The sequence below is a fragment of the Alosa pseudoharengus genome, unplaced genomic scaffold (assembly GCF_046254945.1).
Source record: "Alosa pseudoharengus isolate Yale_2024_CS ecotype anadromous, Long Island Sound unplaced genomic scaffold, YU_APseudo_1.1 YU_APseudo_1.1_scf_24, whole genome shotgun sequence".
Taxonomy (NCBI): domain Eukaryota; kingdom Metazoa; phylum Chordata; class Actinopteri; order Clupeiformes; family Clupeidae; genus Alosa; species Alosa pseudoharengus.
The window spans coordinates 27609445-27751786 of NW_027468689.1; the positions used below are offsets into that span (position 1 = coordinate 27609445).

Here is a 142342-nt window from a genome sequence, read left to right on the forward strand (position 1 = left end):
AATAAAATGTTCAAAACTAAAATAATTATATTGTTCCTTAGATATTCCTGCATATCATCATATTTTTTTTACCTCTAGGGTTCTTCTTCTGAAGGATTGACAAGATATCCCAGCAGGGGCTGACCGTGTGGCTGTCTGTCGGCCATCTTGGATTTAGAGGTTTACTTGTAGTTCTAACAACCTACCACTCAATAAACCTTAATGAAGGGGGGCAGCAGAGAGCATTCTAACAACTGATATGGAATTCCACCATAGAAACAATTGCATTTAGGAAGAAAATTACTTTTAAACAGCTGTCCACTGTAGTGACCGCTATGCGCCAGAGGGATATAACACATTTTCTTCTTTGAACTTTGTTTGTAATTCTACAACATGCAACACTGTTTACATAGATGCTTCGTTCAAGCATGGTATCTCGCAATCATTAAAAAAACACTTCTATTCCAACTGCAAAACACTGATACTGAAACTGATAATTGGAAATACCCACACTCAGCTGAAATCAATTACACAGAAAACTGAACACCAATCAGTCTGAGCCTTAACACTACAAATAGACCTCAGAAAAGTCATTGTGTAGGCCTACCTGTTCAACTGTGTTCATATACATTGTGTACCCGTTTCATTTCATAGCTCTATACTTGCCCCTTCACTTCCCCAAAAAACCCTATTGTCAGCATGACAATGGAAAGCATACGATCTCCATTCTGCAAGCAATGGAAGAGGCATGCAGAAACATGTAAACATGTGTAAGCAATCAGCAAAAACTAAGTGTGAAAGTGTGAGTAAGAAGTGCACTTTGAATGTATTTTGGGTATTTCATTATTTTTAGAAATGTAATTATTTCTGGAAATGTAATATATTATCACATTTTGCACTGTAGTTTGTAAAAACATTTCATGTACAAAGCATCATCACTATTTATACAAAGTAAATACTTTCCAAAAACAGCCACACTAAGACAGGTGTGAGTACAGTATTAGTCAAATCATGTCAATTGCAGGAAAACTGCTGGGACTGCAAAAACATTACATAATGTACATTTAATTTTTGAGAGTGTATATTTATGACAGGGCCTTATTAGATGATTCAATACTGAAACAGTCCACATACTAAATGCTGAATTACCACTCTCCTTAATAAAGGAGCTGAAAAAAACTTGCATAAAAACAAATGCACATACACATTTTCCAAAACATCACAAACGTAAACTTTGGTCCAATTGAGATTTATTGGTAACATTTAAGACAATAACATAATAATAATGCTCCTACATTGATAACAATATATTGTCATCAACATAATTCATGTTCAAGTAGTAATATATTATACTTCCTTCAGAGCTTGTAACATGGACACTTCCTGTACATTGATTCAGTAAGACTGCTTCATCCTTTAAAAAAAAAAAAAAAAAAATGGGCGAGCCAACTGCTTTGGACTGTACAGAACTGAGCGCCACGGGAACAGCAAGGGTCAAAGGTCAGGGTGTTGGGTACTAGTCACTATTCATCTGTAGGGCTTATGACATGAATTCACACTCTTACATACCACATGGAATCACTCATACACACACACACACACACACACACACACACACACAGAGAGAGGGAAGAAACCTAAGGTTTCTATTCTTAACTATTCATCTCAAATGCACAGAACGCCACACACACATGTACAGAGCTGCTACAGGAGAAAACAATCCAGCTTCTCTTCCCCGGGCAGGTCATTTCACAAAACAGCAAGGGTCTGTCCAAAGATCACCTCAGTCCTGACTCCACCTTTCAGCAGAGCTGCCTTAAGACTGGTCAATTCAAGGAAACTGTCTAGGCGGTAATAAGGAATATGCTTCTTCCTCGTGAGAAAGACCAGATACACAAACAAACATCATGGGTCAGCATTTCCCTTTTGACCAACTCTATTTCATTCTTTTAATGTTAAGTGACCATTTTTATCCAGCATCATTTTATATTTGTACTAAAAACACTCCTAACAGCATATCTCAGTACCACTATTCATCTGTCAGCTACTCGTCTTGTGGATGAAAACAAATTCAAAAACTGATTTGGAAGGCTGACCTCAAAACAGTTGCTCTTTACAAACATATACAACTACTGTACAGTGTTAACCACACTAGCATCCCCACCCAAAGCACAATTCCTGTGGGGGGGGGGGGGGGGGGGAACACCCATCGAAATCAAAAATGCACATTTACAAAAGTGGTCCTCCACAATCATGACCAATGTCATTCATACCCATCATAAATATAGCACTCTATATTAAATAGTTACCTTTTTTGATGTATGGAAAAAAACAACTAATTCAAAATAACAAAAAATGACAGCAAATATACAGTACATGTTTCCAAACGGTTAGATATGAATGATTGAGAGGAAGAGCGCATCAGGGTTAGGCATCACAAACTTCATATAATCTCAGATCACTTAGCCCCTGGCTCTCGTCTGTGGTCACTCATAACTCTCTTATTTATCTCTTATCTCCTTTATATACATACGCAATGCTAACTCCACTTAAAAATCCTTGACCACTTTGACAGCTTTAGGAGTGTGTCAAGGCAGAATATTATGAGACTTCTTGGAATGCAGCAGAATGGAGTGTTTTTTTTTTCAAATATTTGAAGGTTTCCCTGTGGACTCCCCATTCTTTATACTTAAGATGCTTAAACAAGGCTTCACATATTGCTACAAGTTTTGCTCACCAAAACCGTTGTCATGAATGTGCCCGTGGTGACAGTCACAGGCTTGGTCATGTATCAAAACTTAACTCAAGTAGGGCTACCTCCCATCTCCTCTCCATCACCACCCTGTTTACATTCACATATGGGACCTGGTCTCAAACCTGCGTCAATCCAATAAATAATTTATAAATTAAGATTAAAATGAAACAAAATAAACAAATCTTGGTCAGTCTGAGATCATTAAGAGTTGCGATGCCAGTTGAAGACCTCCTGAACTAAATCAAGGAGCACTTTCTCAACAGGTTATTTGCATACATTTGGACATCCTTTGACATCTCACATGGCACACATTGTTTAACGGTGGATTGGAATGCGAGTTGTTTGCTTATGGTCAACCTGGACTTATCTGGACATTTGTGGGGTAGAGCGCTGACCGCTCTGTGAGAGGGTCAACACTGTGGCACTACAGATGACGTTAATGCTAACCTAATCTGCACTGCTGAAGGCGCAAATACTTAAAGACCAAATTTATATGAAAGAAAACAATGCCTGATCAATCCAAAAATGCTTAATGCAGTTTTACAGCATGCCTACATATCATATCTGCCTGATGCCTTGGATGTTTTGTACCTAAACCAACGACTTGAAAAAAAAAAAAAAAAGAAAAAAAAAAAGAGATGGAACTACGCTGATAATAGCTGCGGCTGGAATGAATCTACTGCTTACTGACTGAGGATACTGGCTTTTGGCTCATAGTGGATGTGTTTGAAGGGTTTGTGTTCTGCTAAATCTACAGTACGTGCACCAACAGCCTTATCTGTGGTCGCTGACAGTCCAGACGGCCTGCGCCAGACGCAGTTTGTGACGCGAGTCCACACCCTGGAGACAGAGCTTTGACACTAAGTAACTAAGAGGGGAAATGAACCAGCTACACACAGGCTTTCCTCCTACTCTTTCCTTTTGCATGCTGATGTACTTTTAACTTTCTCCCCTCCACCTCACCTCCAGGAGTCAATTCACCTATTGATGCAAATTGGCCTTTAAATCAGTCCTTCCCATATTTAGGCCACATATATGAATAGTGTTCTTTTAGCAAAACTACTGATAAAACAGCTGCAGCAGTGAGAGAGAGAGAGAGAGATGAAGCTGATAAATACTAGAGTCTTATTTCCTCTCAGGCTACGTCAGCCGACTAGAGACCTCAGCACTGGTGTCCTCATGTGTATAATGGTCATGATTTAAAAACATAAAATTGTTCATAAAAATAGATCACTGATTAAGACTGTCACAGCTTTTACACAGACACGCAGAGACACACACTTGCTTCCAAGCACAAATAAACACACACAGACACACACACACTGGGGTATGGTGTGTGTTTTTGGAGCAGGGCAGGTGGGATTGTCACAGTAGGCTGCTAGGCCTCAAAACACCAAGGGTGGGAAGAAAGGGGCGTAGTGTGTGTGTGTGTGTGTTTGTGTATTTGAGAGGCATGGGACTGCTCAAGTTTCATCAAAGAGCTGCAGGTCAAGGCGCACTACGATCTCGCCTGTGGGGACTTCGTGAAGCAGCAGCCGCTTGGTGATGGGCCCCTTGGAGCCCTGGTCTTTCTTAATGTCCGCCAGGCGGATCTCGGTCCTGCCCAGGAAATCTGGGGAGAAGGAGAAAGCGGGTGACTGACAGAAACAGACGAGGAGGAAAGAGAATCTGGGAATCTGTGCCAGAGTACTGTAAGTAAGTGTCTTGGAGTGGGTATATGTGGAGAAAAAGCAAGGAAAGCAGTGTATCGGTGTGTTTGCTGGTACACATACACTTGTGTTGTACTTGTGGCTAACGTTAATGAATCAGTGTGTTTGTATGTGTGTATTTGAAGGTACACTTGCATTTATCTTTGTGCTTGTTCAGGAATTTTATGAATTTCTGTGTGAGAGAGAGAGAGAGATAGAGATTCTCACCGTCGGGGGAGAACTGGTCCCTCTCGAAGACGGTGACACACAGCACATCCTGCTCCAGGTCTTTGATGAAGAACTGACAGTTGGAGTTCCACTTGGGGTTCAGCGTGTCCTGCAGGGTCTTGGTGATGTGGCACTGCGACCCCATCGTCACCTCACAGTAGGGGTTACTCTTCCCTGTACACACACCAACAGCCACTGATGAGAAGACTTGCACTTACTTCAAGCTGTCAAATCTTTATGGCTTCATGTTTTTACTATAATAAATGCTTCAATTAATTTGCAACATCCACCAACACCCACTTGGTAAATATATGATTATAACATTTACAGTTCTACATTTCTTTATGTTTTTTCACTCGGCAGACACTTTCACCCAATGACACTTATAATTCAGGAACAACAATCAAGCATCAGGATGTTAGGAGACCTTTTGAGCAGCAAAGTGATTCTAGTTGATATGAGCATGTGAGAGGAGAGCAGGCACAGGAAGTGCACTGTCAGTGTGAGAATGCTACAGTGTCCTTACTGCACGTGAGCAAGCATTAGCAACAATTTCAGTTTGATTACATCATATTTTCTTTGAAGTCACTTGCATTGTTCTGCTATGTTGAACAAGAGGTATGACCAGGCTTGGAATTTCACCATTCTGGGGGCAAGGCCACTTGGCCTTCAGTTGGGCATATTTGGTGGGGGGCACAAAGGCCACATGTCAGGGCACCAAGGCCAAAGTTAACTATACAGTAGTAGGCTATAAAAATGATCAAAGTTGTATTTAGCCTATTCACTGCAGTAGACCTGCATCACTGTATGAAACATTACAAAAACATGAAACATGACATATTACATGTAACTGTAAATCATCTGATCATCTAATAAAAACAGATATCTAGGCTATATATAAAATGTATTTTATATTTGGCCTGCTATGAAATCATGTATTGAACAATTTAAATGTAGCACAGCTCAGCTTTAAGAAACTCAAATAGCCTAGATGCATGCTTAGCATTTTGTAATCATTAAGGCTACTTTCACAAACTCTTAGTCAGCTGTCCTCTGATTTACCAATATCTAGGCGATATTTGTAACATTTATTTTGTATTTGGCCCGTTATGAAATCATGTGGAACAATTTAAACACATTGTAAAACTTAAAGCCCAAATTTGGAGACATCCATGCATGTCGAAATTTACTGCAAATTCAAAACTGGATTACTCTGGAACGGCTAACTGTACAGGGGACTGCTTTACACCTTTGTGTTCGGTAAGGTCTGCTGTTTATTCTGATATGTGGTTTGTCATGTGTTAAAAGAAGGGTTCGTGAAGTATTCCACCGAGATGAATGGGTAGGGAGATCATGGACGCAAAACCTTCAGTAGAATGTATGATTAAATTGAATTATATTATTTACTTTTCTCGCGAACCGTTTAACACAGCAATTATCGGCTAACATCGTTTAAAAGCTGAGAAAAAGCTCTTTCATGTGATACTTGTGATGTCTGTGTGATGAATAGGCTACTTCGCCAGTAGTTCAACTGAGAAGAATGGGTGAATTTGGATGCACTTTCTTGCGCTGTCACTTTCTCCACTGCGTAAAAGACTAAATTAATTTGCGCTGTGAATGCTAAGATTATTTTGACAGGCCACAGGCTAAATAAATTAGTAGGACAAAGCAGAATATTGAAAGAAGGGGGCACCAAGGCCACCGTGGCCTGTAAACCTATGATTTTCAAAGGGGCTTCACGGCCAACGCAAGGGGCTACGACGGCCATGGCCGTCGTGGCCGCCGTGAAATTCCTACCCTGAGTATGACACAATAGCATCAGCATGTTTAACAGAGAGAGTGGACAGAGAAAACTCAAGGCTACGCCACAGTCAGACCTTCGCATGCAGTTAGGATGAACTGTTAGGTGTGTGTTAGAAGTGTTTTTAAGGAATGTGTATAGAAGAGCATGCAAGAGCCCAGGAAAAGTACTACTAGTAAATATTTCCCTCTTATTGCATCAACAGGCATTTCCAGGAAATTGTGAGCACTGAGGGCCAGATGTACTAACGCTTTTGCGCCCACTTCAGGCGTATTCGTTTCGCAATGTGGGTGTAAAATCATTGCGAGGTATGTACAAACAGGCCGCAATGATGTAAAAGCGCAAACTGCCTGTCGCGGGAGCTGAAAGTGGCAGATTGCGTTTGTCATGTCATGCATATGCATTCATGGGAGGATCCAGGGGAAAGTGGGAGTTTAGCGTAAAAAGATGGGAGGGGAAGAGTAAAGAGCGACTAATTATGTATTCCGCGGTATGTACAAAGACTGCTCCTGAAAGCGCACGTCTATTCTGCGCCTAAATACTTCCGCCTTGTAAAAGCAGGTGTTAATCCAAATTGCAGTTCAATGCATCAATAAGAGAACCTTTCAAAGACAACAGAATCGCTATTTAGAGCACTAGTTTTTGTGGTGAAAGTATTTGTACTACCAAAAGCAACCTTAACTTTCGTTGGCCTTTCGAATGTCTTACTTTCACTTTCACATCATTCACTTAAACTTTCCTACTTGCTAGATTTGACCAATCATCCATAGCCTACAGTACGTGCACAAGTAGTTTGAGTAGAACTACTGATCTTCATTATCTCCCTGCTTGTTTACATGTTATCATGTATGGTATTATTTCATGATCGCTAAACATTTGATTCTTTTTAATGTTGTCATCAGTTAACTTCATTCAACTGCGCTTGTATGTAGGCGCTGCCATTCAGTTGTGGACGTTCGTAAATTGCGTTTATGGGCGGAGAAAGGCGCAGTTTACACTAAGGATTGAACGATTGATAAATACGACGGAAACTTGGGTCTGACAGCGTTCGCAATCTGCGGTGTGTCCATGACGCTGATAACGCTACGTTAGCAAATGTACGTACATCTGGCCCTGAGTGCTTTCACTTTATAGTCAGAAACCATGTTTTGTGTGATGCAGCTAATTGTTTCTGATTTAGGCTCACGTGTCAACTTCATCCAAAGACAGAAAGATGATGAGACAGACTAGTTACCATGGGAACGGCAGGGCTTGAGCTCGATCCCTTCGACGATGTTGACCATGAGTCTGCCGATGCCTGTGGCCCTCTGGGAGCGTACTGCAGTAGAGAAGGACAAAACAGTTAGAACACACAAACATACATATCAGAGGCAGCAATATAGAGAAGAAATGTCTAAAACACACATAGAAGAATGTCAATTACCAACAGTTAACAAGTATTACATGGAATAAAAGCTACTGTGAAACAGGTGCTTTGTGTGTGTGTGTGTGTGTGTGTGTGTGTTGATGACATACCCAGGTAGGCCTTCTCCCTCTTCTTTTTCTCGGTCTCAATGAAGAGTTCCGAGGCTGCCTTAATCTTCTGCACCCACGCCGTCCTGTAAAACATGCACATGTGGAAGAGTGCTGACAGTGCGTTTGTGTGTATGCATAAAAGGATACAAGAGTTTGGGGAAGTTGTATAAAAATCTTTTATTTTGAGTGCAGATGTAATGAAAGTGTGTGTGTGTGTGTGTGAGTGAGTGAGTGAGTGAGTGTATGAGAGAGAGAGAGATTGTTCATATAAAAAAGATGAGAGAGAGAGACAGACAGAGCCAAAAGGAGAGAGAGAGAGCATCAGTGACTATGTGCCCTACCTCTCATTGATGCTCTCGGCCCGTATGGTATAGACGCGGTCGATGTGCGAGATGTGGAATAAGGGCTCGTCTCCGGAAGGGTCAGTGGGGAGCTTCACCAGAACCTCGTTCAGGAAGATGGGCTATAGGGGGTTCAGAGGGGGTCAAAGGTCATGGGAGGACTCTAAGGTAGAGTCCTAGCAGCTCTGGACACTACCATCCTCAAACAACAACCATCTCCTCACAAATAACTCTTTGTTCTCAGAATAACTCACAATTCCATTTCAATTTCACTGCCTTTATGGACATTAACTGAGTTCTTGTATAAATAGTAAAACAAATTAATACCACAGACGGGCTTGAACTCACCGTCTTGTACATGCGGTACTGCAGGTGGGACTTGGCACTGAACACCTTGTCGGAGCCGGACGAGCCCAGCGGCTTGATGATCTGGGTGAGCAGCAGGAAGTCGTTGAACAGGAAGCCGTACAGCTCCTTGTTGCTCTTGGCCTTGTACAGCTTGCCGCTGTGGAGGAACTTGCGTGGGCCCAGGCAGTTGGTCACAGAGTTGAACACCAGTTGCTTGTGGAGGAAAAGGCATGAAAGCACTATTGGTGAACTGTTGTATGTACACACTGATGAGAGTGTAGTTCTGATACTGTGGGTTTGTGAGTCTCCATACTGTACTTCCTTATGTTATAAACTTATAAGGCTGTGTGTGTGTGTGTGTGTTGTTGTTGTTGTTGAATAACCAGCCAGAAAGTCAACCTGACAGTGCTGCCAAGAAACCCCAGACACCTTAGATACAGCATTACATTTGTATAAATGTAATCATACTATGAAAATATAACCATGTTTGAGTTTGAAGCACACCCTTGCAACACTCTTGCAACACAAGAACACCCTGTGAAAGGTTCTCACACGGTCAAACCACAAAGACTGTCTCCATCAGAGAAAAAACAACAGACCTGCCATCGCCAATCAGGAATAAGCACATAGCAACATACCATATAAGATAAGGCACAAAAAATATATTTACGAGAAAAATATATTTACGTACGGTCGACATCGGAATCTGACATTTTTTACTTTTTCAGACACTGCTGGACAGCAGAACCCCACATTTCTTATAACCACTTTAAGTGGAATAACTTTAGGAGGGCTCAACTTTAATCTACTGTATTCTGTGTATTACATATATACTTTTTGTACATTGTAGTTTTCTGTATCCTTTTTATTCTTGTATAATAAACTACTTACAGTAAGAAAGGATTGAAGACTTTTAGTGTCTGGTCGCTATGCCCCCACCCCCTGCCCTTGGTTTTGGCAGAATAACTTTTTTTTTTAACTTTGCATGATTGGATAGCTGTCTTACCAAAAGGAGACGACTTATAAGCTGGTACCGTTTTAAGAGGAAGAGGAAGTTGTCGCTCTTCTTCTGGCTGACGGAAGGGGGGGCTCGTTGACAGCATTGAACATGGTTGTTGGCATAGTATGTGACATGTTGGCTGAAGTGTTATAGCCGTATGAAATAAACGTTTTATTATTCAAAGACTTATGATTAAGTGAATAATAGGAGAATGTTTCCTGGCTAGCCGGAAGAAATGTACATTTTATTTACCGGTAGTGTGTGTGTGTGTGTGTGTGTGTACCTCTGAGAGCCCCTCACACTGCACGTGTGCCTGGATCCACTCCAGCCGGTCGGAGTTCTCCTTCTCCCTGACGCCCTCGTTGACCTGCGAGCACAGCTCCTCGGCCTTCTCCAGTGCCTGGCGCAGGTGGCTGTGGTCCGGGTGACTCTCTGGCGTGTTCTCTAAAATCTGACACACACACACACACACACAGAGAGGCACATATGAACACATGCAGCACATACAGACACTACACACTGTGTGTGGATATCAAATATATACAAAGGCACCTCTTTTGGTCATAAAATACTAACTTAATTTAATGTTGTGAACTTCTTGTCAGGCTGATGGCAATACATACAATATTGTGCAGGCATTTTTGCATTTTGTCACTAGGACAGCACTAGGAAAAAAGTTTGATGAGTGCGGTGCCTGATTATACATTCAGAGGAGAATTCAGCACCCAGTTCAGTTTAGATTAAGGTGTTGAGTGTGCTATTTTTTGCATTTTGTCTAACAATTTACTAACAATCTTGATAGGAGTATGAACAGAAGTCTTTTGCAAACATATGTTTTTGATGATAAGCTTGTATTGACCGTGTATACTTGAAATCATGTGTGTGTATGTGTGTGTGTGTGCGCGCAAGTGAGTGTGTGTGGTGTCTGTTGTTGATACCTACATTCTTGATGATGAGGGGGTAGCGGGTGACCCTCTGCATGGGCTTGAGCAGGAAGCTGGAGAGGGGCATCCCTTTACACCGCGGATCCATGGCCAACCTCTGCCAATCACAACACAAAACACTCATCAGACACAACACACTCACAGCTCTCCCACTCTCACACACAAACACACACACACACACACACACATACTTCTTTTCATTTAAAAATGCTTCTTTCCATTTAAAAAACGTTTCTCTTTTTACTTAAATACATTTGGCCGTTTACAGGCATCCCAGGCAAGCCACCTCACCTTGACGAAGTCCTTGAAGTCGGGCGCCTCGTCGGTCTTGTGCTGGATGAGCGTGGCGCCGTTGAGCTGGCAGCTGCAGAAGCGGATGTAGGGCTGCATGTGGGGCAGCTGCGCCGTCAGGATGTCCCCGATCATCTTCACCGGCATGCGCTCGCCCGACATCTTCTTCCGCACGCGCAGGGCCCTGGAGTCGGGGGGAGAAGGGCAGAGCAGAGGTCCATTAGGCCTGCACGGGTGTTCATGTTCACACAGTGTGTGTGTGCGTGTGTCTGTGTATGTGAATGAGTGAGTGTGCAGCAACAAGAGTGAGTTTATGTATCTACCTGTGAATCTTTAAGAATGTGTTTACTGAAGGTTAAAGGTTGGGGTGTGTGTGTGTGTGTGTGTGTGTGTGTGTGTGTGCAGAGCCCCGGAGTAGGGTGAAGGTGCATAAAGTAGGGAACTGTGAATATGAAAGTAAAAATGTTGTGTGTGTGTGTGTCATACTTGAGCAGCTTGATGTTGCACATGATCAGCTCCTTCCAGTTGACGAAGATCATGGCCACCTCCTTCTCCGTCAGCAGCTCCGACTCCAATAGAGGCTTCTGGAAGATCTGTGGGTCGGGTTGGCCACATCAGCTCATACAGGCATGTGCCTCCTCTAGTCTTCCAACACAACACTAGTCTCCTTTACAACACTCCTTAAGCTAGATCTTGGGCCTTTTTCTAGCCTTTCTTTCACAGGGCGGTGATGGGTAGATAGGAAATAAGGAGGAGAGAGATGGGGAGTGGGTTCAGGACATTACCTCAGACCTGACTTAAACCAACACACTCTATACTATTAATATGCTCAATATACTCCTCCGGAAAAAAAAACATCTCAATTGACAAGGAGGTTGTGTTTTTTTATTGTCATTTTAAGAGGGTACACAGGATAGATCCCTACCAAAGAACATTTGAGTGAGCACTACTGCACTAATCTCCCTCTCCTCAAACTGTCTCCCAAAATCCTCACAGCTAATAAACGACAAGGTTAAGACATCTCTGGGCCCCCATGAACTGCTTGTATAAGGCTTGTGCCAGCTTGTGAGTGCATGTGTCTGGAGCAGTTCACAAACTGTGTATGAGCGCATTGGTTGTAGCACTCACACAAATATCCACATATTCTCAAGAGTGTGTGTGTGTGTAGCACTTCTTGGCTATTACCTCGGTGACCAGCTGCAGGTCATTGACGTAGTTCTCCTCGGTGACGATGAGCTCGTGGATGTAGCCCTGCCGCTTGCGCTCCATGGGGGTCAGCATGTCCAGGAGGTGCAAGTCGGCGCACCCTGCAAGGACACACACATGCACACAGAGCTCAGCATGGATCATTCTCATGCACACACACACTTAGAGACACACAAAGATCAGCATTTTTTTACTTACGTTCACTTACTGTACATACACACACAGACTCATCCAGTGTAGCACGCAGCAGGCATCTCATACACATATAGTATGAACGCAGTCTCAAAATGTAAAGAACCGCGTAAATAATTTCAACCATACACACAGACACACACCCAGAGCAAGCAACACACACGGAAGTTGATCACAATCTGTTACTCACCCAAACCCCTAAAAATGCATCCTATCTGTGGTCCTTTTAAAAAATATGCATGTTACGACCAATCTCCCATGAGGATACACACACACACACACACTCAGTCCTGCAGTTTTCTGCTGCCTCCCAGTGGCTCTCTGAACACTCTGCTCTGTAAACTTCAGCAGTCACTGGCGGTGTGGTTCTACCTCAGTTAACCCCAATGGGACCGTTACCTTCACACAAACCCTGTTGTGTTGTTAACTCCAAGTAGCTTTCTCTTACTCCTCTCTCCCTCTCAAACTGAGCTTGCTGCAGTGTTGCTAGCTGCTCTTAATGTTGTATTTCTGCTATGAGGCATTTCAGGGCTGAGACATTGACATACTGGACATTCAATGAGATTCTGAGACAGCACACATCAGACACTGATATCACATGAAGGAAAAACACCAGTTCATTTTTGCCATGGAGCTTTTTAATTGTTATACATGTCATTTTCTATAAAGACGGCATGACACTTTTATTAAAGCTAGGAATAGTCTGTATATATTTTCATTTTTTTACATTCATTTATGATAAAATGCTTCAATAACTGAGTGCAATGGGTACGTTTTTGGATTTTTTGTGAGATTCAAACAGAAAAGCATACCAGTCTTCTGTTTTAAACACAGTATAATAGATATCCAACATGAAGCTCTTACAATGTTGTTATTTTTTGTGCTTCTCAAATATCCAAGCCATCTGTGACATTATATCCCACATCCTCAAAATGTTAAGGGAGCTGGAGGGTGGGGGTGGAATCAAAGATGTGATGAACGGTTCACCCAACCAATCAGTAAGCAGCAAATTCCAATACTGTTACGTTATGTGGAGCCAATTATGGCAAACCACAGAGCCAGAATTAAAAACACACACAGGCTGAGTGCAGCTACAACACAGTCAGGTTCGGAGAGAAACACGGACATAATAACGCAACATAACACTCAGATCGGTCTGATCGATTAAAAACACAGCTCAGACAGAATTAAATCAACCATACAAAATAGGGTACCAGTACATCACATGTGTGGTTTAAGTCAATCCCATGACATGCGTCTTAGTTGGCTTCCAATTGTAAGGCAAAGGCGAGTGCTCACACTTGGTTTGGTGCTCAGTTAACACTCACCACAAGAAAACACCAGTCTTTAGTTGTTCGTTTTCTATTTGTAAACATATTTTTATTCATGAGTATTCGACTTGATTAGGGTATTAAAACTGTTTGCTCGTTTTAGTACATTCCTTAACTTCCATGCTGAGTTTAACATGATGCTAGTCTTTGAAAGGAATTCTCTTTTTTTAAGGAGCGGCTACGGCTCTTGAGTTTTCAAAACAAAATCTTCGACCAAAGTAAAAGCCAAAAAAAAAAAAAAAAAAAATCAAGGGAATATGACTGCACAAGCCATAAACCTCTCTTTGATTTGGTCTCTTCTATTTTCTACTTTAGGTTTGTGTGCGTGTGTGTCTGTGTGTAGGGCATGGAGATTCATCTACCTCCTTAGATATTAAAACACTATTGGTGATAAGATTGCTTTTAATTCAGTATAAAAATAGAAAAGTCACTGCTTCAAGTGACTTGGGATATATTGCTCCTTCTAACTTCCCACGCAATGCGACAATTTAATAAAACATATGACAACACAATCGGTCAGAGAGGGCAACTTTTAGGAGCCGTGTAAACTAGTGGAATTTCTCACCAACTGAGAGATCAGAACCATCCCAGCTACCTCAAAAAGAAAAACAAAACAGAACAATACACACGATGACACTGTTAACATGCTAAGCCTAGTTCTGACTGACAACCTCAAGTCAAGTCATTAGAGGCAGACTCAGGTCAATCATTTGAGGCAGTTCCCCTCTTCAGGCACAAGGGGCACTGATGAGCAATAAGTGTCTGTGGTTAGGACAGCAACCAACAGTGTGCCCCCACTTTGTGAGAATACAGAGCACTACACCAGGCTTAAGGCTGGGAGAGACTACTCCCAACTATATCTCTCCAGCACAACACATCAAAAAGAAAGTGTTTGTGCGTGCATGTGTGTGTGTGTGTGTGTGTGTGTGTGTGTGTGTGTGTGTGTGTGTGTATATGTGTGTGTGTGTGTATATGTGTGTGTGTGTGTGTGGATATAATCTGTGTTTCCTTGTACCGTTCTCCTACATCAGTGGCCATTGTGCAGTTATTTGGTTTTTACAACACCAATCTCCATCCCAACACACAAAAAAACTCTACTGAAATAATTACAAAGGAACACCTAGCATATTATAAACATGAAACAATAAAGGAGAAAAATCACATAAAACCTATTCATTTCATGTTTGGTATGAAAATGGAAGAATCAAAATCATAAAAACCAACACAGAGGGATGTGATTGGATGAATGGAGAAGTCCTATCCTGCCTGCTGTCTTGGGCAGCACCTATGAGTTCTGTAAAACCAGTGGGGGAGGAGGGGGAGGGTGGGGTTGGGGTGGTGGATAGAAGGACTTCTACATGTCACTCAAGACAAATCTAACCAATGAGCTGCCCCAGTGCAGTAGAAAGGCCTTCGAATTGGTCAAGCGATAGGCAAGGGGCAGGCCTGCTATGACACTACTAGGTGTGGTCCAGGGCCCTGGGAGGTCTGGGGCAAGAATAGTGGGTCATTTTGTGGAGCTGTGGAGGGGAAGGGCCAGGTGGAGTGGGTGGAGACAAAGGTGGGGTATTAGTTAGGAGAGGGCGGGGTGAAGCGTCTAAGCATCAAATGGGAGCCGTTTGACAGGGTGCTCAGAGTCCATCGGTCACTTTGCTTTAGTGCAATTTGTTTGAGTGGCGGGAAAAAAGAGGATTTCACAGAAAGCCACAAAAGGACCCACTATCCAAAGCCCCTGATTAGTCCCCCATGTCATTCATGTGAGTACTTCAAAATAGATTAACTCAATTATAGTCAAAGACAAGAAAAACAAACTCCTTTGAATACAAGTTGTTTAGTTTGTTTTCTTTTTTTTTTCTTCTTTTTCTTTTCAACATGGAGAATGCTGCTTGGTAATTTTGGCGTGCATCTACTTTAACGGTTTAAATACTGAGGTGAATAAAATAGAGAAGAAAAAAAAACTGCTGCATTTGTTTTGTTTCATTTTTTTGTTTTGTCTGCAGTGCTTGTCTTCTAGCCACGAGGGCAGGTGGCAGTCTCAAGACCCTCAGGGGGGCGTCATCTCCCATCATCCCGCGGGGCAGTGACTAGGGGATAGTGGGTCTCTTTGAGGACTTTCAGGGTAGAGTGGGATATGGGCAACATATGAGTCCTAGAGAGAGGAGAACACAGCACATAAGCCAAAAAAATAACGGCGTAACAAAAGGGATTTGAAGAAGACAACACAAAAACAAAACAAAAAACAAAAAAAAATAAGGTCAAAAATAAGGAATTAAAAGGAAAGGGAAAAAAGGGAAATCAAAGAGAGAGGAAAAGGAAAACACAATGTGCAACTTCACAAGCTAAGAGAAGCTACATGATCTGGCAGACATGTTCAACATGACAAACACAGCATGCAGGCAAGGAGAAGATGACACTGAACAATGACTCTGACATGCTACACATGAGGTGGAGTGGACAGGGCAGGGCAGGGCAGGGGAAGGTCAGGGGGGATGAGGGGACAGAGTTGTTAGTGTGGTGGGGGAGAGAGGGCCAGGCTCCTGTCGTCTAAGTAACTGGAGGACTGAAGGAATGAAGGCTGTTGGTCAACTGGTAGTTTTAAGTGGTGGGTCCTAGGGTGTCCACCCTAAAATGCCGGTCTGACTGGAGATCTGGCTTACCGACCCACCTAACCTAAGCCCTAAGGCAAGTCCTGGAGCAGGGTCCTCCTACAACCCTATGCCTTAAACAGGTCTGAGCTTTCATATGCATTTCAGAATGCAGCAAGTAAAAAAAAACAGAGAGAGACTGGGATTAGTGTGTGAGAGTGTGTGTGTAACAGAAGGAGAGAGAGCGAGCGCGCAAGAGTAGAGAGAGAGAGAGAGAGAGAGAGAGAGGAGAGAAAGAGAGCAAGAAAAAGAAAGAGAGGACGAAGAGTGGAAGAAGGGTGGTGTACTCACACTGCTGGCTGGGGTCAGTGTCGGTGGTCAGCTTGACGTAGTTTGAGGGGAAGAGACCCACAGAGCCGTTCAGTTCGCCCTTCCACCAGTCAGGGTCCTCCCTGCTCAGGACGTTGATGATTTGACCTTTGCCGAAGGGCAGCTCGTCGTCATTCTGCGCCGTGTAGTCATACATGCCGATCACCTGACACACTGGTGTCAATTAAAAAGAAACACACACACACACACACACACACACACACACACACACACACACACAGTCAAATCTAGAACTATAGCAGCAACCTGAAACTTCACTGGTTTAGATATGCATCTCTTGAGTCTCTCAGCACGCTTCCATGCAGCCAATATACGGTTTTGAATCAGTTTATTGGGAATAAACTGAATATGCGTGTGTCTTGTAAACACCTTATTCTGATTGAAATAAACCGAAAAAGGCCATATTCAGTTTACTAATAAACCGTTTGCACACCCCGTAGCATATGCCCGTTTTAAACAGAATATTGGCTCATGAAAACGCCTTAAATGGAATATGCTCCCAAAAGGAAGTGTTGTAGGCCTGCGCATACTCAATTCGCACAGAAGTAGGATAAAATTAACCAATTGTCCCTCACGCACTTTCCTAATCATGGCAAAAAAACATGCACACTTTTGGAAGACAAACTTTTGTCTTGCAATCATGCAAATGTCATGGAGTTCATCAATGGGAGAAAATGTCGTAATAGCGACGTTTTTAAAAAGATTTGTAAAAAAGATTTGAGGCTGGCTATCGACATACGCCTGAACAAGTGAAATACAGGTGGAACACCCTGAAGACGTTATATCATTCAGCCAAAAGAGGGAATTTCACCAGCGGAGATTTACGTCATGACGTTGGGAGCCTATTTGTGGGCTGCGTCGCTGACTTATTCGGAATAATGTTGATTGCTATGTAAACAGGAATATGCTTAAAATGTGACATTCTACTAGCTTGTAAACAGCTTAATCGGAATATTGACATCGGAATTTGGGCAATAAACTTATTTAAAACGGTTTGTTCCCGGCATGAAAACGTGCTGTGTCTGTGCAAACATTTTTCAAGCAAAGTTGTTATCAAATATAAAGGGAAAGTATATAGTCAAAACAAGCAAACAAACAATGCGTTTATGCATCAGGTCGCTGGGTTCGCACCTGCACTTGGTGTGGGTAGTTTGGGGGGCGTCGGCTCCGTGGGTGTGGTCTTACTGGTGCTTGGGCTCAATAATTTGACATAATTGGCCGGGAACCAACCAATCTGGCGCTTCTTCCCCCTCGCCTGCATGGAGCAAAACATGAATACCAATCACAGAATCAGAGATGTGCAAGACTCCCATATTAACCATTAACAACCAAGAGAAAAAAAAACTCAAAACAAAATGATATGAAACAATCAATGTACTGTATACAGGAGGTAAATGAAATCACTTCGACCAAAATGGTCTACCCAAGCCCTGTAAATGGTAGGAATATAAGCCTGGGATGACAACAACAGTTAGCTGTTATTAGTCATTAGTATTTGCGAAAGAAAAGAGCGCACATGCACACGCACACACACGTAAGAACTTGATTAATAGCCAGGGCTTTTATTTGCCTCAATTGCTGAACTCGACCTGCTTGGATTTGGGCCAGGCGTCTATATGGGCCAGGCCTTTCATTTCTTTCACACAAAACCTCAGCTTAGCAAAGATGGGAAATGCGATTAAATTGATTACGGTATAAATAATCGAAGAATGGACGCATATTTGGACTTTGTGGCCACCAAAGGGAGCGAGTCACCACATTATTTTGCCTCTTTTTACCATGCTGGTAAATCTAAGTGAATTTTCCCTTAGTCTACTTTTGTGCTCATCGTTTGTGTAAAAAAAACGATTGAATTGTGGAGAATCTAACCGATCTAACAGAAAACAAAAGTTACCCCATGTATCATCACCTTAAGAGGACCCTGCGCCTAATTAAGCCTGGGCTTTTAATCAAGTGTCTACGGTATGTATAAGGGCTGAAGGCAAGGACATTTCTGCGCTTATCAGAAATATTCAATGCCATGATACGTAATTATCTATTTTGGCTGGGCCCATGAAGCACTGGAGAACCTTAAAGCAACACCAAAGCACTTTTCCTCTGTCGGACGCACGCTATTTGTTTATCCACTGGCTTTGCAAATAACAATGTCCACAGACAAGGTAGAGTATGATTTTACGAAAGTATGATGTATTACGACATCAGAAGCAAATCATATCAAGTTCTTATGTCTCAGTCCATCAAACTACAGATCCGCTACCCGATCTGGCAAACTTACATAGTGCGGTTATAGCCGATAAACGGCCGCTATGCGATTGCAGAAGTGCCGTTCCCCCTGTTACGAGTTGATGAACCACTGAACCAATTTTGGAAACATTATTTTAAGGTACAAAAAACGTTTTGGTGTTGCTTTAAGCAATATATACACACCATAATACATTTGTGTACTTGCTTAACCATAGCTCCACACACGCACACATACAGGCACACACACACTATCGAATCAAATCAATCTCAAACATTTTGTACATGTGGGTCATGACTTCAAACTGTAGAAATAATTTGTAACTGTGAAAATGATTTGTACAGATCAAACAGTACCCATAGAATAGATTGTAGTGCATATCTGTAATATCGACAGTTACCTGTACAATTCATTTTCACGGTTACAAATAATTCCTAAAAGTCAAGACACACACGTAACAAAATGATTGAGTCGGATTTGCTCCCATAACACACACCTGCAGCTCCCCCTCCCACCAGCCTCCAGGGTTCTTCTTGCGAATGAGGATGAGCTGGCCGGGGGCCAGAGTCAGCTGCTCGGTCCCTGTGGCTGTGTAGGGGGCTATGACCTGCGCAATCTCTGCAGGGGGGGATGGAGACAGGGACACGTTAATCTGAGATGGGTCAATCTGAGGTGTACACACACAAGGACATGACAGACATAATCCCAATCTGGGAAGTTAGAGACACTTAGAAGTTAGGCTGAAAGACAAGACTTTGGCCCCTGTGTTTCAAATCCCAATAAAATCATTGTAGTTACTAGCCTCAGAATGACCACGCTACGGGCATGCATTCCACAGGCTTAAACTGAACTGAGGTCAGCACACAATGGCCATATACTGTATCTGTGTGGGCTGCAGTGAGGATGATGTCTGGCAGCAGTGCGTGTGTGTGTGGTGTAAATCAGTGGTGGTGTTAGTGGGTCTGAGAGTCATGAGTGGTGATGCTGCATGCTGCTGTGTACCTGGCTTCTTCCCCAGACTCCCCGTCTTCCCTGCTGCTCCCAAAGCCTGGGGGGGGGGGGGGGGGACACACACACACACACACACATGGTTAGGCACTCGGGGGGATCAGTCTCCCTCTCTCTTTTCATATCTGTCTTTCTCATCCTCTCTTCCTCACACACACATGCGCTCTCTCTCTCTCTCACTCACTCAGTCTCACTCTCTCTCTATCTCTCTCTCTCACACACACACACACTCACATCAGAGTCCTTGGGCTTGACGTAGTTGGAGGGGAAAACCCCTGTCCTTCCCCCCACTACTCCTGTCCACCAATCGCCTTCCTTCTTGGTGACAGTGATGACATCCCCCTGCTGGAAGGTCAGGTCGCCTTGTTCCGTGCTCTCATACGTGTACATGGCTATGTACTCTACACAAGAGACAAAAGGCATCCAAACACATTGGAACAGACAGATTAATTACTTATGTCCATGCTTGCTTTAGGTGGAGGTCTAACCTGAAGTATATAGATGTAATATTATTGTTTATGTGCTATGACTGTGTGTGTTTGTTTGTATGTATGTGAGTATGAATGTCTGTGAGTAAAACTAACATAATCTGGTGGTGTGGTATTGTTTTGCTGTGCTGTGGTGTGGTGTGGTGTGGTGTGGTGTCTGTAAAAGAGAAACAGAGTGTGAGTGTGAATGTGTGTCAGTGAGTGATCTGGGTGGGTGGGTGTGTGTGTGTGTGTGTGTGTGTGTGTGTGTGTTTGTGTGTGTGTGTGTGTGTGTGTGCGTGTGTGTGATCCCCACCTTCTCCGAGTTCCAGAGGTTTGCTGGGTGAGGGGCTAGGTCTCTTCACACTTGGTGGGCTTTCTGACGAGCCTGACTCAATACTGCAACAGAAACATACACACATTACACACATTACACACATTACACACTACACAAACCACATGCTGACGGCAAACAAACGTCATCCTCACTCCATTCAAATTCTGCACATATTCTCTGTGATGATCATTTAAGAGTTCTGAGAAAGAGGATTTAAATGTTCTATATTACTGGTATTACTTGAATATTTGACCTGCAGGCACCTTTATCAATGTGTATTTGACATTCATCACAATGCACTATAATGTTGGAAATCAAAGCTCTTAAATAGCCACAGCAGAAGCCCCCCCCCCTCTCTCCTTTCTCTCTATCTTTCTCCCTTGTCTCCACCCCCAGACAGACTCTTTTTCAACTCATCTTATCCTAACCCCCCCCCCCTTCCTTTCTCCCTAGCTGATAATAGACCCCCGCCCTTATCCCCTGCCTTCCTGCCCCCCGGCGTCTCCCTCCCCAATCTGACCAATCCCCAGCCCGGCTGACCGTACCTGACGGACTTGCGCACGGGGCCTGAGATGAGCTTCACGTAGGACTTGGGGAACCAGCCCCTCTGGCCCTGCACCTCGCCGAACCACCACATGTCCTGCTGCTCCAGCACCGTGATGATCTCGCTCTTGTTGAAGTTCAGGTGGTTGTCCTTCTTGGCCCGCCACGGGTACAGGGCCTGCGCCTGCAGACCCTCCACCTTCTCGCCCTGACAGACCACAAGAGGAAGCGCAGTTGACCATACTGCACTGGACTTCAACAACAAACTATTAACAAGCCCTCGATCCAAGCCAGTGCCCTGACCTCTAACCACTGTGTGTGTGTGTATATGTGAGAGAGAGAGAGAGAGAGGGTGAAAGAGAGAGAGAGAGAGAGAGGGTGAAAGAGAGAGAGAGAGAGAGGGTGAAAGAGAGAGAGAGAGAGAGGGTGAAAGAGAGAGAGAGAGAGGGTGAAAGAGAGAGAGAGAGAGAGAGAGGGTGAAAGAGAGAGAGAGAGAGAGGGTGAAAGAAAGAAAGTAGGAAAGAGAAAAACAGAGAGAGAATGTGTGTGTATGTGTGTGTGTGAGAGAGAGTAGTGAAAGAAAAATAGTGAAAAAGAGCGTGTGTTTGTGTAGTAGTAAGTAGTAGTAGTAGTAGTAGTAGTAGTAGTAGTAAGTAGTAAGTAGTAGTAGTAGTAGTAAGTAGTAGTAGTAGTAGTAGTAGTAGTAGTAGTAGTAGTAGTAAGTAGTAGTAGTAGTAGTAAGTAGTAAGTAGTAGTAGTAGTAGTAAGTAGTAGTAGTAGTAGTAGTAGTAGTAAGTAGTAGTAGTAGTAAGTAGTAAGTAGTAGTAGTAGTAGTAGTAGTAGTAAGTAGTAAGTAGTAGTAGTAGTAGTAAGTAGTAGTAGTAGTAGTAGTACTAGTAGTAGTAAGTAGTAGTAGTAGTAGTAAGTAGTAGTAGTAGTAGTAGTAGTAGTAGTAGTAGTAGTAAGTAGTAGTAGTAGTAAGTAGTAGTAGTAGTAGTAGTAAGTATAGTAGTAGTAGTAGTAGTAGTAAGTAGTAGTAGTAGTAGTAGTAGTAGTAGTAGTAGTAGTAAGTAGTAAGTAGTAAGTAGTAGTAGTAAGTAGTAAGTAGTAGTAATAGTAGTAAGTAGTAGTAGTAGTACCTGTCCCAGCACAGGTGAGGGTGAGGAGCCGCTGAGGGTGGCGGGGGTGAAGGCGGAGCGCTGGCGTAGGGGGCCTCCGCTGGGCACGGACAGGCTGGGCTGGGGGGCCGGGGGAGGGGCAGTGGTAGGGGCCGCCTGAGAGGGCCACGCATCCCAGCCGTCACTGTCAGGCTTGTCCATCGAGTTAGAGGGCCACCTGTGCGCACACACACAGACGCACACGCACACGCACAAGCACACGCACACACACACACAAATCATACAACAATCCTATAACAAGTCAAATACACACTAAAATCATCAATCATCAGCAAGCAATACAATATGTACACGCACACACACATATTCACACATTCATAGATTCACAATCCACAAACGCATCACTAAAAGGTGAGTCTTAGGTGAATACTAAAAGCAAAATTAAGATATTTCTTGTTCAGCTCTGGGTGACTCACGTCGTGCTGAAATCCGCCCAGTTACTGGAGGCTGAGGACGACGAGGAGGCGGCAGGGCCCGGAGGAGGAAGAGGGGCGGGGGGAGCTGCTGATTGGACAGGGCCCATCTCAGGGGGCGGGGGCTGGATGGCGGTGGGTGTGGGTGTGGGCGTGGTGGGTGTGGTGGGCGTGATCCGGGTGCTGGCCAGCTTGGGGGCGGGGCCGGAGGTGGCCGCTGCGGTGCGCAGGCTGAGTGGGACCTCGGATTCCGGAATCTTTTCAGCGTAGTTGGCGGGGAACCAGCCGGTCTTTCCCTTCAGCTCACCCCCCAGCCAACCAGGCTCTCCCGTCTGAGTCTCGTCCACCTGTGGGCAGTGACTGACGATGAGGACTGCGGTCTCTACACACTATGCTGTTTAGTATACTAGACCTAGACTACTGCACCTCCAGTCATGAAATGTGAACATACAAATACATAGTGTTCTTAGTGGTCACTAAATCCAGAGATGCAACAAAGAGATGCAATGGCATGAATAGTGCAATGTGATGGCGCATGTGAAAACCCATAACAGGGCTCTAGTGCAGTGGTTCCCAAAGTGGGGGTCTGGACTCCCTGGGGGGTCGCGAGATGATTTTGAGAAATAAAAAAAAAATAATCTTAAAACTATTAGAAATAGCATATTTTAGCCATAATTGTAACGAAAGATAAAAGTAGTGGTTACATTTCAAATAAAGGCCTTTCAAATTTTCTTTGGCCCTTCTGACCCCTGATGTGATTACGACAGATTAACTACATTAGCAACAGCATCAGTTTCATCATGGTTCAGAATGGTTGTTAACTTATATTATGGTTGTCAGGCTGTTATGCTCTTTTATAGTATTATGCTTGTTTCGACAGGCCTATTAGTGCATGTGCGCTGTAGTGTGCAACATTTGTATACTTCTACCACCTCCAGGGATGGTGGGGGTCGCAATTCACTGGCACTGTTATTTTGGGGGTCACAAGCTGAAAGGTTTGGGAACCGCTGCTCAGAACCACCACACCACAGTGTACTGCAGGAGACTACGATACGATACGATACGACACTTGGACCAAAACACAGGCATGTGGACTAGCAAGCACAGATACATTCACAATGCAAGGGAAGCAAGCACAACATGCACACGGCAATGTTGCAGAAATCATTTGATGAAATATGAATTTGGAAAAAGACTAATCAAGATGAAAGAGCACAAAAGTCAACAAAGCTTGAAGAAAAAAAAATATGAAAGGACTTTTTTCCCCCCAAATTATCTACCTAATTGCCAATCCCTAGCCCAAAAATAAGTCAAGCCACTGTAAAAATATCACCAGAAAAAAGTGAAATAAAACCTAATACACCTAAAAAAATAAAAAAAAAAAAAATAAAAAAAAATGTATTATCAAAAAGTGACCATTGCAGCACTGAAGTCCACTAAACTAAACTAAACTAAACTAAAGCTAAGTAGGCAAAATCTACTTGCGATTCTAACATCATGAGCAAGATCCTAAGCACACACATTCATGGGTCAGCTCAATGCTCCCACACTCCAAAACGTAGCTTTAGTTCATGCACAGAACACTTAACCCATTATTCATTACTAAATAAGGGCTCTATGTGTTCTTCAGTATAGCAGTAAACATCCTCAGTTCTTCAGACTATCAGTTCCTCAGGCCTATAAGGGACCCATTATGGACCCTTATGCAGCAGCCTAACTGCTAACTAACGAGTTGGGATTCTAACAATACAGACCAATGGGAGCAAGCGGAATGCGGGCAAGGTGAGGATGATTGGATGAGGGAGCGCACGCCTGCACTTACCCACTCTCCCTTCACCTTCAGAGCGAGCGCAGGAGAGAGCCAAGGGGGCAGAAGTTAGTTGAAGGCAGCGTCTATCATTATCATGAGTGCATGCACACACACACACACACACACACACACACACACTCAGAAAGAGAGTGTGGGGTCCTCACCATGACGATGTCTCCAGGCTGGATGGTGATTTCATCGTGGCTACGGGCATCAAAAGGGTACAGCGCTCGATAGTAGACCACTTTCATCTTCTCCTGAATGGAACTCATTGCAGGGGGCTTATCTAAGGTTGCGCGCGCGCACACATACACACACACAGACACACACACATTAGAAATCAAAGAAAAAACTCTCTCTCAAATACACACACCCATTTTATAACACAAAATTGGACACAAACGTATACCGCTAAATTGCAAGTATTGTACCATCAACCATCATCACCGGTCTCATATTACCCATTCTAACACACACAGACACACACAGACACACACAGACACACACACACACACACACCTCCCGTGGGCCACGGTGCCTGGCTCAGCAGTTTTGGCTGTGGCTGTGGCGGAGGCATGAAGAGCTGGCTGAGTTTATCCGGCGTGTCCTTCCGCACGGTCATCTCCTCTTCGTTCACACTCACGCTGCTCAGCCACGCCTGTGCCGGAGGTGGCGTGGGAGTGGGGGCCGGAGAGGCCCCCTCATCTGTACCCGACAACCTGGAACGGTCAACGGTCAAATCAGTGCAATGTTGACTTACTGTAAGTGCTCCAGGCAAGAACCTGCTAGCCCCAGGTTTCCACAGAGTCCATCTCTTTTGCATTCCAACATACTAGTTTCAGAAGCAGTATCTGTCCAGAATAGACCGGGCATGTATTAAAAGCAAAGCTAGTGGAAAGTGGAAAACCGCCTTTGGAAGGTCTCTGAAACAGCGCACTTGGTGAAATAGCAAACACTGGCTTACGAAACGAAACACAGCTGGAAAGCAGCTGGATTGGAGGAAAACAGGGGCTAGACACGAAGAGTAACATAAGTCTTTATTCACACAAGACATCTCACGTTTGTGAACAATCGCAAACAATCTGAGGAGGTAGTTCTCCGCGAACATACAGTGGAACTGGACGTGAGTTTGACGAAGGCAACAATGTAATCACTGTTACAATGGAATGTTGCACCAAATTGTTCAAATTGAACGGTTCAAAGAAAACATCTTCACCACGAACGTCTGCCACTGTTTGCCGAATTTGAACGCACCTCAGGTGTCCTTGAATGTGTGTTAGAGACTAATTGATGTAAACATGGCCACACAACCCCTCCTCTATCCACACAGTATATCTCCATACCATCAACCCAACCCAAACACTTCCAAAACTATGCTTAACACAGGACTTAGAACTCCTGAACAAACACACACACATAGGAACGTATACACACACACACACACACACACACACACACACACACACACACACACACACACACACACACACACACACACACACACACACACACACACACACACACACACACACACACACACACACACACACACACACACACACACACACACACACTCACCTGGCCTCCGGCAGCTCTACGGACTTCCTGTCGTCGATGGTGGGCTGGGCGTCGCCCTCCAGCGTCTCCATCTGCTTGTGCCGTTGCTGTTGCTTGGCGTGGATCTCCCTGAGCTCCTGCAAAGCATGGTGGGATAGAGGAGGACAGGTGAGGGGAGGAGGCACGGGGGGGGGGGGGGAGGGAGGAGGAGAGGGGGGCGCAAGGAGGGCTGCTTCTGCTTACGGTGACGCCAAACACACTCTCGCTCTCACACACACACACACACATATACACACACACGACACACACAGACGCACGCGCTCGCGCTGTCTGCCGCTGTTACCCTGCAAGCGCCACTCAAGACTCAGGTGCCACTCTCCTCTGTTCTTTCCCTCCAAGTCTCCAACAGGAACTAGTCTACTCTCTGCCCTGCCATTTACACCTGCAGACAGGTGTGTGAGAGAATGTGAGTGTGTGTATGTGTGCGTAACACTGTAACATCATGTACCTCCTTGTGACTAAGTGTGTGTGTGTGTGTGTGTGTGTGTGTGTGTGTGTGTGACTTCACATGTCTATGTACATGTCACTGGTATGGCTTGTTGGATGCGCTGAGCGCTTTGAGACACACTTGCATGGAACGCGGTGTGACAGACAGGTGAGCTCACATGGCGACCCGCAGCAGGGGCTGCTGGGAGGCTCCTGCGAGCCACCATTGTCACGGAAACAGAACTCAAGGTTACAGTTACCAGAGATGACTCCAGGGGGTCGGCAGGGGTGGTCCAGTGTGTCGGCAACCAGGGCACAACACAACACTGCTTATGTTCATGTGGGGTCCCGCACTTCTGAACTACATCTCACCTAAATCCTACTTCTGAGTCTTACACTTCTAAACTACAGCTCACCTAAATCCTACTTCTGAGTCTCACACTTCTAAACTACAGCTCACCTAAATCAGACTATTGAGTCTCACACTCCTAAACTACAGCTCACCTAAATCCTACTTCTGAGTCTCACACTTCTAAACTACAGCTCACCTAAATCCTACTTCTGAGTCTCACACTTCTAAACTACAGCTCACCTAAATCAGACTATTGAGTCTCACACTCCTAAACTACAGCTCACCTAAATCAGACTATTGAGTCACACACTCCTAAACTACAGCTCACCTAAATCAGACTATTGAGTCTTACACTCCTAAACTACAGCTCACCTAAATCAGACTATTGAGTCTCACACTCCTAAACTACAGCTCACCTAAATCAGACTATTGAGTCTCACACTTCCCATACTCCCAAGCTACATTCATAAGTTTTGCATCAATGTGTAAAATATGCACATGTGAGTGAAGATCTGAGAGAAGACTGAAAACGTCCTCTATGTAGTAAAGTATGGATTCTTTAGCCTGCTATTGCATGAGCACTATACTGTATGCTAACATAAAAATAATCGATCAGTGTATTTTAACATCTAATGCTTTGACCTGAGGCCTGATTCATGGGAACACTCTCAGGTATGTTTGAACAGGCCTAGACAGGACAGCTATTGTACTTCTGTGAACACAGAACTGCTGCTGCTGCTGCATAGACTGTGATCACCATCTCTCCTCCTCCACACCCTCCCACACAAAACCACTAAACCCCCAATCCAACATAAGCAAAGACAGGCGGTAAAACACATCACAAGATCTTCAAGCCACTTCAACCCACAGGCACAAAGAGCAAGTACCAACCAATTAGCATTAGAGCACACACACACACACAATTACAAACACACAATTACACACACACACACACACACACACACACACACACACACACACACACACACACACACACACACACACACACACACACACACACACACACACACACACACACACACACACCTGACAAACCAAAGCTGGGTCATAGTTGGAGGAGCACACACAGTTAGAACTCATGAACTGGACTGGTTATCATAATGAGAATCATCATCATCATCATCACCATCACCACCATGCTGTACACATGAGTGAGTGAGTGAGTGAGTGAATGAGTGAGTAGGGGCCAAAATCAAGCAATAGGGATTGATCTCTGTACGGAGAGAAGATACTGAACTAGACATTTTTAACGCTAGTGTTACAAAGACAACGCAGAGTAAAAGAATCTGATTTAGTGACTCAAGCACAAAGGCTACACAGTTACACTAATGACGTACACACTGAAGCACTCTACACTCTTGAGAACAACGCAAACCTCACTGTGAGACAACTATGCGTATTTAACAACTACGCAAGGCAAAAAACAGTTATCATAAAAATAACCATAGCAAATCACTTTTAAATCTACTACTAAAAAAAATGGCCAAATTAAATTACAGGCTAATTGAATCCAGTGACATTTAGTCATAAACTAAATGACCAAAAATCGAATTGAAAAGGCCCTTAACCCTTAAAGGTGTAGGTTTTTGAACATTCTAAGTTCCGCAACAATTGAAGGTTCTAAAATTCTATGTTGAATTCAATGAACCCAGATATTCTTTAGAATGTTAATTTCCCAACATTCCCGTCACACCGGTGTGACGGTACTCCTTTAAGGGTTAAAAAAAGAGAAAAAAAGGAATAATTGACCACATCCAGATTCATGGAGAGATGAGAAAGCCAGCAATGACACACACACAGTCCATGGGGCATCTAACTACTACTGCACTCCCTTCAGACTGGGGAGAGGGGCTGACCTGGAGCAGGCTTTCCCCACCGTCTCAGTGGGGGGACATGGGGGCTTGGGTGCAGCAGCATGGGGGCATGTGTGGGGGTTGGAAGGGTGGGGTATTGGGTTGAAGTAGCGTAGCGTATTTGTGGGGGTTGTATGGGCGGTGTAAGGGGTCAGGAAAGCATGTGTGGCAGAGTGTGTCCAAGTGAGTGAGTGAGTGAGTGAGTGAGTGAGTGAGTGAGTGTGTGTGTGTGTGTGTGTGTGTGTGTGTGTGTGTGTGTGTGTGTGTGTGTGTGTGTGTGTGTGTGTGTGTGTGTGTGTGAGTGAGTGAGTGAGTGAGTGAGTGAGTGAGTGAGTGAGAGAGAGAGAGAGAGTGTGTGTGTGTGTGTGTGTGTGACAAAGAATAAACTGAACGTGAGTGAGTGAGTGAGTGAGTGTGTGAGTGTGTGTGTGAGAGTGTGTGTGTGTGTGTGTGTGTGAGAGTGTGTGTGTGTGTGTGTGTGTGTGAGTGAGTGAGTGTGTGAGTGAGTGAGTGTGTGTGTGAGTGTGTGAGTGAGTGAGTGTGTGTGTGTGTGTGTGTGTGAGAGTGTGTGTGTGTGTGTGTGTGTGTGAGAGTGTGTGTGTGTGTGTGTGTGTGAGTGAGTGAGTGTGTGAGTGAGTGAGTGAGTGTGTGTGTGTGTGTGGGGGGCAGAAGGGAGACCTGGAGGTAGCGCCCTATGCGCCTGAGACAGGCGGACAGGGAGGAGAGGCAGTCCTGCAGCGCCTCGTTCGCCAGCGAGCCCTCCCACTGCAAGAGATACACACACGCACCCACAAGGGCGCCGATCAGACCTGCTGCTGCCACAAGGCTGGACAGGGGTGGGTGTGGGGGTGTGGGGGTTTGCGTGTGGGTGTGGGGGTGCAATTGTGATGGATGGATAATTGTGTGACAGTAAGTATAGGATGGAAAATGGGTCTGACTGTATGCAAGTTTGTATGTGTGAGTGTGTGTCTGTGTGTCACCAAAGTTCACAATAAACAAATCAGATACGTACATAAATCAATCAGATCATTTTAGTCACAAATTTAATCAGCATTGTGGATTTAACGCTTAAAGCCAAGAAGCCAAACAGCTGGGCCTTTCTGTGTCTCTTCTGTGTCCAGGGATCCAACACATCTTCCATTTCAAAATGACACACACTGAGGTAAGACAATTATATTAACTATTCAAATGTAGAAACAAAGTGAACATGATGGGGGAGTAGTTCCAGAAAGGATGTGCAATTCCCCAGGGTATTACAAAGGAGAACAACACTAACAAATAATTGTAAATAATATCTACAAGAATTTTAAAAACTGGCTCTTGGGGAGTGTTGACCTCCACCAAGGTTAAGTGCCCAACATCACAACAATAGAAAAAGTGAAACTAGACCCTGTAAATGTTGATTTTTTTTCATACAGGTAAATATTTTGGCTGCACTGACTGCCTACACCATGAAAAACACTCTGCACACTTTCATTTATTTCAAATTTTATATTTTAGAAATCAAAATTGGGACAAAACCATAGTCTGGAAACACAAATCCTTTCCCAGACTATCTTGTTCCCCATACCTATCCTGACTTAAGGTGACTAATGACAGATTCCATATTTTTCCATACTGTGTAGGAACCCTAGATTCCATACCTTCCCATACTACTTATGAACCATGTCTGTCTGTCTGTCTCTCTGTCTCCCTACCAGTCTGTCTCTGTCAGTGTTAGATGGACAGAGTCCCTGTGGGGTGAGTAGTGTTACTACCAACTTAGCAAGAGGCACAGACCAGACCAGACCAGACCACAATTCAAGCTTGACAGTTGTTTTGGGTTTTTTTGTTTTTGCCAAAGGAATGCAGTGCTCTAAATAACCAGCGAGGGGCAGCAGAGAGCAAGTGCAGTGTTGTTGCAGAGATGCAGAGGAGGTTTGAGTCAGGGGGAAAGGGGGGGGTAATTGTTTGGGGGGGGGTGGGCAGTTATTCAGGCAGGCGGGCTGGCGGATGGGCATCTACCTGTCTGCCCATCTGTTCTTCCAGGGTGAGCTCCAGGTGTAGGCTCTCTAGCCGGGAGGTGCGTGTCTGGTAGAAGCGCCCCAAAGACTGTGACGGGGGCCCAGGGTGGAGCGTAGGTTGGGGTGTGGGGGGGAGGTGTGCAGGTGGAGGGGTGTGCCGGAGGAGAGAGGGTCGAGTGCGATCACACGTTGCGCAGGTACGGGTGCAGAGTGTACGAATGTAGGTGATGAAGGAGGCACAACCAAGCCACGCAGACAGTGCCAGGTGTGAGCGAGGTGGGCATAGACACGGCCAGGTGGGTGGGTGGACGGATTGGTGGTGACACAGGTGGGCATTGGACAGGACGGTGAGGGGGGTTGACAGAGCAGAGTGAGCGACAGTCAGAGACAATGAGAGAAGGAGAGAGGGCCCTCCAGCGCTCAGACACTCACTGCCTCTTCTCACTGACACAACACCGCCCACCCCACACAGGGAACAGGACAGAGGACACACACACACACACACACTCACACACACACTCACTCAAACATGTCTCAGACAAAGGGGTATACATACATGCAGACACACACATACACACACTTAGCTAGTCTGTCTCCGTCACTCACACCACAACATACACAGTGTTCCAGCTACAGGACAGATCAATTCGGTCCAAACCCCAGTCCCCTGTCCACATTGCCACACACACACCAATAACACAAAGAAACACAAGGGAAAAAGCAAACTACAGAAGTTGGTTAGAGACAGCAGTGCTGTTATGGGATAAGTCTAAGCACAGTGATCTGATCCCTCACGTGTCCAACCTAGTAGAGGTGTGTGTGTGTGTGTGTGTGTGTGTGTGTGTGTCTGTCACAGCTGTAAACTAGGGGAAGTAAACAAGCTATATTAAATGTGTTGCGATGCGTGTACATTTCCTATCACTTAACTATAAGACATGACCATGCACCTACTATGTCTACTTCTCAGATGTAACAGTGAAAAGTGTATACAGTATGTGTTCCAAGACCTTGCACTCTGTGTGTGTGTGTATGTGTGTTCCCCTACCTTGAGCTGTGTGTTGAAGGCGTCTATCTCCAGCAGTTTGGCGCGCGTCTCCTGCTCCACCTCATCCAGCTGATCCTTCAGCTGCTGCCGTGCCGTCTCCTTCACCTGCAGCGCCCTCTGCAGGTTCGTCAGGGAGTCTCCTGACACACAAAACGGGGCAAAGGTCAGAGGTCAGCGAGGATGCACCAACATGGAAGCACAGAAAATATCTTTCCTGACCAGAAGGTGAATATATATATATATATTTTTTTTTTTTTTGTTGTCTAAATGCAAAATGCTGCTCACTCAAATCTATCTCACAATAATGCATTCCTGAAGGGATAGTGTGAGTTTTTCTTTAGGTCTTCTTTGCTTACAAGCACATTAAGAGGTGTGATATGTTATTGTATTCCGGAGCGTTCCACAGCAGAGATAAGGTTGTCAGAGACACACATGCTTCCCTTCGCTTCCCTCTTCCTGCCTGTTTGAGACGAGACTTCTCCCTTCCAGTCTCAGAAAACAAGATGTCCTTGAGCAACTCTGCTGTCTTGTACCAACAGGCCTCACCACTGCCCAACAATAACTTGTATACAACTAGAATGGAATAAAAGCTGTTTTTATTAGCTGGATGTTTGTTTGTTTGTTTGTTTAATTTAAGGCCATTTCCGCAACTAAGGCTATTTAATGGCCAGAGCACTGTGTGTTACAGAAACTTAAATATGTTTCTTAAAATCTATGCTAATAAGATATTCTAAAACCTTCAAAGGTGGGACCTTACTAAAAACATCAGCTATAGAATTTTTATGAATCCCCAACTTCGTGTCGAGGTTATAAATGATGTGCTGGGTCTGAACATGCACACTTGCAAAGGCACATGTGTCAAAGCACCAACATTCACACAGTTCACACTCACACAAAGAGTAGGCTGTTTACACACACACACAGACTCACAAACACACACACACAAAGTGTAGGCTGTTCACACACACAGACATAGTGTAGGCTGTTCACATACACACACACTTACTGTGTAGGCTGTTCTGCTGGACCTGTTTGAGCTGGTCATTCAGACACTGCTTATCCGGGATCAGACGAGCCAGCCACTGCTGAGACTCCTGAGGGACGGAAACACACACACACACACACACACACACACACACACACACACACACACACACACACACACACACACACACACACACACACACACACACACACACACACACACACACACACACACACACACACACACACACACACACACACACACACAAACAAAGGACAGTTAGGCAGGTCAGATAAAGAACATAGGGGTAGAGAGAGCGATAGATCCAGAGAGATAAATAGGACGATAGGGAGGCTATAGAGAGTGAAGGAGATAAGACAGGAAAAAGAATTGGAGAGAAGAGGAAGGAGATATCTATCCATTTAGTGTGTGTGTGTGTGTGTGTGTGTATGTATGTGTATGTGTGTGTGAGCATATACTGTATTATGTGTGTTAGAGAGAGAGAACGTATAAGTGAGTATGTGTATCAGCATGTGGGACAGACTGGTTGTGTGTATTTGTGGATATGTGTGTGCGCGGGGGTGTGTGTGTGTACCTGCAGCTGCTGCTGTAGTGTGGTGATCTCGGCGATGCGGAGCTCGCGGGTCTTGTTAGTGTTCTCGATCTCCTGCCGCTGACCCGAGAGACGCGAGCGCAGGTCCAGCAGCTTTCCCTCCAGCTGTGTTTTCTTATCGCTCTGACCACACACACACACACACACACACACACACACACACACACACACACACACACACACACACACACACACACACACACACACACACACACACACACACACACACACACACACACACACACACACACACACACACACACACACACACACACACACCAAAAACATGATACAAAATGTTTCTCCTTTGTGGAATCTCAAATCTTATCTGAAATTATAAGGTTTAGTGTGTGTGTCAGAGTTGCAAAGTGTTTATGCACATGCATGACTGACTGTGTGTATGTATGTGTATGTGTTTGAACTAAAGTGTATGTGTAGTCTGTGTTAGAATGGCATTGAATTGAGTGTGTGTGTGTGTGTTCTGCATGCTTGTGTGTGCTCCGCACCAGGGCCTCCAGCTCAAACTCCAGGGTTTTCTTGCGGGCCTTGAGTAGAACGATGTTCTCCTGTTCTCGGTTCCTCTGGTTCAGGAGTTCCTGCCGGCGGTTCCGCTCCCACTCTAGCTGCCGCTGGCGCTCCAGCTCACGCTTGGCAGCCTGGCAGAAAGAGACAGAACAGTTACACACACACACACACACACACACACACACACACACACACACACACACCACACCACAACCACACACCCACACACACCACACCACACCACAACCACACACACACACACACACACACCACACCACAACCACACACCCACACATACCACACCACACCACAACCACACACACACACACACACACACACACACACACACACACACACACACACACCACACCACAACCACACACACACACACACACACACACACACACACACACACCACACCACAACCACACACCCACACATACCACACCACACCACACACACACACACACCACACCACAACCACACACACACACACCACACCACAACCACAACCACAACCACACACACCCACACCAACCACAACCACACACACACACACACCACACCACACCACAACCACAACCACACACACCACAACCACAACCACACACACCACAACCACACAACCACACACACCAACCACAACCACACACACACACACACCACACCACAACCACACACACACACCACACACACACCCACACCACAACCACACCACACACACACACACACACACACACACACACACACACACACACACACACACACACACACACACACACACACACACACACACACACACAACCACACACACCACACCACAACCACACACACACACACACCACACCACAACCACACACACCAACCACACACACACACACACACACACACACCACAACCACACACACACACACAACACCACAACCACACACACACACACCACACCACAACCACACACACACACACCACACCACCACACACACACACACGTGTCTTCTCAACATCTTACCCCCTCCCTCCCTAGATGGGTGCCTCTCCTCACTACCGGTGCTCATAGTCTCTCTCTCACACTATCTCTGTCTGTGTCTGACACTTGGTAGTCTTTCCTGTTTCACACTGCACTTTTTTTAACACTGTGCACATCACTGTGCAGGGCTATGGCACGAGGGGGTTGGGTGGGGATTTTTTTTGTTTCTGTGTAGAGCGATTCTGTCTGTGCCTGTTGCCAAGCAACAACATCATCAAAACAGTCAGCTGTCTTTTCTGTACCAAACTGCTTTTACTCAAAGTTTCTGCACAGTGACTGGTTTCAGTGTGCACCTTGCCCATCTGTTCCAAACTCCTCTGTCTTCTGACTGATTTCCCATCACATCTTTCACAACAAGAGTGCACTGAATGCAGAACTTGTCTCCCTTCTCAGCCACCTCTTTGATCTCCCAACTCTTCATCCTCCCTTCCTCTCTCCTCTCCATCTCTACGTCCCTCCTCCTCCTCCTCTTGCTGTCTCTCTGATTCTCCAGCTACTACTCCTATCACTTCACCTCTTCCTCATCACTGTTCATCTCCTTCCTTCCTCCTCACCTCACTCCTCTCAATCTCCTTGTGTCTCTCCTCCTCCCTCTGTCTCGAGCTCCTACAGTATAATCACTCCATCCTCTTTTTTCCCTCTCTCTTCCTCCTCACCTCTCTCCATCTCCTTGTGTCTCTGATCCTTCCCCTGTCTCTTGAGTTCCTACTCTCTCCCTCACCATCTCACTCTTTCTCCTCCTCCTCACCTCTCTCCTCTCAATATTCTCCTCTCTCTCTCTCTCCTACTATATGATCACTCCATCATCTTTTTTCCCCTCTCCCTCTCTCACCTCCTCCTCTCGATTTTTTTGTCTATCCTCCTCCCTCTGTCTCTTGAGCTCCTACTATATATGATCACTCCATCCTATTTTTCCATTTCTCCTCCTCTCTCTTTCCTCCTCTCCTCTCCTCTTCTCTCCTCTCCTCACCTCACCCTCTCTTTCTCTCTCTCCTCCTCCTCACCTCTCCCTCTCTCCTCCTCCTCACCTCACCTCTCTCTCTCTCTCCTCCTCCTGCTCCTCACCTCTCCCTCTCTTTCTCCTTTCTCTCCTCCTCCTCCTCCTCACCTCTCTCTATCTCTATCTCTCTCCCTCTCTCCTCCTCCTCACCTCACCTCTCCTCCTCCTCACCTCACCTCTCTCTCTCTCTCTCCTCCTCCTCCTGCTCCTCACCTCTCCCTCTCTTTCTCCTTTCTCTCCTCCTCCTCCTCACCTCTCTCTATCTCTCTCCCTCTCTCCTCCTCCTCACCTCACCTCTCCTCCTCCTCACCTTACCCCCCTCTCTCTCTCTCCTCCTCCTCCTCCTCCTCCTCCTCCTCACCTCTCTCTCTCTCTCTCTCTCTCTCTCCTGCTCCTCACCTCTCTCCTCTCGATCTCCTTGCGTCTCTCCTCCTCGCGCTGCCTCTCCAGCTCCCTCTGCTTCTCCAGCTGCCTCTCCAGCTGGTGCAGCCTGCGGCGCTCCTGCTCCTGGCGCTCGCGCTCCTTGCGCTCCTGCTCCTGCCGCTCCAGCGTGGCCACGCGCTCCGCCTCCTGACGCTGCTGCTCCAGCAGGGCCTGCCGACGCTTCTCCAGCTCCAGGTTGCCCCGCTCAAAGTTCTCACGCTTCTTGTCCTCGAACGTCACTGGAAGAACGGGAGAGGGGGTATGTGTGAGGTTAGAGTGTGGGAGTTGCTGAGAGAGATATTAGAGAGTGAGTGAGTGAGTGTGTGTGTGTGTGTGTGTGTGTGTGTGTGTGTGTGTGTGTGTACTCACCTGGCAATATCTTTGGGTCCTCCTCTTCGGGCTCTTCTGGTACGCGCAGGTCAACGGAATGCACACTTGTCACCGAGACCCCACTGCCTGAACGCACCCTCCTACATCCACAATGACACACGGACAAACAAAAACACACACACACACACGTGTCATGTGTCTGCAGAAAAACCTCGGTCAGGAAGACAGTGCATACTTGTGTGTGTATGTGAGAGTGTGTGTCCTGTGTGCGTGTGTGTGAGTGCGTGCATGCATGTGTGTGTGTGTGTATGTGTCTTACCTGAATGTGGGAGGAATAAAGTCGGGTGGGAGTAGTGGAGGAAGGGGCAAGCCTGACATCGCCATGTCAATCAGGTGCATCGCCAGGATGAACTCCTCGGCCGTCAACTTCCCGTCCTGGTCGATGTCCGAGAGGTTCCTGTGACACAGGCAGAGAGCAGAGGGTCAGACTCTTACTGGGTTACCTAGAGGCTCAACCTGGTTTAGGGCACGGATGGGGCCACTATGTTCAAATGGGCCAATTCTAACATGCAATTTAATGAACAATCAAATTAAATCAAATGATGTCTTAGCAAACTATGAGCATTGTTTATAACTCTTCAAACATACCAATGACTGAACACTAAAGTGAACGTGAGGTGAATCAAACAGTGGATTAAAAAGAGTTCAGAACGAGTGAAAAGAATTTGTCTGAACCCCTATCTTGGTCAGTTCCTGGTGTAAACAGGTAGTAAATCCCAGTGCTCACCATATGGTGGCCAGTTGAGCCTGTGGTAGACTGGACTGCATAAGGATGGTGCGCGCCTGGGGACCTGCACACAGACAGGACACACAAGAGACACGAGCAGGAAGTGAGACGGGAGCAGTGATGTCGACAGAGAGGAGGGGACATGAGGGGGAGAGGGACAGGTGAGAGGTTACCTGTGAGGTGGCCGCTCATCATCTTGTCGTGGCTGTTGAAGAGCTGGCGGTACTTTAGCCGGGACGACTGAGGCACGGCCCAGTCTGGGGGAGGGGGCGCCGCAGGGGCACTGAGGGCGTGGGGAGAGGGAGAGAGAGAGAGAGAGAGAGAGAGAGAGAGAGAGAGAGAGAGAGAGAGAGAGAGAGAGAGAGAGAGAGAGAGAGAGAGAGAGAGAGAGAGAGAGAGAGAGAGAGAGAGAGAAAAAGGGGTGTAAGATAGATGTTAGTGAGGACTTAGCGCCAGTGAGACGTAGGCGTAAGTGAAAGATAAGAGAATGAGTTTACACTGATGTTTCTGACGTGACGTAAAAAAAACCTGTTTAACGATTTGGAAAGTGTGCAAGAGAGAGAGAATCTAAGGCTCACCTGGGCGTCTCAAAGGACTGGCCCTTCTGGAGCTTGGCACTGGAGCGGTTAAAAGAAGAGCTTTTGTTGAGTGCTGCTGAGGCTGAGAAAAGAGAAAAGAGAGAGAGAGAGAGAGAGAGAGAGAGAGAGAGAGAGAGAGAGAGAGAGAGAGAGAGAGATGGAGAACGCATCCATCACCACACTTTCATTATCAGCTTGTGGAAACTTTACGGTCATCTCGGCGAAATACATACACCATACGGTCAAGACCAAGCGACGTACAGCACACAGGATACACATTTATGCTAACACATAACACACACTAACAGCACATAAGAACAAGATGACACATTAACTGATATATAAATATTTAAAACGGCAGTCTGTCCAACACCAGAGTCTGAGTATGCATGAGGCACACAGCGTCTTATTGGCTAAGCCTGATTGTGATGTCATGTGTGTAGCGCATACCTGGGTTGGTGAATCCGGTAATAGGCGGGATCATGGCAGGTGCTCCGTTGGGCATCGGTGGCACGGGAGGGGGCACGGAGGAGACCAGCGGTGGGGACATACCCATGCCTGGGATAGGGGGGATGGGCATGGGGGACACACCAGGTGGCACTCCTAAGGGCATGCCGGGAGGCAGGGTGGGCATCGGGGGGACTGGTGGCATGGCCGCTACACACAAACACATAGAGACATTCATGCAAAGAGAGAGAGAGAGAGAAAGAAATGTAAGACACACAGACTCATACACCCCTTAATATGCACACACTTGCACAAACACACGCGTGCGTGCGGGCGCGGACACACACACACACACACACACACACACACACACACACACACACACACACACACACACACACACACACACACACACACACACACACACACACACACACACACACACACACACACACACACACACACACACACACACACACACACACACACACACACACACACACACACACACACACACACACACACAAATGAACTGAGTGAGTGTGCTTAGCCTCTCATTCTTTCTATACAGACACCATGCAATTTCAATTAGTCTGTTTAAAAACAGGAGCAGCTACATTTGCACTGAAACACTACACACACACACCAATTGTTTTTCAACCAAATCTTAAATATGAACAATAAACAAACAAAACTCATACAAATAAAATTTAATAGAACTAATACAGAAAACATTGGTTATAGCACCCCTATATCATCACCAGTGACAACTATGGCAGCTGTGTGTGTGTGTGTGTGTGTGTGTGTGTGTGTGTGTGTGTGTGTGTGTGTACCGAAGGGCGGGGGCTGGGTCATGAGAGACGGCTGCTTCATGGAGGGGGGCAGCGAGGGGGGCAGTGGGTGGCCCTGCAGCTTCAGCTTGATTAGCTTCATGGCGATGGAGAACTCGTGCATGTCCATCTTCCCATCGCTGTTCATGTCAGCCAAGGCCCTGTAGTGGCCAGAGGGGCCAAGAGATGGAGGGATAGAGAGAGAGGGGAGAGAGAGAGAGAGAGAGAGAGAGAGAGAGAGAGACAGAGAGAGACAGACGAGGTCAACATCAGGCCACTGGGTCAGGCTCTGTGGCAGGGCATTAGTGTGCCATCCCGGTGCTGTTGGCACTGGCTTTGGGTGCCGCCACCAGGCCAGGACTGGGAGTTTTCACTGTTTACATCACATGACTGGAGACTGGCTCAGGTTGGCCAAAGGTCTGTTGTGGGGAGGTGTGGGGATTAGGCTGGTCAGTATGTTGCCGGCAACAATAAGATCATGGAACAACAACGCAGGAATTTAACTGTAGATATAATGCAGATCAGGGGCTGGAAGGCAGACCAGGCAGACTGTGATGTCATCCCACTGCAACTAGTGTGGTAAACATGAGACTATTACGTCCACTGAATTTAACGTGTGCGTCAATAACACACTAATATGTTGAGAAAGGGACAAGTGAATAAATGAAAGAAAAATAAAGATGAGACAGTTGAATTGATTAAACCAGTAATGACAGCACATCTAAATTCATTTGAGACGCAATGTGTCAGTGTGTGACGCAATTAATGGCAATGCCTACAATAACAGAAAAAAGTTACAATGGTACAATGTTAAATATGTCCTGGTCATTCTGTTAAGAGTACAGTAATGGTGGTCGTGCAGTCGCTTTACCCATTCAGAAATATCTCTATTGACATTTTAAGAATATACTGTGATATATGTATTGTTACTGTCTATGCTTTTGATTACCCTGTAATATCAATTTTAGGCCATAGCACCCAGCCCTATGCAGACGCGAGTTCAAATGTCTCCTAGCTAACAGCTAGAAAGGCAGTCAGATACAAATGGATACAAATGAGCACAGAAATGTCTTCTGTTTTGGCTACAGTGAGTCAGTGCCTGCTTGTTGTAGCGCAGGCTGGAGCTAGCCTCAGGGCAACTGAAGTAGGCCGCTTGCCCTTTTTCCAAATACAAATTCCAGACTTTTTCCAGACGTTTTTTTACAAACGGATTATTTGTTCCTCAACACTGCCACGTTTTGTAAGACAATTATGCGTTTCTGTTGTTGTTTTGACCTTTTTGGTTGACCAGCATTTCATGCATGTACTACTACAATGCAACACTTTTAGACTTGTTTAGACCTTCATCCAAATGCCCATGTGTTTACAATTCATAATTCTACACTTTCCTCCAACTTCCCAGCCCTGTGTGAGCACCCAGGAAGGAAGACACGTACCATATCTGGGCCAGGATCGGAGGGGGCAGGCCGGACTGGAGGAAGAAGTTCCTGGCCTGGTCACCTGAGGAAGGACACAAGCCAAGGTTCAAATGAGAGAGGACAAACACAAACACTAACAGCAAAAGGGGTGCAATGGAATCAATGCTACACAAGCTGGTGTGAGTAGATGAGAGAGAATCACAAACAGATTCAAAAAGAGAATGAAGTGAACGCAGTGGCTTTCAAAGCTGCACGGGTGAACTCTGGAAGGTTGGTTGGTGAACATTTGAGAACGAGAATAACACTTGGGTGGGAATAGCTGATAATGTATAAGATTGTGTTTATGAACGTGTACTTACTGGCATGAGAAAATGTGAATGTGTGTGTGTGTGTGTGTGTGTGTGTGTGTGTGTGTGTGTGTGTGTGTGTGTATGTGTGTGTGTGTATGTGTGTGTGTGTGGGCATGTGTGAGGACTCCAAGGAGGCTGAATGGGTCTCTCCAGCAGACAACAGTGTGAGTCGTCTCTGAGAGCTGCTCTTTCAACCCACAGAGACGCCCTTTATTCCACAGCAGCCAAAAACATCCCCAAACTCTCGACTCCTCTCCCACCCTCCCTTAGTCCCATATGGCCGCTCACTCTCTCTCCCACACACACAGACCCCACCTATCCTAGTGTCCATTCCTGTACACTTCCTACACATGCACACTCTCATTCCATTCAGTCTTTTTACATTCATCTCCCCCATCTTTCTTTCACTCACTTTCTTGCTTTCTCTCTTTCTCTCTCTCCATCCCCTCCCTCTGTTCATCCTTCCATCTCCCTCTCTCTCTCTACTTCCTCGCATCCTCACCAGACAAAGAGGGTCTTTCTGCTGACACACAGGCCCCGGGAAACACCCCGTGGACAAAAAAAGAAAACAGCCAAGTCGGGAAAACCCTCCTGGGGCGGCAGCAGACATGAAGGCTGCAGGAGCAGTGACCAGCTGTTAAAACGGTTTCAGACGCCGAGGGGCGTCGGGAGGAAGAGTGGACACATCAGAATCAGCGGATGACCCCGTGGTCCCTCGCTCTTCTTCCGTTTCAGGGTTTTCCCAAAGACGCTACCTCTCCCCGACTCTCCTCTCCCATCCTCCCTTCTGGTCACCTCATGCTAACTCAGAAATGGGATAACCTGATGACCTTCTCACATAGTTATGAACTTAAAGGTACAGTTTGCAACTCTGATCCAATAAACTCTTCCACTAAATCTTAAACAAGAACCTTTTGGCAGAATCAGGAACTGTGCTGTGTCTAGACTTTTGATAACAGACTGGTGATACTTTCTGGGCTGTAAGCTCTGGTTATGAACAGTGTCTCATTCTGGATCCCTCCTGTTCTGCTTTTGTAGGAAATGTTCAGGTCTGGTAATCCTCTGTTTATGCATCAGGATCAGGATGTTTTAATCAGTTTATTCTTTTACCTTGAGAAGAAACAACCTTTTTTTTTTTAACTCTCCTCTGATCCTATGTGAAGGTTGGGGGAAGTTTGCGTGTGCGTGTGCGTGCGGGTGCGTGTGCGTGTGCGTGCGTGTGTGTGTGTGTGTGTGTGTGTGTGTGTGTGTGTGTGTGTGTGAGATATGAGGGAAGGAAGAAAAACCAGAGCACACATGACAAGCGGAAGACAAAAGGGCAATGAGATTAAACTGCAATTATGGATGTCATTTCACTTCATTACTCTGAGGAAATGACAGAATCTCTCAAAAACAAGGCTGGCTCCAGAGTACATAGGGAAACAAGCGACACAACAAACAGATGCTAGTACAAGGCAACTGGGGAAGAGGTGGCGCGGGAGGAGAAGGGTTGATTTCCCACAATACTGCTGTGTCACCGTCCTCCCCTTTCATTTGTGTGAGTTCCGTCGGGCGCAGCCCTGCTCTACTGCACCAGCGGGAAGTGAGAGGGCACGGAGGGGGGGGGGGGGAGGAGAGGAGAGGGGGGGGGGCGAGAGGAAAAGGAACGGAGATGAAGACAAGAGGAAGGAGATGGAGGAGGAACAAAGAGTAGGGGAGAGGGGGAGAAACGACGAAACAGAGAGGAAGAGGGGGAGAACAGACGAGAGAGAGAGGGGGAGAAACAACGAAAGAGAGAGAGAGGGGGAGAACAGACGAAAGAGAGAGGGAGAGGGGGAGAAACAACGAAAGAGAGAGGGGGAGAAACGACGAAAGAGAGAGAGAGAGGGGGAGAAACAACGAAAGAGAGGGGGAGAAACAACGAAAGAGAGGGGGAGAACAGACGAAAGAGAGAGGGAGAGGGGGAGAAACAACAAAAGAGAGGGAGAGGGGGAGAAACGACGAAAGAGGAAGAGAGAGAGGGGTAGAAATGCAGAGGGTGATGCAGAGGGTGCTCCCTGATCTGTCTGTTTCAAACGTTGCATAAGCTTTCAGAAAACGTTGCAAAGACTGATGAAATGAAGGCAGAGTACGAACGGAAGGCTTCATCCGTATTGTTTTTAACACTGAGCATGAATGAGCCTTCAGAGAGAACAGGTTGCAATAGAAACAGGAGGAGAGGGAGAGAGAGGATGGGAGGATAAGAGGAGAAGGAGAGAAGAGTAGAAAGGAAGAAAATGCTCACCTGTGATGAAGCCAGCAGGGGTGGGCGCGAGACTGTGGAACTGCTGGTCATGTTTGACTCGCTCGTCCACAGAGATGACCCAGGTGTCCGCACCCCCTGGGGAGAGACGGGGGAGAGAGAGGGCAAGTGAGAGGAGTCTCATTTTGTCACATATTAACATGAACTAAAACTGACTTGAAACTAAACATTCTAATGTCTGTGAAATCACTGTGTTGACTGGCAAAAGAAACCTGCTGCTAGCATCTCAGAGCTTTGCACTCTGCATGGCATAAATTCAGATTTGTCCAAATGACGAAGCATTACATGCACAACTTTAGGGTACATATATCAACTGATATCAGCGAGGAATATGGAACAGGACAACACACAGACACGCTTTTGTCACCTCCAAGCAAATTAATTTATTTCTTTCTCTATGGAACAATGGCACTTGACAGATGCGACGCACCTTGCAGCGCTCAAAGTTGAAAAAAGTTCAACTTTTTTTTAACACTCACTATTTTGCAATACTCGTAATTTTGGAGGTGAAAAAAGTATGTGTGAGAATGTCACCTAAAAAGGGGAAAGAAACCAAATGGGAAAAGAAAGTCAGTTATAAAGAGAGAAAAATGATTTAAGGAAATAAAAACAAAACTGGAAAGGCTTGGCACACTAAAAACACAGCTGCACATTAAGGTGCCTGTAACCTGGTCTCACACACACACACACACACACACACACACCTGTTGTTATGCAAGGGCATGGCAAGTGTCAGATACATGTAATGGGTGTGGATTGTACAATAGGTTTGTCACTGGAAGAATGAGTCATTTTAGTCAGAGTGGAACATAATTCAAACTTCTGCTGAGTATGTGTGTGAGTGTTAATGTAGGCTTTTAGGAGAAAATAACGCATGGAAGTGTGGCCCATGTCCTTGACTGGAACAGGACATACAGGTCAAATTACTTTATGCCTAACCTGTGAGTGATTCTGCATGTGAGGTGAGAGTGAGAGTGTGTGCCTTACCTCCGAAGGACGTGGGAAACTGAGCCATGTTCAGTCAGTCAGCTGTAGCTGGGCCATAGACTCCTGCCAAACAGAAAATAAACACATCACATCATTGCACCTCCTCATTTCCACCTAGCCAGTATTTTTCCCACCTCTTCAACATATTTTTAATCGGTCACATAAATCCTCCCCTCATTTGTAAAAAGTATTTGGAATCTCTCTCTCTCTCTCTCTCTCTCAGTTCCTCTTCTCTGTGCTCTTTCAGCTAACTTCAGCCTACTTCTGGTTCACTCTTGTTCTACATAACCCCATGTATTTCATTCTCTCCAAGTGTCTCTGACCGTCTAAAAGGCTCAAAAAGATTTTTGTTATACCGGCATATTGCGATAGGTCATTATGTCATCAAATTGCAACACGCTTGGCCTGCTGGGATCGGCAACAACCACGAGGAGGCCACAGGTGTGGAAAAATGGCTGCGAGCGGTGAAGGTATTGTAACGATTTGATAGCGACACACACAGTTGTCCAATCAAAAGTTTTATTAGCTGAGAACGAGAGCAGGGTCACAGACACAGAACACAATACACATGGGGCAGGTCAAGTACACACACACGCTACACATACAGGGGTGGACGCAGCCCCCCACACAAAAATGATCACACACGAGGGAGAACTAAAAGGGAAACATGTCACAATAAAGACGCTAACTTTAGACTTATAACTTAGGAGAAATACAGACATAAACCCCCAAATGTTCACCCCCGTATCCCAGCATGCCCTGCGTGGGAGAACGCTAACAATGTCTTGTGCGCTGACGTTACAGTATGGAGGAGGAGGAGCTCGTAAAAAAGACTGGTGCAACGTCCATAATATGGACATGGTTTGGATTTAAAGCGTCGGATAGTGAGCAGAAAGCCATAATCTGCAAAATATGCCGGTCAACAGTGACAGCAAAGAGAGGTAACACAAGCAATCTGTTCTACCATCTGAAATCAAAACACGTTGTCGAATATGAGGAAAGCCAACGAATGCGTAGCACTGTTCCTCAAAAACCAAGTCAGTCCTAAGAAAAGTAAGGGAAAGGAGTATTTTGCACTGGAATGATGTTTCACTTTAAAATTGACATTGCCTTGTTTTAAATGTATACTGCTTGGAAGTTAAAGATTTATAATGTTCTCTATAATTGCAGTTTTGCACAATACATTTTAAATAAGTAACAATCTTGACTATTTTATGCAAGAACCTGCTAGACCTATATTGAAATTCACACACCAAATTATACCGCAATATGAATTTTAGGCCATATCGCCCACCCCTAGGCTACATTATGTCAGACTGTATAATAATATCTTCAGTAACAGCTCTTTTGAGAAATATCACAATAGATGAGAACTCGCCTAATAGAGGCTTTAGCTGTAATTGGGCATATGGGCAGCATTAACACTTTTGCTCTGTGCAGGAATAGATCAACAGAGCACTTCTCTGTGTGTGTGTGTGTGTGTGTGTGTGTGTGTGTCTTAGAGAAAGGAAGTACTGGAAATGGGTTTAAGACTTTATTGCAGGAGAGTTAAGAGATGCTTCCTCAGTCAGAGCCCCGGGTGGCCCCTGCGGAACAGAGTCCTGGGTCAGCAGTCAGGCTGGCCTCAGTTGACTCCCGACGCCACCGTTAAAGCCTTGTTCACATATAGGGCGACTCGTGCCAAGACACTATGTAATGTAAATGTAGCTCAGAGATTGCAGGCAAAATAACCACAGGAAGGGCAAACACTGTATATGTAAGCGAGCCTTAAGAGAAACTGGGAGAGTAACTGAGCCACCATCTTGACTCCTGGATCAGCAGTCACGACTCCGACAACACTGGCTAAGGTCTGGGAGAGAAACCGCCAACCTCGGCCATCTTGGCTCCAAGGCTCAGGGGAAACAGTTCAGGACCACAATAGAGGCCTGACACTGCTCACTCTCAGTTAGAGGAACGGCTGCTCCTTCGCTCTCTCTCACACACACACACACATTTTCCCTGACCTGAAAACACATGCTCTTTGATTTTCACAGATGCACACACCCCAGCCTACCCTCACACACATACGGTACAGTCACCTTCCTTTACCTTCACACCCACATACTCTCAGTTGCACTCTCTCTCTCAGTTACACAAACACACACTCGCTCTCACACACATTCCTGAGGTGTCTGTGTTGTCAAGGTGAGAGAGGGTCATCTCCTCCATCTGCAAATTTGCTCAGTGGCCAACCTGCAGCCATTTGCCACCTCCTCACCTTCTTTTTGATGGGTACCACACACACACACACACACACACACACACACACACACACACACACACACACACACACACACACACACACACACACACACACACACACACACACACACACACACACACACACACACACACACACACACACACACACACACACACACACACACACACACACACACACACACACACACACACACACACACACACACACACACCTCACTAGTATGGCGACGACACATAAACCCATAAACCACTCATGCACTCTTCCAAAGAAACACGCACATACAGCACCACACACAGTGACCTTAAACAGCCTCCATTTTAGACAGGCAGTTTCCAGTGTCAGCAGGGAGAGGGGGAAGCAGCATGGATGTTATATATGAGAGAGAGAGAGAGAGAGAAGAAAATAGAGAAGAATGCAGGCCCCCTCCTAGCCTGTAAGAAAGTGATCCAGAAGGCACAATCTGGGATCAGTTATCTGCCCAGCTGTGTAAATGCTGAAACATATACACACAGATTGTCTCACTCTCTACACACACACACACACACACACTGAGAGGGAGACAGAGAGCGAGAGACAGAGAGAGAGAGAGAGAGAGAGAGAGAGAGAGAGAGAGAGAGAGAGAGAGAGAGACAGAGAGAGAGAGACCAGCAAACACCTTGAGGCGTGTTGGCCAAGTTATTTTAATCAGTGCCAGACGCTGTGAGTTTGTCTCTGTGACCCACTCCGTACCCCTCCCTGCACCCAGTCCCACTCTCCCATGCTGGGGGGCCGGCAGGAGCCCCCCCCCCCATGAGGACCAGAGCCACAGCAGACAGGACTGGGGTGGGGGAGGTGTGTGTACAGCCGATGCAAGCTTGCTTTCTTTTAACATACATACACACACACACACACCTGAGTATTAATAACATATAAAATGTATGTTTTGTGCTTCAGCATCACAGTTTGCTTATGATTGTATAGGATGGTCTTCTATGATTGTCATAATGGTGCAGTATGCCATACACTGATCAAATGCCACACACACACACACACACACACACACACTCTCTCTCTCTTTACATGCTTCAGTTGCAAGTTGCTGGATATTCCAGTTTGCCACACTAATGTCTGATGGGATTGTCCAATCAGGACAGGGCCTTCAGGCTGGTCTGTGTGAGTAGTCTGTTCCTCTTCACTGATGACTCAACAATCTCACCATCTCTCTCTCTCTCTCTCTCTCTATCTCTGTGTGTGTTGCAACACTTTCATGCAAACGACACACTCACACTAACTTGAAGCAGAACTGGGCGTTCATCACAGCCTTGCCATTGCATTTACAAGGATATTGAGGGAGTGGGTGAGTGAGACAGGGAGAGAGAAAGAAAGAATGAAAGAGAGGGAGAGGGTGTGTGTGTGTGTGTGTGTGTGTGGGAGGGGGGGGTCTATTGAAAGGGCGGTGGACGTAATGCTGTATTTCGCCAACTGACCTACTTTCTAAAACCCCCCAACACTTTCAGATTCTAATGAGGTTTTTTTACCCGGCTCTGGACAATAAACTTCGTTAGCCCAAAAATGCGAAGGGAGCCGCTTGGATCTAAACAGAGAGGAAATAAAAAAGAAACAAAGGGAGTGGGGGAGAAAGCGGGGCACGTACAGAAAGAGAGAAGAGGGGAGACGATCAATGGGCTGACAGGAAATCAAGTTTAAGTTTCAGCCTCGGGGACAAGCGAGAGTGTATGGCTAGGAGGGTTTGGCTTGCACAATCTGAGAATGACACAGAGAGCGAGAACGAGAGAGGGGGGGGGTAGAGAGGGGGGAGGAGAGAGGAAGAGGGTGAAACAGAGAGATAGTGTTTGCTATCGATTGTGAAAGAGAGAAGCAGAAAGAGTTCTGGAAGAAAGAGGGAATGGGGGGAAGGAGGGAAAACGATGGGGTGAATTTGAATAAAGAAGGGGGCAAGAAAGAAAGCAGGAAAGAATGGATGAATTAATTAATGAATTAATTAATGATGAGACAGAGGGAGAGACAGAGTGTTCTGTTGAAAAAGAGGAATTAAGACATACGGTTTGGGAAACTCAGACGAGATTTGGCGTGATGTCATAACACAGCAATGCAGCTATTGGGCGAGGCTTCCTCACCAGGTCAGGTCAACTAGGCTGAGCTCAAGCCGAAACCCCGGACTACTGCTCACTTCATCTTCTCTAAGCCCGAGTTCTGCTCCCTTCTCCTCCAAAAATAAATACGGCCATTTCAAATATTGCCATGTTCCGTTCATATCCGGAAGCTTTCGGAAATCAAGTAAAAGACGGATTGAGTAGGACTGTATATTTTCAATTAATGTTGAGAATAAATGAGCCTTCAAACGATATCATGACAATCTCAAAATCTCAGTGGCGAAGTTCATGTTTTTGGACTACACATTAAGACATTTGGTCAATATCAAAATCCCTTTGGCAGATTGCCGTCGTGAGATGTGCAAAGTTGATGTTTTTGGACTTGGCTGAGGAGGTGGTTTTGTCGAGCGTGTCTAAGCTGAGCGTGACTTCACACCACAACGTGAACACAGCAAAGGTAGAGCGTCCATGTGAAATATTCCTGGCTTTTTGGCGGGGGGAGGAGTGCCAAAGTGGAGAGGAATAAAGCATGGGGTCCTCGCATCAGTCAGAATTCCTCGCAGTTTAATTGACAGGAACTCTTCCTATTCCAACTCTTTCTTCCTTTCTTCCATTCATTCATTCTCTCTCTCTTTTTTCCTTTCTTCCATTCATTCAGTCACTCACTCACTCGCTCTCTCTTTCTCCCTTCTCCACAGAAGGGGTCCAGCATTACCCTGCTGTTTTATGCACCAGTTCCTTCTTTGTCTGCCACACTGGCGCACCAAAAGGGTGATGGGGTGTGTGTTTGAGTGTGTAGCTGGGCTCTGCATCCCTGAGACGTGCTGTGCTATACTATACTAAAGAATTATTCCTCCCAGTCAGTGTCAGTCACCGGGACTGAACCATTCCAAGTTCCAACCAGAATTCTACTTTAACTGGACATGGCAGCCAGAAGACTGCAGAACCTTCCAAATAAGAACCAAAGGCGTAGTTACTTCACAGCTCTACAGTGAAACTAGGCTACTAGATGGACAAGACAAGAGCTGTTTGTAGCCATAAGAGAGGACCTGCCTCACTGACACGTCCTTCGCTTTGAGTTGTGGGCTTGAACTTTGACCGGGCGCAATGTTAGCTTTTCTGTTATTCCCCTTCTGAAGTGCAGCTGTAAAATGCAAACAGTTTGGAAATGAGTGCAGGTCACTCACCCGCATGCACATACTCACACCTAAATTTGAGCACAAGCCTCTGCTGTCGCATGTATAAAAACAACTGCTATTGAAAACCTAGTGAAACTCTGTAAGTGTCATGTGTGGGTAAGAGATGGTGTCGGTGTGGAGTATTCATGCATGTCTATGGTGATGGTGTTGTGAGTGTATTATGAACTGGGCAAACCGTATTAGTAGGCTTCACTACTGTGTGTGTGTGTGTGTGTGTGTGTGTGTGTGTGTACACTACTAGTGGTAACTCATTTTCCGAATAATGTGTGTGTGTGTGTGTGTGTGTGTTGGTGGCTGCTGATTCTGTGTGTTTTGCGAGCGAATGTGAGGCAACAGATCTGGCAGCAGCCCACGCGTACTGGAGTCTGAGTGCAGTGCAGAGATGGAGGATTATCTGTGGCCAGGGACAAAAAGCAGAAAGCAAGCTTAGGCCAGATGTGTGTGTGTGTGTGTGTGTGTGTGTGTTTGTGTGTGTGTGTGTGTGTGTGTGTGATTAGGCAGATGTGTCTGTAAATGTATGTGTGTGTATCTGTTTGTGGGGTGTGTATGTGTGTGTGTTTGTGTATATGTGAGTGAGATGGGAGATAGAGGCTAAGGCCAAAAGGTGAAGGTGATTATGAATGTGCAGCCTGACACTGATACGATACTCATCAAAACAGTAAACCAACAGACCATTGGCTGCTCTGCAAATACTGCAAGCTGGAGTAACACGCTGTGCCAGGTGGACATTAGGCTGTCACTTCACTCCCAAAGCACCAGCTCAGGGTTAGTCTGACTCTGAACACACAGCAAACAGACTGATATGTGCCAACACACCTCTGATCATCCTTCAAAGCCTTCAGCCAAGAGGATCCAATATGTCACTCCATTCCTACTCTTGCTCACGGCGGTTCCACACGGTTCCTCCTCCATGTTCTGTCTGGTTCTTGTTGGAGATTGTGTTCTCCGCTCAGCACTAAGCATTCCAGCAGAGCTCTGGGGCGCCATTCAGAGCTCTCATTAACCTAAATTCACTTGGTAATGCTGGCTTTGGTGCCTGCGCTTCCTCACAGTACAGTGCAAAACCTGACAGCTGCATTCTCTCTCACTCTTTGTAGCTTACTCACCTAATTACACACTGGGAAGAACAGAGGAAATTACAGCACAAGCCTCACACAGCAATCAGCACCTTGTGTAACAATCAAATATTCAAAGAGGCATTTCAGAGCTGATGTCAAAAACTAGCATGGTAAGTACGCAGCTAATACAGCACACATGTCTTGCAACACTGGCAGCAACAGCATCGTTGGCACTTTGAAAACAGCATGCTAACTAATGTGTGTGTAACTGATGTGATGTTGCTTTGGCAACATTTAGCTGTTGTAATTTCAGAGCACAAAACTACATAGTAAACAGCCTTGGTGAATATGTGTTCTTCTCTCCTTCACATCACAGCATCCAAATTAACTGTGTGTGATAAAAAGCTAGTGACCACCCAAACCATACATATATAAACTTAGAAACATAAACTTGAGCAAGGTTGATGAGCGGCTGGGTGGCTATCTTACAGCTGGTGTGATATTGTTTACGTTTGGGTGTAGGCCCAGCAAGCTGCTTAGAAACCTTTAAGGTCACTGAAGGGTTTGCCTGCTTGCATCAAAACATCAAAGATATTGTAGAAACAGCTTAATTATGCCTGATTCTTGATTGAGCAGATAGTCCATCTGTGTACTCTAACATTCTGCTGGACGTGTTAGCCACTCTCAGTACTTCAAAAGAGTGACGCACGTCAGGGAGGGTAGAGGACACGGCCCACTCTTTTATCTCAACTGGAGAGAGCTGTCAGATGATGAACATTAGGGATGAAGACAGTGCTGAGTGGTCATCGGGAGGGATGTGTGTGTGCGTGTGTGTAAGAAAGAGAGAGACAAGCGATCAGGTGATGACGAGAGAATGAAGCTCAGCACAGCAGACAAGTGCAAAGGGTTATAAATAGCTCCCACTTCACTCACTCATTCTCACACACACTTCATCCAACCAAAGGTGCCCCACAATATACATGAACACATACACACAGCAGCATTCCTATCACACTGGACATGATCTAAAACAATGTGGATGAAGCAGTTAGTATATGATATCAGAACATAAAATGAGCAAAATTGCCACTCCATACGATGAAATGAAATGAAAGAATCTCATCTATGACAACTTCTACAACATTTATGATTTCTTACTCTTTCTCTCTCCCTCTCACACACACATACAAGCACACACAGAGGAAACAGTGGCAGACTGTATTCGACTTGGGCAAGCTGCCATTCAGACACTTGATACAAACGGATTACTAGAAGATTCTTGAAGATGCACCCTCAAGTGGGCACACACAGATTCATTTCCCCAAGGACACATTCAAAAAGGCTGTCAGCAAAACATTCAGGAAGATCACATCAAAATGATGTGCAAACATTGTCACATACTTAAAACATACACATGCTCTGTTGTGGTGTTTTCATTGTGCTGCAGTCCTGGTTGCAAGACAGAGGTGAGTCGTGTTTCATAAGTGTGTGAGAGAGAGGATGCGAGAGAAAGAGGGATTATAAAGCAGTGGGGGTCCACATGAATCAGATGGTTGGCTGGCTGACTGATCATTACAAGCACGCGGAGAGGCAGATACAAACTGTCCCTGTGCTGTGGGGTCCTGATGCAAGTTACACAAGCGTTTGTCGACAGCTATTCTGAAGGCAGCAGGACCTTCATGCCTTGCATTGAAGTTCTGGAAGTGTTACAACAAGGCTGCTTGAAGGTTATCGTCACTGTGCAGTCAGAAGAGTGGGGAGAGAGGTCCCTCAACTGAACCAAGCCGTATTTAAACTGTCTGCACAAGAGTTGTCAAACACGTATAGTACACATAAATGTACTATACTTGTTCCAAAAACCTGCAGAAATTTAGCCTATCTTACTAAACTACCCGTTACCACCAAATTGGATCTGTCTGAGCAGAAAACGTTCTTTCCGAAAAGAAAGTTAAAGTCATTGCACCAATCTATGCGTTAACGTCTCTTCTTCAATCACGAGAACGAGAGAGGTCAGTCTCTTAGCTCGACAATGACATTGGGTCCTGACCGACAGATTGCACTTTGCAGGAAACTTTCAATCAACGATTAGCGGACGTGGAATTGTTGGTCTCCACAGTAGTTTGTAATCCAATTAACTACGAACCCCACACGTCTTTGTGCGTTGTTCACGTTCGCAAAACTTTTTTGAAACCTTTCTACTCAATGGAGCACCATGACGCCGCTTTGCCTGTAAACAGTTCAGCAGTGTGTCTGTGCTGGTACAGCAGCTTCTGTGCAATCTCTTGTAACAGGGAGTGCCAACTCCTCTGCGCGGCAGCACACCGGCTCCCTGCCTGGAACATGCAGAAGACATTGGGTATAACGTATATGTTACCCACCGTTATATCGGTGTTGTTGGACTCAACCCTTGCATGTTTACAAATAAGAATTCTGTTAAAAAGTAAACAGAGCCAAAGACAAGGGGACATTGTCCTCTAATCTGTTCAATGTAACGTTACTGACCACCGTTGGCGACAATATGTTAGCGGGATACATTGCCTGTTCTCTGCACACATTTTGCTAGACTTTGAATGACAGCAATGAAATATGCAAATGCTATAAGAACCTAGCCATCTGCGTATCGACACATGTGCAGGGTTTATGAAAAGTATGGTAATAAAAGGGTGGTAACACTGTGGTCCTCTGATCACTAACGTTACCCGGGCCCCTGCAAGCAATGCATGTTAAAGCTAGCTGCTTAGCATCGGCACCATCAGTCTATTTAAGATGACCACCAGTCAAGCTATCCAGCGCAGAGATTTAATGCATTAGTTGCTCAAGATATTTGGCATACCAATTATATATTACGGGCTTTATAGTACATTGCATCATTTACTTACAAAACAATCACCTGCCCCATAAGCTAAATGAAGATACAATAGCTGCTACAAGTTAAATCTGGTCTGTTAACGTTACCACTTTCCGACAGCTTTTTAACTTCGCTAGCTGGCTGCCTATACTAATTGTAAAATGTTGTATGGGCTGCTACCGACTGTTAGCTCATGTTTAGCTTAGCTTGCTAATATTTTAACCTGACACAGCAAAAGAGCAAACCTACACTACCTTATATGCAACCAGAAGCTAACACAAATAGTGTGACTTTACTGAAAATGTGTCAACGTGAAGGTGTGGTTGTCTCACAAATTCTCTATGTGGCTATACTGCATGCTAATGTTACTCTGTTCAGCTTGAGAAACCAGTCAACAGTTAGCTAACCAGCAAGCTAACGCTGGATAGGTTTCCAGCCAGGGAGAAAATTCCTCCTCACAACGACGACAACGCGCTTGTCAAAAAAGGACAATCGGTCAAGAAAACAAACCTGGGTCTCTGTTCTCTTACCTCATCGTTCACTTTCCATTTCTGAATGGTTATTTGCAAGAAAAACGTTGAAGTACTTCAAACAAAAGCACAAATCCCTTTAATTCATGAAGTATTTTCCAGCTTTATTTTTCTACTCCCTGTCTCTCTCTCCCATGCACCCGCCGGACTGCTACGCTAGTTGGAATTGCAGAATATCGCGAGAGAGGGCCTTTAACGTCACATGCGCAAGCTTGTGATGGAGCGAAATACAGGAAACAAGAAGGACATTCTGATATTGAACTGTTGACATTTCCGACCGTTATCAAAGATGTTTTGTTTTTGCATTTCTGAAGTATCTATCATTTAAAGTTATGTGGTTTTAAGATTGCGTAGACAGCCTACACGTACCGGCTGCATCGAAGTGAATCGGCAGTTAAGTGGTAGGCCTGTGACCGAAGCTAAGCTAAACGTTGTTTGTTAACGATGTTTGTTAGATATAAACTAACAACAATCGGTCAGTAGCCAAATTGATCTATTTGATGAAAGCATGCATACATACTCCCTAGTAAGATACCAGATGAACCTATTCATAATGTCCCAATGTCTGTAATGTGAATAAGTTCAGTGGACATTTTTGTTGCATTGTTAACATTGTAGCGTTGTTTATGTTGAGATTGGAAGGAATATTATGATTAGGTGGTGCAAGTGCAAGTTTGGTTATATGCTCAGAGGCGGACAGAGTACACAGCTTCATTACTTGAGTAAAAGTACAGATACCCTTTGCTAAATTTTACAAGTAAAAGTACAACAGTCAGATGTCTACTTAAGTAAAAGTACTGAAGTACTTGTTTTTAAAAGTACTTGAGTTTCAAGAGTAGCCTACATTTTCTAAATATTGCATTACTACTGCCACAGTGCTTATATTTATGTACAGAAACATCCTACATGTAGTTATGAAAAATGTTAATGTTAATACCTTGGAGAATGTAAAATGAATTGGAAGTAAAATCAAGTCATTTTTATCTTTTTACCATGTTGCCAGGGATGGGCAGTATTTCTAATACATGTATTTCAAATACGTATTTCAAATACAAAATACCATTAACTATCATTAACTTGTTCAGAAAATTGAAATAGTGTGGCGAGGTGGGGCCACAGGTTGGCACATTCCCGGGATGGACCTGTTGCGTCTTCATCCATTGTTTCGTCCATGGTTTCGTCTCTTATCTAAATCTGACCATGGAGTTGACTTTGGCGGAAAGCTGAAGATGATTGCTGATAGGCTGTCCCAATCAGTGGCACCTGCACAATCCAATCATGTTTGAGAGGGAAACAAGAAATTGAGTATTTCTGAGATTTTTCTTTTTTCCTTCTTTTTTAGAAGTAGTAACGGGTACTCACGGTTATGGATAGAAATGTAGTGGAGTAAAGAGTACAATATTTGCCACTCAAATGTACTTGAGTAAAGTCATGAGTACTCCCAAAAAAAAGATACTCGAGTAAAGTACAGATCCCTCAAAATTGTACTCAAGTACTGTACTCAAGTAAATGTACTCCGTTACTGTCCGGCTCTGGTTATGCTAATAATTGTGTCTCCATGCAGCATTAAGAACCACCTGGAAACTCGATGGGCAGAATGAAAGGGCTGTTTTGCAGATTAAGTGATTCGGAAGAAGTGAAGTTTGTTATTCAGGAGACTGTGAGTTGATAAGCTCGTCATCTTTCCTGCTGTTTAAAAAAAATCCTGCCATATATTAATTTGTTTTTATGCCCCTATGACAAAGGATGTGCCCACCACCATTGGAAACCACCAGGTCAAGGTCCAAGTAAAAGGCTGTGCTCTAAGTCCAGTGGATATTAAAGTGAGCTATGTAACTAAATATTGGTGTAACTTTTCAGTGAGTTTATGGTAGGCCAAAATGTTTTTTTTACTTAATATTGTTACAGGGTTCCCACGGGTCCTTGAAATCCTTGAAAGTTTGTGAATCTGAAAAAAAAATTCAAGGCCCTTGAAAGATTTTGAAAACAGACATAAATAAATGGAGGTCCTTGAAAGTCCTTGAATTTCTTTTTGAGGAAAAAATTCCATACAATTTTGTCCGCTTATTAACATGTTTCCATTATTTCGCCACTACTTCCTTGGTCTGTTGAGGTAACATGATTTAACCATGCCCACGCTTGAAATTTATCAACACATTACTGTAGGTCCTTGAATTTGAGGATATTGGGTCTGAAAAATCCTTGAAAGGTCCTTGAATTTGATCTTAACCAAGGTGTGGGAACCCTGTTGTTAACAAAACACACATCACAAAACCTGTGACCTAAACTTTTTCACATGTCCAAGACGATTGCTACATTGGGATTATCAAGTAGATAGATAGATAGATAGATAGATAGATAGAAAGGTAGAGAGAGAGAGAGAGAGATTGATAGATAGATACTTTATTGATCCCCAAGGGGAAATTCAAGTGAACAGTGGCAGAAAGCCTGGTCCAGATAGGGTAAGAAAATGTGTAATAATTAGCTTTCTTTTCTTTGTCTTTCAGCTTTACAATGACTTGAAGTTGCAGAGGGACACAGTTCCAGTAGGCAGAGAGATTGTGGGGACTGTTCGTCAAGGTTATACACAATCTATTTTGGTGACAGTGACATTAAATACATCAGGGACTACCTCAAGAAAACTGTAAGTCACTGTTTTCTGACTCTGAATATGTCTCTCTTTCTATAGTTGGACCCAAGGTGACTTTTTTCCAACCTGATGATGAGGTTGTTGGTAAGACTGGCACTTCTGTAGAGCAGAGGATTGCTTTTATAAAGAATAAGCATTTTAATTTTGTGAAGCAGATATAACAAATATTTCTTCTATCGCAGGTATTCTTCCATTGGATACTGAGGTATCTGGCTTATGCAATACCGTACTCATTCATGAACAGTTACTTGGTAAGTGGCATTTAACATTAGTGGACATTCACATAAATGAACTCTGTGCTGTCTTACACATCCTGATGAACTCTGTGCTATCTTACACATCCTAATGTAAGTTCATGATTGGTTATTTTTTCAAATACTTACCAAGAAAAATTGCCTGAATTTCAGCTTGATTCTACGCCATATTTTTCCAGATAGGTGTAATAGCTTGATAGTTGTTTTGTTTCAGCTTTGTGGCAAAGATGTGCTATAATCATAATATAACTAAATATAGATTCAAAACAACATTTTTACACATCATTACCGTTGAACACCTCATTCAACCAGTCATAATTTAGTATTCTGCAGAGCAATACAGCAGGCACATATATATAATTCACATAGTTGTAAATTGCACAAGGTAGGCTTGTATGTTGTTGTTTTGTATTATGCATATGATCAGGCTTGGAATTTCACCATTCTGGGGGCAAGGCCACTTGGCCTTCAGTTGGGCATATTTGGTGGGGGGCACAAAGGCCACATGTCAGGGCACCAAGGCCAAAGTTAACTATAGTAGTAGGCTATAAAAATGATCAAAGTTGTATTTAGCCTATTCACTGCAGTAGACCTGCATCACTGTATGAAACATTACAAAAACATGAATCATGACATATTACATAGAACTGTAAATCATCTGATCATCTAATATTTACAGATATCTAGGGGCGGGCGAGAGAGCCTTCATTCGCCCCGTAATGAGTCATTTAACCATACCGACTTACGAAGATTAACACGAAAACGTTGCCTGGTGTCCCTTTAAGGCTACTTTCACAAACTCTTAGTAAGCTGTCCTCTGATTTACCGATATCTAGGCGATATTTGTAACATTTATTTTGCATTTGGCCCGTTATGAAATCATGTGGAACAATTTAAACATATTGTAAAACTTAAAGCCCAAATTTGGAGACATCCATGCATGTCGAAATGTACTGCAAATTCAACTAGGGTTGTATTCCATAGTACGCACTAGTGATGGGGACGAGACTGCCTATGCCGAGTCCGAGTCAAGACCGAGTCTTTGAAGGGTCGAGACCGAGTCTGTTGGTTTCCAAATACAGTCGAGTCTGAGTCAAGACCGAGTCTTTGAGGAAGCAAGTCCGAGTCGAGACCGAGTCCTTTAGGAGTCGAGACCGAGTCGAGACCAAGACCATAAAAACATGTCAGTTTTCATATTCATAATTTAATATCACCCCAGTTAATAATCAACCATTAGGCCTACAGACTAAGCTAGATTGGGAATTGTTTATAGGAGCAGTCTTAACGTCTTAATATGGACTATGCTGACCTACAGACACTCACCGGCAGCAGAGCCATAGAGATAAATAAACGGCTCTGACGGCAGTATCTTTGCATTGCACCATGGGATGTCATTTTTAAATAATGCCGGTCAACATTGCATTTTATTATTATTGTTGTTATGTGTTTTTTTTATATGAACATAAAAAATGCGTTGGTCTCGAGGACTCTTCCTGAAATTACGAGTCTTTCTCCTCCCACTGTGGTCCGAGACCGAGTCAAGACCGAGTCTTTGAAGGAACGAGTCCGAGACGAGACCGAGAAAGCAGAAATTGGTCTCGAGACCGGACTCGAGTACTACATCACTAGTACGCACCATGGCCCAGGGCGCTAATCACCCCCCAGCTATTCATACTCTGTGACATAACAACAAAAAGACGTTGCTCACGTGCAAAAAAAATCGCTATTAGGACGCAAAGCAGAATATTGAAAAAAGGGGGCACCAAGGCCACCGTGGCCTGTAAATCTCTGATTTTTAAAGGGGCATCACGGCCAACGCAAGGGCAATGGCCGTCGTGAAATTCCTACCCTGCGATATGATATAACTTGGTATCAATAACTAAGTAATGAACTGAAATCTTACATTGCAGATAATATAAATAATATTTTTAACTTGCTCATATGTTTGTATTGTTCCTCTGCAGTCCCACAGCCTGAGAAAGTGAGTTGGGTGTCCGCTGCAGGGGCGGTCCGTGATGGCCTCAGGGCCTACACTGCCCTTCATACTCTGGCCCATATGGCTGTCGGTCAGACACTGCTAGTTCTGGATGGAGCCAGTGTAAGTCCTCCCCATTTTAGAGTCCATTGCATGGCTGGGAAATTTTATAACACAAGCTAAAGACTACAAGAAGTAGTGATACTGTATGCTGCAGCTTATTCAGTGGAACAGATATCATGTCTCCCCTACTTAAGATCTGAAATCAATAATTTAGCACATTGTGTTCACTGGCACTGTTATATCAAATGTAAATAGTAAGAATAGATGTTTATGAAACGTAAATGAAATAGTAAGTAAATGGAAGGAAAGCGAGTTAACTTAATCGACTTGGCCCGATTTCCCTTGTCTGTTTGTCCACAGCCATTCGGTGTTCTAGCGATTCAGTTGGCCCATTACCATGGGGTAAAGGTCCTGGCAACAGCCCATTCCCCAGACGACCTGAAGTTCCTGGAGCAGCTGCGGCCTAGTGTGGGTGAGGAGGACATGTCAGGCAGGGGGTGGCGGGTGGTGCTGATGGGATCAAACAGAAGGGCGTCTGGTTAGCTTTGGGCACAATCAATCACACCCTGTATTTCGCCTGGAGCGAACAGTGAGACATTCTTGTCTGCACCGTGCCATTTCTTTGACAATTTTGCTCTTGCTGACTCTGGCTTCGCTCTGTCTGTCCACTTTCTTTGCTCTGCTGGCTTGGCTCACTCCCAAGGCACAAGGGAGTCATTGCTGGGTAAGTTGGAAATTCTGAGCTGTTTCCTTCAGACATTTTCACAAGCTTGAACCTTTGAGCTAATGGAAAAACATCCACCCTACCTACCCTTTATATATCATTTGCATTACCGGCCTTTGTACTGACACACAGATGTGGGCATGTATGGCTAATGTTCAGTCACATCCTTGGGGACTGGGATAGTGACACTGTAAGGAACAGACCAAAGGGCTGCACTTAACCATTTGCTTTTGATTGTTCTTCTTTTCTAGCTCGGGTGATTGGTGTGTGGGATGCCAAGGTGGATCTGGTGGAGTCTTGCCTTGAGGAGACTGGGGGTTTGGGAGTAGACATAGTCATTGATGCTGGAGGTAACAGTCTTATCCATGGGCTTTGCAAAGTTGATTCCAAATAGCTTGTCATATTTTAGTCATGTCACATTTTATGACTTGCTGTGAGCATATTAAAAAGAGTAGAGGGTAAAAAGGGTAGAGTTTGGTAATAAGCCACCTTTATTGCATTTTGGTTTACTGCAGACTAGAATTAGACAGGACATCAGACCATCTTATTTATTATGTTTCCCTTGTTTGGTGCAGTGAAGCTTTACGACGAGGAACCGGAATCACAACAGAAACAGCAACTTCCACACAAGCATGACATCATCACCTTGTTAGGAGTTGGAGGTCACTGGGTGACCATGGAGGACAACCTGCAGGTATAGTGCAGTACAATCCCAGAGAAATGTTTTGATTGAAATATTTCAAACTTTGTATTTGTAGTTGTGTGTATTTAGCTTGTTTCTGCTTTGTCCATGTGTCAGTTCCACCTGTTTGAGTATAATTATTTGATTATGATTATTATTACCTTATATCTAACTAATTATGTTTCTTTACAAAGTCATGGTTGGTTTATGGTTGTTGTTTTTATGACAATTTGTTAGTTATTATTCTGCTACATTATTTAGCTTGAATTTCCCCTTGGGGATCAATAAAGTATCTATCTATCGTATCTATCTATCTATTTAGTCTATTAGATTCGATTCGATTAGATTAGATTAGATTAGATTAGATTCAACTTTATTGTCTTTGTGCAGAGTACTAGTACAAAGACAACGAAATGCAGTTTGTGTCTAACCAGAAGTCCAAAAAAGCAGAAAAGTGCAATGTGATATACAAAGTATAGACAGATGGTGCATAGAAAGGACAAGAAATATAGTGCAGTGTAGAAAGTAGTATACAGTTGGTTTACAAAAGGTGGTTTAGAGTAGTATAAATTAAATATAAATATGTGCAGTGTATTAGGAGTTACCTTATAAGAGCAGAATAAATATGGCTATGTAATATGAACAATGTATGAACAACATGAGCAGATATGTGCAATATAGTGGCAGTATCATTATAGTAGTAGTAAGTATTACTACTATTAGTGTTATTTTAATGTTGGCTATTTAACTTTAGTTTAAACTGTTAATTTGTAATATGTTTATTGTTATTGCTTTAAATCGCTTTGGACAAAAGCGCCTGCTAAGAACCATGAGATTATTTTAAGTAAGTAATAGTAAAGTAATACATTTTATTCCCGCACTCCCGGTGCCCTTACTGCTTGGTCACTCTGGTCTCTGCATCTCTGGTCCTGTTGATGTTTCAAATGAGGTAACAGCTCTCCTTACATACCCCTTCACAGCTGGACCCTCCTGACACTCACAGTCTCTTCCTGAAGGCCGCATCTTTGTCCTTCCTGAACGACGAGGTGTGGACAGCCTCTGCTGCTCGCGAGGGACGATACCTCCGTATCCTTTGACCTGGGTTCCTCCATGAGGATGTCAGAGTGTAATGACAAGCAGAAATCACAATACTTTGGAGAGAAAAGTTTGAGGGTGGTACCAGTACTGATAGTAATAGTATGTATCTTGTACATGTGTATGCAAATTTCAGATTTGTTATCAGTTCTGGGTCAGGATGTATGATAATGGTACACCTGTCGAGAAAGGCCACACCCTAGCCAGGCAACGTCTGTCTTTTCAGAGCTGATACATGGGAGCAGGGTTCTAAATGAACTTTTTTGATCACCAGCCAATGTGGCTGGTAACTTTCTAAAGTTACTAGCCAATCAGAATTTCTATTAGCCAATTTTTTTCCGGTAAAAATAAGAGAATTATGAGTTTGAGATGAGTGTCACTGAATGCATTTGATCATTGTATTAACATTGTTGGCATGAATACATGTGTACATTGTATACTTTCTCTAACAAGAGTGAAAAACAGTTTGCAGTACAGCTACTATTTATTGGCTAAATGTTGGTCCCTCCTCTGTCTCTTGGTGCCCTACGCACAGTGTGTGATGCGTGTGGTGGTGGTGATAACTGATCAGGCTACCTTTTTAAAACTGAAAATTTTCGCCTACAAGCTCCTCACGTTCCATCTTCAGCTGATCTTGCTGCTTCAGGTTTTGCGGTCTCCGTTACATGACATCAGCCCCCCACAAAGGAAATAGGTAAACACAATGCGTTAATTGCTCCCTGCTCTGGCTCCGTTCGTTCTTCTAATTCCTTGTGTTTTCTGGTAGACGCTCCGTTCGTTCCATGCTCTCGCGCTGGTTTCACTGCAAACTGCGTGCAGCCGACGTAGCATTACGGCACAGTGGTCATGGGAAATGTAGAAAGTACTGCCGGGGGATATATGACCGAAAACAGAGCCTTATGTATCATGCATGTAATGCCTCATGCATCACCGGCCAAACTGGCTAGTAAGTTTTTATTAACACCCGCCAAAATGAATTTTAACCCGCATTTGGCGGGTTGGCGTGTGTTAATTTAGAACCCTGCATGAGAGGTGTATGAAGAACTGTAGCAAATCTCAGAGTGACATATCTCAGTGTTCTCCTATACCTTCATAACCTTCTCAGACATCCTAAGAGATGTAATGGAAAAGCTTTCAACTGGAACATTCAGGTATGTTTTGGCCCCATGAATATGTACACAGGTCTGCACGTTCTATATATAGAGTCTGTGGTCTGCACAAATAGCATTTCATTTGTTTAAAGGAGAATTCCGGTGTGATTTTGACCTAAAGTGTTTTGAAACATGATACCGAGTGTGAACGTATGTCTCATAGCCCATCTCGGCTTGTCCCCTGCACTCCGAAATCTGGTGCTAGTTAGCCGATGCTACCAACAAGGCGGTCAATGGTTGTGCCTCGGCATCGGCATAGCCATGCAAATAAATCACTGTTTTACACCATTTACGAGGCTCGAAACTGTAATCCATGCATTTCCACAGAATTATTTTTGGAATCTGATCCCTTATCATACCTGTTCATTCTTACTCGTCGCTCGACTTATCGTGACTAAATTCAAGATGGCTGCAAACGCTAAACTTCGAGAAGATACTGTCTGTATAAATCGTCTTGTAAGTAAACTACCAGTGCTTTTTCAAAGTTCTCAATGTCTCGTTTTAAATGTCAGGGCCCTTGGAAGTCTGCCAATGAAGTGTGGAGATACATTGAGCCTCGTAAATGGTGTAAAACAGTGATTTATTTGCATGGCTATGCCGATGCCGAGGCACAACCATTGACCGCCTTGTTGGTAGCATCGGCTAACTAGCGCCAGATTTCGGAGTGCAGGGGACAAGCCGAGATGGGCTATGAGACATACGTTCACACTCGGTATCATGTTTCAAAACACTTTAGGTCAAAATCACACCGGAATTCTCCTTTAATGAATAAGATTATATCCACCTTTTGTCTTTTAGACCTTTAGTGGAGGAGCCTGTGCCTTTGTATGAGGCAACTGTGTCTATGGAGATGGTTCAGAAGAAGCAGGTGAGGAAGAGAGTAGTGGTCCAGCTATAAAGAACTACACTTCCCAGCATTCCAGAAACAACTTTTCCCCTGCATACAGATCATGTCTTTATTGGCCAGTCATTTTTTTTTTACGGATAATGTTTCCATTTATTTGACAGATGCTGTCAGTTAATGTACTGTTAAAATATTTTGCTACATTTATGTTATGAAACATTGTAATATTATAACACTTTGATGAAATTAAAATTGTTTTCAGAATGTGAAGACCTTCCCTGAATCTAAAAGTGATGTAGACTCATATAACTCTGAAAAAAATTAAGAGACCACTGCACATTTTTCTGAATTTTTTTCTGTTCTACGGTTGCTGAGTGACATTTTAATGAATTAAAAGTCATAATCAAATTTGCAGTGGTCTCTTAATTTTGAATACGACCGTCAACTCATTCAAATATCACTCAGCAACTGTAGGATGACATCAGAAAAATGTGCAGTGGTCTCTGTATATGACCACTTATGACCAAAGCCCATAAAATACAGACAGCCATACCACATTTCCCCTACCCGGGAGGGTCAACCTCCTGTTCTCACCTTGATATGGCTTGTGTAAACCTCCACACAAAAGTTAGCACAAACTGGCACAAGATTATCCCCACTGGTTTCATCAACAGACACCTATATACAGGGCAAACTGGCTCTTGTGACTATATAAGCTTGTCTTTTTTTTCTTCCACTATTCAATGCATAGCCCATATTCCCACATGTCTTCCTCCTCATCTTACCAAGCATATGCTCAACTGGTGGTGAGGAAAGAGCAGGTCTTTGGCAGCACAGTGTAGCCTTTCACTGCCTGAGAGAAAGTGCCTTGGCCTGCCCGCACACTCTAGATCCCCTGGGCACTCTGTTGAATTGCAAAAGTCCCGTTGTGCCAAGAGAGCCATATTCATGCCCTCTTTTACTCAAACTGGCTCTTGTGATGAGTTGGCAGAGGGACAGGGCCCAAGATTTGCAACAACACGCACAGAGTTAGTAGCCGGTTTCCTTAGCCTGCTTGGTTTTTTACGCAAAGCCCGGTTGGCTTGGCAACGGTTGCCGTTGGAGACCCAGAAGTTCCTGTGACTGCCCCAGAATCGCCTGCTCCTCGCGGCGAAGGAATTCCACCATGGACAACTGCTCAGTCAGAGTGGTGTCTGCCCCTTCTTTGAGGTGGGATAGCTGTGGGGCACAAAATCCGCACACAAGAGACTTATGAGTCATCAGTCTGGATGTTTATGTATTGGAAACCATGTGAAAGAGGCCCACTCACCCTCTCTAAAGCCTTGCTGCTTTCCTCCAAAAGGATCTTGCAGAGCATGAGAGCTGTTTGGACAGTCCACTCCTCTCTGTCCTTGCACACTACTGCCCCCAAGAGGACAGATTTCCAGCATGCACTGTGAACAGAGTAGACACTGTTACTGCTCTGCACTGACACAAGATCAACTGTGATTGTGCTATAATCAAAATAATAAGTAAATGCAGTCAGGCGACTGCAGAACTTTGCCCCCCATCATCAAAGAGATATGGTGACAATCTACCATAGATAGATCAGACCAGAACCTTTCAAGTTTAGTGAGCGCATATGGACATGCACACACAGGCGCACAAACAACACCCAATTATATAATACCGAAAGACACCTACCGGTAATTACAATACCCTTGGTAAATACACTATATGGACCAAACTATTGAGACACCTACCATTATACCCACAGAAATTTCAGAAACATCACACTCTAAATCTATAGGTATTAATATCTGGAAATTTCCATTCCACTCCATTATAGACAGAATACCAGCGGAGATCATTTGTATTGTTTTAATCAGGGCAGCAGTTTTCAGATTACATTATCTGCTTACATAATTGCAGAAGGGTTCTCGACTGTTGTAGAAAGAAATGGCTGATCTTTAATGCAATATCTACATTGCCCATTATCAGCAACCAGAGAACCCTTTTGGAGAGCCCTGATTTAAAAAGCAATGCAACTGATCTCAACTGGTATTCTGTCTATAATGGAGTGGAATGGGAATTTCTAAGTGACCCCAAACTTTTAACCGGTAGTGAACTTGGCTATATTATCATATACAGCTCTGGAAAAAATGAAGAGACCACTGCACATTTTTCTAATGTCATCCTACGGTTGCTGAGTAACATTCGAATGAGTTGACAGCCATATTCAAATTTGCAGTGGTTTCTTAATTTTGGAATATGACCGTCAACTCATTAGCATGTCACTTAGCAACCTTAGGATGACATCAGAAAATGTGCAGCTCTTTTTCCAGAGCTGTAAGATAGATCTGTTTATTTTAAGCAATTCCAATGATAGATGAGGCCAGATAAATAAAAAAATAATAATCAAGTCATAGTCAAGTATTATACTGGATAAACAGCTGAAAGGTCTGGTCGTACTATTGCTCTGGCTTCAGGGAGAGCAGCCTGAGGGCGGTCATCAGCCTCCAGGAAGGACCATCGAATCCAAAGGTCAAGTTCCTGAAGCAACACAAAAGATATACAAGAAAATAGAGATGGCATTTAGAATTGATACACAACTACTGTGAAAAGTGAGCACCTGTGTGAGAAAATACCTAACATGGATGACCTTACATGAGAAAGTCGTGTTCCTTCAGGAAGAGAAGCTTCTGTGGCAATTGTTTGTCCCTGTCATTGAGACACAGCTTCAGAATACCTGGGGAAGGCAGGAGTTAAACGCTGTACGATCTGAGCTGAACTATGCATTGACATTTAGTAGTAGTAGGTCTGAACAATCTCTTCTGCCTGGTCAATGTCAGTACCCAAACCAAGGAAATGTTATGCCATAGACAGGCGAAAGTGCACAAGTCACTATTAATTGCTTACTGCAAAAACTAGATGTTATTGTTTATTATTGCCAGCTATGCTTTTTCTTTATCCATTCATTCTTTACTTCAGTGGGGGAGTTGAAAGCAATTTAAAGTAAGGTTAATTCCTAAACACACACATAGCACACATATAACATTTAGTTATCATAAGATAAAATGTACAACAGATGTGCACACACTACCCATGTATTCATCACCACCTCAGCTCACAGTGGAACAGTATGAAGATGCTAAATGCAATGATGATATGTTCTAATGTTTCTGGTAAGACCATTTAGGTATAGACTCACCAAGGTCAACATAAACCACAGCATGAGGGTTGCCGGGGGCAACAAAGCCATAATCTAAAAGCAGACGTTGGTTGTCGTGTGGTCCATAGCAGATGAAGGCCTGATGGAACTTGCTGCATCCCTGGACACTCCTGATCTCATAGCACCTGTTTGCCTGGCTGAACCCTGCTGTAACCTGGAAAAAGAGATTTATGAACCAACAGAACAGATGAGTATGTAAAAGTGTTCTGATTGTAAACATGACAAATGAACCAAGAACACAAGTTTGGCACAAGTTTAGTTTTATAACTACAGTATAGAATTTATACTATTATATATTGTAGATTAACTTGTGGTAAATACTGATAATCTGATTACTTGTCCCACCTGTACTTGGGGACAGTGGTTGAGCAGATCCAGGTAAGGTGCCAGCGCATACACATCTGGCTCTGTGGAGAGGTGGGGGCTCTGGGGGTGCCTCATGTACACAGTCCTTGTGTTCACACTGCACCACGCCCAGCACAATGCATCATGGGAAAATAGAGTCACTGCTGGCTCTCGGAGGAGCGGCTGCAGAGAAGCAAAGAAGGCGGCAGAGGAAGAATGTAGCTCCCAAACTCTCTCCCTCTGATCCCGAGCTTTCACCCTCAGCCCTGGCGGCAACAGGTTGATGACGTCATCAGAGAAGTACGCAGGGCAGGTGTAGGTTTGAGGTAGAACATCAATGTAGGGCTTCCACTTGGACAAACTCCCAGCATGCCTTTCAGCAATCAGGAAGGCACAGAGAGCGAGCAGAGGAGACACTGGAGGCTTCCACCTGTGGAAGGACAGACAACAGAGCATGGATAAGGACCATTCAAAGACCACACAACTGCATGTACTTAAGGCATGCAGTTTCAAACCATTTTCTCATGAGTCACTAATATCTATATTTGATATTGAACCAAATATCAGACCTCAGACATTCTAAGCTCTAACTTACAGGGTTAGTCTTTGTTTAGTCTTGTTTTTTTTCTCTGGTATTTCTGAAGACTTTATTGCTTCAATGTTCTATAGTTATACGTGTTGGATGCATACAAATAGGTCAGATTTAATAATGAATACACATTTCAACCTTTCCAAGTTATATCAATGTTCCAATGGCAGAAATACTGAAGACTTTTGATGGCACTCAACACACAGGTACACACCTCTTTATATACTCTCCCAAGTAGCTCCCAAGAACAGTGCTGGTGGTCAACAGGCATTGTTCAGGTAAGGAAATCAGCATTTCGTTGGCCTGTAGGAGTACAAGGTTAAAGTTCAAACATCTAGGGGCAAGTATTTAGGTTAATTGACAACAGTAGTTTAAATCGTCACCTTTATGGGAGAAGTGACCATCAATCCCCTTCCAGTATCTGAGGAAAACCAACAGGACATATTGACCACCACATTATAAATGTTATTAAATAATGTAGGCCTAGATTATGAAAGATATTAAAGAACATGAAAGGTACAGTATACCGCCAAAGTGTGCTGGGATAAGAAGTTTAGATCTGAATCCTCTCTCTTTCAACCACCTCCGCAGTTCCACAAACCGAGGTTCATGACACAGGGTCACTAAAACAGTTAAAACAGTTATAACAGTAGTATCTCTTTCTCAGCACCAGGCATTTTGTTACAAAACTTAATTAAAGCCAGAGAATTTTAAAGCACACACTTACAACTTTTTGTCTTCTTCTTCTTCTTCTTCCTTGCTCGTCTTCCCCTGTGCCCCATTCCGTTGACCCGTTATCTATGAAATAACTTTCCCACGATATCCTCGTTACTTCGGTTATGTATCCAAACACACTTTTGCAGAGTTGTTGTGGTTTTCATTTATCTCACAACACAGTGTTAACGTTAGATTCAGAAAACTGAGGCGCTGCATCAGGCTGCATGCACGCTGTCAGCTTCAGTGTGATGTCACGAACATTGTTTTTCCGGTTCTGCGCAGTAGAGCATGCTACAATTACATCACCAGCAGGCAGCAGGTGATAGCATGTTTGAAGTTATGTCGAAGTAAAGTGCTTTAGCGATAACGACCACACCAACCGCAAGCACTTGTTGTGGTAAGTAGTGGGCTAGTATTAAACTCCGCATTTTATTCCAAGTCTGTCATGAAGCACATGGGTGATTTATAGCAGGCATACGTTCTATTTCTGTACAGCTGCCCTTAAATTAGCTAGCTGGGTGAAGTAGCTTTATCAAATGTTAACGCCTCCATTGTCACTGTCTTCGTGATGCTATAGTTGAATTAGACATACTGGTAACTTGATTTTGAAGATCTGACACTGCATCTCTTCGATTAACATTTGTGCAGATGGCCACACCCAAAGTTGCGCTTGTGACCGGTTCCAATAAGGGCATTGGTCTGGCGGTAGTGCGGTCACTGTGCAAACAATTCACAGGCGACGTTTACTTGGCTTCCCGGGATGTCGGTCGAGGGACAGCGGCAGTAGAGAATCTCAAAGCAGAGGGTCTGAAACCCCTGTTCCATCAGCTGGACATCACAGACCCAGAGAGTGTGCGCACTGCACGGGACTACTTTCAGGAAAATTATGGTGGTTTGGACGTTCTCATCAACAATGCAGCCATAGCATTCAAAAGTAATTTTAACTTTTGTTTCAACAAATAGTGGTATATAATGGCAACAATGGGTTTAGGTGTGGCTCTAAATTCTAAGGTTTTCCTCCACAGTGGCTGACACCACACCATTTGGAGTCCAAGCAGAGGTGACGCTGAAGACCAACTTTTTCGCAACCAGGAACATGTGCAATGTTTTTCTTCCTATTATAAAAGCAGGTGGTAAGTCATGCTGATGTCAAAATATGTCAGAGAAAGCTGTCTTAGTATAGCTGGCCGTTAAAGCTTTTGTATGTCCGTGAGGACTTACTAACGGCATGTTGTCCAGCATTAAGTCCACTCTGGACCGCATTCAAGGCCCTGAAAGTATAGATAGTTACGTTGAAAAGCCTTTGTGGCTAGTTAAGTTTAAAAAAGCCTATAGTTTTGGCCAGTAACTGGTCTTAATCTGGGTGTGGCTGGTTTTGGTCATACCAAGTACAGTACATGCAATGCCACGTACTCCTTCAACATGACCCCATTGTGCAACCCCGAGCAGGTAGAGTTGTGAACGTCTCCAGCGGCATGGGCGCCATGGCCCTGAGCAGATGCAGCCCGGAGCTGCAGGCCCGCTTCCGCAGTGCCGACATCACGGAGGAAGAGCTGGTGGGCCTGATGGAGCGTTTCGTCAAGGAGGCACAGGAGGGCGTCCACTCAGAGAGAGGATGGCCAAGCACCGCCTACGGCATCTCCAAGACTGGCCTCACCGTCCTCTCCAGGATCCACGCCCGCAGATTGAGGCAGGAGAGACCCCAAGACAACGTCCTGCTCAATGCCTGCTGCCCTGGCTGGGTGCGGACGGACATGGCGGGGCCCGATGCTCCTAAGTCACCAGATGAGGGCGCTGTTACCCCTGTATACCTGGCCTTGCTGCCTCCAGGGGCAGAAGAACCTCATGGCCAGTTTGTGTCAGAGAAGAAAGTGCAGCCCTGGTGAGCAGTGGAACAGGATTGAAGTCAGGAGAGTGTAGACCTCGTGATGGTAAACAAACCTCAGCATAAACATGTAGTGCTGTTTTTTACACACATTGAATGTGTAGATGCCCAGTGATAAACTAGATCACAGCATTTCAATAGGACTGCAGAAGAAGATGAAGAAAGAGGACTTGGCACCTGTGCATTCTGAAGCTATGTGTGTAATATTGTCAGTGTATTATGGTTATGGTTATGGTTATGGATTTAGCAGACGCCTTTGTCCAAAGCGACATATAAATACAAAACAACATAATAATATTTAAAAATGAACAGGGAACAGAGAACTGTTTGTATTTAATATTTAAATATATTACTGTTTGTATTTAATATTTTCAAATTAGGTTACCTTTTAATAGTCTTTAGTCAAAGGTGCTATATGTAGAAGTCACCTCAAATACCATTATGCCTGTCATGGTACTTGTGTGGTATGTGGTACTGTGATTGCATTGTTTTCCTGTTTTTTGTGACTCACATAGCAAATGATTAGGTACAGAATGGGGTTTTTGAGAGTGGACAGGACGTTGGGGCTGGGTGGTTAGCATGCTAACTTTCGTGGATGTGACTACAACCGATATAGGCATTCATGAGATTGTGTCATATTCTGTTGCTAGTGAGTTTGTAAAGGTTTTAAACGAAGATTCTTACACATAACACCTCTAATCATCCATAGACCCTACTGTATGTTCACACGAACATCACCATGATGGCAGATTTATTATTTACTAAAAGAAAATATTTTAGATATTTTTGAATTAAATCTTACGCCCTACACTGTGTTTTGTGATTGAATGTACCATGTTTTGCAACTTGCAGTGAATGATTATTGTTTGATTAAGTGTTAACTTGTGTTAGATCATAAACATTTAACACCATGTGTTTATGTGTCTGCACCCGTTGCATCGTTTAAGGTAATTTCCACATTTGAATAAGTTTTATCATTAAAGTTATAGTCTAGAGCAGAGATACAGTATAGGTGCCCAGTGGTCCACTAGCCTGGTGATATATCAGTAGCCGAGCAGACATACCATGCAAATAAAATAAAAACAATGTTTGACATACTTATTAAGTTTTGTCAATATTTCCCCTGTTGTCAGTGAAGGATAGATTTGCTAAGAGAATGTAGCCAAAAGTATGTTCTTGAGCAAGAGTGCAAGAGTCTGAATGTCAATTTGAATGATTTTCCCAATAATGCACAGGGTCTGTTTATGAATGTAGCAAACACCCGTATTAAGCTACACTAACAAATAAGTGAGTCAGAGGGAAAATGAAACCCTATGCATAGAACTGTTGAATAGATACATGAATGTGCTGCACACTCTGAAGGCATTTGGGCCAATGTGTTGCTGACACACATTTTCTTATTTTTATAGAAATTTTCATTCCACTCCATTATAGACGGAATACCAGCTGAGATCAGTTGCATTGTTTTGGTTTTTTTTTTATCAGGGCAGCAGTTTTCAGATTACATTATGCGCATACTAATTTAACATAATTGCAAAAGGGTTCTCCAATGTTTTCTCAGTTAGCCTTTTAAAATGATATAAGATTACTGAACAGAATGTGCCTTTGGAACATAGATGAATGGTTGTTGATAATGGGCAATGATGTTGCATTAAAGATCAGCCATTTCTTTCTACAACAGTCGAGAACCCTTTTGCAATTATGTAAGCACATAATGTAATCTGAAAACCAATAATGAAGTGAAATAGAAATTTCTAAGTGACCCCACATAATTGACTAGGCTATAAACTTACGGAGAACTTGCATATTTCTACGTATTTCTAGGCCACGCCTATGGTGACGGAAAGTGAAAGTGAAAGTGCGCATGCAAATCAAAACACACCGGAGCACTTGATGTGGTAAGTGGTCTTGTTGGCGTATGTAGCCTAAACAGCATCTGTCACATTTACGCATAAAAATGTTTAAATTACAAAAATGGTTATTAGTTCTGTTCCATGTGATAAGTAGGCTTATTACACGGCTCTTCATAGTGCTGAAGAATGCTCCATTCACTTGAATGGGCCTTCCCAACGTTCGGCGGTCTGCTAAGTAAGGGATAAAGGACGACACGGTGGTCTGTTCACAGAAGTTAATGCACGGTCGAGGTTGTAAAACGGCCCCGACGCGAAGCGTCATATGCTACAATGTTGCAATGTTCTGAACGTCAGCTCGGATGCAACGTGACAGTTCATTTAAACTTCACAACGAGTTTGGCGAATTAATATACAAGTGTTATACGGCCAAAAAAATGGATCAACTTCATAGGTGTGCAGATAACATACGGTTAATGCTCGTTCTAAATTACGTAGGACAATTGGAAATTCAACCAAGCAGTGGAATAATTCTGAATAACAGACCGCTGTCAAGGAAGCGTGTGTTGTTGCGAACTATTTGTTTCTCAGCAAAAGCCATGATGAAACGGTAACAAATAGGCTATAGCCTAGGCTATGTAGGCTAAAGAGTCATGTCGTGGAGAGTTTATTGTGTCGTTTTGGTAAGTAGCCGTGTAATAAGCGGGATAATGTATAGAACGCCGGTCATTGTCGGGAGATAGGTCCCTTCAGGGCGGAACAAGACGGTTCGCCCTGTCGGGACATAGGTCGGGACCTATCTCCCGACCATAGATATATACACTAGATGTCGCCTTCTGCTTCTCAGCATGCGTCAACACCGCCGCCATCTTTGTACAGGGATCTGAATCGCTAAACTAGTTCTCCTGTATTGTCAGCGTTACCTAGATTTAGCGACGTTTGGCCATCCCCAGCGATAGAAAACCTTTTTAGCGATTAGCGACAAATTTGGGAACTTCTCACAATGATGGCAGATCGGCTTCTTTGTTGTTGAAACGTAAGAAAATCACCTTTCTCATGGCTTTGTCATTTATGAATTCAGCTACATCTCGTTTGCCCATGGCACTGACCCATGATTATAAAAGTAACGACTGGCGTAGCCTATGTAGTAGCAGAGGTAAATGTTCTACAGATCTACAGCAACTTCTGGTGAGATTACAACTTACATGAGTAAACGAGACGAGGGGTATGTGGCCTCAACCAGAGCCTGTCTACGAAGAGCCTGTTTACTTTCATTGTATCGAACCTGGTTGCAGTTTACTCATTGTTCCTCTAGGGGCCGCCGCTAGCTAGTGCAGAATGAATGGGAGTCTATGGGGCTAGACGGGTAAAATGTATCTTTATTATCGTCTTAAGCTTAGTTTTCTCTAGACTCAACCATAAATACATGCCTGTCAGTTGGAACAACCCAAAAAATTAGATAATTGCTTGAGATTTTGACGATTTATGGTGATTTTATTTTCGCTAGATCTTTGCCCAGATTGACGCTAATGCATTATAGAGGAGTGGATCACTGAAGCAAGATGGCGTCTCGATTGACGCATTCGTTCCAATGAACAGCAGTAGTCAAGGCGACATCTAGTGTATATATCTATGTCTCCCGACAATGACCGGCGTTCTATAGACAGAAGTCCCGCCCCTTCTACTTCCGGTCCATGGGACCTATCTTTCAAAAAATTATGAACGGGAGTTAATGGAGAGATAACAATTATTTTTTGGTCCAGTTTGAATTGTGCCACAAATTTCACATATGATGTGTGTGAATTTAAAAGATAATTTTTCACGTCAAGAAAGTACTGTTGTTTTATAGACTTCAAAAGTTATGTTGGTTTTGTGCGAATCCACTCAGTGGACTACATCTCTCGTCTCGAACGATGTACGTCACCAACGTAATGAAACGATAAGAGCTGTTACGGCCTCAGGTAGTCTCCGCCATCTTGGTCAGACTTTTTTGTAACTCCCGCCCAAGGGGGCAGGCGAATTCCCGGAAGTAGAAGAATCGACGTAGGCTGGAGGGACCACCTCTCTGCTAACTCCCATAGAAGTCCATTCATTCTAGGATTTTTTTGAAATACCATAACTTCATATTACATATATCCTGTGCCGATATTGTAGCTTCTGTGTAATCCACATAAACACTACAAAGGCAAAACAGACTCCACTACCTCGTCCGTAACGTTGGTTACCCGTAAGAAGAATGGGTAGCTTGTTCGGTTGGAGGGAAGCTAGCTTTGACGTAATCTCTCTTTCGTGCTGTAGGGAGATAACCGTATTGTTTGGATAAGAAGCTCAGTCCACCTTACTGTCTATGACGGTAACTCATAAGCAAAACCTAGCATATACGACCGTATGTTAAGGTAAAGCTTTACACAGAGGCAACCTAATAATAATTAAAAAGTAAACCTAATTTTTTTAAAAACGACACTAATCATTTCAGAGGTTTTCGATGGATTGACCGTACGTCGGAAAAGTGGAAAGAAGATTAGCTTCAAGGCTATAACTTTTTTGTTTTGTTTTAGCATGACTGTTTTTGAAGATGATCATGTATGGTAGCTTCAACATTAACACGACTTGGTGAGGATGATATTAATAATAATACATAAATAAATGTTTAACTTTGATGACTTTGAAGGCGAAGGAAGTGTGAGAAGAATTTCTGTGTTATCTATCATATGAGTTACAAGATTCAGTTATATGGCTAACGTCACGAAGTTAAGTGTGAGTCTGCGCAGTACTGGGGGGACCAACTGAAAAATCGTTCTATTTGACTCAGTGCCCTCCCATTGAAAACGACGGAGTCTGTTCGTCCATTTCTTTTACTGTCTATGCTCCCGCCTCCAAACACAAAGACGCGGACCTGATTGGTTCTGGAATGGTCCTCATTTAAATAAAGTTAAACTTTGGCCAACTTTGTTTCGCCTGCCTCGGCGATTCGCTTTCATTTCGCCCAACTAGGGCGAATTTCGTCTCCATTCAACCTCAATGACAGCGACGCGAAATTTCGTTGTGTGGAAACACACCGTTAGCATCTATGCTAGTTACCGGTTGCATCTTGCTGCCTGCTATGTCACTTAACAGTATTTATCACCCGGAGAGAAGAAATACTCTTTTCTGATTGGCTGGCGGGTGGCCTTTAATTCTGAATAACAGGACACCGTTCCATATCAATGCTTATGAATGGTAACTATAACAACCATAGTAGGACGACGGTTGCAGCGCTCTAGAATCTTTTGGTTGCAGGCTTCCCAACAATTGAATCAACTGTAAACAAGCTAACTGTCCATGCTAAAGTTGTACAACAAGCTGAACTAGTGAGCTTCTTTTTAAACAGAACCGCGTGTTTACAGTGTTTACAGTGGCAACCGCGTGATAAGCGGGATAACGGCCTTCCAAACCTTTACGGAATTAATGGACTCGGGCGGAGGCAACTCCCCTCCGCTGCGCGTCGGGGAGTTTTTGCCCCTCGCCCTCGTCCATTAATTCCGTATAACAGGACACGTCGGCAGCCGTTATCCCTTACGTAATGTACAGTCTATGAACGAATACAACTTACTTGATGTGTTTAATCCTCTGACTGGTATTTTCTTCGGCAAGGAAAGCCCAATTAAGACCACAATCTAGTGGCTGTGAATGAGCTAACGTCACTAGCGCGACTGATGAGTTTGTAGTCGTTGGAATTACGATATTTCACAATGTTGTAATTCAGTAGTTACGAAACAAACTGCAAATGTCTTTACATGAAAAATTGTCTTTAAAATTGACAAACATCATATGGGTAATTCAAGGCACAAGTCAACCGGGACCAGAAAATAATTTATTTTTCGCCATAGACTGCCGTTCAAATTTTTTTGAAAGAGGGGCGGGATTTCACCACTCTATACATTATCCCTTACCTAGATGCATAGGTGCCAACTCTCACGCATTGGCCGTGAGACACACGCATTTGATTAGTTTCACACGCTCACACGCCACACCCCCGATTTCTCACGCTGAAGTGTCAACCCGGTCGGTCAGATGCCTGAAAAATGAGTTTAGCCTATAGATCTACCTGTTGAGCCACGATTATGCTTTCAGAGACGGTGAGAGGGTTCAAGAGCACCCCCTGTCTGTGGAATTTTCTAAATTTTCTCTCATTTGCGATGCTACTTCAGAAGCCATCCCAGGCGCATCCCCCCCCCCCCCCCCCCCCCGCATTTCCCCGGCTTCAGGTATGCTTTGAGTATTATTGAGTATTTTTCACGCTGAAGTGTCAACCTGGTAGGTCAAATACCTGGCAGATGAGGTTCAACTAAACTAAACCTATACATATGATATCACACATCATGTGAACGTGCGGAATCTAAGCTTTCCAATGATATTAGCGCCAAGTTGCTGTGATAAATGGTTCGCGAGAGAATTAACATTGAACCGACGTGCAATTTAGGCTAATCATATTTGCATTTACCCATTACTCTCGGTTTAATATTTCACTAACCCTTCACACAACACGTGGAAAACCCTATTTCTCAATAAACAGCAAACCTACCGAATACGAGGATATAAAGCATGCCTCTGTGCAATAAGTGGTTCCTGAGTAATCCGGTTTTTATTAATTTCGTAGGCTGGCTTTATTTTGTTATATAGAAGTATCTAAATAACCTGTTAAAATGTACCAGAATTCAGGAAATTGCATCTAGTCCAAAAAAAAATTTCTGGGGGAGGACCCCCATACCCCCCGCTGAAATGTCACACCCACTTTCACAATGCCTCCGACGCCCATGGTCCTAGTAGTAGGCTAGATCCCTTTGATACCAATGTTCATATAACTCTGGGACCCTGGTCCCAGGGATGGATTACTGCACGGGCCTTCCGGGCCCAGACCCAGGGGCCCAAGGTGTCAGGGGGCCCTGAAGCCCAAGCCTTTGCATGGAATCATTGCCTCAATATCAACACATCAGGATGTAGGCTATGAATCTGATTGAATTTAGTATTGCCCATCCCCAAAATGCACCAGAATACAGGAAATCACATTAAACTAATTAAAAAAATTCTGGGGGAGTACCCCCAAACCCCCCTTCCACATATACGACAATTAGTGGGGAGCCCTTAATACATCTGGGCCCAAGGGCCCGAAAGCTCATAATCCGTCCATGCCTGGTCCCTACACCTGAGAACCACTGATGTGCGTTTTTTTTACTGTACGGTATAATGCTGAATGAGCCAAACAAAAATTTACGCAGCAAAATTTTGGTTGGCCCCACCAAATCTCACTCCAAGGTTTTTTGAAAAGTTGGCAGCCCTGTAGATGCTATATGTCTTGAAATTAGCTTGACAACCTCGTGTAGCTTGCCGCAGTCTACAGCAGGTTGTATGATAATGTAGAGTTGTAAATCGGTTATGGACCATCTCCATTTATGCAGATGGCCGCCACCCCTAAAGTTGCGCTTGTGACCGGGGCCAATAAGGGCATCGGTTTAGCGGTTGTGCGGGCTCTGTGCAATCAATTCACTGGCGATGTGTACCTGACCGCCCGGGACGTGGGTCGGGGAACAGCAGCAGTAGAGCATCTGAAAACGGAGGGCCTGGAACCATTATTCCATCAACTTGACATCACAGACCCATTGAGTGTGACCGCTGCACGGGACTACTTTCAGAAAAAATATGGTGGTGTGGATGTTCTCATCAACAATGCTGGCATAGCATTCAAAGGTAATGGCGTAGGCCTTGTTTTATCATTCCTGACACAGATGGGTGTGGATGGGCTGTGACTGATATTGTTTTCTCCAAAGGGGCTGACACTACACCATTTGGAATTCAAGCAGAGATGACACTCAAAACCAACTTTTTTGCAAATAGAGACATGTGCAGTGTATTTCTTCCCATCATGAAACCAGGCGGTAAGTCAAGCTGATGTTAAATATAGAAAAAACTTGTTTGATGAAAGAGAAGGTTGTTAAGTTAAGCCAACATATTTTGACCTGCAACAACTCTTCATTTGGACATGGGTTTTGGTTGGTTTGTATTCCCCGAGCAGGTAGAGTTGTGAACGTCTCGAGCATCATGGGCGAAATTGCCCTGGGCAGATGCAGTTCAGTCCTTCAGGGTCGCTTCCGCAGTGATGGCATCACAGAGGACGAGCTTGTGCTGATGATGGAGCAATTCATCAAGGATGCTCAGAAGAGCATCCATTTAGAAGAAGGCTGGACTGACACTGCCTATGGTGTCTCCAAGATTGGCCTCACCATCCTCTCCAGGATTCTGGCACGCAGGTTGAGGCAGGACAGACCCCAAGACAACATTCTCCTCAACTCCTGCTGCCCAGGCTGGGTGAAGACAGACATGTCAGGGAACAATGGTCCCTTGACCCCAGACCAAGGTGCGGACACCCTTGTGTATCTCGCTCTGCTGCCCCCTGGAGCAGATGAACCTCACGGGCAGTATTTAAAGGAGAGGGAGGTGCACGAGTTTTGAGCAGTTTAGAGCAGTGTTTGGGTCAGGGGATTCTGTACTTCTTAATAATAACCTACTTGTTAAACCTTTTGATACTTATCTTTCCATATAGACTAGCAGAAAGCATGGACATTATCCCTTAAATTATGCTATTTTAACACACATTTATTTTGTAGCTCATTGATGGACCAGAATGTAGAATTTAAATATATCACTTTACAAATAGGATTTTGCACTCATGAATTTTCAAATTGTGTGCATATAACACTACTGCCAGGTCATGTAATGTGTACATAAATGTATTTAATCTATTTTCAAATGACACTACTTTTTATTTGCCGTTTGTTTTCATGTGTATTTCCTGGTTAAAAATAACCTGGCAGACAGAAACTGGTCTGGGGACCTGAGAACTGGTTTGGGGACCATTCAATCACTTCCTATTTCCAGGGGGAATAACCACCTTAAACTTAAATTGGTACATTCAACTTTTACCAAAGATTTTCAGAAGTACAGAAAACAGATATTCTGTAACAAAGATTTTAAATGCAGCTGTTTACCCAATTCCAAAAAAAGTACACGTACGTACATAAACCCGCCCCATGTCGGATAATCAGTTCTGATTATGTTTTTGGTGATTCAAAAGTAAATTCAAATTGGTCTGAGTTCACCCAGGCTATAGGTTTAAGATAGATATTTATTTTATTCATCCCCAGGGGGAAATTGTGGTGTTAGAGTTGTAATGTACACACATCTCACCATTTTTATTTTACACAAAATAATCACAGATAGGTATAAAAGCACTATATTACACTGGTCACTACACTGGTCACTACTATTAAAAAAACCTACCATATTACAATTAAAAAACAGTGTGAAATAAATGATTGTTCGTCATTGTTTGACTAAGAATTTAATTGGATTAATCACGTTTGAATTCCCAGTTTTTTTTCAGTTGCTTTGGACAAAAGTGATTGCAAACATAATCATTATATGTTTTCATATTAACTCAACCAGATTAGTAGTTAGGCAAAGTGCTGTTGTGCCTAAGCCTGCCAACTGAATTTGTTTTATTATGACCGCCGCTAGCGAAGCTATAGGGATTGTAGCCCCACTAGACTTTTATGGAAAAATTTCGTTTGGTCCCCGGGGGCCACTCCCCCTCCGCGCTGGGCCCCCCGAAACCCAAAAAATGCAGTTTTTCCTTAATATCTACCTGAACCGTGGCACCGAGGATGAAGACATTTTTATGGTATGTTGGTCTCAAGGGCCCACATCAACCTAGCCCATAATCACTCATTTGTGATTTGCACCCCCCCCCCGGTAAAAAATTAAAATGCAATATCATTCTGCTTTAATCGCCCCTCTCTTCAGTTAAGATGTTCAGAACTGCACCAAATTTTATGTGTATGATTAACCTGACATTCTCTGGGGGTATGCCAAGTTTCGTAGAATTTCATCCATGGGGGGGTCTAAAAAAATTAAGTTATGTGTACATTTAGTGACTACACTCATTGGCCTGTAGATGGTGGTGCACACATATACACACGCACACACACACACAGGAACGCACATACATCAGTATCGGCAATTACAACGGCCGATACATAATTACAAATTCAGTAGGATTAAAGGAAAACCAAATATTCATCATAATAATTTGGCTGCATTTCCAGTATTGGCGTCACGTAGTCGTTTGTCCACCAGATGGCGCATCGTTGCAGTGAGACATAATTTTGTTGGAAGTTAATCTAAAGTGGGTTGGAAAGACAGTACGCTTCCTACAAGGACAAGACTGTAGGCTAGTTTACTGCAGAGAACATCTAAGGGTAGGATGATTTCTGCATGACATGTAATTCCCATTTCCTCTTGAAGCCGAAATAAATCTGAGAATGTTTATCGGACATGCTTGTTTTTTACTGCAGGAAGGCTACGTTAATCCTATCAATAGCAGAACGTAGGTAAAATAATGTTACCGTTAGCATGGTTGAGTGATGGAGGCCAATTTGATTATTGATGTATTTGTAGAAAACCATAAATGCGTTTATAGGCTACCAAGCAAATCGATAACAGCACTAATTGTATCTTTCGACTGTCATCTCATTTGCTTATGACCATAACCTAGGCTACTAACAGGAGCTAAGTGAGTTAGCCACAACACGTTCGCTACGTGATGGTTTTTTAATGGAAAATATATAGGCTACCTGAAAGATAACCTGTCTATGATGCACCATAAACACCGGGCTGGGACATTTCTGCTCAAGGTCTCAAAAAGCATCTGAGTCAACGTTCGTTCCCAAACACCCATAGGCTACTTCAATCCTCTATTTTCAAAGCTGATTCAAGTAAGGAAGAGCATGGCTCAAAGTAAAGTAACTGAAACTACATAAATTCGTCAAAGTGAATAAATTGTGTCAACTCGCCGCAATGTAGATTTATTAACGCACCCGTGATGATCTACATCGCCATTTAAACCAGATGTTTTAGAGCGCACGTTGAGATGTATTCAAGGCAGGGCTGTACCTACACATATTTGTTGCACGTGCTACAAAAATCATTCTTTGCGATGGATGATTTAGTACCAACGTTACACCGGTCAGATACAGTTTTGCCTATGGCTATTCCGTGAGACTGATCGCTTTTTGTTTGTTCGAAGTGCGTGTTTAGGGTGTGAGAGGGGAGTCGATGTGCTTTGATTCCAGCTTGGTAGTTGTAGTCTATGCGATTAAAAAACACGTGTGTGTGAAGTGTCCAAACAATGACAACGCTTTCATTATGGCTGCTTTAGCCACAGACCTTGAGCTACTGTACAGTGGGTTGGGTTCCATTTAGAAGTGTCCACTTCATTCGCCCTTTCCGTGATAAACACAGCTACGTGAAATGTATTACTGATATGCAAAACTATTAACTTTTCGCCAAGAGGTGGCAGCTTGATACTGTAAGGCAGTGGTCTCCAACACGGTGCCCGCGGGCACCAGGTAGCCCGCGGGACGGCTATGAGGCGCCCCCAGCGCACCTTCTAAAAATAGCCAACAGGTCGCCTGCAGATCACGCTCTAAAAACATGCTCTATTGTGAAGTTTTCAATCGATATTTAAGTCTAGACCAGAACCATTTTAAGAATGTATGTAGCCATACATCTGTAACATTAAATTGATATTGGTGATATCTTACAAATTGTAGCTGCGTTAAATTTTAGCCTTTGGCTCCAAATCCGTTTCCCATTCAGTCTTTAAACAACAACAGAAGCGGAGCGCATACACGCTGCTCGCACGCATAGACAGTAAAGGGGGAAAAACTAGCTCGTCTGGTGTAGCCAATGGAAGCATATCTTTGCAAAAGTTCTGTGGCCATTCCATGTTCGTCAAATACGGTTCCTGCATGATTGTTCAAGAACTGAAAAACAATTGCTTTAGCTCACAGGCCTTTTCTCCTCCATAGGCTACTGCCGTATAATAGCGCTGAAAATGTTGCATGCATGACTGAGCAGGACTGTGCATTACCTTTTTTGTCAGATCATGGAGAGATTTCAGGTGTGCAATAACTTTAAAAGGAGTTTTCATATGTTAGGGTGGTGTGGGCGATTACTATTGAAATGTTAAAACTGAATTGTCCACTGAAATCAGAACTTAAACAACCCCTGAATTCATAATGGTGGGTGGGTATAAATTGGGTACAAATTTTAACCCAAATTATTAATTGCACAAAACGATTGTTTTTTTTTTTGTTATAATAAAATAGATTAGATTCCCCATGCAAACTTTGAATGAACAAACTGAACAAAAATGTTGGTAGTGTTGCATAGGCCTACACAATATTGATCATTTAAAAGTACAAATCTCATAGGCCTATTATTTAGGAGGACTACCCTCGCAAAAAAGGGATGACTGTATGTTTGTTTCAAATGAGTAGCCCTCCATATGATTTCGGGTCTTCAGGTAGCCCTCATTCCCAAAAAGGTTGGAGACCCCTGCTGTAAGGTGTAAGCCATTGGTTCCAAAGGAGATTTTATTTTGGTCGCCAGCATAGCCTAGTGACAAGTGTTGTGTAATAGGCCTAGCATAGGGCCTACCTTATATAGCTTAGTTTAACAGTCACGGTTTTGTCATAACTCCCTCTATGCATTTTTGCATTTAGAATAGCTCTGAAACTGGGGGGCGAACACGTAGCAGGGGGGGCGCCAGTGCGTGGATATCTCAATCGCAAAATTAAACAATATTTTTATCGGACGCCTACCATGGACTAGCCTGGGTGAAATCAAAAGATTGCGTCAAAAGATTGAGCTTAACCATGGACCTCATAGTTGCAAAATGCAAGGGAACATGAATCAGCATATTATTTGCACAAACAATAACGGACAGTAGCTCTTCAACTTTGCCCGTTAAAATGTGTATGAACAGTCTCGCAACGCATTGAAGGCCCTTTTGGACATGTCAGTTATTTGCACCACTGGGTAAAACGGCATTTTGTTCTAGACTACTGGTATTTAATTTGTGCATTGACAATAAAGCTGAATATCATTTGAACTAGATGACTAAACGTATGCATATGTAGAAGAAGAAACATTCACAAAAATCCATGACATGACCTCTCTTCTTGATAGCTGTTGAAAACTGCATGGAACTGACAGGGATTGTTTTGTTTAATAATAATAAATAAATAAATACATTATGCTGCTACCTTCTGCTTTTCCCAAATACAATGTAGCCTACAGGTGTACCTTTCATCAGTCCAGTTGCAATGGATGGACTGTGATGAACTTCCCTACTTGTGATTGTTTAGAGATTTTAAAGGTTTTATAACAATGCTACAAATTTTTTGGCCCAGAAACAAATCTATTCACCTTTGCAGCGCCAGTAGGCTACTTTGTGTGCGGAATGTGTGCAAACACACATTCCAAACAAGCATACACAAAAGTTTCAAGAGTGGGGGATGGAGTAGAAGATGGAGACAAATTCATTAATATGATTTATTTTCGCGGAATGGATGTACAGGACTGAGCGGCGGTCATATTTTGTACCGCTATGCGGTACATCTAGTTTTCAAAGCTTTAATTTATTTGTCATTGTGTGTTTATTTGTTGTTACTAGAAATTAAGCAGTGAGTATTGCCCTCTGCTGGTCACTAGGAAGAGTAACACAATTAGTAGGACTTGTCTGGGGTCAAAAGATCAGTTATTCTGTGGAGCTGTGTCTTTGACATACTTTCCCTATGAAACAACCACTTAGCAACCCCTAGGTACATGTGCCATATGCACCAGTGCCAAGTTTCATCAGTTGCCTTTTATATTTCCTCCCACCAGCTTGTTTTAGAGTCGAGGTTTCTGAGTCTATTTCTGGGTCTTCTGTCATTCATTTTCTCTCTCTGTCCCTGTGCCCTGTGTGTCTCTGCCTCTGACTTGTGTTACTCCCCCATTCCCCCTCTACCAACCTTTAAGTGGAGTCCCATGGTAATTTTAGCACTAGGCAGACAGAACAGACCCTGTTACCTAATCTCACACTCTTGTCAGGATTGTTCTAGAATTCACAGGCCTGGTGCTTAGAATGAATATGCTTCCAAACTGTTTTTGTTCATTTCCTGTTATTTCATACACAGTACATTTACCAAACCCAGCTTTCTAAAATCACTGTAGAAATTCTGTATCTACACCATATCTCAAATGATTTTGTTGTGTTTCATCATCTTACTTTTTCTTTACTTCTCCTAATAGATTTAATCGAAGGACCTCGAAAGTCCACTCACTGAACCTTGCCATCAATCAGCAGTGTGTGGGATAGTGGGCTATTGCTAATGGGCGGAGCAAGCTAGCTATCACCTGTTGTAACCACAGCTGTTTCCTGGACTGTGTTGGGTTTGCACACACTTGTCTTGTTTCCCGATCCTTGCAAATTCTGAGACAGATGATGAGAATCACAGAAAAAACTTGTGTGCTGTCAGTGAAAGACTTTTCTGTGATTCTGATTATTCTAATGATTAGAGCTAAAAGAATAATGATGCAAGCTAAGATACATGATTACAACTATTGGTTACGTGTACTACTCATGTTAAGAAGAGTTGATGCCTGATATTTCAAACCTTGGAGCTTTAGTGATAAGTATAAGTATATATACTTTTTTGATCCCGTGAGGGAAATTTGGTCTCTGCATTTAACCCAATCGGTGAATTAGTGAAACACAAACAGCACACAGTGAACACACAGTGAGGTGAAGCACACACTAATCCCGGTGCAGTGAGCTGCCTGCTACAACGGCGGCGCTCGGGGAGCAGTGAGGGGTTAGGTGCCTTGCTCAAGGGCACTTCAGCCGCGGCCCACTGGTCGGGGCTCGAACCGGCAACCCTCCGGTTACAAGTCCAGAGTGCTAACCAGTGGGCCACGGCTGCCCTGATCACATCTCACTCTTCACGGACAATAAAATGATTGTACTCTTTAGTCATATTATACCAAATGAAAACACAATTTCACATTTAACTACTAGGAGTATTTAATACAAACAGCAAGTCATGGTCCACATTTGACCAACCTAGCCCTTTAATGTTGAATATCACATTAAACACACAAATTTCCTCCACTGTGTCTTCAATACTGTGTTTCCTTTACCAGAGCTGATTCAGGCACGACTTACGGCTGCCTGTCAAATTACAACAGCTGCACCTTCAAGCCCTTCCTCGCATTTGGCCCAGTCTGCATTCTCTCTGGTTGGGCATGGGATGGGGGGGGGGGGGGTATGGAGGATGAGGGGGAGGGAGAGAGAGAGAACAGGAGGGGGGTATGTGGCTAAATTTAGAGGGGAGGCCGGATTAAATAACAGCTCCCTCATGCTGGGAACCTTTTCTCTGCTCTGCCCTTTTCCAGCCAGCACCGTGTGGTGAGCAGACCTGTGGCCACCATCTCCTCTCCTCCTCCTCCGTTTTTTCCCCAATTTCCCTTTCTTTGGACTACTTCAGCCACAAAACCTATTCTCCTTGAACCCCTCTCTCCCTCCATCATGGATCCGAAAGCCATTAAAGAGGAGCTGCGCCTTTTCCAGAGCACCCTGTTGCAGGATGGCCTGAAGGAGCTGCTGAATGAGAACCGCTTCGTGGACTGCACGCTGAAGGTGGGCGACCGCTGCTTCCCCTGCCACCGCCTCATCATGGCCGCCTGCAGCCCTTACTTCCGGGAGCTCTTCTTCACCGAGGACGGCAAGGAGAAGGCGGACACCAAGGACGTGGTCCTGGACGACGTGGACCCCAACATCCTGGACATGATCGTCCGCTATTTGTACTCAGCTGAGATCGACCTGAACGATGACAATGTGCAGGCCATTTTTGCAGTGGCCAATCGCTTCCAGATCCCATCTGTCTTCACCGTCTGCGTCAACTACTTGCAACAGAAGCTCTCACTGACCAACTGCCTGGCCATCTTCAGGCTTGGCTTGGTGCTCAACTGCCCCCGCTTGGCCGTCGCCGCCCGGAACTACATTGCCGACCGCTTTGACAGTCTCTCCGCTGAGGAGGAATTCCTTCAGCTCGCGGCCCATGAGCTCTTCGCCATTATTGGCACGGATACGCTTAACGTGGAGCATGAGGAACATGTGTTTGAGGCCCTGATGCGCTGGGTACGCTGCGACAAGGAAAAGCGCACCAAGGTCCTCGGCGACGCCTTTGAGTGTGTGCGCTTCCGCCTCATGCCTGAGAAGTACTTCCACGAAAAGGTGGAGACCGATGACCTGATCAAGGCCGACGCAGAGCTCATGAAGAAGGTGCAGGTGATCAAAGACGCCTTTGGCGGGAAGCTCCCCGAGAAGACCAAGAAGAAAAAGGCAGAGGGAGAGGGCGACAAAGATGGGAAGGAGGGAGAGGAAGAGGATGAGGAGGAAGATCTGTTGCCAGGATACCTCAGTGACATCAAGAGACTGGGCATGTTCACGCGGGACCTGATCGTCATGGTGAACGAAACAGCCGCTGTGGCATATGACGTAGCTGAGAATGAGTGCTTTGTGGCCGCCATGTCTGAGCAAGTGCCCCGGAACCATGTCAGCATTTGCACCTCGAAGAACGAGTTCTACATCGTTGGCGGTCTGTTCATAGAAGAGGACAACAAGGACAGCCCACTGCAGTGTTATTTCTACAAGGTAAATGAATCAGAAAAGGAGGTTTTACAAAGAACATTTAACAGCTGAGCAATGTTAATCATTTTGGATGCAATGAACAATGACATGGTGTCATCAATTTTTTTATTTTTGTTCTTTGTCAGTCTTTGCTAGTTAGCCTCACGTGGCTTAGCACACAGTAAACTTCACACAGTATACTTCATTTCACCCAGTCATGTACTGGAGTTTTGGTGTGGTTAGCCCGCTGCCAGTACTATACATTGTAGTTTGTCAGTTTAAAAAGTTGTCTAGTGTTGCTTTCAACCGTAGTCTAAAATAGTTATAATATAATTATAGTTATAGTAGAGTTATAATACGTTGTTACTGCAGCAAAATAATTCTCCCATAAAACAAAACTGTTACTTTAAAATGGAGTAACAGCCAGTATAAATATCCTCTGACCTAGACCAAAATATTTTATGTAACCTCCTGACACACATTTAAAAGGTTGATGTGAAATGATGTGCTTTCAACAACATTTCTCATATCCACTGGTAATCCTCTCTCTGTTACAGTTGGATACGCTGGCATCTGATTGGTTGGCTCTGCCCCCCATGCCTTCTCCCAGGTGTCTGTTTAGCATGGGCGAGTATGAGAACCTGGTGTTTGCCATTGCAGGGAAAGACCTGCAGACCAATGAGTCCCTGGACACAGTCATGTGCTATGACACAGAGTAAGTGGAATTTTGTAGTTTCATACAGAAAAATTACATCACACCTGTTCTCTATTCCTTCCTAATTTCTTTTATTCCTCCCTGCTTGCTTCCATCTCACATTTTGGAACATCCATTTTTCACTATATAGTGCACTATATAATGAAGAACCACATACTTTATCCACTAATGTATAGTGGATGAATGAATGTTTCAAATGCAGGCATTTGATTTGATTGCCTTATGATCTGACTGATCCAACTACATGTCTTATGATCTTACTGGTCCAACTATAGGCTATAGTGTGGACTGGTTAGATGGCATAACTAACTCCTGCTGTCTCTTTACAGTAAGATGAAATGGAATGAGACAAAGAAACTTCCCCTGAGGATCCATGGGCATGCTGTGGTCTCTCACAAAGGCCTGGTCTACTGCATTGGAGGAAAAACCGACGACAAGTGAGTTCCACAGCGTGTGTCTTTGTGTTCAGACATATGGCACATAGAATCAACTGCAGCTGTCCATGCTCCGTCACTCTCAGCACAGAAGGAGCTCAGCCGAATGTTCAGGTTCTTCTGAAGTATTTTTACCCCACGAGGAACCTGCATCACAAATAGCTTTTGTGGTTAGAGGCTGAGATTTGTGACCTTTTTACAAATATGTGAAATGTGACTGCACTCAATGTCTCATTATCAACCAATGCATGGAGTTGCCAGAGCCTGTGTCAGCAGCAAATCTGTCTTTGACCCTCCAGCAAAGCCATCAACAAGATGTTTGTGTACAACCACAAGCAGTCTGAATGGAGGGAGATGGCAGGCATGAAGCTGGCCAGGGCAATGTTCGGTGCCGTTATTCACAAGGGTAAGATCATCGTGAGTGGAGGAGTGAACGAGGAAGGCCTTACCGCAACAGCTGAAACTTATGACTTCACCACAAACAAGTAAGTATGAGCATGTCATAAATGTCCCATTTCATAATGACTAGTTCAGAGATATTGACAGGCCGCAGTCTACAAGTCTTAAGTCATGGTGGGCTGTTAAGTATAAGTATATATATTCTTTTGATCCCTTGAGGGAAATTTGGTCTCTGCATTTATCCCAATCCGTGAATTAGTGAAACACACACAGCACACAGTGTACACACAGTGAGGTGAAGCACACACTAATCCCGGCGCAGTGAGCTGCCTGCATCAACAGCGGCGCTCGGGGAGCAGTGAGGGGTTAGGTGCCTTGCTCAAGGGCACTTCAGCCGTGCCCACTGGTCGGGATTCGAACCGGCAACCCTCCGGTTACAGGTCCGAAGTGCTAACCAGTAGGCCACGGCTGCCCTATTGATAGATACCCCTCTTCATTTCTTCAAGAAACTTTAACATACTAGTTTTCATTACGTGAACTATACGCAGCTTGTAGCTTGTATACCCACCTTTTGATTGTGAGTGACATTGCATGGCCCATGGTGAAGGCTGTCAATTACTTCTAACACTGACATTAAATGTTATGAATTCAGATGGGAGCCATTCGCAGAGTTCCCACAGGAGAGAAGTTCAGTAAACTTGGTGAGCAGTGGAGGAGCACTGTACGCCGTCGGTGGTTATGCCATCATGGAGCTTCCAAACAAAGAGGTCGGCCCAACAGAGCTCACTGACGTCTGGCAGTAAGTCCCCTACCATAAACTCGATTTTGGCTGAATGGCAATACTTTGAGTCAAAAGAGATATATCCCTTGAAGGTGTAGAAAATAATAACTCTTTTTCCTCAACATTTGTTGATACAGCCACAGCATATCACACTTATCTAGCATATCATCAAGGATCTAGAGCCAATGTGTGAAATCAGTCATTCTCCTTTTACATGATTTTTTTACACTCCCGTTAATTCATCCTGTCCCTGACCAAATGAGGTTTCTCTGCGTTCATGATGGTGTGTTTGTGATTGCTCTAGGTATGAGGAGGATACGAAGAAATGGAGTGGTATGCTGAGAGAGATGCGTTACGCTGCTGGCTCCTCTTGTGCTTGTATGCGACTTAACGCAGCCAGAATGCCCAAACTCTGAAACGTGCCATCCTACCATGATCTTCTCACCTGCTCTTTTGACCTTAAGAGCTCAGCTGCCTGGAGTCATCCCTCTGTAGTCGTTTAAAGAGAGTGAGAGGAAACTCTGTGGTTTATTATTAATGTTGCAAGGCTGTCTTGAGACACATTGCTACATAAATTCTGTAGTCCAGCCAGCTGTGTAATGTCTGAAAGCCTGCAATGTTTTCCAAACGGTTTACATTAAAAAAGAAATGCATATAGTCACTGATGGCCATCGCGAGCTGGAAGTGGAAAATGGGACTACTGTGATGATTTGGGTTGAATTCTCCCATCTCAGGTTACTTTCTGTACAATAAAATAACAAAGTTCAACCTGTTTCATTTCACTCACTCATGTCAGCATAGTAGGTGTCTGAATTGTATGTATGCTCCCTTTTTTGTAAAATAAACATTTTTAAATTACGTGACTTGCCCTGTGTCTACATGGTTAGTCTCGGGTATAGATTTTTTTTGCACAAGAGGAACTATAGTATTAAAGTATCCAAAACCCATTCGGGGCGCTGTATCTGACGGACAAGTACCCAGCATGCATTGCTATGGCTCATAGCGCCATCTTTAGAAAACCGTGGTGTTGAAGGACTTGAATTACACTCGTGTGTTTCATTTTACGTTTTAGATATTTGAATGTTTGGACTTTAGTAATCGCTTGTTGTTAAAAAGGTAATGTTCGTGTTGTCTTGTCACTTTAATTTATTGTCGATAACTTTGAAGTGGACTCCATTATATCTGTTGTTATGGTTAAGTTCAAATGTAGCTAAGTTGGCGATGGGTAATAGTTAGCCAGCTAAGGGGGACTCCACCATCTGCAATTCAGGAACTGGCGCAAGCTAGTTTACTAGCCATATTGGAAGTCAAATTATACAAAACATTTGCATTGTAGGTCTTGACTTCCAAGGTATTTAATGCAGCCTTAGTTGATAAGTGGAAGCTGATGTTGCTTTACGGTTTTGATGCAAGAAGCTAACAGCTAATGCTCTGCATGTGTGGTTCAGTGAAATTGGCCAGTTCAATTTCTTGCGTTACAAGCTAGTTAGCTATTCAGCTAACTTACTTTGAATGAAGTAGTCGAGTGTCCGTAACGAAACCCTCTGTCTGGTTAATTTCGCTTAGGTTAATCCAGAGTATCTGCATCAGATTTCCAATTTTGCCAAGTGACGTATTGTTATACGTTGTGTCATGCGTAGTTTAACTGGTCAATTTTTAGTTTAGTCGCATCAGACGTCACTTTTGGCCACACTTAATGCTGCTGTTCTGGCTTTTTGTCTTTGGCGAACGTGGCGAATACAAGGTTTATTTCACGTACACTTGATAAACCATAGACTGCATAACGTCAGAGGCGAGAATTGTATTTTGCACACATGATTGTTTTGTTGTTTACAGTGAGATGGGGGTGAAGGCGCAGCGACCTCGCTGCTTCTTTGACATCAGCATCAGTAACGTGCCAGGTAAAGAGCTTCGAGACGCATAAGAAACGTAACCGAAAATGTACTTATTTGTTAACATAAAGTAGGCCTGTTTCCCCATTAATACTTTTCCTTTTTTTTTGTAGTGGGAAGAGTGGTTATTGAGTTATTCTCTGATGTGTGCCCGAAGACTTGTGAGAACTTCCGTTGTCTGTGCACAGGTATTGACTTTTTTTTGCCTTTTGTGACCTAAATTATGTTAAAATTCACATCCTATGAGCACCTTTTTGGGGGAAAGCATGAATTCCACACATTGATTTTCCTCAGTATGTCCACATGATGTATAGGTCCAAAAACTAACATCTTTAAAATATTTTTGTTTACTTCCAATGTTTTTGTTTTTGGCCCTTGACTTTTTTTTCATCTTTACACTCTCAAAAAAGGCTGAAAAACTCAACCTTTCCTTCTTTTACTCTTAATATAGTCATGGTCATTATTTGCGTAGGCGAAGTTTGAAAAAAATCTGAGACGGTGCAGCAACAACCTAATCAAATTTGACATGTAGTGAGCCAGATGTATATTGAGTGCTGATCATGTATACCATAGAATCATGACTGATGCAGTAAAATCTGGAGTGGACATGCTCATTTCCCCAAATTCCTGTATGACAAACATGCTGCATATTTTCTTGTCCAGGTGAGAAGGGCCTGGGAAAGGGCACCCAGAAGCCGTTGCACTACAAAGGAAGTTTGTTTCACAGAGTAGTGAAGGACTTTATGATCCAAGGAGGGGATTTTAGCGAAGGTAACTTATTTTTTATTTCTGATTATTAACTTCACCTTTCATAACACAAATTATGGTTTGCAGGTAAGTGATAAGTAAACAGAAAACATTGAATTTTCTTTCCAAAAGGTAATGGCCGAGGTGGTGAATCAATATATGGAGGTTTCTTTGAAGGTGGGTATTCTTTCTTGTTCTTTTCTTTTTTGTGTATGTGATGTCTGTCTTTCAAGACCAGTTGTTGTAAAGTTTCTTATTCCCAGTATGCTCTGTGTGTGTGTGTGTGTGTGTCAGATGAAAGCTTCTCTGTCAAACCCAACAAAGAGTTCCTCCTGTGTATGGCCAACAGGGGGAAGGACACCAATGGCTCTCAGTTTTTCATGTAAGAGGCTCACAAACTGCTCACAAATGTTCACAAACACTTTTCTATCTGATTGTTTTTTCACTTTGCAGTGGTTTCTTCAGAGCTAAAAGAGTAACCACACTCCAGTCTAATTATTGACTAAAGTGCAGTACATTTTGAGGCTGTTCAAAAACTATATTACGTTTCACACAGTTGCATCACCTCAACATACACATGTTACACATGGTGAAAGATGGAGTGTATTTTTCCCCTCATGTAATGTCTCTTTCAGGGTTTCTCTTTTTTTCAGAATGTATAGTATATTGATTAATTACATGTAATTGCTTACTGTGATTCATTATCCACTGTTAGTTTTGTCATGTATTTTATATTTATACCAGTTGTATTGCAAAAATCATATTGATCACCAGTCCTGTGCAGTATTGTGATGTTATCTGTTCAAGATCTGCTCCATGATGGCTAACCAGTGAAACAAAAAGTGAAAGTAAAATCTGGTCTCTTGAAGTCCTGCATAGCATGCATCTCTGTGAAATTACCTGACGCACTCTCTGGTCTTCATTGCAACAGAACAACAAAGCCCACGCCTCACCTTGATGGGTACGTTGCATACTGACACCAGAAAACACTACATTTTGCCATATTGTATTATTTTGCCATTGACATAGACTCTCCTTGTTTATTAACCCCTTTTGAATGTCTACTCCACTCAGCATCCATGTGGCGTTTGGTCAGGTGATCTCTGGACAGGACGTCGTCAGGACTATTGAGAGTCAGAAGACGGACCCTAACAATCGACCAATTTGCGAGGTGAAGATGACGAACTGTGGTGAGCTAGTTCAGAAAGCCAAAGGTATGTTTTCTATACTTTTCATCTTGATTTTCCATTTTCTTATGTTTGTCTTTGTAATGTTTGACTGAAAATTACAAAGTTGTTGGTTTGCTCATTTTAAATGGTTTCATTATTCTGTGTAGGTCTCAGAGTTTTTTAGCCAACTCATTTGATTACAGCAGTTGTGCATGAAGGTCTCTGTTTGGCTATCTAATATGCTGAACCCCCCTCTCATCATCTCACTCCATTAACAGCCAAGAAAGAGAGGAAGCGCCACAAGTCGGCCTCTGGGGAGAGTGAGAGCGACTCTGACTCGTCATCCGACTCCTCCTCAGACTCGGACGACTCTGAGAAGGAGTCCAAGAAGAAGAAGAAGAAGAAGCACAAGAAAGAGGCCAAGAAGAAGAAGAAGGAGCAGAAGCGCAAGAAGAAGGACAAGAAGGGGTTGGTGCCAGTGGCTTTTCAAAGAACTGGAAATGCCTTCCTCTCTTTCCTTAAATTCTGTAGTCATTGACCTTGGCATGTATTGGACTGTTTGGTCAGCAGTTGGCCAGTGTTGTGATGTTGACTGTAGTGATTGACTCAGATGAGGTGTCTTGTGCTGACTGCTGTCTTCTGTGCTGATCCCAGGTCTGAAGAGGAGCAGGAGGAGGAGGCCGAGGCTGAGCCTGTGTCCACTATCCGTCCCGAGGAAGTGCCGCCCGTCCCCGAGAACCGCTTCCTTATGCGGCGCAGCCCCCAGCCCCGAGAAGAGGCTGTGAAGGACAAGAGCAAAGAGAGTTCTGGGAAAGACCGACAGAAGGAGAGGGACCGTGATCGGGAGAGGGACAGAGAGCGAGAGAGACAGAGGGACAGGTGAGTGCTGTGATACATTTGTACTATTAAAATATGACCTTGAGAAGTGATTGACCACACACACACAAGAGATCTAATGGTTAAAATACTGTTTTTTGTCGGTTGTTACATTCATAGTAGTTCTTTATTCACAAGGACACATTCACATGGGTCCATGAAGTTTGTCCCTTCAGAAGTGCTGTTGTGTTACTGGTGCTCAGCGAAGCATATATGCTTTCTGAGTAATGCATCTTTGTCCTCATTTGTAAACTGCAGTTGACTGTGTTTGTTGAGCATCAAAGAGCTTTAGCTTTTTTTCCCCTCCTGTTCTCCCAGGCCCATGATGAACTCCAGGCAACCGAACCGCACTAGGCTGGTGATGACCCGCTCCGGCAGAAAAATAAAGGGCAGAGGCCCCAGGGTAAGAGTGGGAGAGCGGAGAGGGCAATTGGACTTGGGTTATGGTGTGGTGATTGTAAAGGGTCTGACAGTCTCTGGTATTAATTGCGTCTAAGTATGTAAACTTCCTCTTCTACTTTCTTATGTAAGCATCCTCTTCTACTTTCTTATGTATTACATCATTCAGTTTACTTTTCTGCTTTGTGTGGCTAAGCTGCAGGAGGTACAGTTGAGTTGGATTAACAGTAATTAGATCTTTGACCTGTTCTTTTTTCTTTCTTTCTTCCCACGCAGAGGTACCGCACTCCGTCTCGTTCCCGCTCTCGCTCGTGGGACCGCTTCAGGCGCAGTGAGACTCCTCCCCACTGGCGCCAGGAAATGCAGCGCACGCAGAGAGTGCAGCGCACGCGCATCAGTGAGGACCGCTGGATCAAAGGAGATAAGTATGTGTCACACGCACCCACAAACACGTCTGTAGGGCACTAGAAATTGGTATAGCTGTGTGTGTGTGGGCCATAGGAAATGCACCTTATTGCCATCCGTCAAGGATAGAGGTCACATTAGCTGAACATTTTCTGAACATCTTTGACATCTTATAACAATAAAACAAATTGACCTTTGACCAGGATCATGGGACAGACCTCATTCACAAGGGACCGGCTTCCACACGTGCATACTTTATCATAAGCACAAAGAGAAGTGCAAGAGATCTCTTGTCCATGCATGTGGGAAACCAAATGGATTGACATACTTTGACATGCTTGACATACTTTTTTTTGCATACTTGCAAACAAAGCTCTATCCCAAATAACAATAGATATCTCTTGTTTGTTTGTCAAAGGGGAGACATGGAGAAAGAGAAGCCAGCCCCTGAACCAGAGGTCAAAGAAGCAGAGAGGAAGAACTCTGAAAGGGAGCGAAAGAACTCTGAGAGGGAGCGAGATCGAAGACCGTCTGACAAAGAGAAGGAAAAAGAGAAGAAGACTTCCGAGAAAGGCCGAGAGGAGTCCCAGAGTCCATCCAGGCAGAAGGACAAGGACCGAAAGAGCAGACACCACCACTCTAGGAGCAGAGACCGAGATGGCCAAAAGAAGGCCGATGGAGAGAAGGAGGAAGACGAGGCTCGGAAGAGGAGGGGGCGGTCCCGTAGCCGAAGTGGCGAGAAGAGAAGCGACGGGGACCGCAGGCGCAGTCAGACCGATGACAAGAAGGCCCGCTCCCGAAGCAAAGAACGCAAGGAGAGAGACGACAAGAAGGAAAAGGAAAAGGATAGGAAGTCGTCATCGGGAACGAGAGGCCAAGAGAGGAGTAAGAGCAAAGACAACAGCAGGAACTCCGAGACGGACGGCAAAGACAAACCAAAGGAGGAGACCGACAAGAAAATGAAGAACGGAGAAGGCGAGCGGGCGAAGTCCCGCAGCAAAGAAAGGGACTCCAAAACAGACAGAGACGCCAGGCGCAGGTCCAGGTCTCGGTCCAGAGGGCGTGGACATGGCCAAGGCCAGCGTGGCGGGTCGCGTGACCGGACGCAAGACAAAGGAAGGAGCCGCGACCGAGACAGGCAGCGCAGCCGGGAGCGCAGGAACAGGCGCTCCAAGAGTCGGGAGAGGGACCGGGAGCGCGACCGGGAGAGGGAGAGAGGCAGAGACCGAGAGAAGGAGCGGGAGAGGAGGAGGAGCAGGAGCAGGGACAAATCCAGAAGCCGAGACGCCCGGCGAGACAAGAACTCCAAGAGCCGCGATCGCTCCTCCAATCAGCGAAGGAGTCGAGAGAGGGAAGAGGACAGAAAGAGAAGGCGGAGAGACCGTCGTAGCAGCAGCAGCAGCAGCAGCAGTAGCAGCAGGAGCAGCGACTCTGACAGCGACAGGGCCAAGAACAAGAACAAACAGAAGAGGAGCGCCAGCCCCAAAGGAAAACGACCAAACAGCCGAGAGAAGAGGAGAGACAAGTCGCAAAGCCCCAGGAGGAGCCGGGACCATCGTAAAGATGACAAAAACAGATCCGGCTCGAGCGATAGCGACTAGACTCGCTGTAGGAGCGGTGACTCCAGTTTCTACCAAGGCCTGTGTGATAGCACCTGTCTAAAGGGTACAGATGATAGAGGTTTTAATGGGTGTAGGAGGGAGTGAAATCCTAGTTGTAGGTGCCCTCCCACTTGTGTGTTTTAAGAACTGTAAATAAACGCAGAATCCACAACATGTTTTACAGTCAGAAATGGTTAATTTAAATTGACTCGTTGGTAAGACCGGACTTTGAATGCCCCTAGTGAAGTCATTTTTTTTCTTTCTGGAAATGTGCTGGTCCCTCATCCTCCTGTTATTGCTGTAACCGGCCACAGCCTGTCTGGCAAATAGAGACAATAGACAACATTACATAGTAATTGTTGATAATCATTAACACTTTTACTGGAGGGGCATACATGTGGGTAGTTGAGCTGGTGATATGGTTGGTTGCAGAAAAGTCATATTAATTTCCACAACATTTTTTTGGGACAAAATGATCCAGAATGGAATTGGTCATTTTAATTGATTTATATTTTTGAAAGATTTTCAGTTTTATACCTCTCTGGGTATGTTCATTAAAAAAAATATTATCATTATTATTATTTTTTTTTTAAACCAGCGAGTAACATTTGTAATGATAAATGTGGTGCAGATGTCAGATCTTGTTTATTCCATTAAAGACTTTTGGGATTGTCCCACCCTTTACATACTCTCTGATATGGTCATTTTGGTGGTAGATAATTAGCTGACAGCTTTGAACATTTGGTTATATGGCATTTTGCCTCTTTGATTCTCTGTCAAGCCTGGCAGTGTTTAAATCATAGACAGTAAAAGAATTTAGTCACTGGTAGATTTTGAGTAGGCGGGGTTTGTATTGGCCAATCAATGTGCTTTGTGCGTTTGCACTCGAAGGCAAACCGGTAGCGGCAATCAAAAGTTCTATTCCTGAATGCTGCTGGGTGGCGCACGATTTCGAAGTGTAAGTAGTGACTTCTTTTAAATCGCCTTATAAGTCAGTCGTTAAATCCTAATCAGGCATCAACTGAACACCGCTTCCCACGGTCATTTTTAGTGGGCTGTTAGAAGATTTCATTTGGATAAGCGTGTTGGCTAGCAAGCTAAGTTAGCTAACGACGAAGGTTTTCTGGTTCCAGAGAATTTAGTTAAACAATAACTTAACTGCTGACCTAAACGGTCAGATTCATTCTTAAAGATTCAGGTCTATGATTGACAATAATGCTGTTATGTTTTCACAGGCCAGTGCGGAAGTCTAAAGAAAGATGAAGACCCTCATGGTGTTCGACTTCGACCACACAATAGTGGATGAAAATTGTGACACTTGGGTCATAAGAAGCACCCCGGACAAGCGCCTGCCAGATTGGCTGGCAAAGACTTATCAGAAGGGGCGATGGACCGAGTATATGGGCAGGGTTATGTCGTACATAGGTGATCAGGGCGTTACATCGGAGTCGATTCGATCTGTCATGCATACCATACCGTTCACAGACGGCATGTTAGAACTTTTCACATTCATTTCAGGACACAAGAATGACATCGACTGCATCATTGTCTCCGATGCCAACATGGTGTTCATCGACTGGATCCTAGAGGGAGCTGGGCTTCGACAAGCATTTGACAAAGTGTTTTCAAACCCAGCCAGTGTCGATAGCCGTGGTTACGTAACGGTTCAGTGCTACCATTCTCACACCTGCGCCAAGTGCCCCATCAACATGTGCAAAAGAAAAATTCTGGAAGATTTTATTGCGGCCCAAGACAAAATGGGCGTACAGTATGCACGAACAATTTACGTCGGTGATGGAGGCAATGATCTCTGTCCGCTTAAGGCAATGCGTGAAGAAGATATTGCGATGCCACGTAAAGGGTATACTCTGGAGCGGTTGGTATTGGCCGGAGTTGTAACCGAGGACGGCACCCCATTGAAGCCGCGCGTTCTAGTATGGACAAGTGCTACTGAAATTCTCAATGAACTGAAAGCTGTCATGCAATAGAACTCTGCGATGCTGCCCCCTCAGTAACGCGATGGAAACACATAAATTGCCAGTTCAAAGTAACAGTAATGATCTGATTATTCACTTCGATTGCTAAGGGCACATATCAGAACATGGTCTAATCAGTGGCCTTTTGTGTTGATTTAATAAGGTGTCAATATAACGAACAACATGTGATGTAAAGTCAATTTGGCATGCTGAATTTACACATTGCTATGTGTTGGGTGTGGTCTTGTCTATAGTGAACAATTGACATGTGGTCTGTGTTTACTTTTTATTTTATAATAATAAAAACTATTTAATAAACATGTTGCCAAAATTATACCGTCTCGACGTCGCAATCAGGCACATTCAACACAGAATAGACAATAGCTCTCAACAGAGATGCGGAGAGATTGAGCATAGCCTAAGAAAAGCATTCATTGCAAAAACGTACCACGAACGTTTCGTTTTTCAAGTAGGCCTATAGGTTGCTTCTTGCAATAATTGTAAGCCCATCAGAGATAATAATCAGAATGCAACTTTGGCTTGTGAGATTATGTGCGACATAGGTCGGTGAGAGTAGGCTATAGGTGATTTAAGGTTACCGGCGGTCGTTGTTGGATTATTGAACTGGCGCAACCCCCAACATCTCGTATCAGCTGTGTGTGTTCAGTGAGAGCTATTGTGCAAGATTATCAGGCGCATCCCAGGATGATAACAATGCAAGCGGTGGCTTCAAGCCAAAGAAAGATTTAGGCTAGCCTATATGATGGATGAAGATGCATTGGCTAATTTCCCTTTGATTACGCATTCCTCCCAAAAGCTTGCAGTTATGGTGACGGTGACTGACATTTTCGGAGCGATGATCTGAAGCCATTCTAGAGGCGACGCGCAGGAGACCGCAGGTGGAGCGCCGAAGCGCCTATTGTAAGCAATGTTTTTGTTTTGGTTCAGACCATTGCCGTAGTAGATATATCTTACAATTTGCTCTTAAACGATTAAGGTTTAGCATACAGCATATAGACAAATTGAACACATTTAGCCTACCCCTTATAGAAAATGCTTTTCGCCAAGTGATATCCAAATTTTGGCTAAGCAAACAGCCATGGTGATTTAAATGTAGACTAGCCTACTTTTCACAGTAACATCTGCTTAGGCTAGCCTACTGCTAAACATTTCCCAGGCGGATTCCGACTGCAACGTTTTTTGCAATACATGGCTGCATAGATTGGCTCATCACTAATAACACATTGCCGATCTGTGTTTTAATAAGACATGCATTTATCTATAGCCTGTTGATTAAATCCATTTGGCAAGTTGAGCTTTTCCAACAAATGTCAACAAATACACGTGTAGTCTAACCACTGGGTTTGTTTTGTCTTTGTAACAGACCGTGTAGGGGTCGCCAAAGTCGCAGGCACGGCACAGTTCAGATATAGTGGTGTCTTTTGTCTTGACTGCAGGACTACAGGTTACTGTCATTAGCCTACTCCAAAAGGGAGAAAATTCAAGACAATTAATAGGCCTGCACAATTAGGCCTAAACATCAAATAAATGAAAAGGCGAGGTGAGAGATGTCTATCAGTCAGGGCACAAGGACCCTGTAGAAGCTTAAATTGATGGATTATTTTGGCCCGACTAAACCATATTCTGTGGTGTTAATGTTAGTCTTTGTATGGAGACTCTTATTTCACTCGCTCTGAGACAGTTGACATTTCACCATAAAGCCAGAGGCACTGTTCTCTTATTTCTAAAACTATGGGCACTTCAAGCACACTTAGTTTCTCTTATACTCTCTATATAACTGCAAAGCTGCAGCAGTTCATTTTTTGTCTGCTGTTTAATTTTGCTGTATGGGGATGGTTCTAGTGTTATTTAATATCTATCTTCTCTAGTCTTGTTTAAAGATATTGCATATGACCAAAATGTTGTGTGAACAGCATTGTCCAATATGGAGATGTGTAAGGCAAGGTCACTTCGGACCACTTCTTTTTAGTACTGCCAATTAACCACTTGCAATAAGGCTTAATGCCACATCCAGACATTCATGCTTTATATTGCTCTTTGTCTCTTGATCATTGACAAGCCTTCTAATATAGATAAAGGCGACAATAAAGATGAATTATGGTCACAATCAAGCTATAGAATATGTACATTTATGAAGGTTAGTCTAATGCACTTTCAAAATCATGGCAATGTGGCTATTATTCTAGAATAAGAAAGACACATGCTCATGCCACATGACTCCCTTTGTGATAGAAAAAGACACTCTCTGTGCACTTGGACCATACATGAAATCCAGCCTGCTTGTTAATTTTTCAGAAGCATTATTTATTTTTATTAGGTTAAAGTTGTGATTTAACAAGGAACGGTTCTCTCTGTTTTGCAGTGTGCACAATGTCTGCAAAGGGGCAAGTGGGTTACACCTATGAATTCCAGGATGTTTCGCACCCAGCACAATTCTTAGACTCCATGTGGGAGTGTTACACAGAAGGGCTCTTTACAGACGTTACACTGCAGTGCAACACTGGTCAGTTGTTCCACTGCCACAGAGCAGCGCTAGCTGCGCGTAGCCCCTTTTTCAAAGTGATGTTTACAACAGACATGCGTGAGAAGACTGATGGCTTGGTGCGACTGCCGGGCATAAATAGCGAAGTCCTCAGCATGCTCATAGAGTTTATGTACACCTCCACGGTGACGATAACCCAGGGGAATGTGGAGAAGCTCCTAGAGGCTGCGGACATGCTGCAGGTCAGACCGATTAAGACTGCATGTGAGGAGTTCCTGGTGCGTCTTCTGGATGTAGACAACTGTCTGGGCATGCAAGCATTTGCTGAGCACCACGCATGCTCAAGTTTAGAACGAGAGGCACAGAGGATGGTGCTCTTCCAGTTTGAGGAGCTCATCAGCCAGGAGGAGTTCTTGGAGGTCAGCCTTGAGCGCCTTCGCTCCCTTCTCTCCACCAAGAACCTCAACGTGAGGAAGCAGGAGGTTCTGGTGGATGCGCTGATCAAATGGGTCAGCTATGGAGCCCTGACTCGTCTGGGCCTTACCCGGGCCTTGCTGCACTGCATAAACATGGACCTGGATGAAAAGAACTTCTTCAGGAACATCCTAAAGTCCCAAAGGAACTGCTCAGACCTTAGTGGGACAGAGCGGATCCGTTCTGCTCTCATGTCCTCCCTTCTGCCTGGTTTCACCATCACACGTCTCAGCTGCAAGAAGCCCACCACCAGCATGTACATAATAGGAGGCTACCACTGGCATCCGCTCTCCGAGGTCCACATTTGGGACCCACTGTCAAACACATGGGCCCAGGGCACAGATATGCCCGACCACACCCGAGAGAGCTACAGCATCACCCAGCTGGGGCCCAGCATCTATGTCACGGGGGGCTATCGGACAGACAAAGTCGAGGCCCTGAACACCGTGTGGGTGTACAATAGCGACCATGACGAGTGGGCTCCCGGATGCCCTATGTTGGGGGAGCGCTACTACCACTGCTCCGTGGCCATGCATGGGTGTGTGTATGCCATCGGGGGCTACAGACGAGGAGCTCCTACTGCTGAGACGGAATTCTATGACCCACTCAAGAAGAAGTGGTTCCTAGTGGCAAATATGATCCAAGGTACTGAAGACTGAATAAGAAATAATTTTTTTAAGGCCCTAATTTTAAAAGTGGGCAATGTGCAAAGTCTGTCAACATGAAAACTTATTTTGCATGAATAACAATCATCTTGCATGTGGAAGCATTGAGCTGACTCTTTGTCTGTGCTTATTATTGGTTCCTGGGTTTTTGGTTATTTGTAAATTGGCTTCAATGGAAAGACGGACCTGCAGGGCAAATTCAAATTTGCTAATTTGCAAATGTGTTCTTCTGGCTTCACCCTGACTAGATTTAGATTTAGATTTAGATTTGGGGCAGCCGAGGCCTACTGGTTATCACTTCGGACTTGTAACCGGAGGTTTGCCGGTTCGAATCCTGACCAGTAGGCACAGCTGAAGTGCCCTTGAGCAAGGCACCTAACCCCTCACTGCTCCCCGAGCGCCGCTGTTGTTGCAGGCAGCTCACTGCGCCGGGATTAGTGTGTGCGTGCTGAGTGTGTTTCACTAATTCATGAATTGGGATAAATGCAGAGACCAAATTTCCCTCAGGGGATCAAAAGAGTATACATATACTTATACTTAGATGATTATACAGGGTCAATTCTAATTCTGTATTATTTATGTAGTGTCTAATCAAACAGTTCAACCCTTGCTCTCATAGGTGTGGGGAATGCCACAGCATGTGTTTTACATGATACCATTTATGTAACTGGTGGCCATTATGGCTACAAAGGAAGCTGCACATATGAGAAGATCCAGATGTACAGGGCAGATCTGAATGAATGGAGCATCGTCACCACCTGTCCCCACCCAGGTACGTGGAGCCTTAGTTTGAATGTATTAAGTCTGTTAATAAGTTTTAATACTTATTAATCAAGCTTGTTATTTGTGTGTTCCCCTAGAGTACGGTCTCTGCTCAGTCCCGCTGAACAACAGGCTTTATGTGGTAGGAGGCCAGACCAATGTGACAGACTGCTACGACCCAAAAACAGACAAGTGGATCAAACTCTCAGACATGAAAGAGAGGAGGATGGAGTGTGGTGCCGTAGCCATGAATGGCTGCGTTTATGTGACTGGTGGTTACTCATACACCAAAGGCGCATACCTGCACAGCATGGAGCGGTTCGACCCAGAACAGGCCACCTGGGAGATTGTGGGTACACTGCCCAGTGCAGCAAGATCACATGGATGTGTTTGTGTTTACAATCTGTAGCATGGAGTTGATGCATAATCCTGGAGTATAAGTATATATACTCTTTTGATCCCGTAAGGGAAATTTGGTCTATGCATTTATCCCAATCCGTGAATTAGTGAAACACACTCAGCACACAGTAAACACACAGTGAGGTGAAGCACACTTTAATCCCAATGCAGTGAGCTGCCTGCTACAGCGGCACTCGGGGAGCAGTGAGGGGTTAGGTGCCTTGCTCTTCAGCTGTTCCTACTGGTTGGGGGTCAAACCGGCAACCCTCTGGTTACAAGTCTGAAGCCCTAACCAGTAGGCCACGGCTGCCCCACAAGAAGGAGAAGAGTAGGGTTGGTTTAGGGTGTCTCGGAGCAAAACAAACAAAAACAAATCACATTGCAAAAAATCAAAATGACATAAAGGACATAAAACGGCACCTGCAACACAAGAAGGGAGATGGAAAAGAAGACATCAAGAGAGTGTCCAGTTAATTGCGTTAAGTACAGACATCTGTACGCTCGGAAGCTAGCAACCCCCACGTCAGCACATCCTGTTTCATCATCTGTTCATCATAGCAACAGCACTGACCCAAACAGTATAAAAGAGTAGGTGGTGTTGGTTTGCCGAATCTTGGACCCGGGCTGACAGGAGGGTTGTTGTCAGTTTCCATTCATAGTCACTCAGGTTTTTTTTTAAATGATAATTAGTCTGACTGTTAATAACCAAATACGTGGGCCAAAAAGAGAGTGGTGTGTGATTAATAATGTAACGTAATACGATACCCATAGAGACTGAAAGGTTATTTTGCATAAATAATAATGCAATATAATGCAAATTCTCATCAAAAGAAACCTGTTCTATAATATGGAGAATGTCATGCCATGTCATACCAGACACTGAAAGATTTGTGTGTCAAACAACGGTCTGTGTATACTCAGGGAACATTTTCACAGCAAACCTCAGAAAATATAGAATAGAATGTCTGTTATTATGATTTATTTTTCCCTCCAAACATTTTTTATGGTTCAAAGGATTTATATAATGAACATTTAAGTCAGGTGTTTTAATAAATGTTCATAAATGACAACCGTAACATTGACTTTTAGTGTGTGTGTGTGTGTGTGTGTGTGTGGGGGGGGGGGGGGGGGGTTGTGTGCTTTTTTGTGTGTGTTGTGACATGTAGTTTGAATTTTATGTAGCAACTTGATGTTTATGAATTGTATGTGAACATGCATTGATGACATCTTTGATGTTGTGGCAGAGTACATAGACCATCAATTTAATCAGGATTCAACTATTGAATCGTGTCATGTTTTATCTGGATGAATGGAATTTTATGTATGCCTACTGTAGCTCTTTTTCTTGTGTCAGTCTGTTTCATCCCACTTATTTATATATTGAAACATGAGTAAAAGGTGTGTACAAATTTGGGGGTTAAAATAAAGATTTTTGCCACTGTTTTATGATGCATTGGTGGATCCTTATCTGGGAATGACCGCTAGGTGTGCTCTCACACACCTCATGCTCATGCCTCATATGACGTGAAGCAGAGCGCGTTGGTTTATGGGACGGTGAAACGTGAGTCATCTAACTTCCACGAGACGGACTGCAATTTCAAGTAAGCATAGCATTTTGAACGATTTGTAGTATGTTATTAGTATTCAACTGTATTGGTTGTTCGATCGTATATTTAGGGTGAATACTAATTTCACAATGTACTCTATGTGTAGCTGATAGTCTGGTTTAACTAGCAGCTAAGTGGTGAAGAAACGTGTCTAAAGCTAGGAGGCTGAAAACGTGCATGTCATCATACACGCATTTAGTCCAAACTACGAAGTAACTAAGCATTTTTCGCCAAAAAATGTGTGAGATGTATGACAGTACGTCTCAGTAAAATATATTCTTTATAGAGTGATGGTAGTTAAGTGGTGCGTGCCGTCCAGGAACATGCGCCACTGAGTTGGGCTAATATGCACCGGCACGGAGCAGAACTAACAGTAGTCGGTCTTTATCAGATTGTTAACTGTATTAGTTCAAGTGTTTTCATCTATAACTTTGTTGAAGATATTGTTAGTATCTGCTAAGCTAGGAGAAAGGCCTATACTGCTAGTCATGCATGTTTACTTTGTACTACATCAACACGTGGGCCTTGCTTACATGAGCTAATAGCTAGCTTTGCCTTCTAACGCCAAACGTTGAAGGTGCGTCTGCGACGGCACTCACCCCTACCTACTTACGTGTAGGCTACATAACGATAACCACGTAGTAAAGATTACATTAGGTCCCTTATACATCCATTTTCCAAACACCTGCAGAAATGGCAGAAAATCAAGAGCTTTCGCCGCTGGAGAAGAAGGTTGCTGATCAGATTGAGGTAAGCGAAGTAACACTTGTGGCTGTTTATGTATCGATACATGTGGTAAAGTGTGTCTTTTTCGGCATCCTCCAAACTTCAAAACGTATGGGTCTTTTAGGCTAAAGCCTCTGTTCTAAGGGTAAAGATGTTATGAAACTGAATGCACTCCTACCCGGCACACCGGATGTGTGTGTTTGGATGATGGGGCCTAACATAATTGAAATGCCAGCACCGCCAATCTATTGGCTGTGTTTTGCAGCTGCCCTGTCAACTGCACCTATCTCTCACCTATGACGAAACTACTAATAAGCTTTCAGCACATCTTAGCTGTAACCAGACTGTCAAATATGATGCTGTTATGATATGAAGAGCAGATATAGATAGATAGATACTTTATTCATCCCCAAGGGGAAATTCAAGGATGTCACTGTATTCTATTGCACACCTTTTGAGGGTCATTGTACTATTTTCTTTTTCCTTCAGTATTATTTTGGAGACCACAATCTTGTCCGAGACAAGTTCCTGAAAGAACAACTTCAGGTAGATGATGGATGGGTTACACTGGAGACTATGTTGAAATTTAACAGGTGGGTTCAGTACTACTTAAAAGTCAAGTCAAGTCAGTTTTGTTTGTATAGCGCATTTAACATGCACAGAGTGCAACCCAAAGCGCTCCACATATAAGACATTGTCATTGACACATAGACTAACAAAGACAATAGCGGACGGAGCGGCGTAGTCGTCATCGTACCCGTGACACCAAGACATACAAGGCAGACAATAAACAAATTAATAAATATTTTTTTTTTTTTAAATTAGTCCAATTTCCAACCGATAAAAGCATGTATGTGAATTTTAATTTTGAACAGCTCAAATTGTAGGATTATTATGGAACACCTATATGGTCTTCTCATGACCACAGTTCATGAAATGCTAGTTTAAGTTATATACTAACTAAAGTGGTTTCATAGCAGTACTGTTTCTACAGTCAAATCTAGATAGCAGATTTCACCTCGCTTTTTTGAACATGTAGGTTGAAGAGTTTAACAACAGAGGAGTCCGTCATTGTGGAAGCTCTGAGGAAATCCAAAACGGGTCTGTTGGAAGTCAGCGAAGACAAAACCAAAATCCGCCGCTGCCTCAGCAAGCCCCTCCCAGAGATGAACGACGAGTATAAAGATGCCCTCAAGCACAAGTCTGTCTACATTGTGAGTCAACTGTGCGTGTCTGTGTATGTCCGCTCACAAAAACTACTGATCCAGTGTACTTGTTAATTGTATACAAAGTGGAGGGTCACCATATCTTGGACCACTTACATGTTCTTCCAGATCTGATTCAGAATGAAGATGCTGCAATGTGGTTTCACTTCGGTTAATATTGTGTGACAGTGGCCAGGCTCTGCAGTCACCTGACTGCTTTTGTTTTCTTATAGGACTGTTAATGGGTACTATTGTGGAATATACACTATATAAGGATGCTCAGTTTGCGTAGTTCATACCGAGAGCTTTCTAGAACTTTTTCTCTTATTCATTTGTTGTGTTTGTCCTTACAGAAAGGGTTTCCTTTGGATACCACCCTGGATGAAATCAAGGATTGGTTAAGTGACAAAGGCACAGTTGAGAATATTCACATGAGGAAAGGACCCTTGAAGGCTTTCAAAGTAAGATTTTTGTAAAGACCGTACTTTCTTGTCGTCAACCTCTTTTGGCCTGTTGTATTTCCCACCTGGAATAGTGACGGCACAAAGGTCTTTGAGTCATTTGTGAGCAAGTTTAAAAGTTGTCTGCATCATCTTCACTGTGGACCTCTTCTACAGGATGCTGATTCATGGTGATGTCTCAGAGGAGTGTCATGCTAAGCTAACCAGTTTGTCTCCCTAGGGCTCCATCTTCATGGTCATGGAAACAGAAGAATCCGCCAAGAAGTTTGTTGCCCGCGACGATGTTAAGAAGTTCAAAGACAATGACATGATTGTCCTCATGAAGTACGTTATCCCCTTATCCACCTCTTAGCTACCATTGTTAGCTTTTAGATGGATATTTAATAGCAAAGTGTCATTTTTGCCAATCTAGTTCTTATAAATTCATACCTGATTTCTGATATTGTTTGCAGTCATACACAAAACAGGGTTTTCACTGGATGTTAAAAAGTCTAACTTGAAACTTTATTATTTGAATTTTAGGCCTTAAAAGTGTTAAATCCATTGACGTATTGTGCAGTAGGTCTTAGATGTGTTAGATGTGGTTACTGTACTTCAACAGCGGCCATTTAACTCATTGAATGCCAAGCTGTTTTCGTAAGCTTTGTCCTAGAGTGCCAGCAATCTAGACCATTGTTGATGATTTTTGTACAGCCACAGCATATTCTGTGTTATAGCTATGAACACATACAATGGCTGGTTTGAAAGGTGAGACTTTAAACTCTCAGTGGGTGCAAACCGTGTATTTCTAAACGCCTCTGTTCCTGAGAAATCCCAAGCTAAACAGTGGCTAGTTTTCATCAAAATCGCTGTTTTTTTCTAGAAATGGAGATATACCATGAAATATGAAGTGTTGCCTGTAAAGTTTCTGGGAAGTGACCTGGCGAGACTGCCACCTAGTGATAGACCCACGAAAATGGCCTGGTTTTGAGCTGACGTGCATGCGTCACTGATTCGACCCAAAGCGGCAACCGAGTTATGATAAAATGTCCAGATTGTGCGTTGTCGATCGTCATATATTTAATTTCCATTCATCACAGAGTTCCCAAAATCACATATAAGGTGTGTTAGAGTGTCTAGTTTCGTAATTTAAAAAAAAAAAGCTAAAAACGTAATATTACGTTTTTGGCACTCAATGAGAAATTTTTTTGCAGCACAGATCTTAGTTCAATGTTGTAGTTCTTTCCCACAATGGTATCGATATAACACAATGTAGACTACAAGTGATCTAAACTTTGCAACCTGTATTTATTTACTTTGCTAGAAAATCTGGGGCTCTGTTTTTCCTATATGTTTTTTCTGAATGTTAAGGCTGTGAAATTGGGCTTAAGTTTCATTCACAATGATCCTTAACAAGGTCTGAAAAGTTAGTTTTTGAACATGCATAAACCCTGTGTGGAACTTAGTTGTGTTGTGCTGTGTTTCAGAGAGGACTACTTCAGCAAGAAATCAGAGGAGAGAAAGCAGGGCCGAGTAGAGGCCAAGGCCAAAGCCAAGACGTGAGTTTGTCCTTCACCTTGAGAATGCTTTGGGCTTGTCAGATCCTTCAATAGTAATTATATGGCTTTAACCTGTACTCCTTTCCCCTCCAGTGACAAGGAGGAGCAGCAGAAACAAGCAGAAGAGGAGGAGCTGGTGAGTGAGGTTTTGTGTTTGTTTTTCAGACTGCAGGGTACACATTGGGCTGGTTTCCTGTACATCAGTGAAGCCTGGTCCTCAATGGAGACTTCCATTGAGGAAAAAAAGTGTTTAGATTAAGATTAATCCATGCACAGGTTACAGGCCCATTGTGTGTGTGTGTGAGGGTGCGTGTGTGAATGTGTGCATGTAGTGAGACACTTTCTTACTTTGCCTGTTCTGACTGTCTTAGAAATCCCTGGAGGAGCAGAAAGGCTGCCTGCTCCGTTTTAAGGGCGACCTGGGTCAGACGTCTCGGGAGGACTTCCACGAGCTGTTCGCTGGCCACGCCGAGATCAAGTGGATTGACTTTGCCAGAGGGGCTAAAGAGGTGAGGCCAGAGGGCCTACTGGCCAGTTTCCTCAGGGTGATTCCGTAAACTGGGTTTAAATGTCACTCCGCAGAGCCTAGTTATGTACATACTCTACAACTGCTGTGGGTTTATTTAACTTGTTCACTGCACAACTTGGCCCACTTAGCTTTATGTCAGTTATGTTTAGTGTGATGGTTAGTATGAAGTTGTACTTTTTGACGTAAGGAAGGAGTGTCGGGTGGTTTCCCTGGCGATTGAGGGCTCTCATAGTTTCTTGTGCTTTCCTTAGGGCACCATTCTGTTCAGGTCCAAGGCCAAAGAAGCCCTGGAGAAGGCCGAGTCAGCGAAAGGGGGGAAGCTGCAGATGAAGGAGAAGGATGTGGAGTGGGAGGTGTTGGGGGGCGACGTGGAGATGGACACACTGAAGAAGATCATCGAAGACCAACAGGAGTCGCTAAACAAACGCAGAAGCCGAGGTACTTCAGCACTGACACTATGACCCCTGCTACATTTGTTATTGAAATGCGTCTTGGGTGATCCGATCACAAGTGGTCAGTTCTAAATTGTAAACAATCATCCAGACACATTGTGATCCGATCACTCAAACCAATTGCTGAGGTGGTCTGCATGCATTTAAAGGTGCGATTTGTATGATTGTTACCGAACGTTCTGTAGGCCAAAATCAAAACACTGGTGAATGTTCTCAAGACTACCAGACGCGAGCCTGTTCTGGGTTGCCAGAGGTAATGAAGACTTAGCTATCGTTAGTTGACCTGCAGCTGCTTTAACGTTTCTCCAACCATGACCCAGCTACACATTACGGAAACAGTGAAAACAAAAAATACCTCTCTAACCAACATAACAGCGATGCAGATGAAGTTTAGCCTAGGCTACCTGTTGTGGAGAAATATGGCCAGCTCTGCGTCAGAGTTGATATTCTTCGTTTGACGAAGACGTCACCATCTCAGGAAGCTCCTCCGATGTCCACTTAATTTGTTTCTTGTTTTAATTTTGGAAATTTGCCTGCCTCTCGTAGGCGTTCATGACTACAACTGACAGCTGTTGACAGTTGGCCTTTGCTAATTTGGCAACCCAAATAGGAGGACGCGCTAGCCAATTATTAATACGCTATTCTAGAATTAATCATTCAAAACATAAACGAAAATTCCAAGAGATTCCGCCCCATAACTAATCTATTTTCATGGGTTTTACGGGGTTTTACGGGTTAGAGTAATGTTGTCAAATAAGCCATTACTTTAATTCATCGTGTTTTCTTACTCTCTGACAACATGGTGATCATTTTTGGAATGGTTACAGTTTATTTTCCATTATTTCCTACATACTGGACCTCTAACTACATATCTTCTGTAGTGTATATACACGTTGTGTTTTGGGAGTGTAATGGGAGTTCTACTGAATGTAACTTTGGCAGTACCTGAATCTAAACACAAGTGGTCAGCAGCATCTCTGGCTGTACATCTTGAATACATGTGTAAACAGCGATTGTCAATGGTAAGACCAGAAATTTAGCATTGACCCACTGATTAGGCATCAGTGGCAGCCATGTAGCTGTGTTTTTGTTAGTTTTGTGGTTCCAGTCCCTCAGATGGGCCCAAGCTCATCTCCCCACCCTCCTCCCTCCAGGTGGTCACAGGGGCGGTAGAGGCAGAGGACGAGGCGGCCGCGGCTGGGACCGAGGAGGAAGAAACCATCAGCCCCAGGGCAAGAAGACCAAATTCGACAGCGATGACGAGGATGGCGGTGACCACAGTAAGTGTCTCCATGATTCAAGCTGTTCCATTAAAAGGATCCTTGTTTCTCTTGTTTTTACCAGTTAACAGCATTTTAGTTGACAAATATTAAGATTATTTTTGTCCATGAAAGGATTTTAAAGGGACACCAGGCAACGATTTCGTGTTAATTAATCATCTTCGTAAGTCGGTATATGGTTAAATTACTCATTACGGGGCGAATGAAGGCTCTCTCGCCCGCCCCTACTGCCTGTAGGAAGAATATCCCACTTGCAAGTTCTGTGTATCCTACCCGCCGACCGAAGCAGGATCAGTTTACAGCACAGAGGCAGGCTAACGAAACGCTAGAGATTGTTGCAAACGTGTGTATAATGGCAGAGCCGGCGAAGAAGCAGCGAAAACGCTTGACGGAAGACTCAAAGAAAAGGAAAAGAGCTTCACACCGAGCGAGGGGGAGTTTCGTAGAGAAAAAGCATCAGGCTTGCCTGGTGTCCCTTTGAAACTGAGTTATCTGACCTGTTTGATAAATTCATGTATTTGTTTAATTCATGTATATAAGGGTGTCACGATTTCGGTTTTAAGTTGAATATCGATAGAAATGACATGATCTCAAACTTCGGAATAAAAGGTAGAATTGATGCTGCAGCCACCTCCAATGTCACATCCAGCATGCATGCCAAGACGGCAAAAAACATACACGAGTGTTGAAGTGCGGCACGGCAACATTATCTAAGTTGCAGCCACTTAGAAACACATCAACTAAACTCAAACCCCCTCCCGCTTCTCTGAAGTCACCTGTGTGGAAATATTTTGAGGTTCATGCATTCATGTCAGTTAATAAACAAGAAATGCATTGATGGTAGAATAATTAAGAAAAAGATTGTGACTTTAAAAGCGATTTGGAGAGCTTGGATTTTAAAAGGATTCGGAGAATCGTGACACCCCTATTCATGTATGTGATTAACATCTGATAGATTGAAAGAAACCATGAATTGGATACTTGAAGGAAGAGCAAATAGCCTTCATATTGGGTCATACTTTTCTTGTAACAAACTACCAGTCGACACACTGTTAACAACAATATGTGATTAAGATTAGGGGTTGGGTTAGGTGAAGGCGATGTAATTGTTCAGTAGCATTTTTAAAGACTGGACTAAAGACTGGATCATTAAGGTCTCTGTCAGTGGACATATCTAAGTAAGGTGTTGGCTCATATTGTTCTTTGTGTTCTCCCTCTGCAGAGCACACCAGCCCAAAGAAGAGAGCACTGGAGTCCAATGGGAAAAAGGCTGAAGAACCAGCAGCCAAGCAAGTCAAAAGTGAAAATGGCTCATAAAAACAAGAGCGATGCTCTTTCAGTTCCTTTTTTTGTACTGTACAGTAGACATTTGCCTTCCTGCATACAGAGAGAGATGTGTTCTCGCTATTCCAAGGAGGGCTTTCAGTGCTGTCTAACCCTGTCAACATCCTCACCATAAAACATCAGTAGAAAGACCATAAGAAAAGGCCTTTGCCCAATATCCACCTCTGTCAAAAACGTGACTCCACCCATGCAGACATTCTGACAGGCTAAATAATTTTGACAGGCTAGAGTACATCTGTGACAGAGCCATGAGTTTTTTTTTTTTTTTTTTTTTTTTTAAATCTTTAATGAAAAGCATCACACCCAACATACAGTACTGCATATTTAAAGAAGAATTTAAATCTGTAAAGAAGTTGTATGTCGGTCCACTTTTGTTTTACTTGATCAGGCACAGTGAGGAAGGTAGATATGTTGTCTGTGGTTGCAAGACAGACCTGAAATTGATTTGAATCCTTTCCCTGTACAAAACTTTTTAGACATATGTTATTGCGCTGGAACTGGTTTCTGTACTCACAAAACAAGTCAAAAGCTTCAGCCTACATCCTACCGGCATGTGTGATGGGAATTCATTTTAAGAAAAGATTGTTTGGCCCCTCAGGTCGTGGTATAACTGGGGCTTCTCTCATTTCTGTGGCATATTGTCATCTCATTATTTTGAGCACTCTGGCAATGAAGCCAGGTCCCCTATTGGATTTCAAGATGGTTGATGGTTCTGTTTCCTTGTGTTTTTCCCATTTAACTGTTTTGCGTTTTCGTTGTACCTACCTAGATGCCCACTCCCCTCTGTCCAGGTTCATGTCCTCATGACCATGTGTTTGTTCTTTTTGAATGGTCTTGGTTGCCAGGCAACAACGAGTAAACTGATGCCAGGTTGGCCAAGTGGTGAGTGGAAGACTAGAGTGGCACCACTGAGTCCACAGGCTCCCCACTCCCCTTCTGTCTTCCACTCTTGGTCTTGTCGTTTCCTACTTCAACCTCACGGCAATGCTAGGTTAGCTATTCCATACTAAAAGAAAACAGCAAGTGCCATTTTTAAATGTTTTTTTCTCTCTAATAATGTGTTCATATACTTTCAAGGAATAATTCCCATGCAAAGCACTCATACTTGCTTTCCAGTTTTGACAACAGTTCTTTTTTTTAAATCTTTTTTCCCCTTGTGTGATTGTGTTCAGCAGAGTGCATCTTATGTATCTTATTTTGAATAACAATAAAAGTGACGTACACCCATCATTAGGAGGACAACTGGTTATTTTCTTGTATCCTGAGTTGACACAACCCCAAAGGCTATTTGGTTGTGTTCACTCCTAGTTACAATGTTAATGTATCATACATCTTGTGGGCTCCTCGTCCTCACGTCAGTCATAGGTGGGCTCCTCATCCTTCAAAGCTGGTGCCTAATCATTACACCATTTCATGGGGGATTAGGAAAATTTTAGGAGGCATGTATGTATTGTTAACCATGGCTGTAAGTCAGGCTTGCAGTTACCACAGATGCCCAGTAGGGGGTTCTGTGGCTCCACAAAACAGAAGCGTCTTTAAAATTCAAACGGCGTGGTTGATTGCTTCACCTCATAATTGGTAGCATTTTCTCTGAGGACATTGTCCCACCACTGTCCCCCCCACCCTCCAACAGTCTCACTCGCTTACTGGCTTGTTTGCCTCCATAATTGCCTCTTGCATATTCTGAAAACTACATAAATTCGCAGCTTCAGGCTGTCAATCCAATCCTGTTTTATTTTTTACTGGCATGCATGGCTTCCATCACACAGTGCTGCTGCCATTGTTTTCCTCGGACACAGTGTGTAGCGTAGTCTGAATGCTGTAAAATGGCCATCAGTCAAGGTGAAGCGGCAGTTTAAAATGGCTTAGTCCTGCATCCAGGGTCCTCCGTCCTTAGTCATATAAATCATTTGTATTCATTAGCTGCTATTTAATACAGTGTAGCATGGGTCATAATCAACCTTACTTTTGTTATAACAGTCCTACATAAATGTATCGCCACAAATGCAAATACCATGTTTAATACCAGCTCTTTAATGGTTAACCACAAATTCAAATTGCACGTTTTTTTGTCAAACAAATGCGCCTTGCGTACCTTTTCCATTCGTTTGAGTTCACTTCAGTCTTTTTTGTGTCATTTCTCTGCTTGAGAGTCCACATGGTGGCAGACAATGACCTCATACTTGTGCTTTTCGTAACTCTCACTCTCTCTCTCTCTCTCTCTCTGTCTCTCTCTCTGTCTCTCTCGTTCTCACTCACTTTGTTTCTCTGTCGTATTTTTCCTCTGCAGGGATTTTTCCATCCCTCCCTTTTTTCCCCCTCAAGCTGATTTCTAGTCAGAGGAGTTTTACCCCATGCTGGCGGCTCTGACGACAATCTGATGTGAAAGACTCTAGTCAGCTGCACAGGCTCTCAGTCAGGCACCACCACTCCCACTCTCCGTCTCTTTCTCCATTTCTCTCTCTGACACACACAGATTTTCTTTCAGTCTCTCTCGGTACACAGACACAATTTCTCTCTCTGGGCTCTCCCTACAATACATTATGCTCACAGACTATACGGTCGTTTTATTCTGAAATATCGACAAAACAGATGTGAATTTTCAGCCAAGCTTCTTACACATGAGATATCCACACACACGTTGAGCGTATGCATGATGGCTGAAATGCCTCTTTTTCTCCCAGTCGGCCCCAGCTTTCCCTTTCACATCCGTCCATGCAGGTCCTCAATTGCCACAGCTTTAGTCAAACACTTGACTTTAGGAAATTTTCTATCTTCGTCAGGAGATGTTGGCATATTCTTCAGGTTTTTGCCATATGATACTGTTATTCAGGTTATTTGTACTGACTGCTCTGTCTGATGGGCTGACTAAGGACTTTACAAGCTGAGACATTTTGTGGCACATATCACAGACAAATTAAGATGCAGGAATTGCAATATAGATGCCTTTCAATCTCTGATTTTATGTATTTGAGGTAACAACTCTGCTGTTGCCTTGTAATACTGTATCAAACAATCGAACCAATCTAACACCAAAACAATATGTTTTTCTTGGACAGAGACTGTGGCGCCACATCACACTACCATCCTCAGGGGTTGGTCTTTAGAGAAGAGGTTCCAGCACACATGCCCTTGGATGGTCCACACATGTTGCTGGAGAGATAGCAAACTCACCTTCTTCCAATTAACACTATGTCAGGAATGATCAATATTTCACAGATTCCGTTAATGGACTGTGGGCTCCGTTTCCGTTCGCCGGTGGTAGGGGTGTTCTGGGCCCTTTCCGAAGACGGATGTGGACCGTAGGGTGAGCGAGATAACGCATGGTTAATTTTCTGCAAAGCATGATGGGAAATTGGACCTGTGGTTGGACGTGATGTACTGCCAGTGAGGTTACAGGAACTCCACTGGTGCTTGTGTTTATGGTCACTTCACCTTTAGGGAGCATTGGGATTGTGGATCCACTCCTCAGCGATGGTGGGTTTTTGGTCAGTGACGCATTTCCATTAGACTTTGCAGGCCGGAATGTTAAGCAGACTCCAGAAGCCACTCACAGAATCAACATTAGAGAGGTGGAATGTCTATGATGAATGAATCCATATGAACACAGCATGAATTTATGAGATTGGTCTAGGATGATGAATGAATGATGTTATGAGAAAAGTACTCAGGGAGGTTATGAGCGTGCATGGGCCTTTGATAGAGCTTAGTGAGGTCTAAAAACGGTGTGAATGTTTCAAATTAAAGTGATATGATATGTAGTCACACGAAACAGCAAAGTCTTGCCAAACACACTGATTGTGAAAACACACAACAGAAATTTCAGAAATGGTAATTACAGTCTATTGACAAATACAATTTTTATTTAAAGCTCACACACCATTTCTCACAATTTTGAAATAAATGCTTCTTCTAAGTGATAGCCTGCACAGCCATAATACATCCATTTCCAATGCAGCATAATGTAACAATCTGTTCAGTCCTCTGCACAGTCTTTCTTCTTAATATGATTGTTCATTCTAATTTATTCAATAAACTAAACATATGTCCTGCTATACAATGCTGCTAAATATGTGATCATTTTAAAAAGAAAAGAAAATCCGTATTTCTTCATATGCTTGCCTGCTTTCAGCATTACAAGCAGTGGTGGCACGTGTACTTTATTTTGTAGTCTGCTAAATTGCCTGTGGGATGAATGCATGATGGTTGTGTAACTGGGCCTTAGGCTACTAGTCCATGCAGTGGGCCACATACTGTAGACTAGCTATCATCAGTTACGTAAGTGTTGTTCCTGCTCCTTCGGTGTTTACTTGCAGTGGAATCCCTCTTTTTTCCAAGAAAGAATCCAACTGAGTAACCCACCCAGCATTCGAGTGGAATTTTCCAGTCAGCTGCCCTTTGTTAAGATGCGCAACCATCTATTCAAAGAGATATGTGTATGTGTATGTGTATGTATATGTATATGTATGTGTATGGTGTATGTGTTTGATGTATGTGTATAGCCTACTTGTGGGTCTTTTGACAATGGACATCCATGACTTTGTTTAGCACATCTAAGAAGGTAGTCACTTCTCAAGGTAAACCAAGTCAAAGCTGAAAGGGGATGCCTGTCACTCAATTACTGAGCTGAATTGTTTGTTGAAGATGTGAGTGGCTTTGGTGTTTGTTGTTACCTGACCTGATGCATAACTAAACTGTGTGTGTGTGTGTGTGTGTGATGCTGTGAGTGTCTGACTGCCATCTGTGGACAGGTAATTACTCTACTGGTTGTTCCTCTCTGTGTGTCACCGTTGATTAATGGCATGTTTCATTTAAAGCTTTCTTACAAAAATATATTTACCAACATGTCACTACTGATGGATGGATTCATGGATTGATGTTGAATGAGCTGTAATGATTTCCATTTGCCTTCTTAAGTGTCAATCACTGTGTGCACATACATTCAGAACTGCCACCACAAGCTAGCCTACGCTAGCTGATTATGTTTTTGCTCACACGTCTGGTATTCTAACATCTCATATTTGATTTAAACCTTATTTTATGAATTATACGAACTAAACTCATCTGCTATTGTGGAGGTCTTCGTGATAAATGAAATGCTTCCTGTCACAAGGTCGAGCTAAAGAGATTTCTGCATTTCCCATTGAGGCAATTCATGGCAACGATCCCAGTGAATGTTTACACATTTTAAGTCTCTCTCTCCCCCGATCAGTGACTTTCACATCTTGAGTAATGTGTTTCTGTTGAGGTCACATATATCTCCCAGGCCACCAACGAAATATAAATGACCCTGAGGAGATAAAACAATGGGAGCCATATGGATTTGAAGAAATATCTTTCTTATCTACAGACCAATAATCATACAAGAGGTATGGCATCTGTAGCCATAATATACACAGTCATTTGTCATTTGTAGACTCAGTGTGGGTGTGTGAATGTGTGTGTGTGTGCGCACACATTCCTGTTGATGGTAATTTTGATACCATAGATTTAATAGAGACCCAGTCAGACCAATAGTATGAAAAATCAGGAACAGAGTTTATTTACAATGATGCGCATCAAGGGAGAGACAGCATGACTTCACCTAAAGATCCATCAGCTGCTCTAACTAGACAAGGCTGACGGGAGATGGCGTTGGTCATCCCATCTCACGTGGACTACACTGAATCAGACCCTGATTAGTGGCAGCCTGGCAATCTGGAGCAGATAGCTACTGACGCAGCCATGCAGAACAGTGAAACACTGCAAAGTCATAATATTCCTGCTTATCTCTAAACACAGTCACACAGAGATATACACAGGGACAGTACAGATATCATACAGTCATTACATAGAATCATACTTTTAGTATCAAAGTGACCCACTAATGAGAAATGCAGAACATTAAACCACATATTGGAATATTGGACATAATGTTCTAATCCACTTTCTCTCACTGTGAATGTGTGTGATGGAGCTTTAAATGAAGATACATCATGGCCACCCTTACCTTACTGTGTGTGTGTGTGTGTGTGTGTGTGTGTGTGTGCGTGCGCGTGCGTGTGTGCGTGCGTGCGTGTGCGTGCGTGCGTGTGCGTGCGTGTGTGTGTGTGTGCATCCGTGTGTGTGTGTGTCTGTGTGTGTGTTTTAATGTATTTCTCTTCTTTCTGTCTCTATCTTTCATCTCTCCTGTCTCTCAGTGTCCCTGTGCTTGTCTTTCTAACACTTCTGTCCAGGTCACTCCCTCTCTGTCTGTCTTTCTCGGAGGTTTACTGAGATGGAAAGGGACAGGAGTCCTCTACAGTGACCCACATTTGCTTTCGGACATCCTGACCCTCTGATGGAGACAAAGGCAGTGCTCACGCTGACAAATTCACTGTTTCTCTTTCCCTCTCTCTTTTTCACACACACACACACACACACACACACACACACACACACACACACACACACACACACACACACACACACATGTCCGCTCGTCCCGCAGACAGACCGTTTCCAAGGCAACCATCTCCAGTTCTGTGGAAAGGAGTGATGTGGGCAAGAGTGTGTGTGTGTGTGTGTGTGTGTGTGTGTGTGTGTGAGAGAGAGGGAGAGATGTGTGTGTGTGTGTGTGGAGGGGGGGGGGGGGGGGGGGGGGTGGGTAGAGGGTGTTTGTTCTGCCCCAGAGGCTGTCACCCAGGATTAGAGCGCTGGAGAGATGCTGTCAGAATGTGTTTATGCCTCATCATTAGCGCTGAGCTGTTTACTGACACCTCCACTTCCAGCAGCCACAGAGAGAGGTACCGGAAGGGCTGGGAAAGAGAGAGAGAGGAGAGGCCATAAGAAATGGCGGAAGGGAGAGAGAGAATGATAATGAGAGAGAGAAGAAATACTGATTGTGAAATGATGTGTCCTCCAATGCAGAGGTCATTTACTGGACGGCTGTTAAATGTCATCTCTACACACACACACACACACACACACATGCATCTTGACAGGCTTTCCCTCAGTAGTAATAGCGTAATGATTTTGAAAGGGTCATTTGTTTGATTGGATTTCTATATGAAATTATGATCCAAATATCAGTCATTAATGGAGAAATGAGTCAGTCCCAGACAAATAGCAATTAGAAACGAGTGTAAAGAGCTGAGAGAGACAAAGTCAAGCGAATCAAACGCATCGCTTCCATATGCCTGAAAAAAGCATCCTTTCCTCTCTCTATCTCTCTCTCTTTCTTTCTCTCTCTCTCTCTCTTTCAATCTCTCTCTATTTCTTTCTCTCTCTCTCTCGTCTCTCTCCAACACTTTCTGTATGCCCGAAAAGTCTGGTTGCTATGGAGATGAATAAGTAGGTCTCCTCCCGTAAGCGTGAAAAAACCAGAGGGGTAATTTCTGTTGCCGTGACAAAGACCATTTGAGTGTCTTTTAGCTGCTGTCTGGTCTCATTCTGTTGCAACATCACACCTGGACCAAACACGGAATAACATGCCCACCAGTATATACTGAACACAAGAATGCAGAAGACAGAATGAACACACCCATAGAGATTTTCATATTTGGAGATTTTCAAGAAATCCTTATGACATTACGTTCAATTTTATGTTTATAATGCAGCACAATTTACTAGGCAAATATATTTTTAGTCTTGTATATTTTGAATACATGAACATTATTGCTGTTTGTTTGTTTTTTCCTGATTTGGCCCTAGAATGGACCCTATGACTTCTGCACTTCACTCCAATTCACAATTTATGTGGGCCACAATAAACGAATAAACGTTGAAAATCTGAACTCATCCTTTGTCAGCTATGCACGGATGCTGCAATTGATGGACGGGCAAGGATGGATTACCTATAGAGAGAGCCGCTCTTTTGGCAGCCCATTAAGCACTTGACTAAGAGCCGAGAGCCGGGCTTCTTCTTCATGGATGGACTAGAGCAATGAAGTGGTCTCCGCTCCTCTCATTGGCTATTATAGCTCTGCTTAGTGGCTTGTGTAATGTTCAGAAATAGAGGGACTGACTGCTGCTGTGATGAAGTGTGTGTGGGGAGGGGACTGTGTGTGTGTGTGTGTGTGTGTGTGTGTGTGTGTGTGTGTGTGTGTGTGTGTGTGTGTGTGTGTGTGTGTGTGTGTGTGTGTGTGTGTGTGTGTGTGTGTGTGTGTGTGTGTGTGTGTGTGTGTGTGTGTGTGTGTGTGTGCGTGCGTGTGTGCGTGCGTGTGTGTGTGTGTGTGTGTGTGTGTGTGTGAGAGTGTGTGAGTGATGCTGTAAGTGTGACTGAGAGATGTGGAGTTGTCTTGTGTTATATGTGTTTGTGTAAAGTTATTTCAGGCCTGATGAATTGCTTTTGACCTGGGCGATGTCAGATGTAAGTGAGTTGTAGCTGTTGATCTACTGGGCACTTGTATGTCTTGGTCACTTTATGTTTTAGTGTTGGTCCTCATACTGAGTTATGTTCTCATTGACATGATTTGTGTAGTGTAACGTTGAAGTACACAGCCATAACCTTTAAAGGGAAGCCATTTTATTGAGGTGTTTGTGTATGATACTGACTTAAGATGATAGGGTGAATGCCCCTGTATTTAGCTGATACACAATCCCACCCAGAGACTTGCAAGAGGTTATATATCCTTCCATGCACACAAACACATACTCACAAACTGTGCCCTTTCTCCCTCTCTCTTTCTTTCTCTCTCTTTCTTACACTCTCTCTGTCTCTCTTTCACACACACAATGCTTGCACTCTTATTCACTGCGGTCAACAGCCCTTGACAGAGGACACGGGTGGCAGCGGACTGCATCAGAGGAAAGGTGACCCAGGTGGCCCTGGTTCCCCGATCTTCCTGAGCCCGAGGTGGTCCAGAGGGAGCTCCCAGAGGGTCTGCCGGGCAAACCGGATCATGGTGTTAATAAGGACAGGGACTCCCAGGACCAACTCTGACACAGTACAGTTAGAGAATGACTAATGTCCTCTATGATGGGACCAAACGGAGAGAGAGAGAGAGAGAGAGTAGCGAAGTGAATATGAGTGAGAGAAAGAAAAAATGATAGAGATAGAGAAGAACATGAAAGAAATAGTGAGCATAGGGGAGAGAAATAAAAAAGAAAAACATAAGAAAGTGACGAGAGAGGGAGAGAGTGCACAGGAGAGAGAAGTAAAAAGCGAGAGAGATGAGAGAGAGCAGAGGAGATATTAGAGAGTTAAAGCAGCAGAAATGGACAGAGAACCTGTAAGAGAGAGAGAGAGAGAGAGAGTAAGAGCAGAGATAGATAGACTATAGGAGATGATGGGAGATGGCGCAAGAGAGCACAGGAGAGAGAAAAGGGAGAACAGGGAGGAGGAGAGAAGAAGAGCGTGATAGAGACAGAATGTGGGGTCCAGTGGCCAGGGGGAATCAGGGAGCCGTGGGGTGGGAGGGAGGGGAAAGGCCATCTAATGGGACTCAGGAGAGCAGGCCTTGGAAAAAGAGAGGTTGAAGGCTGTGGAGAAATGGACTATTGGCTGAGGGAGGAGAGAAGGCAGGCCATTTCATTAAGGTGTGTGTGTGTGTGTGTGTGTGTGTGTGTGTGTGTGTGTGTGTGTGTGTTAATGCGTGGTCAGCTGTGCACTCAAAACTATTATCTAGGAGGCCCATTAAAACATTTTTTTCCCAATGATCCAAAATGCTAGCCTGACGTAGCCATACTCAATTCTAGTCAGAATATGAGTCTGATACTGCTCCATTGGGACGTAATTATGGGGCGTTTCAACCGATAAAGGGGGGGAATGCCTCAATTGGATAGACCTAACCAATCAGAGCAACGAAATAACTTACCGAGATGTAGGAAGAACACACGAACCATCCTTCTTCTCCACAAATGCCTTAACATTGTTTTCTGGTCTTTTGTAAAAGTTATTGTGCCGTCAATATCTCCTACAACCAGGGTTGTGCAAAATTCGAATTGCAATTCTGCTTCCTGTTTGCTACCTCAATTGAAATGCAAGTGAAATTCAAGAATTGAATTGGAATTTAAGAGCCAGTTTCAATTCAATTCTGGAATTTTGCACAACCCTGCCTACAACACTCATTAGCGACATCTAAGAGATACATAGTAGGGTAGGCTATTAGGGAAAAACTGATAGCCTATATCCCCTCCGTTTTTAAAAATAATTCTGTTGAACCCTGATATGCTACAAATATGTTAACAGCTGGAAAAGGCTGTCGCAAATCCCTCATCTCAACTTTGTTTTCAGAAATAATCGTTTTCAGTGATGAAACCTCATTGAAATGATATGCATTTTCCATATGGGGTCTTGTCTCCTTCTAGCCACAGCGTTTTTGTTGCAAACATAATCAACCTAAGCATGCTCAGATGACGTGATAGACAAGGCGCTGTTGCTCACCTGTCCATCATCGTAAAGCCCGATTTGATTGGTCCGCCAGATTTGGTGCGAGCATAGTTGCTCCACAATGGAGCAATGCCAGACCGACCTCCCCGACCTCAAATGTTGTGGGCGGGACAAAGTTCGGCTGGCACCCAGGCTACCAAAATGCTGTTATTCACCCCAATTTGTGTGTTGTATTTTTGTTTAGTAGAGCCTGCGCAGACACCATGAACACATCTAATGCCTGTTCTGATGGAAGCATAAATCAGCTGTTAGAGACTTCTTGCCCATCCCCAAGGTTATTTCAGAGATTTCAAACATACAGTAGATTATGAAGTCATTGAGCCGTTCAGTTGGCCATAAATTACAACACCTTTGCACATATTAGTCATGTTCCTGCTTCTATGAGTGACCAAACCCTTTCACTAGGACTTCAAGGTCTATTCGGTTAGCTATTGAACCATCTCCTGCAAAGCTCTATAGTAGAAGTTAAGGGTCAGCTATTACCCTTTGTGTAAAACAAGGGTTTTTAACTGACTGTGACGAGGAACCACTACTCTGACTAAGAAGCTACCTATGGAGCACTGTTGTGGGGTATGAGGTGCAATTTCTTCAGAGACTACGGACATGGTTTAAAATCCCGTTGTAAGACTTGCAGTGCACATTACTGTCAAAATTGCCATGAAATCAACATCTGATGCAGCAGCTAATTGCAGAGTTGGTACATGACCACCTCTTAATTATACCCTTCATCAGAGGCAGAGTTGTGTTCACAGGTTGATGGTACATGCTTTGTACACTCCCACCAGAAATGTACTGTACAGACAATGGAGATCAAGTACAGTATTTGCTTAATGAAAAGGCTTTCCAGTGTGGTTGTATGTGTGCAGTGCTTTATGTGTTTTTTTGTTGTTGTATGAACTCACTGAGACCCCGTATCTGTGCCCCCGCGTCTGTATTTGTGTTAAAAGTGTTACTATGTAACAGTGTGTAAATATATGTGTTTTCTTTTCATACAGTTAGGCAACTCAAAAATGTTCTGAACTGTCTAATCCTTCAGCATTGGGCAGTCTTTGAAGTATCATGCTCTGATGTTTTCCCCTTTTGGGCTGTAGCCACACTGATGTCCACCTCCTGTGCTGTTCACAGAGGGCCGCTACATGCAACCTTTCACAACAGTCCATGTCACGACTTCCGACTACGTCTGGCTGCGATGCCATTGGTTGCCAGAATGCGTCTGCAGACGTGGGCACCCCCCCTTAGTGACGCCTGTCACGACTCACACGTGACTCCCACACTGAATGAAAGCCCAGAAAAACACCGCATCTGAGGCGAAGCAAGGATTCACGTCATGTTGCTGCTTAAAGAAGTGTTGCTTTGGCTGTTTTTTTATTATTTGATTAGATATGATTGCATGTGTGTATTCAACGTGCATACGCACACACATACACACACACATACACACACACAAAGGGAGAGTGAGAGAGAGAGAGTTATATCCTTGGATGTTTCTTTACTGATTTTAAAACTGTAATGAATGTTTTGTGTATCGGACATAGATGAATTGAACCAAACCTCCTCTCTGATGAAAAGGATTACTGTGTAGGGGGCTGAAGATATGTATCTCAGATACGAGATTGGAAGCTTATGATTGATTATGGTTTTATTTATGATAAATGTATATTTTAACTAATCCACACAGTCAACAGTTGTTTTATCTTTAAGCAAATTATTGTTCTTTATTAGTTCTGGTGGCTCTTTTGGCATGTGAACTGGCACTATCTCTTTCTCTGTGTGTGTGTGTGTTGTTGGTAAAAATATTGTATACCAAAGTGAAATATGAGATCCAGTCACGAAGAAGTACAAATCAAGATGCAAGGTTTAATTAGGCTGTATACAGGAGAGAGGCACACCCGTAGCACAGCGTACTCCAGAATATGCGTCTCTGACTTGACACAGAATCATCCAGGGTTGGGTACATCCAAGTACCCAACAGTAAAGAATAGATAATCATACAGTGACTGTGGCAAAGCCAGGAGACATTCAGTCTACCTTAATCAATGACGAAAAGGACTGTTGACGCAGAATAGACAACAACAAGTGATATCCACTCTGGCGCCTTACATTATCATGTTTAAAAGAACAGTACAGATATCACACAGGGTCATGATGCAGACGTAGAATCATACTTTTAGTGTCAAAGTGACCCACTAGTGAGAAATGCAGAACATTAAAGCACATACTGAATAGTGGGCCCAATGCTGCACATTAAACCAACATATTAAAGTATTGGACATAATGTTCAATTCCATTTTCTCTCAGTGTGTATGTGTGTGTGTCTGTCTGTGCTGTGTGTGTGTGCTGTGTGTGTGTGTGTGTGTGTGTGTGTGTGTGTGTGTGTGTGTGTGTGTGTGTGTGTCTGTGCTGTGTGTGTGTGTGTGTGTGTGCTGTGTGTGTGTGTGTGTGTGTGTGTGTGTGTGTGGTGTGTGTGTGTGTGTGTGTGTGTGTGTGTGTGTGTGTGTGTGTAAAAGGAAAGGAGGTCAGAGGTGTGCCCATTTCACAGAAGTCAAAAGGTCTCCAGCAGTCCCCCAGTCAGCACATTCATATGGATGGAGAAGAATGTTCATCATTCCAGGACCGAGGTTGTTAACCATGTGTGTGTGTGAGAGAGAGAGAGAGAGAGAGAGAGAGAGAGAGAAAGAGAGAGAAAGATAGAAAGAGAGAGGGAGAGAATAGATGGAATGGGAGAGTATTTCAAGGTTTCTTCAACTACTGAAGGGATTTGTCAGCAGATTTTTCTCAAGGAGACTTGGGACAGGCAGACTTTAGGAACGTGACTCTCCCATACAGTTAACTGGGCGTGCATATGTTGCCAGCATGTCGTGCTGTTATCTTTTATGCACTAACTCTATAGCTATGTCTCAGGACTAAGGTGTCAAATGTGGTACAGTATGTCTCTGTTAAACGTACAATATCTCTCCTCTCCCCACAACCGTCTCTCTCGTGGCCCTGTTCTCTCTCCTAATGTGTCTGTATTTTCCTGCTTCTTTATCTCTCTGCCTTTCTACCTGCCCAATTTGAGCTCTGTCCTGAGGCCTCTTTAGATGGAAGGTTAAGTGTTGATTTAATTGCCTCATTCATCATTGTTTATTCACAACCTGTTGGCATTCTGAACCTCTCTCATTCTCTCTATTTCTCTCAGCATGGTGTGTGTGTGTGTGTGTATGTGTGTGTGTGTGTATGTGTGTGTGTGTATATGTGTGTGTGTGTGTGTGTGTGTGTGTGTGTGTGTGTGTGTGTGTGTGTGTGCGTGTGTGTGCGTGTGCGTGTGCGTGCGTGCGTGCGTGCGTTCTATACAGACTGTATCCTCAATTGTTGAACTGTAGCCCATGCCATTATGGCATGTAAATGATATGTAAATACACCCAGGCCACACAGAGAAGTCATGCCGGCTCATTAGCATACAGCTGTCACTCACGTGTGCTCCTTACAACCCAGGATGCAGTCACAGAACAGTGTCAGCCAATCAGAGCCAGGGATAACTGCCTATTAGATGTGAGTGGGCACTGGGCATGAGCTTTTACTGTTAGACACGCCCACATCATTCCATGCTGATTGAATCCTGCAGGATGTGTGACGCACATGGATAAGACCCCCCCCCATCCTAAAAAAGCTCACAGGCTGTCCTTTCTCCCGTCTCCTTTCAGTAGTTTTCCATAATTGCAGGGTTTACTATGATGTCCACAGAGATATACCTTTGATGACGTGTGTATAGTCATATGTGTAAAGGACACTCCCATAAAAATTAATATGATTGAAGTGAATTTGTGTCCATGTATTTGTGTGTGTGACTGCGAGTTATGTGACGACTAAAGGCAGCATCTTTGTACTGGCACAATTAAGGGTTTTAGCTGAATTCTAATTCCATTCAATATTTTGTGAATTAATCAAAGACATTATTGCTCTCTCTCTCTCTCTCCCTCTCTCTCTCACACACACACACCACTCCTCACACAAGCACACACATTCCAACTTAATTTTCCGCAGTGACTTGTCTCTTATTAAACACTCCTAATCTTCTTGGCCCCCTGAGACTTGTAGCTTTGACAATGATGTGTGTTGGGTAAGTCAAAGTCAAAGCATTGTCTATACTCTATACAGTATAAATTATGTCCCCTCGACATGATAAATCATCAAAACAGAACAATGATGTATCATCATTGTACAATATGTGTGTAGGCCAGCTGAAGATTCCCTTTCATGGATTCACTTCACTGATTCCAAATCTGCCATGAGTGCACACAAACACAGACCTCATCTTCAAAATACATCTGATCCAGAGTCAGTGATTTCTGTGTTGACACAAACAAATGCACAGATGAATAAATGGACCGTTCAATGAAGGCATGAATGGGTCGGGTGAATGAGTGACTCCTGGTGAATGTCTGGACACTGGCCTCATTGATTGAAATTGAATTCTGCTGATTTCATTCTGTCAGTCCCCCATTCAGTGGTTATAAATCACTCTGAGCTGCACAGGGTTTTGGAGGAGATCTGTCTTCCTCAGGCAGAGAAGAGCTCAGAAATGGGGCAGGGTGTCGCTCTGGGACCCAGCACCCCCGTCCACTCATCACACATCTGGGCATCTATCATTTCTGCCCTCCCGCTCTTCAGCACGGGTCCCTGGGGTGGCTCAGAGGGGACCGTTAGCGGCGGCTACGCTGGAGCGCTGGGAGCCGTGAGCAGCGGCATGCTCCGGCAGTGACTGCCATTCTTATCAGCGGCAAACAGATGGAGCTACGCACACACGCTCCCGTTATCGAAATTGCCTCTCTCTCTCTCTCTCGCTTTCCCTCTCTCTCTCTCTCTCTGTACCTCCCTCTTTCTCTCTCTGTGAGGAAGAGCGAGGGATTATCCCCCTCTCCCCCTCATCCGCCTTTTGGAATTAGCCTCCAACACCATGATAACTGCTGACCCAATTTAAGCTTTTTTTTAGGAACAGAGGACAAAAAAAAGAGGGAGAGAGGACGAGGGGAAAAAAAGAAATGCAGAACGTGGTGTTATGAAAATCTGGGCGTGAAAACGGCTGTGTGCGCGTTTCTGTTGAGGATGCGTAAGGGCCCCTCTTCACTCACCCTGAATGAGAATAGCCATGATGAGGAAAACGCTTGGCGTGTTTGCTTTGTGATGATGCGTTGCATTTTTCTTCTCTACCAGTTGACCTGCCATTCTGTGGTAATCAGATGCTAATGGGATGCTAATAGGAAGAGATGATAATCATGCAGGAGCGAGAGAGGGGAGAAGAGAGAGAGAGAGAGAGAGAGAGAGAGAGAGAGCGGAACTTAAGGGCTAAATTTAAACTGGCCTGTTTCTGAGTTGGATCATCTGTATATGAATACATCTCATAGCCTACAAGTCTTTCTCTTTCTGTGGAGGTGAGAGAGAGAGAGAGAGAGAGAGAGAGAGAGAGAGAGAGAGAGAGAGAGAGAGAGAAGGAAATCCTGACTGGCATTAGACATTAATGCAGAGACTGCGATGAGTCACTGAAATCACACGCAGCCCCTGTAGAGCTGTCACTTTGGGTTTGTGTGTGTGTGTGTGTGTGTGGGTTTGTGTGTGTGTGTGTGTGTGTGTGTGTGTGTGTGTGTGTGTGTGTGTGTGTGTGTGTATGTGTGTGTGTCTGTGTGGGCGGGCGGGCGAGGGTGTGTGTGGGCGTGTTCTCCTCTATAGTCGTGAGCTTATTATATGCAGTTGTTTACAAGGCATGTTTTTTTTCTCCCGCTGCTTGTCCTTGTCTCACTCTGTACATGTGTGTGTGTGTGTGTGTGTGTGTGTGTGTGTGTGTGTGTGTGTGTGTGTGTGTGTGTGTGTGTGTGTGTGTGTGTGTGTGCGTGTGTGTGTGTGTGCGTGCGTGTGCGCGTGTGTGTGCGTGTGTGCGCGCGTGTGTGTGAATGGTCAGTTCAGCGAGACAGAAACATGGCCAGTGTAGACATGATCATTGACAAATGGACCTGTCCTGTGTGTGTATCCAACTGTCACTGCAGACTAGAGGTCATGTGTATACACACAGCAGACTCACACACACACACACACACACACTCTCTCTCTCTTACTCTCTCAAATCAAGATTTTCATATTGCCAATTTAAGTAAGCAAAGCCCCTCACCCATACGCATAAGAGTATCACCCATATTCATGTATGGCATAATAAGATGTACAATGTCATTGTGGCGTTGTGGAGGGGGCTCTTCTCTATAGGGGCTGGATTGCGTAATGAGATCAGGGGAAATGTGACATGACAACGCCGTGCTGTGAATATGCAGACACACTGAAACACACACGGACGCATAAACACACACTCACATACACTCACCGATGTGCGTATACATATTTATTCACCCACACAGAATCATACACTCTCCCTTTCATTCAAAGACCCCCCACCCATCACCAGACACAAACCCATCAAAGACTAACAACAACCTACACATATAATGCGCACACCAAAACACGTAAGTGCGTGCATCATTTTTCTAGAACCCTCGCACCACACAAACACAATCACAAATCTCTCTCTCTACACACACACACACACACTCTGTACCTCCCTCTTTCTTTCTCTGTGAAGAAGAGTGAGGGATTATCCCCCTTTCCCCTCCTCCGCCTTTTGGAATTAGCCTCCAACACACACATTTAGAATTTTAGACAATACCAAAACTCAGTTCTGAGCTGTTGTAGCGGTGGTACATCTGTAGGGGGCAGTGGTGCTTCAGGTTTAGCACCAGCTGTCCTCTGTGCTCCAGCTCTGTCAACCAGCCTCCCTCAACACAGGAGAGCTGGTAAATATAGCCACAAAGAGGACAGAAGAGGAACATAGGAGACAGGAGTCAGAACTGTGTGTGTGTGCGTGCGTGCGTGCGTGTGTGCGCACACAAGCACGTGAGTGTGAGTGTGTGTGTGTTTTGTTTAACATTATGTCAATAAACTACACTGTTGTAGTAAAACTACCAATAAACTACCAGTGAGAAAATTATTCTTAACACTGCCTCTCCTACCTCAGCAGCCAGAAAAAGTCATGAGTAAGTTCACTCAGATAGAGCTCATGGTCATGGCTTTACATTGATGATTTACTTCTATCACCTGAGAGAGTGGACAACAGAAGAGATTAATGCTGTCATGACTTGTGTGAGTGACTGACCCTTGATCTTTAGAAGGTCTAGATGTGCAAAAAGACAACCTGGGGGAACTTGACTATCTCTCTCTCTTTCCCCCCTTCTCTCTCTATGAGTTACATATGCATATATGAATACACACATACATACGTAGACACTTATAATAATTTGCTCTTCCTCTACAATCTTAACATCAGACTGGCCTGTTAACATTGCACACACTTTGTGTGCAGGGCTCTTGGGCTGCCATTCAACATTAATGTGTGTAATTCTCAGCCCTGCTTTCATCTAAAATAGCCCACCTGAAGCCATTGTCTGTGGCCAGAGCACTTAACACACCTTAGCAGTCTACACACACACACACACACACACACATGCACGCACGCACGCACACACACACACACACACACACACACACACACACACACACACACACACACACACACACACACACACACACACACACACACAAATAACCCTCATTACACTCAACACTGCTCTCTTCTCCCCAGCTCATCCATCACACAGTAGCGAGAGAGAAAGAGGTAGAGAGAGAATAGCCTAGCAGGATCGCCATAGATACCAACGATTGCAACATCTGGCAAATTGCTGGGTATTTTGGAAGAAAGCTGCAAAATGTGTGTGAAATAGGACTGTGACATTGATATTTCTCTCTCTCTCTCTCTTCCTCTCTCTCTAGCCCAGTCACTCACTCACACACACACACACACACATACACACAGAGAGAGAGAGAGAGAGAGAGCGAGACACACACACACACTCACATCAGCATGACCCTTCCTCATGCTTACTCTCCATACACACTGAAACCTGTACGAGCCATTTCTATACAAAAATAACAACATTAACCAGCTGCGGAGCAGAAAAACACAAACCTTTGTGCAAGAGTACTTGTTGCTGTACTGTTGCGATCCTCATCTAGTTATTCACTGTGAAATCTTTAAGCAAAAATGAATTTGCGGTGTGTATGGGTAATGCAAGAGCACTAGTGTTAATATATATGGAGCAGGATTGTAAAGCAACACACACACACACACACACACACACACACACACACACACACACACACACATACACACACACACACACACAGTAGTAGTGCTGGGAGCAAACAGTGTTGGTGAACTAGGTCAGTGAGTGAGAGTAAATATTCTCTCTTCTTCTTGGTCTGCATTCAGATTCAAATGTCCCACAGGGACATGTCGTCCACTGCAACCTCATTTATGCCTAGCCTCTAAAACACAAAGTTTTGTGTGTGTGTGTGTGTGTATGTGTGTGTGTTTGTGTGTGCGTGTGTGTGAACATGTGTGTGTGTGCGCGCATTCCCCGAGGGTTGTTATACATGCCATCATTGTTTAGGCTTAGGCTTTGGAAAACAGTAACGAGATGACTGGTTAAAAGTGTGTGTGTGTGTATGTATGTGTGTGTGTGTGTGTGTGCGTGTGTGTGTGCGTGTGTGTGTGTGTGTGTGTGTGTGTATGTGTATGTGCGTGTGTGAGTGTGTCTTTTGCCAGAAGAGCATTAGCCTCTTTTAAAGCAGGCCAATGCGGTGGCTCTTACACAACAAGCAAATTAATAACACAAATATCGTGCTGGCCTAATTTGAGGTAAAGTGGATACGTGGAGTGTGGAGCATTGTGCTCAAAGAGAAAGAGAAAGAAAGAATGCAGAGGGAGGCCAGAGCAAGAGAGGAATGCTTTTAGCAAACCTTTGTGTTTGGCACAATGTGGACATTGCATGTGTGTGGCAGGGGTCATTTGAGGAATGGAGGGGACAGAAATGGAACATTTTGAATCGGAGTTAAAACCTGGATTTCACCCAAATTACTTTCTTTCCCTTTTTCTCCACCTATGCTTATATTACGACAGAGTATTAGGGCCACACATGAAGAAAACATTTTTTTTTGCCATGACGAGATTAAAGTCGACATGTCGACTTTGAAGTCGCCATGTCGACATTAAACTCCACATTTCGAGAACAAAGTTGAAATATCATGTTGTGTCGTTAATGTCGTGTCGTCATTAAACTTAACATTTTGAGAATAAAGTTAGTTTGGAGAGAGAACGATCGCTCGGGACGATTGAAAGGGAGGACGAATGAAACATTGCAGTTTTCTTCGAGTGCACCAATGATTAGACATAGGCCTACATCATGTGGACAAAACATAGAACATCCCTGCTGAAAAAAACAGCTAGAAACCAGCCTATGCTGGTAGCTGGTTTTAGCTGGTCTTTGCTGGTTTTCTTCCAGCTCTTGCTGGTCTTTGCTGGTGTAGCTGGGTGGACCACCAGTTGGATATGCTGGCGTGACCATCTGAGGAAGCTGGTCATGCTGGTGTGACCAGCCTTTCGTGTAGGATACAGCTGGTGCAAGATGGTCATGCTGGTGACCAGCCTGCCAAGCTTGACATTGTTGGTGTAAGATGGTCATGCTGGTTTGACCAACATAAGCTGGCACGGCCAGTTAAACCAGCAGTGTAGACCAGCAACACCAGCTAAAATGACCAGCTTGAGGTGGTACGACAAGCAAAACCAGCTGAATTACCATCGTTAGGGTAAACCAGCTATGTTTTCGCAAGAGATTTGCTGGTCTAGCTGGTCAACCATCATAGGGTGGTCAAACAAGCTGGTCAACCAGCAAACCACCTTTAGCTGGTCAGGCTGTTTTTTTCAGCAGGGATATTAACCTCCGTTGCTCAGCCAAATACTTTCCTGTTATCACGGAGTTACAGGCGATGAATGCAATGGTCAAAAGTAAACGTCGTTAGCGGTTTATTTATTTATTGTAGGCCTATTATTAAAGAGTGTTTTTCATCTAAAGGTTTAACTTCATGCTTATGCACTAGACTAGGTATACTAAGTGCTCTCCCCAATCCCAGACTTTCACATTGCATGTTTGTTTGTAATTGATGCAAAACAGCCTATTGCTGAATGTCTATGGAGGGACAAATGAAGCTGTCCTCCCGACCAGGCAACCCCATGTATTCTAAGTAAATGCACACATATTCCCTCATGGGATCAAAAGAGTATAGGCCTATATACTTATACATATCTGTGTTTATAGCCTCCTATATGTATTGCAGGTGAGACATGGAAAAGCAGTTTTAGAAAAAAAATGTTGCCATGTTAACCTATGGAGAGTGACGGCCTGTGGGTCATGAAGGGCAGTTATTTGGGTGTGCGGTGGCATTGTAGCCTACTATAGAAACATTATATCATTGGAAACATGTATTATTCTAGCTATATAATAGTGCATGGTATACCCGCGAGATACAGCACTTCACGATGATGGCAATGAGTTAACAGAAGACGCAATCTATGCAATCTAGCAATCTATCTGAAATAACACCTATTTGAAGTAGACCTATTATTCATGTCACATATTGTGTGTTAGTGTAGGCTACATAGCTTAAACTGTAGGCTATGTTTAAACTGTATTTCGAGTTTAATGTCGGCATGTTGACTTTAAAGTCGACACGTCGAGATTAAAGTAGATATGATATTTCAACCTTATTCTCGAAATGTAAAGTTTAATGTCGACATGTCGACTTTAAAGTCAACATGTCGAGTTTAATCTCGCAATGGCAAAAATATTTTTTTTCTTCAAGTGTGGCCCTAATACTCCGTCGTATTATATATATATATATATATATATATATATATATATATATATATATATATATATATTATGTCCTTCAAATATCCTACAACTTGCCAGCTATAAGTACTGTATGTTATTGTGGGTGCTATTTTGAAATCCATTTTGTGCGTGAGTGTGTGTGTACATGTGTGTATGCACCATGTGCATGTGTCACAATTCACACACATCTGTGTGCTTGGATAATTTGTTCCTTTCTTAATGTGAATGAGTGCACACGTGTGTTTACGTCTGTCATTGGCATATATGTGTGCATATGCCTGTTGTGACTCAGTGCGTATGTGTGTGTGTGTGTGTGTGTATGTGTGTGTCTGCATGTGTGAGACGATGTCAGAGCGCTGTGCGCCCTGCTGACGCAGGAGGCGCTTTGGAAATCCTCTCAGAGCCATAATTATAGCAATCAGCAGAATGAGGAGAAAAGTCCAGCTGAAGAGCCTAATCAGAGGAGGAGGAGGAGGAGGAAGATGGGGACACAAGGAGAGAGAGAGAGAGAGAGGGAGAGAGAGAGAGAGTGATAGACAAGTGAAGAAGAGAGCAGGAGGTGTGTAATGATGGAGGAGGCCGGGATGATGCGGTGATCTCAGTTCAGAGGAAACCAAAAAGAGGAGTCATCTAATGAGTATATTGCTCTTTCTCTCGCTTTCTCCTCCTCCTCCTTTCTCTCGCTTTCTCCTTCTCCTTCTTTCTCTCGTTCTCCTCTGCGCCTTCCACTTCCTCCATCTCATTCTCTTTTTCCTCTGACATTTATCCTCATCCGTTTTACCCCCGAGCACATCACTGGAAGCAGAGTGGAAGGGAAAATGAGGCCTGTGATTGATGCTAGAACATGTTATATAAACCATTGGTAGAAACACACACACACACACACACATTTACGCATAATAATGTTCCTATAAACCAGAGGAGGTCAAAAGGAAATGAAATGTTCTCTTCCAGCCTTCTGAACAAAGATCTCAGTTTCAACACAAGTGTTTGTGTGCATGCATACACACGCACGCACGCACGCACACAAACACACACACACACACACACACACACACACAGACACACACACACACACACACTCATACACAAATACATGAATGCACACACACTGTATACCATTTCTCCAATCCTCTAAACTTGCTGTAGTCCAAATGAGGGGGCTGACAGTGAGGTGGTGCAGACCTACACATACCTAGGTGCTGGAGTGCTCCTTAATCACTAGATGCCCCCAGTAAGGGGCCAACTCCTTTTTCTATCTGCACTGAGGTCTTTTGGGGTCTGTAATAAAATATTGGCCATATGTTCCCAGTATGTGGTGGCGAGCGTAGTCTTTCATGCGTTGTCTTGAGAGACAAGTACACCAGGGGGCTGAACAAGCTGTAGTGAAAAAGACTTTGGATGAGTCTGGCCTCACCAGTGACTGTGATGGAAAGACATACTTTGAGTAGCAAACAGTGCAGGCCATCCTGGACAAAGCTGACTGCATTTATTTTTGCTTATAATAAGAGCTCCTAAAAGTGTTTATATATTTTGTTCTAGATTTAAGTTATTTAGTTTAAGTGAATTATAATTTGAATTTATAATGTGTTTGTTATCGATGTAGTGTGCATTCATTTGCATGTCAGTGTCCATCTAGAGAGTGGGAATATGATCTGTTTGAGGTGGTGTGGTGACGCAGACCAGATGGAGTAGCTGGGTGTGAATAGAAACTGACTATGTAGAAGGATGTGTCATGCCATGTTCACCTTGTCCACAGAGCCAAACTTGAATGCACCGGTGAAAGTTGTGAAACGTTGAATGGACGTTATCTTTAATAGAGGAGCAACTGCAGCAGACTGCTGACCTTGCTGCACTGCGCCACTACAGATCAGACTGAGGGCTATATTCATGTTTGTTTGCTGTAAAGCCTCTAAGTCACCTCTCCATTTACAGCATTCATTGTGAGCTGGGAATTCTCCATGAGGATTGTATTTGGTTACAGCAGTCACAAGTCTTATGTCAACATATGTTTAAAGAGACCCATGAAGAAATGTGATGATTGGAAAGAGTGATTCTGTATAAAAAGTAAATAACAGAATGTCTTTTACTTCATCTTTAACACTGTCATCACTCAATGAAATGCACTCAGTCAGTTATGGACTTCAAAACAGAACAAATCTGCAGGCACATACTGCATTGCTATCCTGCCATGTCTGGAGAGATCTGACAGACCACTGTCACAGGAAGACCAGCAGTGCGCTCTGTGAACTTCTGCCAGGAAGGCTAAGTGAAGGAGCGCAGTCGGGTTGAGCTCAGCGGGCAGCTTGCATTCATCATCCAAGTGAATGATGGTGGACATTGTTGGTTTATTCCTCTGTGTGAGTGTGTGTGTGTGTGTGTGTGTGTGTGTGCGTCTGTGAATGTGTGCTTGTAAATGTGCGGCGGCATTTGGTTATGCATTAGCGGTTTATCAGCACCCTATTAAAAACACATTAGTGTGTCTGCACTGGACATAAATAAACTCACAGGAACAAGCTTCTGTGTGGCTGGCATACTCTCTCTCTCTCTCCCTCCATCTCTCTCTTTCTCTCTCTCTCCACACTGCATAGAAATCCTCAATGTTGGTATTAAAAAACAATAATAGAATATTCACAGCTAAGTGTTTGTTTGTGTGTGTTTTGCCAATTTGTTATCTTGTGTTTCATACTAAATTAACTAAGTGTAAACATTTGGGCTGTGCTTTCTTTTATTTATGCGTTTCTGTTACGTGTGTGTGTGTATATGTGTGTGTGTGTGTGTGTGTGGTGTGTGTGTGTGTGTGTGTGTGTGTGTGTATTAGCCCATCATTCCAGGGAAAGCCAGTGAAGGACCGGCATTATAAATCTCTGTCGGCCCTTGCTGCTCCATGATAAGAGAGACGTCTGGGAGTATTCTCTCCCTGACAGTGTGATGTATGTCATGTCATTCCCTCCACCTGGTAAAATATTAGCCACTGCCCGCGACTTTTTATCAGAACACTCGTCCAGTAATGTTTCATGGCTTATCAACAGTCGGAGGCTTTATTGGATTGGAAGACATATGACAGGGACGGGCAATTGCACTTTTTAGATGTGAAGAACAGAGGTGATGAGAGTGGAAGTATTGTAGAAACCCAGATTGATTAATCAGGTTTGCATCAAAAAGCAAACACTTAAAAGAATGAAAAATGCTGATTTGTGCCATCATTAACTACACAGAGAATACATTTAGGACACTTTAATCCTATGCGATTTATAGAGTTATACAATTAGACAATTTATATTTAAATAGTCTTCCTAGTCATTGAATCCATGACCTTTTGTCACAGGTGAGAATGTCATTGTTGTGTTGAACCGATGGCGATGTACAGGTGTGTAGGTGTATTTGTAAGCCTGTGTGTGTGTGTGTGTGCAGGTAGACTTACACTTGTGTGTATGTGTACATGTCTGTGTTCTTTCGTACCCTCAGGACACTATTAACACCACTGCCCCAAATCACACCTCACACTCCTAAACGGCTTATACCAGCCAATCACGTACAGCCGAGGTGACCTCATCATTCACTGTGACCTCTCAATCCACAACATCAGTGTAGACCTTGTGTACTTTCTCCCAGACACACACACAAACACATACACCAAATGCAATGTAATTTCCTGGAGTAGACCAAGGCAGACACTTTTTTGACATCTTGGCAGCATTTCATAGTATTGATTACACTATACAGTAGATTTTGTCCCTGAAGGGTAAAAAAAATCAGTCTGATTATACCTTTTCATAATTGCCCCTTTCAACAGTAATCAATCATGTAGGCTAGCTATGCCAAAATGTAGCCAATTTATTTTTCATGACTTTTATTGAAAATGTGAATCTTTTGATTTCTGTAAATTTATTGAGCTGAGTTCATTTGACCTTTGAACCTGTTGCAACATGAAGGGAAAGAGTGGGAAGAAACCAAAGGGGCAGGCGAATTCCCGGAAGTAGAAGAATCAATGGAGGCTGGAGGGACCACTTCTCTGCTAACCCCCATAGAAACCCATTCATTTTAGGATTTTTTTGAAATACCATAACTTCATATAGCATATATCCTGTGCTGATATTGTAGCTTCTGTGTTATCTACATAAACAATAAAAGGCAAAACAAGACTCGACTACCTCGTACGTAACGTTAGGTTCCTGTAAGAAGAATGTTTAGCATGTCCGGTTGTAGGGAAGCTAACGCACCGTAGGGAGATAACCATATTCTTTGGATAAGAAGCTCAGTCCAGCCAGCACGGAAACTCATAAGCAAAGCTATGTAGCCTACAATAGCATTGTATGTTAAGGTAAAGCATTGCATAGAGGCAAGTAAACCTAATGAAAAACAACATTAACGATAATCATTTCAGAGGTTTTTGATGGATTGACCGTAGGTCGGAAAAGTGGAAAGAAGATTATCAACATTAACACGACTTGATATAACTTGTGAGAATGATATTAATAATAATACATAAATAAATAAATGTTTAACTTTGATGACTTTGAAGGCGAAGGAAGTGTGAGAAGAATTTCTGTGTATCTATCATATGAGTTACAAGATTCCTTTCGATGGCTAACGTCACAAAGTTAAGTGTGAGTCTGCAGTACTGAAAAATCGTTCAATTTGACTCAGTGCCCTCCCATTGAAAACGACGGAGTCTGTTCGTCCATTTCTTTTACTGTCTATAGAAGAAACGAATGGAAGACGTTAGTCAGATCTTGCATCTTGAGTTTAAACGTGGGTTGGCTGTAATATAACTCTCCCTAGGCTATGGGGGAGAGTTTTAGTCTCTTAATTTATTGGCTAGAGATCTGCATACAATTTAATACCAGAGTTATATAAAATGTGTTGGTTATGCTCTGTTTAGAGGTAAGCAAAGTGTGGCCATCGTCTTAGCATGTTAACCAAAGATTTTAGAGCTGAGCGCTCTAGAATCTTTGAAGCTAACCTACATCAGTGTGCTTAGCCATAGTTTGAGAGTGAAACGGTTATACATTATACTTAGCTAAATAGCTAGCTTACAGAACTAATACAGTTAGCTAAGCAATGACAAATACAAATGTGTGGTGCGTCACAGCGGTCAAGTTGCATTGCTCCACAGGGAAACAGTCAGTGTGAATGGTGTCACCATATCCACACCATATCCTAACTACACACGATGTGAGCGCGGACAGAACACTTAAGTGCGGTGCTCAGTATATACTGGCTGTAAGATTCACGTGACATGTGAGCAAGGAGCAAAGTGGCTACTTGCTTCCACAACAACAATATGACAGAACTGTTTCCATCCAGCTGCAGCAAGGTAACTGGCAAGCTATTCTTTATGCTCATTCAGGCGAAGTGGGCATTTCAGTTTCTGGCCACAATGTTCCCCGCTGTGTAACAGGCCTGTAACAGGTTGACTTTTCAGTTTAAAGCCAGAATATACATTATCTTTTGACTGTTGATTGAATTATTGAACTGAACAGGGTTCGCACATCATTTGACATAAATCACATTTAAAACATTGAATGTAATGTTCTGTATTTGCCATTGGATATTAAATGATAATTATTCTGTGTTTATTCGCTAGAGTCACTTAAAGGATACATTTGTGCCTCAGAATATAGCTTTCATTTTGCATTCACATTTCATGTAAATCATGTTTCAAACATGAAACAAAGCTGCAATAGGCTAGGTAATCTTTTTCACATAGGAAACAAAAAAAAGTGCACATGCATTGTATTTACATAATTAAATACAATGCATAATTAAAAAAAACTCCAAAGAGAGAGTCCAGATAATTCCAAATGACCTGTCCACCAAGCAATGGGGGCACTACATAAATAAACATTCCTCAAAGTCCGCAATCATGTATGACTGTGACCTAAATGAAATGTCTGCTAGCGGTCACAGATGTGAAAATCACTAATGTTTATTGTAGCCTATCTTATTTCTCTCTCTCTCTGTATGTGTGTGTGTGCACGCTTCTTGCAGGCAAATGAAATGGAGGAGTGACAGATGGAATGAAGGGGGGAAAGTGAAATGAAAGAGAGGGATGATGGGATATTTCTCTGTGTCATTCTTCTTCTCTGCCACGAGTGATGGAGTGCTGCGATACCACCTGGGGCCTGAGAGACAGGAAGAGAGAGGAGGAGGAGAGTGGGAGGGAGGGAGGGAGGGAGGAGGTGGAAGAAAGGATGAAAAATTCAAAAAGATTGAGGGTAGTAGACAGGAGAAAAGGAGACACAGTAGAGGAGGAGAAAAGAGAAGATGGATAGATGTGTGGAGCTCCTCACTCCTGCTTCCCCCATAATGGCGCTCCCAGCTGTCCATGACCGTATTTTATAAAAGGGATGTGTGTGTGTTTGAGTGTATGTGTGTATGTGTGTGTGTGTGTAAGTGTGTGTGTGTGTGTGTGTGTGTATGTGTTTGAGTGTGTGTATCTGTGTGTGTGTGTGTGTGTGTGTGTGTGTGTGTGTGTGTGTGCGTGCGTGTGTGTGTGTGTGCGTGTTTGCACGCGTTTGTACGCACAATACGCACTTGTTTGGGTACAGCCATAAGCACTGTGTATGTTGACCATGCCCTTTACCATAATGTTTCAATCATGCAGACTATTTATAGTCCTGCAGTCTATTTATAGATTGTGTTTCATGTCATGTTTGGACCTAGGGCTATGGTATTTGTGTGTGTGTGTGTGTGTGTATATGTGTGCTCTCTTATATACAGTATGTCTTGTTTACATACTCCCTCTCTGCATGAAGGTGAAAGAGTTAAGTTATTTTCAGATAAATCTCTCACTGATATCCAGCCAGCCCCCGATCGTTTGACCCATCTCAGTCATTACTCTGCTCTCTCTACAGCAGGGGTCTCAAACTCAAATGAGCTGGGGGCCACACTGCCAATGTCATCTCGTTGGAGGGCCATGTCAGTCAAAAAGAACGGCTATTTCCTAAAATGCAATGTTTTTTTTTTTTTTTCAAATATTGTATTTTCAAACACAAAACTACAAACAGAAAGTGCAAGACTTTTTATCTATTTTTAGACACCTGTGCTAGCAACCTTAGCTTATAAATAAAATAATGATTAAATAAATATTAATACAAATTATAAAAACAAACAAACTAGGCGTCAGGGTTAAGAAAGCAACCACTGGATTTTTATATCAGAATTTCAAAAGGCCATGGCTTGAAAGTGGTCAGAGATAAAGTCCTACTGTAAATGTAAAAATCTTTGAGTATAAACAAAAGTTTATGAAGGGGGTACATTTACCCATCTAATTTGCCACTGGATGGCAAGCAAATTATGCACCTTTCAGTAAATACTGGATGAACATATTTGAGCAGATTTACTTTCTTTTTTGTCATATTACCCACATAACAAATTAACAGGAAAACACCTAAGATGTATACCAATGATAGTAAACTATTACTAGACTATAACCACAAGGCCTACAATAAAGTATCCTGGTCAAATCACTTCCTATATCGCGAGTGACTTTGTAGTTCTTCAGAGCCCTATTTCTACAACCCCTGCTGTCTGTACCATGTCCATTACGGACACTATCATCCCGATTACCACTGCAACCTCCAAGCTATGTTGGGCAGAGGGTCGAAATAAGCATGGTATGCTTAGTGGACACCGTGGTATACGCGAAAAGACGCACCTCCATTCACATCGTGACCAGGGCTGAGCTAGCCTACACCAGGCACGTAACTGAAGCGTTCCGTTCGCGTTGCGTCTGCTGCAACAATTAGCTATCATTATAATCAATGGAAGTAGCTACACCAGACGCGACAGAGGGGCGTACGTTCGAAAAAAATAGACCATTCATCTAAAATGGATTTTACGCGTCGCGAACGGAATGCTTCAGTTACGCGCCTGGTGTAGCTAAGGTATGAGCTACACCAGGCGCGTAACTGTAGCGTTCCGTTCGCGACGCGTAAAATCCATTTTAGATGAATTGTCTATTTTTTTCGAACGTACGCCCCACTGTCACGTCTGGTGTAGCTACTTCCATTGATTACAATGGAAGCTAATTGATGCAGCAGACGCAATGCGAACGGAACGCTTCAGTTACGCGCCTGGTGTAGCTCATACCTAACGGTACCGATCCACTTGCACGACACTTCATTTTGTCGTGTCGCATAGATGTCGCGCTGCCTCCCCACGTTCAGTCGTGTGTGGGCGTTTTGTTTAAAATGTCAGTTACCAGCTCATACTCTGTTCGTTTTAACGTATCTTAAGTGTTTTTCCACAAATGGACCACAATTTTAGGCATGTACTTAACAGTATACAACACATTAATAGCCTAAACAAACTATGCAAGCCATTTGGAAATCTTGTTTTATTTAAACTACTCAATGCAATCTCAAATCCTCACCAGAAACACCAACAGTCAATATATTCATCCAAATCCTAGTTTCGTTTGTTTTATGGACTACTAGGTGGTCGTGGAAGAGATCGTTAAAACATTATTTGTCTTGTAAGCGGAACCAAAGTTTCACAGGCACCGTTGTGGTAAAACAAAGGACCTACAACCTCGTCCTTTCATTGGAGAGTCGCCTCGCGTTCAACGGATTCATTTGCATAGAGATGGGCTTCGCCCAGCTTTTTGACGCGCGACATATTTTCAAATGCAGCGCTGCCTTCCCGGAATGCTTTGCGGGCGCGTTAAAGTCGCTTGACATCACCCATAGGACTAGAGTGGAATGCGACACGACAAAATGAAGTGTCGTGCAAGTGGATCGGTACCGTCATACCACTGTCAATAGACG

At 43.8% G+C, this 142342-nt stretch overlaps 10 protein-coding genes across 12 annotated transcripts; 8 read left to right on the forward strand and 2 right to left on the reverse strand.

Moving 5' to 3' along the window:
* Positions 1-913: 913 nt before the first annotated feature.
* On the reverse strand, positions 914-54620 carry itsn1 (intersectin 1 (SH3 domain protein)). 2 transcript variants are annotated; one of them, XM_076303618.1, is made up of 40 exons: positions 54482-54620; positions 44491-44553; positions 43486-43581; positions 40891-40954; positions 39458-39615; positions 38628-38834; positions 38178-38259; positions 37773-37882; positions 37600-37663; positions 37132-37269; positions 36852-36952; positions 36459-36721; positions 34014-34163; positions 33490-33630; positions 32916-33003; positions 31910-32049; positions 29540-29626; positions 26171-26286; positions 25112-25311; positions 24757-24878; positions 22786-23129; positions 22331-22526; positions 21194-21399; positions 20628-20710; positions 20079-20245; positions 19839-19884; positions 19333-19454; positions 17726-17849; positions 16556-16747; positions 12076-12197; positions 11377-11483; positions 10891-11074; positions 10598-10696; positions 9939-10106; positions 8656-8868; positions 8308-8429; positions 7967-8049; positions 7686-7769; positions 4651-4824; positions 914-4346 (listed from the first exon to the last, which is right to left on the reverse strand). In XM_076303618.1, the coding sequence occupies exons 2-40, from the start codon at positions 44516-44518 to the stop codon at positions 4198-4200; spliced, it is 5340 nt and encodes a 1779-aa protein (XP_076159733.1). In that variant the 5' UTR covers positions 44519-44553; positions 54482-54620; the 3' UTR covers positions 914-4197. The 2 variants fall into 2 exon arrangements, with proteins under 2 accessions (XP_076159733.1, XP_076159734.1); XM_076303619.1 differs by lacking the exon at positions 29540-29626.
* Positions 54621-54681: 61 nt separating this feature from the next.
* Positions 54682-64189, forward strand: cryzl1 (crystallin, zeta (quinone reductase)-like 1). Its single transcript, XM_076303622.1, has 13 exons — positions 54682-54882; positions 56046-56141; positions 56227-56304; positions 56989-57061; positions 57171-57215; positions 57314-57382; positions 59350-59483; positions 59784-59895; positions 60399-60497; positions 60723-60841; positions 61810-61915; positions 63030-63075; positions 63874-64189. The coding sequence occupies exons 2-13, from the start codon at positions 56070-56072 to the stop codon at positions 63971-63973; spliced, it is 1053 nt and encodes a 350-aa protein (XP_076159737.1). The 5' UTR covers positions 54682-54882; positions 56046-56069; the 3' UTR covers positions 63974-64189.
* Positions 64190-64293: 104 nt separating this feature from the next.
* setd4 (SET domain containing 4) lies at positions 64294-68938 on the reverse strand. 2 transcript variants are annotated; one of them, XM_076303621.1, is made up of 10 exons: positions 68792-68938; positions 68592-68687; positions 68448-68485; positions 68279-68367; positions 67476-67905; positions 67110-67284; positions 66566-66647; positions 66371-66451; positions 65229-65352; positions 64294-65137 (listed from the first exon to the last, which is right to left on the reverse strand). In XM_076303621.1, exons 1-10 carry the CDS (start codon positions 68844-68846, stop codon positions 64982-64984), a joined length of 1326 nt encoding a protein of 441 aa, XP_076159736.1. In that variant the 5' UTR covers positions 68847-68938; the 3' UTR covers positions 64294-64981. The 2 variants fall into 2 exon arrangements, with proteins under 2 accessions (XP_076159736.1, XP_076159735.1); XM_076303620.1 differs by having other exon boundaries at positions 67467-67905.
* Positions 68939-69076: 138 nt separating this feature from the next.
* On the forward strand, positions 69077-70991 carry LOC143142613 (carbonyl reductase [NADPH] 1-like). The gene is made up of 4 exons (XM_076303623.1): positions 69077-69178; positions 69430-69715; positions 69807-69914; positions 70231-70991. Exons 2-4 carry the CDS (start codon positions 69430-69432, stop codon positions 70665-70667), a joined length of 831 nt encoding a protein of 276 aa, XP_076159738.1. The 5' UTR covers positions 69077-69178; the 3' UTR covers positions 70668-70991.
* Positions 70992-72512: 1521 nt separating this feature from the next.
* LOC143142614 (carbonyl reductase [NADPH] 1-like) lies at positions 72513-79881 on the forward strand. The gene is made up of 4 exons (XM_076303624.1): positions 72513-72564; positions 77955-78243; positions 78324-78431; positions 78569-79881. The coding sequence occupies exons 2-4, from the start codon at positions 77955-77957 to the stop codon at positions 79003-79005; spliced, it is 834 nt and encodes a 277-aa protein (XP_076159739.1). The 5' UTR covers positions 72513-72564; the 3' UTR covers positions 79006-79881.
* A 5867-nt stretch (positions 79882-85748) lies between these two features.
* On the forward strand, positions 85749-90257 carry klhl41b (kelch-like family member 41b). The gene is made up of 6 exons (XM_076303626.1): positions 85749-87094; positions 87628-87785; positions 88115-88222; positions 88519-88704; positions 89271-89417; positions 89704-90257. Exons 1-6 carry the CDS (start codon positions 85967-85969, stop codon positions 89813-89815), a joined length of 1839 nt encoding a protein of 612 aa, XP_076159741.1. The 5' UTR covers positions 85749-85966; the 3' UTR covers positions 89816-90257.
* Positions 90258-90409: 152 nt separating this feature from the next.
* ppig (peptidylprolyl isomerase G (cyclophilin G)) lies at positions 90410-97172 on the forward strand. The gene is made up of 13 exons (XM_076303625.1): positions 90410-90515; positions 91236-91300; positions 91405-91479; positions 91955-92062; positions 92171-92215; positions 92333-92420; positions 92970-92999; positions 93113-93252; positions 93486-93675; positions 93862-94086; positions 94402-94486; positions 94759-94907; positions 95306-97172. Exons 2-13 carry the CDS (start codon positions 91240-91242, stop codon positions 96486-96488), a joined length of 2379 nt encoding a protein of 792 aa, XP_076159740.1. The 5' UTR covers positions 90410-90515; positions 91236-91239; the 3' UTR covers positions 96489-97172.
* A 189-nt stretch (positions 97173-97361) lies between these two features.
* phospho2 (phosphatase, orphan 2) lies at positions 97362-98798 on the forward strand. The gene is made up of 2 exons (XM_076303628.1): positions 97362-97446; positions 97724-98798. Exon 2 carries the CDS (start codon positions 97748-97750, stop codon positions 98474-98476), a length of 729 nt encoding a protein of 242 aa, XP_076159743.1. The 5' UTR covers positions 97362-97446; positions 97724-97747; the 3' UTR covers positions 98477-98798.
* A 107-nt stretch (positions 98799-98905) lies between these two features.
* On the forward strand, positions 98906-104326 carry LOC143142617 (kelch-like protein 23). Its single transcript, XM_076303627.1, has 4 exons — positions 98906-99385; positions 100848-102086; positions 102726-102878; positions 102967-104326. The coding sequence occupies exons 2-4, from the start codon at positions 100856-100858 to the stop codon at positions 103275-103277; spliced, it is 1695 nt and encodes a 564-aa protein (XP_076159742.1). The 5' UTR covers positions 98906-99385; positions 100848-100855; the 3' UTR covers positions 103278-104326.
* A 475-nt stretch (positions 104327-104801) lies between these two features.
* ssb (small RNA binding exonuclease protection factor La) lies at positions 104802-113639 on the forward strand. Its single transcript, XM_076303629.1, has 12 exons — positions 104802-104868; positions 105566-105624; positions 106090-106193; positions 106640-106814; positions 107159-107266; positions 107487-107590; positions 108733-108804; positions 108898-108940; positions 109176-109313; positions 109585-109771; positions 110940-111065; positions 112288-113639. The coding sequence occupies exons 2-12, from the start codon at positions 105568-105570 to the stop codon at positions 112380-112382; spliced, it is 1209 nt and encodes a 402-aa protein (XP_076159744.1). The 5' UTR covers positions 104802-104868; positions 105566-105567; the 3' UTR covers positions 112383-113639.
* Positions 113640-142342: the final 28703 nt, after the last annotated feature.

Excerpts from the sequence above, each read along its gene's own strand:
- itsn1 (XM_076303618.1), bottom strand. The coding sequence starts at position 44,518 with ATGGCTCAGTTTCCCACGTCCTTCGGAG. Across the intron at positions 39,616-40,890 it reads CCGATCCTGGCCCAGATATG|GGCCTTGGCTGACATGAACA; the intron begins GTACGTGTCTTC and ends TGGCCACTACAG. Across the intron at positions 8,869-9,938 it reads AGTGTGAGGGGCTCTCAGAG|CAACTGGTGTTCAACTCTGT; the intron begins GTACACACACAC and ends TTCCTCCACAAG.
- cryzl1 (XM_076303622.1), top strand. The coding sequence starts at position 56,070 with ATGGGCAGAATGAAAGGGCTGTTTTGCAGATTAAGTGATTCGGAAGAA. Across the intron at positions 57,216-57,313 it reads ACCTGATGATGAGGTTGTTG|GTATTCTTCCATTGGATACT; the intron begins GTAAGACTGGCA and ends CTTCTATCGCAG. Across the intron at positions 60,498-60,722 it reads CATAGTCATTGATGCTGGAG|TGAAGCTTTACGACGAGGAA; the intron begins GTAACAGTCTTA and ends TGTTTGGTGCAG.
- setd4 (XM_076303620.1), bottom strand. The coding sequence starts at position 68,846 with ATGGGGCACAGGGGAAGACGAGCAAGGAAGAAGAAGAAGAAGAAGACA. Across the intron at positions 68,688-68,791 it reads GAAGAAGAAGACAAAAAGTT|TGACCCTGTGTCATGAACCT; the intron begins GTAAGTGTGTGC and ends TAACTGTTTTAG. Across the intron at positions 65,353-66,370 it reads TCCCTGAAGCCAGAGCAATA|TGCATGCTGGAAATCTGTCC; the intron begins GTACGACCAGAC and ends CTCTGTTCACAG.
- LOC143142613 (XM_076303623.1), top strand. The coding sequence starts at position 69,430 with ATGGCCACACCCAAAGTTGCGCTTGTGACCGGTTCCAATAAGGGCATT. Across the intron at positions 69,716-69,806 it reads TGCAGCCATAGCATTCAAAA|TGGCTGACACCACACCATTT; the intron begins GTAATTTTAACT and ends TTTCCTCCACAG. Across the intron at positions 69,915-70,230 it reads TCCTATTATAAAAGCAGGTG|GTAGAGTTGTGAACGTCTCC; the intron begins GTAAGTCATGCT and ends AACCCCGAGCAG.
- LOC143142614 (XM_076303624.1), top strand. The coding sequence starts at position 77,955 with ATGGCCGCCACCCCTAAAGTTGCGCTTGTGACCGGGGCCAATAAGGGC. Across the intron at positions 78,244-78,323 it reads TGCTGGCATAGCATTCAAAG|GGGCTGACACTACACCATTT; the intron begins GTAATGGCGTAG and ends TTTTCTCCAAAG. Across the intron at positions 78,432-78,568 it reads TCCCATCATGAAACCAGGCG|GTAGAGTTGTGAACGTCTCG; the intron begins GTAAGTCAAGCT and ends TTCCCCGAGCAG.
- klhl41b (XM_076303626.1), top strand. The coding sequence starts at position 85,967 with ATGGATCCGAAAGCCATTAAAGAGGAGCTGCGCCTTTTCCAGAGCACC. Across the intron at positions 87,786-88,114 it reads GTCATGTGCTATGACACAGA|TAAGATGAAATGGAATGAGA; the intron begins GTAAGTGGAATT and ends GTCTCTTTACAG. Across the intron at positions 89,418-89,703 it reads GAGCTCACTGACGTCTGGCA|GTATGAGGAGGATACGAAGA; the intron begins GTAAGTCCCCTA and ends TGATTGCTCTAG.
- ppig (XM_076303625.1), top strand. The coding sequence starts at position 91,240 with ATGGGGGTGAAGGCGCAGCGACCTCGCTGCTTCTTTGACATCAGCATC. Across the intron at positions 92,421-92,969 it reads AATGGCTCTCAGTTTTTCAT|AACAACAAAGCCCACGCCTC; the intron begins GTAAGAGGCTCA and ends TCATTGCAACAG. Across the intron at positions 94,487-94,758 it reads TAAAGGGCAGAGGCCCCAGG|AGGTACCGCACTCCGTCTCG; the intron begins GTAAGAGTGGGA and ends CTTCCCACGCAG.
- phospho2 (XM_076303628.1), top strand. The coding sequence starts at position 97,748 with ATGAAGACCCTCATGGTGTTCGACTTCGACCACACAATAGTGGATGAA.
- LOC143142617 (XM_076303627.1), top strand. The coding sequence starts at position 100,856 with ATGTCTGCAAAGGGGCAAGTGGGTTACACCTATGAATTCCAGGATGTT. Across the intron at positions 102,087-102,725 it reads AGTGGCAAATATGATCCAAG|GTGTGGGGAATGCCACAGCA; the intron begins GTACTGAAGACT and ends TTGCTCTCATAG. Across the intron at positions 102,879-102,966 it reads CACCACCTGTCCCCACCCAG|AGTACGGTCTCTGCTCAGTC; the intron begins GTACGTGGAGCC and ends GTGTTCCCCTAG.
- ssb (XM_076303629.1), top strand. The coding sequence starts at position 105,568 with ATGGCAGAAAATCAAGAGCTTTCGCCGCTGGAGAAGAAGGTTGCTGAT. Across the intron at positions 108,941-109,175 it reads AAGCAGAAGAGGAGGAGCTG|AAATCCCTGGAGGAGCAGAA; the intron begins GTGAGTGAGGTT and ends TGACTGTCTTAG. Across the intron at positions 109,314-109,584 it reads TTGCCAGAGGGGCTAAAGAG|GGCACCATTCTGTTCAGGTC; the intron begins GTGAGGCCAGAG and ends TGCTTTCCTTAG.